The sequence below is a fragment of the Varroa destructor genome, unplaced genomic scaffold (genome assembly GCF_002443255.2).
Source record: "Varroa destructor unplaced genomic scaffold, Vdes_3.0 BEIS01000002.1, whole genome shotgun sequence".
Taxonomy (NCBI): Eukaryota; Metazoa; Arthropoda; class Arachnida; order Mesostigmata; family Varroidae; genus Varroa; species Varroa destructor.
The window spans coordinates 36,718,086-36,859,323 of record NW_019211455.1 but is presented as its reverse complement, the minus strand read 5'-3'; the positions used below and the strand labels follow the sequence as shown (position 1 = coordinate 36,859,323).

Below are 141,238 nucleotides of genomic sequence, written 5' to 3'. Positions count from 1 at the left end.
TGCAGACGCATAAAAATTATTTGCAGACAATTTACCTTCAAGGCGCTCTATTTTAAGTCGGAATAAAGGTATCTTAACTATATCAGTACATCTACTGCAACCAAACTCCAGTTTTCAAATGACGTTAACGCTGACTCGACGGAACATACTGCCCAAAGCATGTGACTTTAAAGCCATTTAGCTGCGGTCTATATGGGCTACTGTGTTTCGAGCATTTGTGAAACAAAATACCACTCGTATTAGTTTTACAAAGAAATTGAAGGAACCAAGTAGCCTCATAGCCCATAGTAACTGAGTGTGTGTGTGTATATATGTGTACATAGGTCAAGTTCAACTAAGGCTGAATCGTAACATGCCGTTTGACAATGCGTCACATTGTTTTTGAAAAACATTTTCACGACTTTATTGGCATAACGCATCGTTCGGATAAAACAACATCGTTGACATATGGACCACATTGCTTATAATAAGATCAGAATTCACCCTGAATAATTATTCGTAACAAAATCACCCATTCAGAAGTCGATTTCACATTGCACAACAAAACTGTGTGTGGTTCTATGATAGATGAATCCTAAAAAATTATCTGCCTAGCTTGGCAATAAATGATTATAAAACATTGGCTTCTCTAGCCATAATCACAGTCTTTCTTGAAGAAAAACGTTTGGTCTTCCGTTTTGTAGATTGACTGACTACTTTGCATGAAATCATTAGTGGCCCAAATAGCTGCATCTTTGGCCTATGTAACCTTACCTATTGGGTCAACATAGGCATAGATATCTTTTAATCAATTGATACTTTCTTGGAAATTAACGAATTATAATAAGGTTACTTCGGTCACCTTGTGGAAGAAGCACCCATACAGCCCCATCCTCCCCTATATATGCCAAGGAGTAATTGTTAGGGTTGAGAGTTGTGTAGTTTGCAAACGTGCTCGAAACGATCACTACGAAGATATTTTTCAGTACGACAATGAACTCACGCACACCTTCATTTATACAAAAACCAAACTCAGATGTTTAATATGCTTCAATACTTAACTTCATCTCGGAAGCTTTTTTCAGTTATTACTTCGATTTCAATACTCTATACAGCTCCTCTTTTTAGAAGTGATTTGAATATTCAACAAAGCAATACTTCAGTTGTCCTTATCTCATCCAAATTGTCAAAAATTAATGCTGCTTCTGTTTGCATCTGTAGCAGTTTCTAGTGCATACACTCATAAATCTCAATTGTATGTTCGTTAAAATAATGTCTGCATATCATTTCCTATAATAAATGTTTTCAGCCATACACTATTCAGTTTCTGCGTATATAACAAAATACGTTTTCACAAGTAAATTATCTTGGAAATTATATAAATTTATAGCGACGGATTTATTAAAGCAGGGCTCCGTACGGGCTCTGCAAAAGCTGTTATACGACCACAGAGGGTCATTTTAATGAACATTCGATTCGCAAAACCCTAATCCAAATCTATTTCACAGCCCTTATATAGGAAAATTCTAAATATCACGTATCCAGCCTTATAACTGCTTTTATAAGGGCGTCGTTTTATTATAGCTTCGAATTCACATCCCACTCACCGGAAACAATAATTATTATCTTAACACCATGACAAAGCTGAATATCTATTGACAAATGCACAAAAAATAATTTGGGTTTTGCTTCTCTCCCTTTACATTAATCATTGTCTTACATTATTACATACAAACTTTTTGACCCTCCGACTTGTATGGTCTGAAATTTATAACGTCGCTTACGATGATAACTAGATTATTACAGGACATTACTTTAAGAAGAGTGGTCAGCGATATGGAGATAACAGTCGCCGACTGACTTGTTGTTTAGATGTACATTATTCTCTACCTCTGGAAGAAGACTGACTACTGTCGTCTTGTTCCATCGGCTGTTGTTGCTCTCCCACTCGAGCCTCCTTTTCAGTCGCTACCTGTGAAGCGACATCTTCGGGAAACAGGATCTTCAGCACCGACAACGGAATGTGAGATCTGTGAAGAGCAGCACACTTTTAATTTTGACAATGAAAAGGAATGCTAATTTTTCACAAAGATATGCATTTTTAATCCATATCATGTTTATCTATGCCCATCTAATCTTCCTTACTACTGATAGATATATAGATTTTATTGCTATTTCGTAAAAAAGTTTTTGGTGATAATCGCTTATTTTTATTCATTTAGTTTGTTAATGCGTATCCCAATTCACCTATTGAAAAACAACATTCTCATACGAACCTCTTTCAGTCAAATAAAAACATGGTTGAGATGCACCACCAGGTATGGGGAAAAACACGAAAACATATTGGAATACAATGGTAGTAATAATAACAATATAAGCGTTAATGCAAAAAACACTGTTTCTGCACACACACATACAGAGATCACATTTTGCGTGCATACTCGGCGTTTGTCATGCCTCGTTGTCTGTTTTTCCATGAAACTTCGCAAAAATCAGTAAACTTGTATAGTTGTTTTTTAAAATGGAACATACCTCTGATGCTGTGTGAGTGACGTGACGTGTTGTATCAAGGGCTCCTTAAGAGATGGCGCCTCATTAAAAAGCTCCTGTAAAGGTTCGGCCGGAAGTTGAATGATAACGTGCAAGCTCTGTGGCTGAGCGCGTTCGCAGCATTTTATAAATCCTTCCCAAACCTTTTTCTGTTTCCACACCTGCTTACTTATAAGTCTTTGCAAGATGTTCATCACGAAGCCTAGCAGACGTGGATAAAGTGTCAATGATTGGATCACAGATCGCATAAGCAGTGTGGGTAAAGGGTTCTGCTCCATGAGCTGTTGTAGTACTAATGCCAGGACATCTTGTGTATAGACGCTTCGTTCAGCGAAGCACAGGGCCGTTGCCTTGATCACTGTCTTAACGTCGCATTTTGATGGTTCGATGTTGTGTAAAGCAACTAGCAGATCTGCTGGCGATATCGGGCCACCAGACTCACCACAACTAAGCAACCGATTGAATACCTCTTTAATGACGTTCGGGTTCAGTTTAATTAATTTTGGTAGTGCTGCTACCACTTCCTTATAAGTTAGACCTGTCAATACCGGTATAAGGAAACGTACATCACCCACTCGTTTATGGTATAAATCACGCACTCGGCGCACAAGCTCTGCTGATGGCGCATCTGAAATGTAGCAAACACAAAATATAGGGAACTATTATTGTTATATTCCTACACTGTTGTTTCAATTATTTAATGCGACGTATAAATATTAGATCCAGAACTATAACTATACGTCACTTACTTTGTTCAGTGAGAAGATGCAGGATTCGAGTGATCAACGTCTCAGCGTGCTTCGGGCAATTTTCAAGCAACAATAACAGTTCAGGGCTTTCCATGCCCATTCCTTTAACGGGTTGCTCAAGCGACCAAAGTATCGTTCTTTTTGTATCGGTCGGTGCTGCTACATAAACGTGCGCCAGATCGTGTATCAGTGCGTGATTAACCGGCAGCAGGGCCAGATAAAGTGTCATACACAATTTTACATCATCCTCTAACCAAACATTGTCACCCTCTTGTTGATTTGGGTAAAGGGTAGCTGGTGGCGATGGTTCTAGCAGTGCCCGGAGGTGCTGAAGAGCGTAATTCTCAACCGCTTCTTTCATCTCGGTTGATTTCTGCGCGAGAATTAAGCACTGTTTGACGGCCTGCTGTCGCACCTCCTCCATGTGGTTGGTTGTCAATTGCAGCAGCAGCTCAAGATAGTGTTTTTGGCGGATGGGTCTATATTCAATTAGAGAACGTAAAATGTGCAGTCCGTGGTTAACTGACACTTCATTTTGGCAGTATTGTTGCAAAATATCAATAGCGTTCTCTGTAACAACCGGAGCCTCCATGAATACCCTTTGAAAGATCACGTCTCGATCCCGTGTCTCTACCTTGATAAGTAGATCCATGAGGATATCATGAACGCACTGTGAGTAGTTTTTTAACGGTGGGTCTGAATTTGGGAGAGCAAGATCGGCCGTATATTCCTCGAAAAGCCACATCATGACAAGGTCCGAGTTCGCTCGAACATTCTTGCAAATGAATTCACGGATCAGCTCCGCTATATCGCCACGCTGCTGCGTAGCCACGCCAGCAATCGTCTTCAGCTGCGCTTTCGAGTGTTTTGTCAGTCCTATGCAGAAAATTACCAGTACGGAAAATATCGACAACAAATATCAATAGCAATAACAAGTCCATTGAAAATGACCAATCTGGTGTGAGCACGTTTAGGAAAGTTCTTCACAGAATTTGTGTATATTTATCGTAGCCGTATTCCAAACAACATCGCAATGGGCTGACTTTCTGAATTGATCACAATTTGTTCGAATCACAAAAAGGCTTGAGCTGATTTGTTTAGTTGTACGATGATCTGATTTATCTATTTATCTAATAGCAAGGGATACATATAAGTGCACGCTTCATTTCAATCTTTAACCAGGTCCCTTTTGTTGAGAGAAAACGTTACAAAAAAGAAACTGAATTTGAGATTATACACGTATATTGTATAATAAATCCTATAACGCAAGGACTCTTAACTCCTTATTTAAATCTTTAATAAAAGCCATAGACTAGAGGTTTTCTTTACCGAGAAAAGACGTACCAAGATAAACCAAAATTAAGATGACATACTTGCACCCTCTAATAGACCCCATAATGAAAACACTGTACGATACTGACCCGTCTTCAGGAGTCTACGTACTGTCGAAACCATAAAGCTTTCCAGTTCTTCCTTGTTCATTGGTCGAGTGACCTCTGCTAGATTTAGGTGAAGGGCTCGCATTTTAGGGATCTCGGCGCCTGAGGGCAGTAGCGGTGGCAAAGCTTCTTCTCGAACTTCCGGTTCTTTCGTTGTTTTTTTGGACCCAGGTATTTTAGTACCGCCAATTGTTTCGATCTGCATTGGCTCCGCAGAGTCCTATTAACAGAAGATGTAGAAAATTTGAGTCCAAAACCGCATTAACGGGAGGTCCCTTGACGGAATGATCAACTGAGGTCGAAGCCCATAGCATTTTTTAAAACATTCATCACATGTAATAGTGGGGTCATTGCAACATAAAAAGTACTATAAATTGTGTATATCTAATCGATAAAAGGATCATTTGCTGGAATACCTGGTTATCTTGCGGTTGACTCATCTCAATTTGAGCTTGACGCATCATCTCTTCAACGCCCTTTCCAAGATTTTGCTCCGTCATTTGGGACGCCATGAGACGAGCCAAATGAGAGATTTGTTGTTCGGTGCCCGCGGAACCGATCGGTGTGTAGGTCTCTTTAAAGGGAGCTGGCATTGCCTCTGGCAGGCGAAGCTAGAATACCAATATGGAATAAAGGTTACTACGTCATGTTTAAAAAGTATGACGATCAGGCCCGGAAAGTAAAGCAATCCTTTATGGTTCTTTTTTTTTTTTATTAATTTTGAAGCTCAGTCCTGTAGGTTTTTAGTTTAACTGGAGCATATGTTGTTGCACTGCAGGATTCGAACCTATTATCACCGCTTTTCAGCTAAGGACTCAGATGTACACGTCATGGCGACGATTTACAACGATCTATAAAAGTCACTAACCTTTAAGGTTACAGCCTTAAAGGGTATCAGTCTAGCTTCTTCTCGCGCAGTCAAATGATTATTATTATGCCATCGTTCTGACACGACGGTTTTGGTGACATGTATGCAAACAATAAGCTAATCTTTTGGTCTTTCAAATTATCTTATAAGAAAACTCTTAGCTGGACGAACAGTAAATAAGCGATTTCCAGGTAGATGCACAACTTAGATTTGTTATTTCTAAAGCTAATAATAAAATCATAATTTTTCTTTAACACTAATTCCTATAACTATATATATATATATAACAATAAAATTCCAAAAGTTAAGATTCTAAATTCAAACGTTATATAGAGCTGCAATCTCTATTAAACTGACATTTTCAAGAATTAACTTTACTTAAGCAATTGACCCCATGTTTAATTTAACACGCTAGCGCAACTGCGATATTTAGAAGAATGGACTCGGCAGTTAACCAAATGAATAAGTAAAGCATAATGAATATTCTTCACGTTACTCAATGGCATCGTAGCGTACCATGCTAACGAGAACAATATCTGTAACGTTCAGCGTCGTAAGACGCGGAGTAAGATCGGCTGCTGTTATATCAATAGCGCTCTGACTAGCGTCCTTGTCGGCTGCTCGATATGCAACGCCACGTGGTCCAGTATCTGCTTCACCGTCTTCATCATCATCGGCAATTCCGCCCACCGAAACAGGCATCATCCAGGGCATCTTAGGGGCAATCGGAGCCTCTGTAGGTATCGTTCGCTTTCTGGTTGATTCTGCAAAGATGAATATTCACAAAAACTTGCTTTGAAGGTAATTTTTCAGTTAAAACGCCTTGCTAATTATTTTCAGTTGTAGCTTCCTTGACCTATAATGCCCAGCTGCATTTTTTTTCGATAATAATTACTTTTGACTCACCCTGAATAAATTTCGATGGAAGTTGTTTGGCTAATTCATGAGGCGTAGCACCCAAGTCGGACAGAAGAGCAGTAAGCTGGGGTGCAAAATTCAAAGCCACTGGGTGCTTGCATAGTAAAAGTAACTGCAATTTGAGGTGTTTACGGACTGACGATACCTGTGACATCGATAACGTTGGCGGCAAATTGGCATGCAGCTTCTCCAAAGCGGCTATAACCCGAGGCATGAACTCCGCACTGTCAGAAGATAGAAAAAGATAATATAGCATACTCTTTAATTGAAACAAACTTGACACCACTTGCCGATAGCTTTCACATACTTTATGTCAATTCCAAAAACGTATCCGTGTCTTACGCAGTAAAAAATAAAAAGCGTACCTAGCTCATATATTGCTTTCCTTAAACATAAGCATATTCAGTTCTGACCTTGTGCTGGGTCCGAACTCATTTAACACTGTATAGTCAGTTTATATGAAAGTACAAAGAAAGTGGACTTGCTCACCGTGAAGTTGCCACGATGACTAAAGCCTGAGTACACGTCATGAGGTTTATTGATGATATATGCTTTGCACCATGGTACGCTACGAGGTTTTCGAGAGTTTTCTTAGCTTGTTGCTCAAGAGTAGTCAACTTAATAACTTGTGCCACGTGTATGGGAGCGTCATCTAAGGCCACATCATCGGCACGTTTCGGTGGTGAATGCACATCAGGAAATGTTTGGCATAAAACGACAGTTTCCATAAACTTGATCACCTGCGTTCGAACTCTGCAACCCGCCAATCACATATGAAAAAAAAAGAAGATATAGTTTTCTCTCTATCTGATTATTAATATAACTTCAAAATCCGCTAGTTAATTAATATCTTAATGCTCTAGAAGCGCCTTATTCATTCAGAACCAGCAGGGGCAAATACGCCTAATCTATAGCTACATAGAAATCGGGAAGATTCTAGTTGAGATCTTTTATCAAAAACATTGTTCGCTCTGTCGCACCGACCATTCTATTAATTTGTATTAGAAGAAAATAATAAGGAAATGGAGAATAAATACTCATACCCACACAGCTAAGATACGTGAAGCAAGAACGACGTATATCAAGTAACATTCCCTTAATAGAGCTTAAACTGAATATCTTTAGGAAAAGTATAGTAGATTCTACCCATCGTTGTAGCTGTCGAGCAATCCAGAAACTGTCTCCCGTATTTGTTGGAAATGATTCCACGTTCTTTTTTTAAGGTCGTCCATGCTCATGGTACTTTTGGATGCGCAAAGCCACCTAAAGAGTGAGAAGTAAATTTTAGCTTACTTTTAGTATTACGACTATTTTCTAAACTTTACTCATTTAAGGGATTCTCACAATTTCGTATCGGTGTCCTGAAAATCACGTTCTGCGGTTACCTATGTAGATGAAATAAATATATAAGCAGTAAAGGTCTCCCATTTCAATTTTCTTTTTGCTATCAGCAGGCATGCAATATAAAATCATTAATAAATATAAATAGGCATTAGAGAACGCTTACTTTAAACAAACTTTGTAGAGCTGTGTGGCAGCTTGTATCGTTCGCTTCTGAATATTTGGATTTTCTTCATTAAGCATCAGTTGAATATTAGCTACGACCCTAGGTAAAATAGCTGGATCGCGTTTGCATGACGCCTCCATAAACCCTACGAGAAATCTATCGAATCAATTGAAATTAATATTACGCTCCCATCAACAGTCGGATTATAGTCTTACAATCACTACATGTAACACATGCCTGGTGAAAGGCTAATAGTTATATTCACATTATATTATATATACATATATATATATATATCTATATATATATATATATTGTACTGTTTCCCGCTCTGGACTAAAGGAAATTAATAAACTTTACAGAAATAGGCTTTCTCAGCGATATCTCATCCGAACTCTTCTTTTACTAGCGGTTAGTTTAAAAAGCAACGAATTCTCTAGAAAACTTTCCTATCCATACTTTTTAACATCCACGCTTCGATCATTTTGAAAAGCAAGAATTTCATCTAGAAAGTTATCGAGTAAACCGGGATCTCTCTGAGTGATCAATTCCTGCACTGTACGTAGATTCTGAATTTTATGCTGTTCCTTCGCAGCTGTTGCAGCTTCGTTCAGCAAGGCGACCACCTATACGCATCGACGATAAGAAAGATTCATGTTAGATGATTGACTAATATTTTCTTAGTATATTAAAGTTCTAAGCTATTAAACTAAGTTCTAAGTTTGGCTTGAATTAACTATTATCGAACATCTGTGTAATCTAGAAATTTGTCAATTACCGTTAAGGCCCGTAAAGCATTGAAAAAGTCACTGTTATGTGCAGGTTCTTCGAAATAATCAAAGTTAATGCACATCCAGGTGATAAAGTTAGATTTGTAAGTCCATGTCTCTACATATTTCACACACAATACAATCTATGTAAAAAAACACATCTACGCCTGAGCTTTCACAATATGCAGAAATTATCATTTAACTTGACCCATGCACAATATGCAACGTTATTTTCAAAATGTTCTGCAATTAGGAACCTTTAATAACAGTTTCATACTGGTGACCTACTTCAAAAGGCATCCATGTCAGGAATTATTATGCTTAGTCCTACTCGCACTGCTGGGTAGGCATGAATAAACTATAACTGGCCCTAGGTGTTACATAGAATATTTTTTCATGAGGTTCTTTATCATTTTTGAGTTGAATAAAGCTGGACAAGAACAAGAGTTCTGTTTAACTTGTTTTAAAGGATTTTAATCGACGCTTTATTATTATTATCGGTGTTCTTAAAGAACGTCACCAGAAGTCTTGCCAAAAAGTTTCATATAGGCAGCCTATTCCAGGCAGGTGGTCGCAATGGTTAACTGATTAGGCAACATCGTTTATGCTTTTAGATACAGTTGGGCGTAAAATCATTGAGACGTGCTTAAAAAAATAACTCTTTATTCGCATATTATGTAAATATTACATGAGTACACTGAGTGATTAAGAGACAACCTAATAATGATCGAATCGTTTTTCACAAGTATCAAACGCACCCGCTGGCTGATATCCTCGGGTCCCGTATCACCCTCATCGGCAAAGAACTGTGCAGCTGTGGGCACCACTTTAGACATCCTGGCGACCTAGGTGTGTCACGCAAATGACCGCTCAATTAAACTCCTGACATCAGTCCTGGATTCAATAATCTAGACGCAAGAATTTCTTTTCTCAATCGAACACTTTCGAAACACTAGAAATGTGTCGATTAAGCCGGTGCGGTGTATACGATGTTCCAGTTATGACGAATGGATGTATGTTTATTTATTTAACTCACTGATGCAGGCGATGTATGCCAGCGGAGAGGGTTGCATACGCTCTACGAGCGCGATTCTTTTACAGCCACGTCATTTAACAGTCTACTTTGACATCAATACAGGTATATACTGCTCGAAAAGTTTCGAAGCGCAAAACATCTGGATTTTACTCATAACCTTTCAAAACGCCGTCGATAGGCGGTAGTGATGCTAAAATGGTCAAGTAAAACACATCAAACACTGAATGACGTGGACGATTTCGATAGTTGCCGCTATTAGCAAATTGCAGGAAAGAATTCATGCATACGAGTTATGAGAATTCTCGACCACGACAAAGACTTGATTAAAAAACTAGGTACAATTTTGAAAGATATATATATCACTTATTTGTTCCCTGTAGATTGGAGAAACCGATGAACACTGTCCTGAGCATTTCGATAATAATGTATATCTACGATGTATATTATAGCGCCTAATCTGAGCTAACCTAAGACTAAATCTGAGCAAAGCGTTCGTAGAATTCATAAAATTCAAAAGTCACTAAGGAAAATATATTAAGTTTGTACAAGCGTATCGTCTTTATCAATTGAGCATATTAAATGCGCTTAACAAGCCTACATAACTCCAGCCGTTTAGTGACAATATTGTATGTTGTAGGTTATGAGAATTCTCGACCACGACAAAGATTTGATTAAAAAACTGGATACAATTTTGAAAGACTTTAGCAGATATTATTGAGATCATTCCCTGAGCATAGTGAACGTCGAGACTAAAGAGAATGATAATAACAATGACTGTTCTATAATTTACGCGCTTTGATCTAGTGTATCCATGTGGTTCAAAAACCCAATTTGTCTAAAACCAGTTGTGATAAAGCTCCTTCTGCCCCAAAAATCGAGCATTGGAACGATGCAATTGATGCAAACCTTTGCACGTAGTAATACAGACTCACACAAACCAACAGACAACTCACAGAGACAGAAAACTGGTGAAAAATAGCAAAAGCTGCAGGCTATGTTTTTGTGTGCCACCCATTTAGCCCTGAACGCAATTATACGCAACAAGGACATTTTTTTACTCACAATATTTACTTATGAGTAAATAGTTTGAAGGATTTAGAATACAGGTTAACCTCGCAATTGCAAGGCTTTTTTAATCTATATACATATATATTCGAATAAATTTACTCATATAAGTTCCAAATTTCAATGCTTCATTATTCTTGGTGGCTCAAACACAATGTCTGCCACAAATCTGATATTATAATGGATCAGCTATACAACGCAGTAGAAATAACTTCCTTTCTTATAAATAGTGTTAGAATATCGGCATCGAGGAAACTGCAGTAACCTCTCTGTTTACTCTTAAAACTTCGGTAATATTGTCACCGTTCGTTTTGGCTTCCTTCGAATTTACCATAACTATTTGTTTGATTTTATTTGAATCAATCTCTGCAATAATTTTAGATGTTTTCTTAAAAAAACGAAAATACTTTATTTGATAGAAGAATGGGCCTGAAATTAAAAAGTTGTGAGCAAAAAATCAGCACATAGTTGCAAGTTCATCTGAACGAGCATTTTAAAGACTGCGGTATCACATTAGAATACTTCATTGCTTCTTCCCAGAAGGAAAAGGAACTGTGCTGAAAAAGTTGTTTAACCGATAATCTAGCGACCGTATCGAGCACATATATTATACCGTGAACTTTTAGTAAAGCAGGTTTAATTGATTCAAGCTAATGAGTTCCATTTCGTCTTGTAAACTCCCGGGCTACTCGGAAATCGTCTGCTATATCCGGGTTCAAAATGACCTGCATTTGCGCGACTCTCTCTCACTCTGAATGCAATGGCGCTGATTCGAGCTGACACGAGCTTTTGTTATTGATTCTTTAACTAACGCTGTATGACCGTCCCATTGATCTCATGTTGGGATAGCGCCGTCACAGTGTCCCAACTAAAGTTTTCCAGTTCGGGTTCTTTCATACCCAATCGAATAAAAAAACTGGAACGTCAAAGGTTTCGGAAAATTTAAACAGCCATCAACATTAGTGAAATCGTATCCATATTATTATACTACAAGTGTTTCTAATATAGCAGGCGTGTTTTTCATATTCCGTGTAAGGGTAAGTGTACTTGAGCATGTGTTTGGCTCTTAAAGTTTTTTTTATCCACTTGGGACTCTGGTTCTGAATATTTACTGGATGATCTATTGGTTGATCTGTAATCACAGTTGAATAAGTGAAGGCTCGGACAAAAAAAACTAGAGACAGTGACATCTCATCAACCAAGGATACAGAGAATAGTGAAACCAAAAGAAACAATAAGAGGCTGCATTTGGAAGCTTGGGTTGAGAAATTCATCATACCGATATATAATGATATAGAAATTTAAACAAAAAGATTAGTAGAGCGATGGTGGCGCTCGTGCGCTATACATTCCTCTTCCGCTCGTAACCGCTCCCTATCTGTTACTTGTCTTACTGTTCTAGTTTGTAATTGAAGAGTGGTACTGGTGGATTCCTTTTTAAAGGGAAAGACGTACGGTTGGAAACAAAAAAACATAAAAGGGCAAATTGAGCATACAAAGAGCGTGTGATAAGCGTACTATATTTCGGCGGGTAGTTGGCGATGGCAACAGAAGACGGCATCGCGGCGAGTTACATGCTTCGCGCCACCCTGGTGGGCCATTCACAGGATGTTCGTGTAGTGGCCACCTCCTGCTTTCCTGAAGGCGCGATCGTCAGTGGGTCGAGGGACCGCACAACACGGATCTGGACGCAGAGCGAGTACGTTTTCAATGGATGCTCTCAACTGCATCCTATGTATTTCTTTTTATATTTAGGAACTTTTTAACGTTTTCGCTAACGTAGCATTAGGTGACAGCTATTTCATTATATTCGAAAGTGACACTAATTATTGACACGGTATACGACAACTGAAAGACAATATGATCGTAGGACAAATTTTACTAGTAAATTTATTTTTGCATTTTGTAGAGTTCGTAAAAATGTCTTTGTGTTTTGAGGCTTCGAATCTCGATACAGGTTCATGTTCATTCTGTCTGTTTCTATTAGACGCTGGGGAGTCTAATCCGAGTTAGCAACCATCGTAGTCTTTTAATCACTAGAGAGCCCGCTGAGCGCAGCAGACGGTATTCATTAATGGCAACTGACAACTGTTGATTCACATCGAGGCAATTTCGGCTGTGAACTGAATGAACAAAACAACTGAAGTAGGCGAATCGCAGCTTTAAAGTAGCCGCTCTTGGTTTCACGTGTCAGTGATGACTACGCGGATTTCTAACTGTTTTTACCAGTTTTTTTTTGTAAAGGGAGATTGCGTTTAAGGGGTTTTAAGGTAAGTTTTTGTCATGCAGGGCGTACAAAAAGGATGGTAGTAGGTATTTAAGACTAGGGCTGTTATATTGGTTATGCCTACTTAGATAGCAATCCAAGCAACGTTTTTAATGCACTTTAGGCTGTTTCGGTAAACGCGTGGCTAGTTATTAAACAGAGAATACTTATTTCAAAGCAAATGAACAAAATTGGATGTTGTAGCCATTTAATGGTCCTTATTATTTAATGGTTGTTAGGTTCAATAAGCTTAGCATTCATCCTTGTCGATATTTTTCTTGCATTACCGAATTGTTTAACCAGTCCATTTCTCCGAGACAGATGTCTCGTTTGTTGAAGCAAGCATCGTCGCTGGGTATTAATACATAGAATTTAATATTGGTCCTTCGGAGGCGGTATAATGAAGTATCTTTTTTTTTGTAACCAGTAGGGGGATGGTAATTGTGTCTTGCAAATTATAGTATTCGTTAGCTGGTCCTACTCACAAATACCACTTCATTTCGAGTAAGTAATCACCAACTAAAAGCGAAGAAAAATATATTTATTTCAGTTACTTTTATGGAGGCTCTGAATAACATCAGACCAAGCTGAACCGTTGTAGTTTATATGAAGGAAAAGCGAAAAATCGACACTGAACAGTAATATCAAGGCGGGGCCTTATGGAAACCGGTTTTACTGTGGTTTTGTTAATTGTGTAAATTTTACATTAATAAACTAACAGATAATTCAAAGCGATTTAGGTAGTGAAATTACTAATTAATTTAATGAATTAAATAAATTAATAATAACATTAATTTGTATGTTTTTTAGTAACAAATTCATAATATATATTGTAAGTTAAAAATCAATATGGCCCTTCTATATAAGCTTTTACAATGACCTTACGACAGATTCTATCACTATAGGTCGATAGTACTATATGATATATAGCACTATACGATAGTACATATTTTACTTTAATCCTTATCTGACACGTTTGTTCTGGATACAGCGTCTCATGCAGCGATAGGTCAATATTTTTGTTTTCTCTATAATTATCTAGGGATCCTTCGTCGGTGTATTCGGAATCACAATGCCTTCAGGGCCCGACTGGCTTCGTCTCAGCAGTATGTTGTATGCCACCTTCAGATCAATTTCCACAAGGTCTCGTTTTCGTCGGATCGCATGACTGTAACATTTACTGCTTTAATCTTGACGGAAATGCACCGTTGCATAAACTGCTGGGCCACTCAGGTGCCGTATGCTCGTTAGCTACTGGTCAATTCGGCACTCTCGTATCTGGTAAGTAATCGCAAAGCGACGGTTTCTAGTGAATAAGCGATCACTAACAACAGGCAAATAATCAGATCCTGTGTCTGCAATTGCAGCATAGCAACAATACGCGTTATAGTACGCGTGCGCCATATGCTTTGGTTCCGGATTGAGGCGGTCGTAAATTGTTTCTTAAAGCTTATGTACCTGTGTCTTTTGTATCAATAGTACGATGGTAACTCCAATCGTTTGTATCTTAAAAGTCAATAATATTCGTTTATCCACCGGTTTCGCGCATTAGCTTCATTACTAATGAAGTATATCAGGTACCACATACCTCGTCAGGCATAAGTCTCTAAGCCATTGCAAAGTATTCATTTCGCATTTTGTCGAATTAGCAAAAGATATACAAATTATTGCAATAGAAATTCAATAGAACGTATGTGTTCTATACTATTCCTGTATTCTATTATACAATTTCTAAAGAATATTTGAATGGCTACAGCAGTCATTGTTGTAGCAGTTGAATTTTAGACATATCATACCGTTGTGCCATTATAACATAGCAGTATGGAAATTGAGAAAATGCAATAAAGTACCGCGGTTACAAATGTGTGAGATTGGTTAAATTCGCTGTTTATCGCAATTATTTGCATGTAAGCTGTGAAGGAACATTCTGAAACTTTCATGAGACTTTTCTCAAATTACATCACACCGTTTTATGTGATATATTGGTACAACTACGTTATAAATGATTACGTGCTTAAAGGCAGTGTTAGTAAAGATTTTATGCGTTATTATGCTGCATTATTTTGTGCAATTGTTTTTATAGGTTCCTGGGACAAAACGGCTAGGGTATGGTCGGGTCAGAAGTGCATGTTGACTTTAGAAGGTCATCAAGGAGCTGTGTGGGCTGTAGCACTCATGCCGCAACAGGGGCTAATTCTTACGGGTAAGGTTCTACATCTACCATGCGGTGTTTTTGGGCTTTTGAGCCTCTTAGGGCCAATTGCAGGGTTTATATGGAATTCTCTTTTGAAGAATGTGGCCTTTTTATTTATTGTCGATTTAGTCAACCAACATCCCTCCACCAGGTTGACCCTTTTAGGTTGACAAATTCGTGGTATAATATGTTTTTAAGTTGCCGGGTTTGCGTTTTCAGGTTCGGCAGATAGAGCGATTCGTCTGTGGAGGGCTGGTGCTTGCGAGAAAACATTTACAGGTCATGAAGATTGCGTTCGTGGATTGGCAGTTCTGTCCACCAAAGAATTTCTTTCATGTTCAAATGATGGAACTATTCGCCACTGGGAGACGGCGGGTGACTGTCTGCATGTCTACAAGGTTCGGTCGTATTCGTATTTTGTACCATAATAGCCTCGTGATATTTTGTTCGAGATTTACAGCACCCTTTATTAGTATATATAAACACTTGTTACATTCATATGTATTGCGTATTTCACCGCACAAACGTTGGGTGAACGATACTTGAATAGTTATAAATATTTGATCAATGTGGACAAATCTGTCAGATGGATCCAAAAAGTGCTTGTTATAGGTGCAAACAGGTGAATAAATCTCAAGAATATGAAGAAATGTAGATTCGAAAGTAGCAAAACGCGAAGTCGTATCAAACACGCTCCCTGTACAGTAATTTCAGCAGATGGTGTTTAACAAATTAACTAGCGAACCTACGATCGTCAAAAGTAATTACCGCGGAATGTTTCTTATATGGAAGATTGTTTTTTAATTGCTTGCAGGGCCACACAAGCTTTATTTACTCAATTGTTGCCCTAGAAGACAGTGACTTTTTCATATCATGTGGAGAAGATGGTACTGTTCGCGTATGGACTGTTCGGGGTGATTGTCAACAAACACTTCGCATGCCATGTCCAACCGTATGGAGCGTTACGCTTTTGCAAAATGGAGATATCGTTGCAGGATGTAGCGACAATGTGGCTAGAGTTTTCACAAGGTACCAACAATAGAACATCGAAAAGCAAGAGTTCTGTCTTGTGAGCAGTACTAAGCGTTATTGAAGCGTGAGAGAACTAAAACCATCTCAAAATTTCTAACAAATAACTTGAATTACTCACAAACGACCATTTTAAAATTAAAATTATGTATTCTTTTTTAATCCGATTCAACTTTACTGCGTTGAGACTTTCAAATATGGTATAATGCTCGTAAAATTTAAAACCAATATTACCATTAAGTTGAGCATCTGATTTAAGTTTAAACGGTCTTGGTGGCGCGTGCAAGCGTTACAACGTGAAATAGCCGCAACTATGTTCTTTTGTAGTTAATTCTTGATGCAAGACAAAAGTCTTAAAGCGTTATCATAAGTCTAAAAACAGGTTTTTGTAAACGGAAACTTACAGGTACGAGGCGCTTAAGGCTAGTCCATCAGAAATTCGTGCCTTTGAAGAAGAGGTTGCAAAGTGTACTCCAGCACCGCAACAGCTTGGAGACATTAAAACCGAGGACCTTCCTGGTACAGAAATGCTTAAGGAACGCGGCAAACGCGAGGGACAGACGATTCTTATTAGGGATGGTGCTCAGGTGTCTGCTTACATGTGGTCGATGGACCAGCAAAGCTGGAATAAAATAGGTAAGAAAGAAGTCAAGGTACAGATGCATTGAAGAGCAATAGCATAACATGAATACTTGTTACAACTTTGACAATAACAAATTGTATGAAAAAGGGAAGAGTCTAACGTAGAAAAATATTTTTTTAGACTCAGGGGAATATGCAATCATGCACTAACTCATACCGACCCATCGTTTCATCTAGAACTCGCGCAATAAACGCCATAGATAGAAATTATTCAGAATAATTTTTTAAACAGATGTTTTTGTGGATTTTTTTTTTTTTTAGGAACTTGGCAATTCTAAAAAAAGTTTGACGGTCTCCAACACAATTTTATGTACGATCTATTTTTTCTTTTTGCTTTGTGAGTATATACTTAGATTGCGACGTTTAGCTGAAAATCAAACCGGAAAACAATAAAAAAATGTATCTAAAAGGAGATAACACTTCAATTAAAATAGCATAATTGTATTAGCCAAGATTTGATTTTCATAAATATACTTTTTCCCTCCTTTTTTTTGTTTTAAAATAGAGGTTTTTATCTGAGTGTAGAGCAAGGAATTTACACAACTACTAATGATTATGTACAGTTAGAAATATCAGTATTTGGGTGAAATTCAACGCGAGTGTTTCCTTTGCGAATTTTTCCCTCCTTATGACATCAAAACATGCTTGCATGGCTTCGCTAAAGGCACACATCTTTTCATCTTGGTTCATTTTCGTAGGTGACGTCGTTGGAACTCCGGACGGCACTGGAAGTCCAGGCTCAGGAAGCAAAGTCATGTACGAAGGCAAAGAATATGATTTCGTCTTCAATGTTGACACCGACGACAACTCTAAGCCGATCAAATTGCCATATAATGTTAATGAGGATCCTTGGCATGTAGCACAAAGGTTTATTCACCAGCATCAGCTGCCGCAAGACTATTTAAGTAACGTCGCTAATTTTATCATCACTAACACCAAAGGTTCGTTGCTTACGCTATTTGAAAAAGCCATAAATGTACTAAAATGTGTACAAGCTAGGCTGTAATTGTGTATGTGTATAGTGTTACGTGATAAGTACCGTCGTTGCTCCCTAATTTCAGGTGTCACCCTTGGAGCAGAGGCGCCATCTCAAGATTTTTGCGATCCATTCACGGGAGGGAATCGTTATGTACCGGGTTCCAGTCGCGGTATTTCTATAGATGTCGCTCAAAATGGCAATACAAGTCCAGGAGAGGTGAGTGACCCATTTATACATATTTTATCTAAGCTCACTTAAGGCTGTATTCCAGCCTATATTAGGCTTTTTCTCTGATCCTAACCAAATAAAAACAAATATTTAGCGATTTCTTAGATCTGCTTAAAAGGTAATTTCCGAATGCTTATTCAATATAACCTCTTTACCTCGATTATTTTTTGTTTGCCTTCTTTCATTCGGGGCCTAAACTGTTTATACGTTCATTTCAAATGTTTCCTTTGAAGTTGTCTTGCTAGTATAAGTGAGCCACTCGACACTGTCATGCAAAAACTTGTTAGACACTTTCTTAATTACACCCTACATAATAATTTAACGTCTTCTTGTTGTATGACGGCCATATGTGCTAATTCCAAAACGTGTTTATATTTTCAAACACTAAGTCCTGCACTAACAGGAAAATCATCTCACTTGGAAATGCATGATTTTTCTTTATAACACGTAGATAAACTTTTTGTGAGGTGTTGTAATTTGTCGGAGAAGTACGGTGGCGTGACGTCTCATGCACTGGAAAACTCTCTTAGAATATAAACATTAGCCAGCAGGCAGTCTCTAAGTCACTCTAAGTCAACGATGGTGCTTAAAGTTGATTTTTGCAATGATGAGAAAAATATTCTTCCTCAAAGAACCGAGAACCGGCTGCTGTGTAACCCCTTAGAGAATCAAACAGCAAACGAAGCCGATCAAGTTTTTTTGCTGGACCCTTCGAAGAGCATCTGTCGGATTTTTAATGTGTAATGGTGGTCGTGCCCATTTAGAATTTCTTCGCTGCCGACGTGAAACTTATCGATCGTCTTAATTTTTGAACGACATTCACTAGCGCTTCGTTTTTTGTCCTTCGTACATTTTTCGAGCTTATGTTGGCTTGTTTTTCAGCCGAATTTGCATTTGGGAAATGATGCACTGTCGATTTAGGGTAATTGTAAAAGATTATAATCTCAATGAAGCTTTGCTATACGAGAAGAGGTCGAATAATAACTAAAATTTGCTGAAATTCTGATAACAACGCACTATTTTTCATCATTTGGGCAACCATGACGTTCGTATTGAGGCAAGTACGGAAAGGCTAATGATACGCACAAAATGCTATCACACAATAATGACTCGTTGTTTACAGGTGAAACACCTTCCCTACACCGGTAAATGGATCGCTTTCGACATCGCCAATACATCTGGCATGCTAAATAAATTGAAGGAATTTAACTTACAGGTTCCACCAGAAAATATTGTTCGTAATGATGGAGACTTAGATGCCCTCAAAGATTTGGTTGAATGCCGAGTGGATACTTTGGAGGAAAGTCACATCCGCACTCTTGAAACCCTTCTTCAATGGCCCAGTGGTCTGTAGTATTCATTTGTACAAAGATGCAACAATAGCAAAAATCACAAGCTACTTTTCAGCCTTATTCTAAAACTCTGATGAATAGCAGCCAGTTGTGTGCTAAATCGGTCTCTTAAGCAGCATCGGGTACTCCGAGAAGTCACATCCGATTAAGTAATGACTAGAAAGCTCTTCCAAACTTGGCTTTCAATCACGATCACCCACAAGTGGATTACATGCATATCATACTATTTTTCAATCCTATTGGGAGTAAATGAATAGAGAAGCTGTTTTTCTCTTACGCTTTAATACTGGTTAAATATATTTTAATGGAACATGTGTTGTCTTTGTTCAATATACAATTAAGGACATATTAATTACTAATAGTAACCCACTTGCTTGTCCTTGCTATGCAGTTATGCCTCGTGAATACCTGATGTCCTTGGCATAACAATAACGCGTTCTAGGTATTTGCAGGGTATTGAAGATTAAGCTGCTCAGTGAAGTAAATTTCGGAAATACGCTTATTTGTAGGTGTTTTTCTAAATTATCTAATTAGCGATTTTCGTCATTGATTTTTTATTACATCGTTACATTCTGCTTTGCTGTGCTAATCGTAGAGTTCATCTTTCCTGCTCTGGATGTGTTACGGTGTGCAATTCGTAGTGAAGCGGTTAATTCTTTGATGTGTGGTGGCGCGGGAAGTTCGCAACTGGTGGCTCGAATTGCATCCCTTATTGCTTCACCTGCTCCCGCAAATCGGATGCTTGCACTCAGGTAGGCTATTCCTGGAACGGTACTTTTTAACCCGAAGGACAAAGTGATACTTTGGTTTAATAGCCTGCATTATAGATCATCTATTGTTCGTAATGTCTTGTTAGGTTAAAAAAGTTTGATTGATTTCCTAGCATTCGCTGCCTTCAGTCAACTAAAATACAACGTAAGACTCTATGATTGTCTATTACTACTTTCGTGCATAAAATGTTTGATGTATATTTTAAAACTCGAATTGAATCGCTGATTTTGATGGTTCGCATCTGAAATTTCTTTCCATTAAGGTGGGATGTTTTCGGTATGAAGCTAAAACTATTATAATGTCTGTATTTTAGGTTCTTTGTCAACATGTTTCTTCGGGAAGCGGGTCAGCGATTAGCCAATCGCGAATGGGAAAAAATTTTAAAGGTATTCCTTTGTCTGCGATCCTTTAATTCCGGTTACTAGTTGATAAAATGCCTCCACTAATATACTTGAGTAGATTGAGTCATTCGAAGTTTGTTTTCAATAATTTACTATAATTTGTTTCCTCGTGTTCGATTTCACTGATTTCATGTTTTTCCATGCATATTGACCAATCGTAAATGTGCACTAATGCCACTACAATTGAAATATTTGATTGTCATCTATGTTAGGTTTCATCCGAGTTTGGGTTCAACGGAAACAAAAACACCCAAATTGCATTGGGCTCACTCTACCTTAACTTCGTCCTTCTCTGTAACAGCGAAGCTGAACAGTAGGTGTCTACCAATTTGCAACAGCGAAAATTAACTATCTAACTTATACTTACAAGGAACGTCTTACCAGATCGTCCTTCTATAAACATTCTTTTTTTTTTATAACTCGTTGCATAGATTTCGAAGCAACTGTTATACAACAAATTAGGAAGCGACTAAATTTTGTTTTTGAACGGAAAGATATAGGGGAAGTCATAGTAGCCGCACTGACTGTAAAAAGTAAAAAAATTCTAAATGAACGAAACACGTTGATTAACCTAATGGCATTGCAACCATACACAGGCTTGAATGTATACATATTAGTACTTGTGCTAAATTATACAAAAATAAAAAGGTGTTTCAGCTTATTCCAATGTTCGTTTGAATTGAGACACCACATGGGGTGAATTGAGACAGACTATTATCTAGTATATATTTCAATCACAAATCGCAGCCTAGAGAAACATCTGTCGCCACATTTTTCTTTAGCCATTGATTGATAGCATACGTTTATAGGTGAAATTTACGAAATATCACGAAAGCAATAGATTTTATCACCTCCCTACTGTATGTATTTACTGTCGCTGGTGATTATGGATGGTGATCAAAAAATTGTGCTAAATTAAATGCTTATTGAGCTCACTATTTAAACTACGCAATGTATCAATAAGAGAAATACTATAGTTCGTATAACGTACACGATAATCGTCCTATCGCCGAATGACTTCTCGTCCGTAGAGACGCAAAGCATAGACGGCGACGGAGGATTCATTCGGCCAGCCTCTCGCATTCTCTCTCTCTCTTCTCCTGCTCATCTAAGCATATCCTGCCAAGCCTGACGGGGTTAATTCTTAATCTATCTATCGAGTAACTACAGTCAAGACTACTAGAGTCAAGTCACAATGACATTCCAAATGCATAACTCATTAATGACTAAAATGTAAAACGTGCAGTTATCTCTATTTTTCAACAACTACTCTGCCATAATTTGGGCAGATTTGCAAATGTGTTGGGCTGTTGGTCCAAGCAAGCATGAGCTATAACTGAATCACATTCAGCATATCTTATCCCGTTCCTGTTGACGTTGATGCTCCTTGTGAACCTTCGTTGCTGCATATACCAGTATCCGCGCCGCCTCTGGCTGCAGAGCAGTAAGTGCACGCTGCAGCTTCTACAAAAAAAAAACTTCACTAAGTACGTTGGAGCGAGTGAATGTTACTTTCTGATGTAGGTTAGCAATACTGGTCGGTGCCGTATTGCATGCTCTTTTAAATTATGAAAAAACTGAGTTGTCTAACGGCATCGAATATTTCACGAAGTGCTGTAAAAATTACATGATTTCGGAGTCCCTGAAATCACTAAGATGGGTAGTACTATTTGATCCATTCGAGCAACAGAGCAAGGAGGCATTATTAATATAGGAGAAAACATGAGGAACGGTAGCATTGCATTTTGGCAACGGTGGAATTGCACTGTTGGTAGAAAACAACTTGAATACTTTTCGGCAGATATTGCTCGCCGCAATTAACAACAATCTTCTCTGGCCACGACTTTTAAGCAGGTTTGTACTGTCGCGCATTCAGACTCGTCACAGTTATAGATATTTGAAGCTCGAAAGTAAAATTCTTTCTTTGGATGCTCCTAAGTCCGATGCTCCAAAAAATTTGCCGGTACTCCTCTTAGTGAGGCCTCCAGCACATTAATGCTTAGTTCTGGGTTCCTTTTTAGGAACTATTTGTCTACACCGGAGTTGTTGCTTGTCCAATTTTCTGGTACTTTTTGGCTTACAGCGCAGATATACATGCATGCAAACTGAATTGCCGTCTTCCTCTTTAAGCCGTGATATAACTTACTACACATGATTACTTTACTAACAGTTTGTTTTTTGCTTGCAAGCAGACCACAGACCATTATCCTTACATAAGAAGTCTCGTATTGCTCCTGCTTTTTTGCTTTTCGTGGTGCTTAGTGTACATGTGTACATACCCTGGTTCACTCTCAAGTACAGTAATATAATATCGACCGTGGCTTCGTGCCACATGCTTGCTTGTTGCCTGGCATTTCGGCCTACAAAAAACATTACGGAAAGAAAGTCTATTAAACACAACTAAGACTTAATACCGTCGTCTACCGGACTTTACTATACCCGAGTCTAGAGCTTCGTCTTTGGGTATTTCATCTCCAGAAGCTACTCAACAAATACAAAGTACAAAGAGTGCTGACTACTTTAGGTTGTGGGTGCTGCAGTCGTTCGAGAAGCTTTTCACCGCTTTCAACGATGAGTAGAACCATAACGTTATTTTTTCATGTGTGCCGATTTTTTTATTTCCGGTACGAGCTAACTAAGTTAGAATATCGATTTACAGGTAAATACTGTAGGAAACAGCTCATTTGGTTTGATGTTAACTTTGTAGGTTTGTCGTTGCATAAAGAGATTAACACAAAGGAGTTAGAAAGAAAAAAAGTTAGATTGAGAAGGCTATGATCTGCTGGCAGAAAATCTTAGGTATCAGCTACGCACGTATAACGACGAAAATAAGGGGTTAAATCTACTCTGAGGAATGGATGGCTATGTTTTACATTTGCAAATGTTCGACTTGATTGGTGTAGACTATCACCTACGCTAATATGACTTGAGCACTACAAAACTTGCGCGGTTGCGCGAAAGCGATGATAGTAACGCATGGAAACATCACACTGGCTGGAGTGCGTAACCTAAATGCGTATCTCAAGGCAGCCTAAAGACATCTTTTGAACATACCTCAATTTTAAAAAACAGCTAAATTAATCAAAACGTGAATACCGCGGAATTAGAGGAATACGTGGTTCGGCTGACGTTAATTCTATGTACTAATCACGATATATTACTGGACGGTAGGTATATAACGTTACGAAAATGGTTTACGACTTATGCGGAAAACATATCTGTAGAAATAACGATTACCCAATGATTTCAACGTGATCTTACTTTAAGGTATTATTAGCTTCCTAGCAACCATGCTACAGCTAACCGGCCGCTTACTTAAGATTCAGTGTCGCAACTCGAATCTTATTTTGGTACCATTTCCATTTTATATATTTTATATATAATAGGCTGCCTATATATATAATAATAATAATATATATATATATAGGCAGAGAGAGAGAGAGTGAGGAATTGGTTCTGTCTGGATATGTCTTCTAACGGATTTTGACGTGCTATTGCCACTGATGCTGCCGCCAACATCACCATTTCCGCCTGTTTACCATTGACAACTTATGTTACCACAGCGCTGCCGTAGCATTAGGACTAATAGTGGAAAAACATTGGTTATAATTTATTTGTTATTACTGCTATATATTAGGTATCCATTAAGTCCAGATTAACCTCAGGACCACCTAGACGAAAAGGTAGAATGCGTATATCGTAATTACTAAGTCATGTCACTCAATATTATCATTCTAATTTTCGTTAGACCTATGACCTTGAAGTCTTTTCTGTTCTGTCTTCACAGAGAGACGAACACGTTCCGTTCGCAGTGGCTAGTTCGCAGTATGGCTGAAGTGATTTCCCGCCTTTCGGATCCAGAAGCCCAGTTCAGGTTGCTGCTGGCCCTAGGCACTCTACTCCACGGCAACCGCGACCTTTGTAGTCTCGCCTCCCGACTCAATTTGGCTGACACATTAAGTGATCTATGTACGCGCGGTCAGGAATCTGTCAAACTTGTACAATGCGCCCAACAATGCATTAATTACGTTTTCGATAACGCGACTCCATGAAGTTGAGGAACGATGGGTATATGCTACGGTGATTAATGATAGTACTTTCGCCAATTTGATTGATGCCTGTTGCAAAGCAATCCCTGGTCAGCCGGAATCAATGCGTAGAGCTAAATGGCTATATTGCTAAAGTTTTAGTTCTAACGACCGCTGTGGTCGTACTTCACCCCCCAGGTAGATACTCAACATGAAATCGAGGATCTAGGAAAATATCAGTTAGGCTCAGATTTGTTTCAGCCGAAATGCATAATTTAATGGTGATAGAGAAGCAAATTCGTTGGTTTTGAGGTAAAATAGAATGCAGCTTGAACTGAAAGAGAAGTGAGAAATGAACGAGAATATAAACCTATTAGTATACGAAGGAGGAGCTGAATACAACGGTAACAGTATAACTCCACCTAGTACAACCAATAGAAGTATTAATAATAATAATATCGATGATAATGATCATTCTTTTGGTGAGGTCACTATTTATGATCACGGTTGTTACTACTCTAATTGTGGGAACGGGAAAGACAGATGCCATTTAGTGACAACATTTAAATAAAGCAAGATATATATATCGTGGTTAGCTAGAAAATGAGCGATAACGGAATCACAAAGTCGGAAAATCGAGACAAGCTATTGCGAGATAATCTAAGGTCGTGTTGTATTTTTCGGACAGGAACCGAAGCTTTTTTAAGATAGGAACACGGCAGAGCTTGCAGTTTTTATAGCACGTGATGACAGAACTGCTACTAGAAATTGGATTAACCGAGAAAAAGAATGTTATTATTAGTCAGTTTCAATTAAACCGTGGCGTTTGTTTAGTCTTTCTGTACACCCGGTGCCGTTTAGCGTTTATAGAAAGGTTAGTTAGTTTTTGTAGATACAGACAGATATTACTCTATCAATCGTACATTTCTCGTTGATGCTGAATAACAAGACACAATTACTTATACTTATATAAGTAATATATACTTCTTGTGGCCTTTCCTTATGCACCACACGTCCTTTATCCTAAGCAGTGAGAACTTATAAGAAGAATATGTTGTAATCGATAATGCACAAGTCAAGTCATTAGCAGGACGAGTTGTCAAAAAACCTTAGTTCAAAGATAGCTACCTCGACCGTGTTATGTGGAGAAATTACGTCTTACGAAAACGATGAGCGTACTTCTACTACCGCTAACTTCTGCGAGTCACTCATTTTTGGATTGCAATGAGTGGGTGGATAGTGACAGATAATGCACGATAATTTTTGTACGTACGCTTTCAGCAATCGTTAAACTAAAGAAAAATTTGAGAGACGTGGCTGTAATGGTCACAGTATCTCTAAATGCAAGTATGTATTTTGATTCAATAGAACCCCCTGCCTCTTCACCAAATATCCGAGTGATCGTATACGCAGTTGCAAGCCGAAGATGATGAAGAAAAAATAAATTAACCGCAGATAATTCCATCGTCCATTTATTTTCGCTTCTAAGTCCCCTAAGCGTTTTATCAATCGGTCTATCTAGAGGATAGAACTCATATATAGCCATTGCGATGTGAATTCGTAGGACACGTGCAAGAAATTGCTAGCTTCGCTCCATGAAGTCAGATGTGCTTATATATGACGCAGCAAGCTTGAATACAAAGACTTTGTTCTTACACATAGCAAAGATAGCTTATTTAGGGTCACACTATACGAACTTTCACTATTTGAAGGAAAGCTACGTCGATCTTATAGTTCTCGCAGCATTTACCTATTAAACAACGGCAACGACATGCGAAAGAACAGTCGATCTTATAGTTCTCGCAGCATTTACCTATTAAACAATGGCAACAACATGCATGCTGCGGTTCTATATTTGAGAACCGACTGCTTTTTTAAAATGTTTTGAAATGGTAATCGTCTCTATTAATGACAAACTACGCATGTAGGTTAAATCCGATGTATCTGATAAAGCCAGCGTATAAAATTGAAGTTCGTCAGGTTTAATTAAATTTTAGAGTATTTATTTTAATTTTTTATTTTATTAGTAAATTTTTACTGGGATATTCTACGTCATAGAAGGCATTTCCTGTTAAAAAAAAATTAGCCTAACTGTCATCTACATAATTAAACAGAAAAACCACATTTGACGCAACGTTTTTTTTGTATATTAAATTTGAGCTATGTAAGAAACGTATTCACTGATATTGGCAAAATTGTGATTCGCTTTGTGACTATTCACTTAAATTTGTCTCTCGGTTACTGGCTCTAGGAAAGTCCAGGGATCGCTGGTTCGAGTCTCAACAGCGACAAATAGATACTGCACTATTTTTGTGAATTATACATTCACTTCATGGATATAGTAGGCCTACATGAATATTATATCTTGCTGCCTGATGTGAATTTCTCGAAACATTAATCATATATCGAGGTTGCTTAGAGGATACGCCTGCTGCAAAAATATTGACTACTTCAGCAATTATACAAAATAAGAGTTGATTTTTTATCCTTCCCTTTTCGGAGGATGCTCAACTTGTGTTTCTTTATTTACGGTATATACACTATTATTACATAATTATTACACGGAACAGTGCTTCCTAAAGTATAGCGTATTGTTCATAAAGAAGGTCGCGGATACGGAAGTAGTCTTCAGTTAGTGAACCTTTAACAATTAAACCCCGCTCGACAGTTACACTACGATTGTTACAGTAAAGTACACCTTCCGAGAATTCAGCTGAAATTCCGTTTTTCAGTAGTACCTGCCAAGACAAGAAAGTTTAGAATATGTAACATATCGAATATATTTATAAATAACAACAACAAATAAATGTTTCAACTGGAAATCGTTATATTACAGAAAGTTGCTCCAACGTTTCTCTCATCTCGATAAAAATCAAGCGAGTTTTACGGTAAAACAAGCCATTAAGTTAGCACGTACCTAAAGATAAAAGGTCTGTTTTTATTTGTTTTGTATTATGCGACTTGACCACTGCGAACGATATGCGCCTGTTTATTGTTTCGTTTTCCGAATCTTTAAGGCGCCACTGTCATTTATGCTCATTCAAACTTTTGGCCCGAAGCCGAACCGAAACTCGGCCATCCACATATTCGGAAATATCAACTTCATGGACGAGTATACTATATACAAATCGTCTCATCTTGCCGAGTTTTATCAGTTCGGTTAAAAAACGTTTAATTATATTAAACGTAAGCATTTAATTTTTTTAAAAAAGCTCGGAACTTTTTCATATTTCATAACGAAATATTTCCTGCTACCGAATAATTTTTAATAGCCACGCATAAGAAAATGCTATTAACATTATCCAATTCACCTACTAAGTACAGATCTTTTGAGTCGTAAGAATCGTAATAGGAAAGAGAAAATCAAACTGACTCCTTTTATGGTTTTCCCGTTAATAAAATGCTCGTATTCAATGAAGGCATACCTATTTTAACATATTTTTTAAGCTCACCTACGTAAGTGAACTCTGCTAGCTCCATCACCAAAATCCAACAAGACTTGGATTACTACACGTGCGTGATGTCGCAGCGTCCAGTCTTAAAAACATGCACGTATTATTATGATTACGGAAAAACTGAATACAAACCTGTCTGAAGTCTGATAGCTTGAAGTCGCTAATGAATAACGGATTGTGCCGTGGACGAAGCTTCTGGTCTTGAACAGGTTGCAACGCCAGTAGCTCTTCGGTGGCCTCATCGCCACGCCTCAAGTCCGAGTCTTCTTCAGGTTCGGCCACCTCGGCGTCTACCCAAGCCAGCTCATCATTTTTAACTTTACAGAACTTCAACATCGCTAGCAAGGACTCTTTTAGCTTAACCTGAATAAACATACGAGATCGTCCTAACATTAGTATGATTTGGCTATTAGAGCTTCGGTTATTCTACGATTTGTTGCTACACGTTTCTGGCTGTATAATGCAGAATGCTCTTAAGTAAAACTAACTGATATTATCACAATATATTACAACTGTATTGAGTTGTCATTGTAGCAATAGATTCGCACGTAAAAACATGCGACCAATCTAGAGTAGCGAATGATATATAATAGTCACGATATAAAAATCAAAAGAAACCTAGCAAACCTGATATATATGAGACTCAGTAGTGGCATCAACGACTTCGTGAGCCCTCGGAGCAAAAACCCCGTGACCCTGGACGCAGCCGGTTGACACACAATAATCGTAGAACGCTTTTGTATTGCTTTCGTCTCCTCCACGAACAATGACCAGTCGTTTGGGCTTCATCATTTGCACTAAGGATCGAATGGATTCGCCATCACTACGTCCCTCAAAGTCTATATACTGCACATTGCAACGAACCTGAATGACAATTTCTTTAGCAATACATTTGGTGGGAAGTTCTGATGGTTCAGGCGGCGGCTCTGATTTTACTTCTTCTTTTCCTACTGGAGGTTGGCCGTTACGCTGTTCATCTGGTATTGTCGGCTCTAAAATGTCACCGGGAGCATTCAAACCCATATTTGAGAACATCTCAGGATTAATAATCTCCCCGTATTCGTCCCATTTAAGTTTATCCTCACGGACGGGAAACATTAGGTGACCCTTCTTTGTTGGCTTCTGAAAGAATGACTGCTTTTCGGCAAAGCCACTTTCTGAGGTTAAGCGTGGCCGCTTTGAATCGGGCTCCATTTCTTCCACATCCTCGATTGCTCCATCGACGTCACTTTCGTCAGAAGAGTCTTCAGTTTTGAGCTCTTTCTCCTTTTTAACCCGCTCCACTCGAAGATGCTCTTCAAGCTCCTCTCCTTCCAGTGGAACTCTTTGCTTGAGCGTGAGATGCACAACTTTCGGTTTTTGATCTATAAGAGTGCGTGCTAATGTCCCTGGCGAGCTTCGCGATGTGAGAATAACAGAGTTCCTTTCACTACTTGCCCACAGCATAAAAAGGTCTCGGGCATACCCAGACTCCAAATCGGGCATGGAAGCGAGAACAACCTTTGGTTCGGGGACTGACTGGATTTGGCCGTGGCTGTAACATGGTATGAGGTACTTGAACTGAAAAGGATTGTTGCGTGCACTTTCGAAAGATCGCATCACTTTGTCACTCATCCATTCCACCTGTGATTTGGCAAAGTCTATAACGCTTTTCGCAACATTGCTTGCCATCACCAACGAATAGGCCATGAGTCCTGAATCTTGATTTCTCCATAACTGTTCAAGCATGTGTGCTAACTCTAAGACTCGACCCGCAGTATCAACACCTATGAGCACGTTTCCACCAGAACGGACGGTTGTCATGATTGTCGTCAGAAGCTGTTCATCCCGGGTTCGCCTACGAGGCTGATTATAGTTTGCATTGAAGGCATCTGTAATTAGGAGTGACGGCTTTTGAATCGTTTCTAGTGCGCAGCGATTAAGGTGACGTTCTCTTTTATGATTATAGTCGACGGCATACACGATGTTCTCTTCTCCATCCTTGGTGATTCGCCATACCGTTCCCCCGAGCATGTGGCCAGCAGGTAGTGGCGTAATGCTGATACCGTGACCTTTTCCCTGAAATTGTACACTTTGACTGTACTTTAGCTGCGTGATCATGTCAAATGCTTCGTCGACATCGTCAAGGGAAAACTGTTCAAAGTGTTCCATATTGTGGCGGGACTGATGCAGGTCATACATAAACAACTGGCCCATTTTATGAACTGGTACAGTAGCATAAATTGGACATTTTATTTCGTGGCGCAAGTGCGGCAACGCACCCAAATGCAGCGGGTCAGGATATGATAACAAAATCGCGTCCGCTTGACTAACCAATCGCCGCATATCCTTGATTGGTTTCGGATTAAAAAATTCGTCCCAACCAAGATCGAGAAGAATCTTGAATTCATCGATTTGTAAGAGGTAACAGTGTGGAGACTCATCGTACACGCCCGATATAGCGTGTATTTTCACAATTGAGTTCATCTTCGGCACCAGAAATTGACGTTGTCGCTGTTGTTGTTGAAACCTGGAGAAAGTAAGCAAAGTAGTAAAACTCTTATTCTTTCTTATGAATATAACGTTGTGCTCGACCCTTTGTTGCGAATTAGGAAAAAACTGTTGTATTAAAAATAACAAATTTGTAATGCTTATCAGGCTTTTTCGGCATGCCTTTTATATAAGCCTGCAATAAGTACACAACCATTTTGTCCCATTAAAGCGTCATGACAATCTTTTGCACTATCAAAAAGTCACCCGTGACACGCGTCATTAAAAATGAACATCATTTAACTAAATGCTGTGCGTTGTCAGAAATATTGAGCTACTATTTATCCATGCTTGCCCAAATTTTCCTTTTTCCATGGCAGTCAAAATACGACAAAGCTAATCAAACTAATCGTCATATCGGAACGTTTCTGCTCATTAAATATACTAAAAATCTAAATATTGACGTTTTCATAATTAGAACATGACAAAATTTAATACATAAATTTGAAGTATTGCTTCAGAATTGCGCAATAAATGTTTGTTGTAAATACTACCACAGTTTCACTCTTTCTTTAATAGAATTAGCCAAGTTAGTTAACCAGACTTGTTAAGCTAAAGCTACCGGCACAAGTTCGATTTTTCTATGTACTGCTTACCTGAGTCATCTATGAGTCTCTATTAGAAGTGATAGGGTATATTTTCTACTCTAGTTCCTCTTCAGGGAAATGTTTAAATTACTGACGCGTATCCTCGATCTGTACCGGTCGAATAATTTAGGAACTAAGATAAACCCGCGTGCATATTATGAACTTCACACCACACACAAAGCAATTACCACATCGTTCTAATACTGTTAAACGTCTTCGGAAGTGGAATGTTCCATCTGCCGCTACTGCAGCCCGAAACCTGATCCTTTCATTGCACTCCACCTACCTTTGTCCGGGATAAAATACCTACTATGCCAATTCGAATCTTGTTTTCTCAAAAATGATCATCCGAACAACCGTTGCAGAAATAACACTTCTTTTTTACATCGGCAACACAAATATCAACAAAACGCCTTCATCCAACATCTGCAATAAGATATAAAAAAAATGGCGCGCAAGTAGTGCCCAGCTCCCATCGAAAGTAACAGAAGAGCTGTGGGAAAGCAATGGTCGTAGTTCTTTTTTTACTCGGTGCGTATAATTCTCATTTTAGTTGCTTCCTGTTACTTGATGCATTGCAGGATTCCGTGGTTTATCAGACGTTTATATAAAAACGTTTTTTAATTTTCATGCAGTCCTTTGTTTTTGTTAGGTCGTAGTTGGACCCGCTTGAGAGAGGAGAAATTCATCTATCAGCAGCAGCAGTTGCAGAGCGCTACAGTGTAATCGGCGGTGAGCACCCTATGATCGCTAAACCGAACACCTAGTTTGTGACAGCGGGGAGATATTTGGTTTTTCACTTCTTTGTGACAAGGCGAATCTGTTTAACATCATTTTAAAAAGTACGAATGCGTGCCTGTTTGGAAGTGTGATGTAGCAATTTATTTGGACAATGTCGACGACCACATACATTGACATCCCATACAAACCGGGTCCTCCACCAACAGTGCATGCCTCCAGCTTTAATTATAAACCCCGTAGAAGTCTCTGGAGAGTACGTATTCTACTATTAAGCATATTACTCATCATTAGCGAGATCAGAACCATTAGCACACACGATGTATTCGATAAAATCCTACGTGCAACGAGCGCTGGACAGTGACCCCAAAAAGCATTCTATTGAAACATAAATGTAAATATACGTGACACAAAAGCCAAATATAATAATTGTAATATGGTTTAATGAAACTGCATTAGAACTGGATATTATGGATTTCACACGAGAGTGAGACCACAAAGTATGATGAAAATAAGCCTAGTAAATTGAGACTTATTAGTATATTAATTAGCCTGGTCTTAAGTGGGTCGACAAAAACAACGCAGTTTTGTAGTAGAACCACAGTTTAATAATCGTGCGTGAAATTTATCAATTTTTAACAATTGTGTGATACCGGATCTAGTAGTTAGTAGCTTTGCTAGTTCGGACATCTAGAAGTTTCTCATAGAAGAAGCCATCTCATATGTGTGCCCAAGATATGTAGGAATGGTCAAAATATCCGTTGAAGTTTTAGTTAAGGTAAAAATAACTTTTGTATTCAGTCGCTATGTCGGTCTTACGTTGTTTTGGTCTTCCGAATCAGATAAATGAATAAAACTAAGGTACACTTAATTTACTTAAATACTAGGTACGCATTATACGTTTAAAGTTATATTTGCATATGGTCGCCGATACAACGTAATGTCGGGTGACTACGCAGGAAGACTAATCGTAAAATATCCAACAAATTGCCTGGACTCATTCAGATTTGTTCCCTATAAGTTTCTGTTGAAAGTGCAGAAGTTGAAGAATTCGAAAAGCGCCTCCATAATAATGAACATCTAATTTTGTTGGCACTGCTTTAAGATATATTTTTTTCTTTCGATAAACTGTATGGGATTGCAACCCGATTGATTTACTTCGAGCAAACTAATCTGAAATGTTGATGATATCGAGATTTAAGATTAAAAATCGCGAAATACCGTTTTGTACTCATGTTGCCATACACTAAATCGTTGAGTATGAAACGTAACAAACATGAATCCTGTTTGAACACGACGCTATTATATAAGGGCCTAACCCTTCGTGGCTCATTTCTTGTTATATCCAATATGCATTTGTATTCTTTAAGATAATCGAGTCATGTTCCCTCGGATATCGACTCTCGAGTTCTTAACAGACAGGTTGTAGTGAGCCCTGGAAAACCGGAAACTTTGAGATGTTTACAAATATAACTTAGAACTATAACGGGGGAGGGGGGGGGTCGAAGTATAAACCCTATGTTCGCTGAAGATTTTATTACACCATAGAAACGGTTGGTTCGAAAAAAATTTTTGAACCCTAAAATTAGTTTCGTGGAAGACCCTTACAAAGGTGAATAACGAACGAATAATGTTGAAAGTTGTAGTAGAAAGCTATCCAAGGATTACTGTTGTTAGTGCTAAAAAGCGGCGCTTAAAGAATACCATACTTTTTCAGCTCGGTCCAATTTATAGGGTAAAACGGTTGACCAAATCAGTGCCCAGTGATTTGTGATTTGAAAAATCGTGACTCAATCGTGATCAAAATGAATTGTTTTTATAATAGCCAACGAAATAACTGTTATCTTTAATTAATTTTATTTTTAATGATTCTCTAGAGAAAGAAACTTTTTAGCAACTTGGTGGACAAGAACGAATGGCTGTTATATCCTACCTCTTATTAGATACATAGTTAAGTGTGTCCTTGATCTTATGAAGTTAGAGCCACTTGGCCTTTAGTGGCATGTTTTACCCCTTTTTTCTTATTTTACCTGGCCAAAGATTTTCATAGCTAATTCATATGACATGTTTTTCTTATAGAACTTTGTGATGCCTTACAGCATTCTCTATTTGAGATTGGTTCCTATAAATAAAAACAGGCCTTTTTAAAAAGACCTGTTTTTATTTTTCGCAATGGTTTTATTATCAAATGCGGAAGACCCTTTATACGAGTAATAGGTTTGTTATTACAGAGGGTATCAGTATCGGACTGCCTTTTAGCCATCGATCTCCGGGAGACTCGGCAAGTAGATGTCCAATTGCATACGCAAATTATTAGAAAATACGAGGAAGTTTTGCAAAACAAAATTAGAGCTGTTAAACAGTGGAAGCTTATTTAAAGTGAGCTGTAATTAGTGCTTAAAATAAAATTAGTTTTGTACCGTTGGGTTGCCGTTGGGCTGGGAATGAAACGTCTTCTCTTCTCTAATTTAAACTGTGGGTTACTAACTAATCATGTGGTAGGTGTATTGACAGTTGTTGTTGCCGTCACAATTACCTATGGGAATGACTGTGGGAATTACGACAAGAAACGGTTTAATCAATGCGTCTGTCTAGTTGAATGTATATACTTAGCATGCAATAGTTACATAGCTTAGCGTTGCTTACCTGTAGAAGTAAATGGATATAAGCTGAGTATTTAGGCTCACGATGTAATGAGAGCAGAGAAAATAGGCCCGTCGTGGTGAAGTACTGTTGCAGTAAAATATCAGCACGACGACAACATCGATAACAATCGAGTGATGAATTTGTTAATGACAGAATCTGCTTTCTAGGAAAATTATAACAAGTTGGAAAAGTAGGACTGGCACGGTTCCACAGACCGCCTGCACTAGCTAATACCAGTAGCTTTCTACGTGTATCCTTTTAAAGATTGTGCTCAAAGCGATTCCAATTTAATGCGTTTATTTAGTGCAATTTTGGATTACACTAAATAAACCTTTCTGTTGAATAAATCTAGGAGGCAGTGTAGCTCTGCTTGTAGTAGCGATAACGATATTGTACTTACCTAGAGGACTGAATCTTTCATGTAATAAGTAATATAGGAGCAATAAAGAACTAAGATAGATCTTCCATCCTGAAATCTATCTTGGTTGTGATGTGCCGTTACCATATGCCGTTCATCTAACCTCCGCAGTTAACAGCAGATCATCTAGGACATCTGTAAGTACAATAAACGTATCGTACCCTGATCGTTTAGAAAATATCGCCAGTGAAGTCAGGCTGTATGAATGTAATTATATTTTCTTCAACTTATTCGTTTGTCTCTTCAAGAATATAAAGGCTTGAGATAAACTTTGATGCAAACAAGATATCACATGTTAAACTCTATCGCAAAAAAATGCTGTCACGAGCACATTATTTGATATAATCCAAAACTTTATGTCCCGTTAGAGCTACCGTTCAGTTGCATGCTGATCAAGTAGTCGGCTTCTTCAATCCAAATGGGGACAAGAACAATTTAAGAGAGTAGCACAATGCACGTGACCTTTTAACTGAATAAGGAACCTTCTCACTAATTATCTGACGGTAAAGCTGCACCTATCTGACTATAAAACAGCTTCTTTCTGTTTAAATAAACGCACAGTAAGAGCCTAGCATATATTTTCCACTGTCAGAAGCTGGTGGTATATATATATATATCCTGTAGAAGTTATGGCGTCGACGAGACTTGAGGCAACGATTCGTGGTCACTGTCGTCGAAGTAGTAGCTGCTCAAACCACCGTATCCGCAATCTAGTACAATGGATTTAAAAACTTGATATATATATGAATTGGATGTTCGATTATAATTAGTATTATATCATCTCTTTAGTCACACAATAGGCGATGTGTAAAAATAACGGAATGGGCTGATGAATGTTTGGGACGTGCTAAACGTCACACGCGCCTGGCAACACTTCTTCATTATATATGCTTGTTATCGAGGTCTGCAATAATGCTGAGTAATTAGGTATTCGTTGAGGTTTTTAGTGTTGTATGATTGCGCTGAGATAGTCAGCGGATAGGGCGTAACACTCCCGTTCAATTAGCCGTCGGGCCTAATAGATGCACGTTCTCAATGGACATGTGTCCTGAGTCAAAAAGGTACTCGTAAAGAGTTCGGTGCATTTTTCTTTATCACACAAAAAACTCTTTAAAAATAAGCTAAAGACACGTTAGGATGATACTCGGACTTTGCTAGACCTTATTTGTTACAGCGGTATATCTATTTTGTTATTCTGCAGCACCTTTAAGCGATGCATGTACGTATATATCCCGCCATTGACAAATTAGTTGCTTCGATTAAGTAGGCATAGTGTTGATAAACGTATCATCATTGACTTTCATAATGATACGTCGTTCTGGTGATCGTCACTGTATAACGCACAATATGACAGCAATTGCTTTGATTATCAAATTTCTTCCTTGGGGGCGATCTTAACGACGTCGCCGTACAGTGTTGTCAGTTTGTGTCTAAAGCCTGGTTGGCTCAGTGTTTCTTGGTAGAAGACCCATAAAAGAGATAACCTTTTTAGTCGTTAATTGTGATAAATTGTGTGTCGTAATAAATTAAAACCGAAAAACCGTCTACTTTAAACTGGCTTGAGCGATAATCGTTATAAGAAAATTTCCTAAGTGGAATGCAAAAAAAATACCTTATTGGTCATACACGATGCACAGTTTTGTCACATTCACATCCCTATCAATCATGCTAGGCCTCGTATTATGCATGATAGTAGCAGTAGATGTTTCCTATACTTTTAGCTTAATGCAACGAGCTCGTGCCATTTGGTATCCATAGAGGGATATTTTTGATACCTGTTAATACTTATTACGGATACATATGAGAAACGTTGGGGTATTTGGAATAGGAATAGACATCAATTAATGAGGTCGAAAGACGTCATTAACTCTCCTAAGCTAATTTAGTTTTTTAATTTTCAAAATATAGTGAAGAAAAGCCTGACTCAAATATTAAAACGGTCTACAATTTAACTGTCGTAACGGTTTGACTATGGAACCACAGCAACAAAAATAGGATAAAACTTTAAGCTCTTGTTGGCAGCCTACATAAGGCGCTACGAGTACGCACTTTGTTTTGTAAAGTTAGGGCTTCTTGAACAAAAAATACCTTCAACGAATTCGATGAGTTGTTGCTAAACAATGTAACCCGATCATTTTTGTTACTACAATTGCAAAACTCGATTAAACGTGCAAAGCACGTATTTTATGGTTTACTACTAATTTATGACTATTATCATTTTCTTAATTTAGCAACAAACACTGTTCAAACTGCACCAAGCTTCGCGGACCGCCATAGACATTTATTTCCTAATCACTTTTAACCAGTAACGCTACATAACTGCAAGCGGGCGTTTGCGAACTCCGTTTATGTGCCAGCAACTCTTTTTTTTTTAATAAGAGCTCTTCTCTCTATTGAAAGCGCGATTCGATTGTGTAAAGCGGTACGCACCACACTCAGATGTGAACTCCCGCTTCCATCGCCAACTCGAAGTGTTTACGGGTCTTCTGCGCATCTCAATGATGCCTGCAAATGGTTTCTAGAGGTCTTCGCCAGTTTTATTTTCCAGATCGCTGCTATTAAACCAATCTTTTCTTTAAAAATCGAAGGATAAAATACAACAAGCTGCATTTTATTTATCGTTTGTACTTTACCTTATTTGTTGCCTCACATTTTACTAATATTCAACCTATTATTTCTTTAACGTTCAACTACCGTTAACTTGGCCTGTCAGATTTCTATTAAATTATTCAAGAATATTTTTTTAAGCAAAAGTATTTTTTTTTATAAAAGAATCAGCAACGATTTTTTTAATATTATTAGCTCTGACGTGATTCATTTTCTGTGATTACCCTTTAAGTTATGGATGCGAACTTCCCGTCTGCAGCGTTTACTGCTTGCCATTGTTGTTGTATTTGCCCTTGGAGTGCTGTACAACCTGACTTGGAAAACAACAGAAATTGTAAGACCTGAGTCTTTACAAATTATACCAGAAGTAGCTCCCGCCTTCTCCGACCGCAAGTACGTGCCAGTTCCGCCATCTCAACTAGATGATATGCGAGCAAATAACATCGACTTAGAATCTCATCAACCTTTACCTATTATATCCGACCAGTCAGACAGCGTCAAGCAAAGAAGGTAACTAATTAGATTATATAACTCATTTAGTTGCTTGTTTTTTAAACTATATTCTAATCTGAAAGTCATAATTTGTTGTCAATTCAATTATTACATAAATCTGAATCTTAGGTTATTGAAAGTTCTAGTGACCATCCATAGCAGTGATACGCATACGCTCTTAAGGGGAGATTTAATTTTATAAATATTTAAAAAACGGTTTGGCTGATTGTGTAAAATGCGCTCTAGTATTAGTCACTACATGGAGGCAGACAATCTGTTTCATTCATATGCTGTAAACTAAACAAGCAGAGAACGGCGTTCACTTAAAAGAGTGCAGTCAATAGCAATGTACTATTTACATATATTACAATAATTTACTATATATTTACTATTTACTATAATTTTTTTATTAATTAATTTACTATAATTTACTGTATGTTTACCATTTTACTATAAATAGTTGGCGTTTTTCACTTAACAAAAGGCGGAGCGCTTTACTCGAATTATTTTCTTTCTTTAATTAATTTATTATGTTTTTATCGTAAATGCCCGTAACCGTCTTTCATCTTTCTACCAATTTACTTGTTTATTTCGCTAGAATTTTTTAGGTCTAGTGTCGAAAAAACGATTGCTAATTTAACTTGCAATAAGATTGAAAAATGTGATAATCCGTTGGTGTGCAGCTTGGAGAGTATAGTGGGCTCCAAAGCATCTCCTACTTAGGCTCTGCCAAGTGCGACCCGATATTGTAGCACAGAGGGATGACATTGCCTGGTTAGTAAGATCTTTGTTGTTTTGATAGCCTCCTTGAATGGATGCAACCGTCTTGTTTTCCTTTAGGATTTCCTGATGTATAAGATTAATTTTGGTGTGTTTTTTGAAGCTATCGACTTCTTTCTGCTTTTTATCGACGTGAAGACACAACTTCACGTCACCGGTGACAATTCTATGTTGAAATTTGTCATGGTGGCTGCGTATTGGCTAAATCCGGGTGAGATGTCGAAAGGCCATAACTGTTTGCTACTTACTCAGTTCGTGGGACACCTAAGATTCTAATTTTCAAATAAATCGTATAGATTGAAGATATCTCTCTATGGCCATGTGACTTCATGTTGTTGCCCAAATTACAAGTTGTTTGTCAATTATTTACCTTCAAACGTACCTACCGACGGTTCTCAGTGGACCCAGAAAAGGCCGACTGGGGCGAGGAGCAACCTCTAATTCAAAACGCTATTATTGAATTTTACGAACTATTTTTGAGCAGTTCTCTGAAGCAATCGTATACAGTACAAATAATCGTTGCTGCTTCTATAGGATTTCGACTTCGAACAAAACGAAATAGAATAGGTGTTGGAAATGTATTTTTTCACCGGAAACAAATATCTTAGAGCTCTTTAGCTTGTGCACGATTCCATTTACTGCACAATAAAATTACAACAGGCCTATAGAGGTGTATATATATTAGGTCGTTCAATATGAAACGTAGCATATAGACTCTAACTTTTCGATTATTTTCACAGGCTCAGTTTTTCATTTTTATCGAAGTGCGCACCATTATTTTTTACCACCTTTTGCCATATGGATGGTGACTTATTTATTCGGCTGTTGCACAAGTCTGAAATACGAGACCCTACGACATCCAGAAAGGCGGTTTCGACATTGTTACGGTTTGAGTAGTTTCGCGCTATTAAGGCGATTAAAAAGAATAATTTCTAATAGAATGATAATGTCTGACGGGTATTGTGGATAATAGAGAATCTTCAACTATAACTCCTGTATTTGCTTTGATCCTCGCGGCGGTAGGTTAACGGTTGTTGTATATTAGAAGTGCTCTACCCTTGTTTACTAACCTTAGTTGCGGAGTTCTTCATGAAATCCTTTAATTCTTGACAATACATGTAATCAACGAACCAAGGCTTATAAAACTGTAGTAGATGACAAATACGTGTACTAGAACACTAAACAGATTCCATAGCTTTCAGAACTAGATATTATAAAGAACTGGATATATATAAAGTGGTATCCCGGCTATTGAACTCTATCTATTCACTGATGTGGCTACCTGCAATTATCATAGAGGCTATATTTCTCATCATCAATCACAAATAAGTGCAAGTATGCATAAGCTATAACGTACAAGCATCTTTACACCTCTGCTTCCGATTTTCTCTTCCAGGGCCCTTTTTCGGATCCAAAATTTCCTTCCCAAAATTTTCAGAGCCAACAGATGGTGGTGTTCGTAGTAGAATTTTTACTGCAAAGTTTATCCAGGGCGCTGTCTCCACCGCTATAATTGTGGATAGATTTCATGTCCGAAAACCACTCGAATTTTTTCACTTCATTTGACTCAACACAACTTGCCTGCCAAAAGCCCTAGTAATGATATTCAAGTGGTCGGTCTCATACTTTGAAGAGTTCAAGTGTATCTTGAACACAACAAAAGTAGTCATAGAACAGCGTGACCCCAAAATATGACATCAATGTTTGTCATGTGTTATAAATCACGATATAAAAGTAAACAAACAGTGGAAACGTGGAAGGGAACGGAAACATTAAAAAATATTCTAACTAGTCTTACAATCTATTTATTACTAGAAGCACCTATATGCTCTAAGTGTATTTTACTTTTATATACTGATTTAATATCACATACTATTTTATAATTTTAGGGAGGCGATTCGAGCAGCGTGCCGTCATGCGTGGCGAGGCTACAAACGATTTGCGTGGGGCCACGATCACCTATTACCCATTTCGAAGCGTTTCGAAGACTGGTTTGGACTAGGTTTAACAATTATCGATGCTTTGGATACGCTGTACATAATGGAACTACAGGATGAATTCCAGGAGGCCCGAAACTTCATCAAAGATGAACTGAATTTCAATAAGAATAAAGACGTCAACTTCTTTGAGGCATCAATTCGAGTTTTAGGCGGGCTTCTCGGTACCTATACTTTAACCAAAGATCAATTGTTCCTTGACAAAGCGGTAAGCTTAAATTTATAATTTAGTTACGACGTCTTAAACCGCGCAAAGCTGTAATTGAAGAAAGTGATTAGAAGAACCAGCATTTTATATGTTTGTTAAAAAAAATGTGTGTAGTTTTAATGCCAAACTAGTGAGATTGAGAACGTGTTATCTCTCCCTGCTGTTGCAAATTTCAATTTAAATAGAATGCAAGGTTAAAATAAGGGAGGCAGCTGATAATAATAGCCTATCGTCAGAGAGGTATGATCATTTTTAGGGCGCTTGGAGAAATACCTAGCTCTATTCTTGTGCCGAAGGATCGTAGCATAGATCGTAGCATGTTTTCTAATATTATAGTACGCGGTAACTTGGACGGCAAAGTCTGTTACGACTACTTCAAGCCCCGTTAACAACTCATAGTACACAATCTGTATGAGTGTTATTACTCCGAAAGGACCATTTGTAGCTTCTCTACGCACCGTACCATCGGCCATATTAGGACTTTGTGATATCTTGGACAAAATTGCCAATGGCCGTTTAGTCAGGACCTCTGGATTTACCTGACTAGGGTCTCGTAACTGCTTTTTATTAAAAGTTATTTTACCCCAGCAAGCAACACAATTGACTGACAAGAAACAGCTTAAAGAAAAATAGTCAGTGGAACCTGTCGTGGTATCAAATTTAGTATGTATTTCTTCTGTGGACAAGTTCAACATTTGTGTTGACTTCAAATGTCGGAAATCGCATCTGGATTGTTCAAGTTCTGATGTCAAGGTTAAGCCTACACACTTTTTCCAACAATAAATACAGGCACGGTATTTGAACTATATGAAAATTAATAAATTGAGCATTATTCTTGAACCAAAGGAGCAGCCCACCACCGTTTTTTTTTCAATGTCATCATCCGTGAAAACAATTACCTTTCTTTTTTGGCATTGAAAAAGAACCAGAACACTGCTCCTAACGCGATTTGATTTATTTGAAAGATAGATGCAATTCATTATGATAGAATTGTGTACGACAAAATATTGCAATGCTTCAAATCCAATCGCACCTCTTTATGTTTGGGTCGTGTATATTTGTCTATTTACAGAAGGACATCGGAGATCGTCTATTGCCAGCATTCAACTCACGCTCCCGAGTTCCGTTTAGTGATGTCAACATCGGTGCAGGCGTGGCTCACGGTCCCAACTGGGCGCAGGATTCTACTGTGTCCGAAGTGTCTAGTGTGCAGTTGGAGTTCCGTACACTTTCTCGTTACATTGGTCAGTCGAACCGCTTTACTTGATGATAAACTACTTCATTTTTCCTACACATTTTTTTCTCCTTTACGTTGATATGTCAATTTAATGTAGGCATCAAAATGAAAAATCCTAAAAAAACTGTTAGGTTTAGTTTTAAGGAGAAGTGATCTGTTAATTATCAAGATAATTATATAAATACACAATAAAAGAGGCTTTACTTCGTCAATGTTATATTATGTTACCTTATTATATATTTAATTTTTTTTTATTAAATAGAGCATGGACTTTGTTTCTTAGCCCTTTATGTATACAACATTTATATTTTCAACAAAATCTGGATAAATTTACTGTAGATCATTACGTAGAACTTAACTAAGATGGGCGAAACAAATAATTAAAAAACTTGCTTTTACTTCACTGATGACCTAAATAGAATTTTGCCGCGAAATGACTTCGGCAAGTATTCCGATCGTCTAAAATAAGTATAAACTTTCTCACAATCATGTTGTTGATAATTATTGATAGCATCACACTTTGACCATTCGTCAGACGATAGTTCTCGATTGTGATATAGAAGAAACATCATCGTCTATAATTCTGGCAGATATGATTCAAAAAACGCGTAGAAAAAAACTAAAAAAGAAAATACATTCATTCTTTTTGTATGGGAACGCCATTTTAAATCTTGGTCAGGACTTGCTCCACTGCTGGATAATAGTATATTACTAAGCAAGCTTAATGAAGGCGTCATTACTAGGATGTTTGGCAAAGCTATGCATTGGGCTTCAAGTGCTTGAATTATTAACCTATTTTGTCCATAAAGGCTCATGGGGTTCGATGCTTGGGAGACTACAAACTAATCTCAAGGCTGATACTATGATTATAGTAGTTTCCGTCATGCTGCGTGTATTTGCGTCATGGTGAGAGAAGTTTTCACTAAACTTTTTCGGCTAAGGCCTTCCCCGTGCCAGAGAAGGTTCACGTTTTCTTTATATAGTGTAACTGTACGCCTTTATATTGAATATAACATGACTCAAGTGGTTCTTCGAGCCCAGACTTATTTTTGATGTTCATATGGAGCAAGCGTTAAGAAATTTGGAGGCAGATGCCATGAATGTTAATCATACTTTCGTATTAAAATCAATGCGCAAAATCCAGTTTTTTTAAAAATGTATTTAAAACTGGCTTGTATGCAATACGTCAATAAATACAATTCCCTAGAAGACGCGGACTGCTTAAAGGAACTTCTCTTATAAAACTGAAATACAAAGTTACATTTATGGGTTTATAAAGCTCAACGAACGATGCATTTAATTTTATTATCTAGGGCTGAAACTTACGTCACTGCGAAATAACTAGAAGAAATATAACTTTAGCGCATTGAAAAACAACGAATTTTCATTTTTTTCATTTTGCAAATCAATGTGAAATAAACTCTACTAAAATTATAATTCTAATAATGTACAAATCTTTGATAATTCCAGACGATCCGAAATATGAACAAAAAGCATTCTTTGTTTCCGAGCACATTCATAGCCTTACGAAGCCACGCAATCTAGTGCCTATGTTCATCTCAACAGACACAGGCCGCTTTGGCTCAGACCAAACGATTACGTTGGGTGCTCGTGCCGACTCCTACTACGAATATCTTCTAAAGCAATGGATTCAGACTGGAATGAAAATTGACTTCCTACGTGATGATTATCTAGCAGCTATGGAGAGCGTGCGAGAGCATTTAGTTCGCCGAAGTGTCCCTAGCCAACTTCTATTTATTGGAGAACTTAAGGGCAAAAACTTCTCTCCAAAAATGGTCAGTATGCCTAATATATTCCACAATCTGTTCTGGCTCGCCCACAGTTTATTTTGAATATAGACATTGTTAATGAAAATAAATTTACCGTCGCGATGCAATTTATATTTTACTTTTCGCGGAAACATATCGTGACCAATGTGAGTCACATGGTTTTTGCATGATCTTGTTGCAGGATCACCTGGTTTGTTATTTACCAGGAACTCTCGCTATGGGCCATTTCATGGGAGGACTCCCTAAATGGCACTTAGAATTAGCGGAGAATCTTTTGCAGACGTGCGTGAAAATGTACACAACAACAGCGACCGGTCTCAGCCCTGAAATCGTGCACTTTAATCTTGCTAAAAATGGAGATCATGATATTATAATTAAGGTGGGTGACACCTACTACTTGGCTTAGCTTAGCGTTATAGCCCTTGTTTTTCCTTTATCCGTAAGCGAAAGAGAGAGACCCCCATGGAACAGAGGACAGAAAACAACTTTCTGTACTTGCAACTACTCAGCGGCTGACTGGTGCATTCATGTAGGACTCATTGGTCAAACTAGATGATTAACAGCTGAAATTTGTATATGTGCATTTTCCATAACCTCAAGAGCAACCAAATTTTTTGATGACGTCAAGGGAATAAAATGCCCATCTCAGGAGTAAGTAAAAATATAATTCGAATAATTAGTTACTTGACAAGGTAATAAAATCGTTATTGTACAGTAATAATAAAAATAATTCTGTTGTTCATATGTCATTTAGTCTAACGATGCCCATAACTTGCTTCGACCGGAAACTGTGGAGTCTTTATGGTATATGTGGTACTTTACGCGGAACGAAACGTACCGACGCTGGGCGTGGGACATTTTCAAGGCATTCGACGACTACACTAAGGTTGGAAAGCCTAAATAATTATTTTTAGTTCATTTTCATATATCGGCATACCGCAGTCCGTCGAGTCAAAGTCGAAATTCGTTTATTTACGTTATAATAATTTTTAGAGCGAAATTTTTTTTATTTATAGAATGTGTCTCAGAAGCCGTGTTTCCAGCTTCCAACCAGGACTTATAACTTGGCTTATTATTATTGTTATTATTAAGATTTACAACTTGATTGATCTTAATGAATGTAAAGAGGAGCTAATAGCTCGATATCTATCGCATTGAACTGCTTTCGTCGTTACTCACGCGTTGTAAATTTGCATTTCAGGTTACATCTGGAGGATACACATCGATCGGTAACGTCCAGAATAAAATGTACACTCGACCAAGAGACAAAATGGAGTCTTTTTTCCTTGGAGAGACATTAAAATATTTATATTTAATGTTTGCCTCCATAGAAGACTTGGAAAAATATTCGCCGAAGAAATTCGTGTATAATACTGAAGCACACCCGCTCCCAATATATGATCATCAGTTATAAAGACAACTACGCTACCAACGAAGCCTAAAATACTACGACTAGGTCAGAAAGTTGTGTGTGTATGTGCATGTACGAACGCGCCCGCGAGCGCCGGTGTAAGTTAGTTTTACATTAATTGATACAGCAGGATGCACACATCCACTGCTGCTTCGGATGTTGATGGTGATAATGTTAACGGGGAGGACGGAAATAATGATGAGGATTCATTGGTTGGAATTGTTACGTTCAACGTGACCAGAGGCTAGCAATAGCCTCGGTACTTCTGACTACACTTAAATAATCGATATGAGGTGCCAGCGGGGAGAGAGCAAATTACATGAGGCAGCGTGGAACTCTGTCTCATATAATTTGCTAACTTCTGAAAGATGGCTTCCATACCGATACCGTGATAAACGGTGCATATAATGCATTGAGTTGCAGTCAATTCAATGGAATGCCATTTACTTGCAGCTACCGAGGATAATGATGATGTCTAAATATTGCTATTGTTAACAGACTCAGGAAGTTTACAAAAAGACAAGTAAGTTATTTTTTTGTAATAAAATATTTTTGCGTTTGAGTTTTGAACATACCTCGTAACTAGCGCTAATTTGTAGCTAAAATGGGTACCTTCCTAGTGCGAAGCTCTCGCTTTGTACGGAACTGTTTGTCTGCAATCAAAGCAAGTTTACGATACATCTATAAAAGAGGTAATACAACAATGGGTTTATTGGCGATCTAATTAAGCGTATATGAACAGCCGTCTCTAGCAGTTGCTTCTATGGCAGAACTCGACTTTTCGAACTAGACCTAAAATTAAGCCCCTGGTTAAAATTTCTTTAGTGATGTCCTACTTGTCTTGATTGTGTAATTACATGTAATAAAATATAACAAATAAGATTATGCGTTCGCTCTCGAATTATAATCTAACTATTTTGGTAATGCAAATAACTTTTTAACGCTGAACTTTATCGGAACATGCTTGCTGATCGAACCATTTGCTCTAATATATGTAACGGAGCAATCTAATTACTAACATCGAAAGGTCGAGCACACTCAACGGATGCAAAGTAACAAATATTTATCATCGTACAACAAATGACAGGACTGTGCACTTGCGTGTGCATGGTGCCGATTTTCCTGCTGGTAATCTATTCGCCCGGAATGTAGTTTTCTGAGATGGTCGCTGTCCGATCGTGAGTGGCTACTCAGTTCATAAATCTTAGGGCGTACTTAGGCCGATTATAAGTACGGGTAGTAAGCGTAGTCAAAGTCTTATTTAATTGGCCGTTATTTAAGTGTATTTTTTCGTTCCACTGCGAGATGCTAAAAAAGAACATGACAGAACGAGTGATGACGCTTTGGTCAGAATTGACCCCTGAAATTTTCAAGCTGAAATGTTTGTTATTTAACGAATTTTCTTAAAACGTATTTTGTTAACAGATTCCTTCTATTACTATTGTCAAATATGCAGATGTATTTATAACAGCTTCTCTTATGGATTTTGCATGTAGTCGATATCTAGATAATCTTTGTGTCTTGCAAAGGTTTTGGGACGAGATTATGCACATCGATTCCGTCGATACTTCACGGACCTTGTGTGCACCACGAAAGATATTTATCGTTTACAGCCGGATTCTTAATAACGTGGAATCCTCCGTCGGAAATATGTATTGTACTAGTATGCTATCAAATATTTTTTAATATAAATTTTGTTAAATCTCCAAATATTTGAAATGACGATGCCAACTCGTTTTGACATGGATTCAATATTGTTGGGAAATCCAAATACAAGCCAGGTTGGTGCATTTCTGCCTACCACATTATTTTACCAGATTTTTTTATTTCCGGGTCAGCTTTTGACTATATCAGGTAACAAAACTCATAATAATTTCACAAAATATTCTTAGCATAAATCACTTGTTCTGAATCTTGTAATGACCCAGCAAGCCACAAAATATAGCCTTCGAAAAAACACAGGCTAATGTAAAGAAATAAACCAAATCCCGTACCCCCTACCTGCGTCAAGGCACATTACTGTGCAAAATAAATTCTGTTCTATCGATCGAGGAATTGCTATGGATCAAAGAAGACTGTTTCCTAGCGCCAACATGGCATGATAACGGAATAGCGTCACCTTGCAGCGATAATTTTTCCAAAAAATCTACAACTTGGATTTCTTAGCCTAAAAGTTTAGTTAGGCTGTACAACGAAAAAAATATTTGGTTGTAACGAAAAAAAAAAAAATGGTAGGCAAAACTTGAATCCAAATTTCCAAAGGCAACTAATAATTACTTGATAGTACTGCGTTAAGAAGATATGATGCAATCGCGATGTCTAGTCAATATGTTTGTAAAGTTGGGGCAGGTGTATTCGATACGAAAGATATGTATTGCTGTTTAGAATGATATATGACTATTACTAATATTATTTATTACGTCGCAAGTACTTATCTGTACTACGTACTTATGCTAAATAGAGAAAAGGCTTCAAGCCATTTTGTAGCAAAGAAAGTGCGCCAATGAAAATCCTTTATAAACTGTACAGTAGATTGTATATATCTATATATACATAAGTACTAAAACTACAATCTATATAGAAAAACATGCTAAGTGTGAGGTCAATTGTAAAGTACGGGAAACGAATAAATGTGAATTTCACCTTTACGTAGAAATATGTGGTTATTTTAGCTTAAAATCTCTGCGTATGCAAAGCATCGATCGACATTTGATTTGACCTTGGGCCTGACCTATAGTTTCAGTGTATACCTATTTGCGTTCATGATAGATTATTGAATCCGTTGTACACGTCAAATATCTTGTCAACGGTCCTTGCAGTTCGATGCACATATAGTTCCAGTGACGTTTAGAATTATAAAACAATATGGGATACATTCGCTGGTCCTCATTGTGCATTTCAAATGCCATTAGTATGCAGGTGCGAATCCCATAAAAACGCCTCGACGATCATTCGGCCGCCTTAAAGATTATGATTGATTCGCTATAGTTTTAATCACTTTTCTCAGGTACGACTCAACGGCCCGTAGGTATACATGAAACAACTGCAAGTACAGGATGTAAATGGTGCCAAATTGCACGGAGTTTGTAATACCGTGTTGAGAATTCTTTACCAACACTCTAACGACATGGAGTTGGTTTATGAGCGCAATAGATTTTCTAGAAACATCACATCTGGACCCTGTCAAGTGAATTTCCTTCTTTTATTGATAGATGGGATAATTTGGCGTTTCTTGAGTTGACTTTCGACCAGATAGCTACGCATCAGACCGTTTTATTATCAATTGGAAAGTTTTATAATTTCAATATTAGCCGTAGATAAGAAGCCACCAAATACTTTCGATTGGTTTATATCACCCAGCCTGTGTCATACCCATTGATTGCACTAAAACTGTTAGCTTTTAACAAAACCATTTCGTTCATCACCGAAAGTGGAAATGCACGCGATCTTCTCTGGTCTATAGCTATTAATGTCAAACTTACTTTTTGCATACAATCGCTTAAGGATAATATATATCGGCTGAGCTCTGTCAACATAAAATGCTGTCTGACACTTATGTAAAACCTAAAAAAAGCAGTATTCGTTACCGGGAACGTTAAAGAGTACACAACATGATGTAGTCATCATTTTACCAACGTGTACGATATTTATCGACTCAGCTTAAGGGTGTCCCCTATCGTTAAGCCGCCAGTCAGGCACAACATGATTAATACTTGTGTCAGCAAGCGGCATACAACAGTGGGAACAGAAAGCAAACAGGATAACTGCTGATCCTTTATATATGCTGACCCGATTATAACTTCTATTTGTTTAAGACCTCTTGAACTTCATTTAGATGCTTGCCAGCACATCGTGAACGAAATTGAAATCTCGCGGTCGGAGAGATGTGAGGCCAAAGGTTTGAGTAAAGTGCACACGAATCTATCCTGCAAATGTTTGAAGCTCTAGAGAGGGATAATCATGAGGTTCTGTGGTATTTTTTCAGAGCTGTCACCCTTCAATTATCATAACTACGATAAAATTAAGTGATCTCACATGGCCATACACGCTAAAGACTACGTGTATTACGTCGCCAAAATAAATGATAATGATTTTTCCTTCGTTAGATATTACTCATGGGCTGTTGAGCAGCGAATCTATTGTGGCCTGTAGACAAATTATCAGTCAGCTCACTAAATGAATGAATGTTTATTGTTTTCCTATAGGGTGAACTAAGACAACGTAGATTAAAATTTAGTATAATTGTGGCTGCATTGAACTCATACAGCGTTTAGCCTTTTTCTTTGAAGGTTTAGACTTCAAAAAGCTTTAGAGAAAAAAGCCCAAATGCATTATACTACACAATCTAGGCCGCCATTTCTGGTCACCCAAACGGGAGGAACACCAATAGCGAATGTCTCGCAAAATTATAGCAAGTAATGCGTGCCAAATAGAACCGTTGTTTTGAATCACATGTCCTCGAGGTTTCTACCATTTAGTTGAGCTATAAAAACTGGGTTATAATGTATGCCGTTCACCATCGACTATTTGTGCATTCACAGCGGTAACAGCATAAGAAATAGTCGAACGATTCCTTCAGTTAAAAATCCGGGCCCAATAGAGATACATTTGGAATACCTTTCCCCTTAGTGAAATATACGCGGGTTTTCGTCACTACGATGTGACAATTTTGCTCAGTTAGAAAGCCATCATCATGAAAATAGGTTTCACAACTGAAAATAATATTGTTGAAGAACTACCGCAACACAGCAGCAGAAAGGACGCCAAATTTAAATAATCGGCTCTTATATATATATATATATATATATATATATATATATATATATATATATATATATAAACCAATTTAGTTTTATCACCAAACCATAACTTGAAACGTAGGAGCTCTTATAGACCGATGTTTGGTTAATTATTTTCGGTCACCTCTACTTAACCTCTAGTAAATCTGTAACTTCACTCATATGATATATTGGAAGGTTTTTTTCATTAAATAAATTTCATATAGAGTGTAATAGATAACACTCTTGCAATCCAAAACTAAGGCAGTGCCTTGCGTAAAACAAAACGTTTTGGTCAAAATTCAGTGATTTTTCCCTGCGCTACACCACTGTATGCTAGTATACTACTGTATACTGTACAATATACTATTAGAATGAAAACAACTAGTTCTAGTTGCTTGGGGAGCGTTCTTTGCTTACGCTGTTCTAAAAAATCTATTCGTGCATTTTCGAAAACGGTCATACACAAAAAAGCCGATCTGTTTTTTTATAAGTTAACTATACGCCAATTCATGGTAATTCATGTGGCAATCATTAAGCTCTCTAGACATCATAACAGCAAACATTTCGACGTACACTTCCGTATGTAAATAAGTTTCGACGGCGTCAATTGACACCTTAAAAATGCTCTCGACCTTTTAAGCTGACACGGGTAGTTCCATTGACAAGCACCATTTACGCGGTTCTAACAAGTGATACAGGTTATCCGAGGCTGCAGCCTGAAGTTGCTTTGTGAAGCTCGACACACACGCTGTTTTTCATTTATGGCATCAATGCGCGTCGGCGTCGTCCTTTCCGTGAGATCATAATGAAGCCTTAAATCCTTGTTGTGACTCCACATTCTTATTTTAACGAATTTTGGAATGATTATAGCTTGGAATCTTACTCGCTCTACGATAATGGAAAGCTTTTAGGTGTGTGTAATTTTGCCATCTAAAGCTTACTATTTAGGGGCGGAGCCGGCTAAATACAGTTGTGAATCTATTTGAAGGAATGAACAAAACCGTTGTACTTTATTCTATGATAACATCTTCATATTTACGTAAAAACGTAACAAAACAACAATTTAATTCATATGCCGCATGGCGGCTCATGCTTGTACAGTAGAATACTAGAAATATTCTTTAGTGGGTTTTGTTCGCCATCTGTGATCGATAGCTCTGTGACTAGTAGTGCCTACGAAACGAAGAGAGTAACATTACTTCATTGGATCTACCGTCCCTGATTCGCCATGACGTTTTCTTTTGTGCTAAATATTTCAAAGCATCTGTAAAAGGACCTCAACTATGCTCGTTGGTATCTTTTCAAAATTGGACATATAACGTTTACAGTCTTGAAAATCGTAATACGCCTATGCATAGTCTGGAACTCTAAGGTCAATGAAAAGGTGTACATTATTAGTGGATAATTTCGATATCAATTTTTGCAGAAGTTGTAGCCTATTAAGGCATACAGAAATTTATGATTATTGTGAAACCATTCGACCGCCAAAACCATTCACCACTTCAGGTATGAACCTGTCTAATTGTCGCGGCGGAACCATGAAACGTAATTTTCGTCTATTTTTGTGTGCTACTTGACTCGATAGTGATAGAACTTATTTATTGACTGAAAACATCATCTATGTTATCATACTTTTATGACCTGCTCTCATTAAAGGCGATCGCACTATTGGTAGAAGAGTCTATAGGGTCAGTGGGAAGCAGTTGCATACTCTTACGCAAACCAATCGTCAATTAACAATTTCTTTGTCAGTAGTCAGCTTGCGCAAATCAACGTATCAGCCTATCTCGGCAACAGACAGAAGGAAATTTTTGCTTCATATGCCCCCGAAAATTCCGGTTCTTCGGGTAAACGGCCGCATCGCAAAACAACATATACTTGTGATTTTCAGTGGTTATGATAAACTCTTGTGAGCCATCGAGAGTCATAATCTACGCTGCAAAATATTTGCAGACGAGGTTATCTAAAGACTGCATGTTTTTAGTGTTTAGAATGTATGCTGTACTTTTCTCTCGCGTCTCACTTTAACATAAGGATGTCGTAAAAGATAACATCGATTCCTGTGAGCCTCGTGAGCCACAGGCAAACGCAGCTGATGAACTTCGTCACGAAATAATTACCGCTGAGCTTTTTAAGTTCGAGATCAAAGTGCAGTTTGTATGATGATGAGTTACTCGTTTTTGCAATGTATTAAATGTCAAGAAAAACACATAAACGAATGAGTTAGTCACGCAATTCGGAATAAAACACCGATGATGTGGTCTGCCAGCAGCTAACAGTGCAGATAGAGCGCGCTCGCTTTGTTTGTCAACATCGACCTAAAATGAAACGGTAAGAAATAAATTGTTTCTGACTCTATTTTGTAGCTTTTTACCTTCTTTTTCCGAAGGCGCTGCATCATTGATTGAAAGTGTTTTCCCATTGAGCCACCAGATAAATTCGTCAACCAGACTTTGGATCATTCCATCGCAGCTCGTTTGCGTAAGTATTAACTCCGGCGAGTTTTCGGGAGCGGTCGCGTAATACAGTAATATCGGGAAACAAGTCCACTGTCCACAAGAGAACTTTGAAAACTTGATGTGGGCATCAGCTTTTTTTTTTCGAAAAATCAATGATCAGTTGAAATCACTGGTTAGAATTTATGGTTATAGAATTAATTAACATTAAGGTGGCAAGATCTATTATAAAAGGGAACTCCCACTATTTAAAACACCTGCGAGCTTACCTGATCAACGAAAAAATGGGCTGTATCTTTCTAGTCGGTATGATACTTGTATACTGAGCTCTTCTTATGCCCCGGTTCAAATCCCTTGCAGTTTCTTTGAATGATAAAGCCCAGAATTATGTTATTAATTGAGTTCGAATATATTGCAGTAGTCAATTTTTTTTATGAATTACCAGATATCCGTTGCTAAGGCAAACAGATATTAGCTGCTCCTCAAGTTGAGCTTGTGGAACATTAGCGTATCAGTCATTGTGGATGCCCTGAAGTGGCACCATTTGAGATGGCTTCATGTACAGGATGCAACAAGGAATGCAAATCCCGTTTTATATAACCTATATCGGTCTAGCAGAAACGTTAGCACTAGGATTGAATGAAATGCAGACGGATTTGCCTGTGAATGCATAAATTGCATTTTACTGTATTGGCACATTCTCAGGGAGCTTTTTAGAAGCGTTCTGATTGTGAGCAGTTAAAAAGTAAGTAAAATAAAATAAGCTTGAGCAGTAACGTGTCTCGCAGAATACACCGATAACTTCTGACTAAACTAGAAATTGCTGAGAACTGGGGGTTGCCTGCCTTATTTTGATTTAGGTTACGCTTTCGTCTACACCGAAAGAAGCGTGTAATTAACTTGAATGTGAGCAGAATGGCACAAAACGTATTTCATTTTTCTATCGTGTGTCTTAGACGGGGAATGGGAAGAGTCTACTACAAGCTTATCATCATTTCCACCTTTTTGCAGCGAATTAAAGCCTGCGTCTTGAGTATTTTAGGAGTGCTTCTAAGTGCGTCGTTCCGTCGTCTGGCGGCTGCCGTCAAAAAATGCAATGCCTACAATTTATTTGCGAGAAATATAAATGCGTTAACCTGCGCACTGAGCCATTGCAACAACAGATCCTAGCTTTCGTCGGACCCAATGTACCTAATACGAAACCAAGTCAATTTAGAGGCTTACGAGGCCAATCAAAAAAAAAAAAACTAGTAGCAAATGCTGAAAGTTAAAATAGTTCGCGATTGAACAGGCAAATATTTTTCGTGCATAAAAATTAATTTAAGGCAATACGTCGTGGGTTTCTTAACATTGAATTAATTCAGTTCGTATTATGTAGCACCAGAAAGTAGCTTGCCTCAAACGTACTAGCCAGGTTGTCGCACAATGTTAGTTGCATGAATGTTAGTCAGATGGCTCGAAGGTTTGAACCAAAGAAGTCACCCTCTTCTAATAAAACTAGCAACATTTTCAACATTCAAGGTACGACAACAAGCTTAGCGAGCAGATAACAACAAAACCATGATACACGCTTACAGATATATACAAATATATATCTGTCGTAAATACGCAAGATTAGTATAGATAACAGTTCCAACGAACAGATCTCGCTGAAGCGGAGGCGCTTTACACGGAGCTCATTCACTGGAAAAGGAGGTCAGTTCAAATTGAATATAGCCGATTGCTTCTGCCAAGTCTTGAAGCAATACAGGGCCATTTTGAAGGAAATTTTCAGAGGAACAAGAGCAGCCTGTTAAATTTTAGTGAGTTCTGCGTACTGTGAACACAGCAAGTGAATTATTACAAAATAACAAAGATCCGCTCAATATAAAATGATAGTTTTATCTAGTTTTAAATTCTAGATTCAAATGATTTGGTAGTTTGAGTGCGGTACGAGTGAGATGCTTCTCAACTTGGTCATAACAAACGTTTTGGTTTCTCTGATTACATCTCTTATTTATGTATAACAGCAATCTCCGACCGCCTGTGCAGTGATCATTAAATCCGTAATCTGACAAAAACGCGTAATCGCTTAATTTACCCACATCGCTGTATGCGTCTTTAAATGCCCAAATAGATTTCGATCGTCCAAAGAAATTGATCTATCAGGCGGCTTTAGAGCAACTAATGCATCCACACTACATCGTCCAGATTCAAGCTTGAACTTATCAAGCTGTCCGCATGATATATTTTTAAATTTAGCCCATCGCATACGGCGAATTTAGGTATTAGCTGGTGAATATTATGGACAGTGGGTGCTTACAAACCCGGTGACTAAATTACTTTAATATAAAATCAGGTGATGGGATGTGTATACGTAAATTCACAAATATTAAAAGCATAATGGCTGTAGAGACCTGTTTCCCAACTCATCAACTTCATAGGGGTAGCTTACCAATACGGGGCTCGTTGTGAGCAAATTAACTAATATATTTCAACAGAGGGATCCTTTCGAATGAAATACTTGTACATAATAATAATAAGCCTATTCAGCTATATTATTTCAGGGTACACACATAAAATCTCTTAACATCTGGTTGTACTAAATTTGCCAGTCACACAGGAGTGTTGAACACGTTGCTCCTTTTTCTCGCGAATCGTAAATCTCTTCTCGCGTTTCGGCAGAATTACATGGGTGGTGTGATACGGAATGTAAATATTTATACTTCTATGAGTATATTTATGCTTACGGACTTTGAATTTTCCACTTTGAAAACTGCAAACTTTGAATTTGAACTGGAATGTTGGGGCCAATCGTACTCCTTTTAGAGATCATTTAATCTTATAAGCGCTGTAATAGCACTGCCTGAAAAAACAATATGCTGTTTTTGGATTTATCTGTGCTCCCACTGCTTACACGCACACATACACGTGTAACTGTTGGTCGTCATAAGCGCCAAAACTAAGCTTTTTTTTGACAGATTATGTATACATGGCTCTTACCTACCCGGTCACGTTATAATAATATGATAATCTCTACAACCCTTGCTATTACTATATTTATTAGGAGAGAAGATAATAAATTTATTAGTAAAGAGAACACATTTTACCAAATCGAGCTACTTTACTTAAAGACGTATACTTATTGTTGGCAACAACCAAATCTAGACAAACTTGAAGAGTATACCGAAACACGTAAGAACTTTCGCATTTCAATAAAATTCAGAGTGGAGCAGACCTTGGCGCTGCGAAAACATTTGTATTTTATTACAAAACTAATTTTTATTTACAGCATTATTCTTATAAACCGTACTAAGGCTTTTACCCATTTTGCTTTTTTGGTGAAAGATATTATGATATTTTGACCACTCTATGCGTTACTAACTTCAGGTATTTGCATAAAATATAAAAAGCGAAAGAAAAAACAGAGCATTGTGGAAGTTCTTTTAAAAAAGTTCTGTGGTACATTACCTTATCCTGTTAATGTTGGTTAAAAAGGTTCGTGGCATTGAACCGAACACTTTTTGTGTTCGAAAGTTTTGACGATGACTAAAATTCAGGAGTGCTGCTATAAATAGTTCTTGACGCGCATGCCCAGCATTATAGCAGTAATTGCAGTAAAGTTCCCAGAGCCAGAACTAAACGTCGGTAGAGTACTTATCATCAAATGATTTATCTTTTCTAACTTTATATTAGACATACACAGCTCATGTTGCAGCGTTGATAGGTTATTAGTTCGTATGTTGCACTCTCTAGTTTATAAGCCCTTTACGATTACTCGGTTTTTTAAATAAATTAACTATTAAGGATATGGTTAAATCTAAACAACAATTGAAATGATAATAACGAATGGACCTACAACAAAAAAAAAACTGTATTTGATTTGATTTGATTTTTATACTAATTTTGAGTTTTGATTTTTGAGTTAACTAGTTTCGAGTTATGAAAAACCTGAAAAATGAAATGAAAGTTGGAAGGTCTGGAGACCAGAAGTGGGGAAGTTGAACGGTGGTAAAACAAGCTTATCCTCAAAATGAACAATACAGAGTCAAGAAAAATTCAAGGAAACTGATTGACTAGAGTTACCTAGAGTACTAGGTTGGTAACCGTTACGATCGGTGAAAAAGCAATGTTCATATGTGAATTATTAAAAAATGGATCTCTTTTGAAGATTTTAGCGATCGACTGTGATCTGACTCCAAACGGTGGGAAAAAGAGTAATGGTATTTTCACGGGAGTTCCGGTGTGTAACGTTTCCTACATTTTTTTTAAATGAAACATTTCAAAAAACTTTTTTGAGCAAAAATCTACTCTTGTTCGACTCTTATATGTATTGAAGAAACAATAAAACAGTTTAGTCAGCGCACGTCAGGAAATTACATATGATTTCTTTATTTGTTTGATAGCTCTTTTTCTATTAACTGTCATGTTGTTGCTATATAAAAAAATATTAATTGGATATAACTTTGTCTGTATCATTTCTCTATTCAACCTATATTTTGAGCTATATGTATACTTAAATAACGTGGGGGTGAGATTAACGTGTATTGCTATTCTCATCGTATTTTCACTCTTCGACGTCTTTTGGGAGACTCGAAAGGAGGAAGATCTGATAGCGTTTCAACATCGCTACGGACTTTTACGTTCTGCAGTTGCATTGTTTATTTCATTCCGTTTACGATTTCAAACACTTCGGGATGGAAATAGATTGAAGAAAGAAATAGGTTCCGACCAGAAAAGCTAGTGTACAATAAAATCGATAGATTGCACAGCTATTGATTCGTGCAGCATAACATTTCTTTAACTGACACACCCCACACTATAGAGATACACACAAATACAATGCACACAACCAACGCACCTCAACTTCATAGAATTGTTTCGTCGAACAACGCTTAAATTCGTGCTATCCCGGTTATCTGGGTGCAATTCCCGTCGGCTGAGCTATTCTAATTGTCCCTCAGACGCCTCGACACCAACTACTGTTTGTTTTTTGTTGACTCCATTTATTATTACGTTAAATTATACCTGATTCACTCGATTGCAACAATACATGCGTAATATGCTAATTCACACCAACTTCTTCATACAATCCCCAAATGAGTGACAGCATTTTTTTTTTCATCTAGCATCCATATATACAAGCAAACTTAATAAAGATTGCAAGTTAAGGACCGGTTTGTTCTGTTTGTTAAGTTTAAATAAAAGACAGTAATTCTGTTGTCCACAAGAGAGAGCAGCAGAATAACAATACAAACAGTAGAGAACCACTATAGAAAAAGTAAGAGTTTTCCAGGAAAGTGTGCGATTTAGCCAGATTAGTATATTAGCTACACGAATGCGAATGTTCAAACATAACGAAATACTACACAAATCTAACATATGTATGCTATAGCAAGCTATATACATGAAAATAAAGATTACTTTGTAATGAGGTGTTTGAGGCTGCTAACAACAAAAGTGAGACCAAGCAATACGTCACAATGTGTTCTTGATTTTTTGTATCTCCCTGTATTTGCCATACTGATGCTTCTTTAACACAGCGTAAACTTCTATTAAGATGTATCGCATTATAAAGTATGGCTTTCAGCACCTGTTAAGGATCGTAAAGGTCATCACTTACAACTTACGTTTTAGCTTTTCTATAAATAGATCCACGATCCACTCGTTTCGTCTCCCATCCCCAATTTATTATCCTTTTCTGCTTTTCTATTTTCTTTGTTTTTCTCTCTGTTATCATCCTACCTCACGCACCTCTATTTGTCTTTAGAGAATGCCTCATCATACCGATTTTTTCCCTTCCACTCATATCATCACGTGAACACCCGCACGTACAGGTCAACCATCAGTCGACTACTATGGCAAAATACACATTCTATTATACAAGCAACAGCATCGCCATCACTTCGTTCATTCTTCGCATTGTCGCACTGTCAAATTGTAAATATAATTTAATTTCATTGTAATAATATAATTACAGTTGTGATACCATTATGACGGTTACACTCTTTTACAACACATTCAGCCACACACATCCGCGGCTTTTAGACTAGATTCTCTTTCCTATTCTCGTCAATAAATTTGTTCCTTTTACCTATAAACATATCTCAGTGCTCGCCTCGTCTTTTGTTTTGAATTGTATACAGAATATATATATATATATATATATCCACTAGATAAGTTACCGGTATCGTCACTTGCCATGGTCAATGTCAATGAAAGGCATACTTTCGACAAATATTCTTGTTCCTATGGATTAGTCGGCCGCATAGTTATTAACACAATGAATTCAACTCGACATATGAAACGCGACAACATACTCGTCTCCAGCATTTCTGTGTTTTGCTTTTTACCTTTTATGACGCCTTATTTTACGTGTGATATTGTTTATTGAACTATAGGATTATTTTAGCCACGAACCCGTGGATGATTGATTGTTTAATTGAGCAGCTTTATTTACACCGCTCCATTGCTGGTACACGCTGATTTGTTGAATTTTGCAGCTCGTGAATTTGAGGTCAGTTTGACGGTAGACAATGCCACGAGCTCACGGCAGCAGACAAGTCAGAGGTATAGTCACCAGGCCATCTTACTACTCCATCCACGTACGCTTCTATATCCATCACATGTTGCTAATACAGCATTGGTCAATCGATAGCCAACAATTTTTAGCCATCGCTTACTCGAACCCTCATCGAACGACTACAATGAATGTGCATAGCCCTTCTACGAGAAACTACATTTAACGCTATAAGGAAGGCGACGTTGAATTACTCGTAGGGGCTTAACTGTGAGGTACTTAGAATTCATGCATATAAGACGACTATCCTGGTAGCGTAGCATCTTGGGCATTATGGCATTTTCCTCAGCACCTGATTCCTTGGTTTCAGGCTCATTTTTTAAAATCTAAGTTTGGCGATTGGGTTTCATAGCGTTTGTACCTGCTTCATTAGTACCACGATTCCTCTGCTTGGTTGCTTCAGTAACTAAAGGAAATGCTCAAGTATCAACTATCAAGTCTTCTGCATAGGGCCTTCAATAGCAATACTTCTCTCGCTGTTATGTGGTGCTCTTGGCATGAGAATATAAAAAAACGTTATTTTAAGAGATTAGGGGTGGATCTCTCATCATTTTTAAATGAGTAGTAAGAAGAAATGTATATTTCATAAGGGAACGATTTAGAGGGAATTTGAATTGTCTAATGGATTTACGACTGATTCATCACTGAGCTAAGTGTAAAAGGAGATCGTTTTGGAATCTACTGCTTGGTGCCTTGTTACTAATTATTAAAAAAATAAAAAAATAAAAACTAAATTACGATACCAGAGTTCTCGTTATGAAGCTAGACTCCATCAGATTTTGATGTCATTAGCCGCGATCCGATCACATGTACCATTGAGACCCTGAGCATAGATCCTGAGTGCCCAATTTTCTATCGAACCTGCGAATTTATCGATCGGTTAGCTCAATCGGGCCCAGTTACAAGCTCGACCTCTTCACCGCCAGGCTCGTGACCGGTCGGAGGAGAATTATCATCAGTCGTAGCGCCACCTGTGGCTTGCATGACCTGCATACCACTATGATGGTACATTGACACCGGTATGGCCACCATACTGCCGACCGGGAACGAAGCTGACCCGTCCTCGCCCGTCAGAATGATCTGACCGCCCTGGCTAAGCGCGTTTTCCAGGGTGGCCACAGCGTCCGAGCCGGCCATCTCAACCGTTGTGGTAGTTCCGCCTACCGCTTCAACGGTAGCACCGCCTACCACTGTGCCTACAGTACCAGCCTCCTCAACTTGGAGAACTTGACCACCCTCGACCGCGACCGCACTCACACCTGCCGCAGTCTGCGGCAATGCTGACATCGTCCTCAGTTGTGCCTGTGTTCCATCTGCCAAAGTGACCACTGTTGTTGCAGGATCCACCTGAATTATGGATACACTGCCGTCAGGATTGTTGATTGCTTGCACCATTGTTGTGCCATAGATGCTGCCGTTACTCGAATAGATCGTCTGCGCCGCATTCGCTAGTGATTCTGCGCTTAACTGTATGAGGGTTTGTCCACCTTGGGTAGCTACAATCTGAGCTGTTGCCGCTCCAGGTGGGGGAGCACTTGTCTGATTTGCCTGCGCAACCACACATCCGGTCCTGTTAACTGCTGCCGTCGCGCCAGCGGCCGTCTGAATTGCTCGAATAACAGTTTCCTTATTGTCATCGTCGACTTCGGCCGCCGAGTGGACCACCGTAGGCTGCTGCGTGGGTGTTGCTTCGCCAAAAGCTGGCAAGAGATCTTCGCGCCCATGGTATCTGAAGGCAAAAACGAAACCGATTAAAAATCATTTGGTTAAAGTTATAGTTCATTAGAAGTTTCAGTATGTTCTGCAATGCATTCTAGACGAAAAATTTTAACTGAGCATATTATTGGTAAAAAAACAAACACAATGAATGGGCAAACTGATCAGAACGACTCATTTATATAGATATAAAATATAATCAAGTAGTCCCACCTACCGATAGCAATTAATGACAATTTGTCTAAGAGCGTGCGTCCAAGAAACGCGTTGTTTGTCTTCGTCAGATCGTACATCACTGCGGACATTTGCCCAAGGCAAGTCTTGGGGCCACCAGGGCGGCCGGGTACTTTCGCGACCCCAACCCGGTTTGCCACGCCCCGTTGAATATTTTAGCATCAAGGGAATAAAACATCGAAGCTGGGCCTGCGTCATCTTTTCGACCGGTGTCGGAATGCCTATCAGCAGCATGAAACATAGAAAACCAAGAGTGTGTAGAATGTATACATAATATAATAATAATAATAATATTATTATTATTATTATTATTAAAGTCTGTTAAATGTGCGCAGTTCTAAATTGTATTCACCTCCTGGATCCGAGTGAAGACAAAATTGCTAATGTTAAGCTTAGCCCAAAAGACTGACGGAGGCGTGTTTTGAAAGCCATTCCAAGTTGGCACTAATACAAGCTGATCTGAAAGCTTTATCCAGGGCTGTAGTAAGAGGAAGATGCGTCTAAATTGACGGAATAGGCATGTTTAAAAGACGATTGACATCGATTGTGAGGCGTCGGCACCCCAAAAGTCGTAGGGGAAGGAAATGTGCTTGGCACCTACTGTCTCTTATATATATATATATATATATATATATATATATATATATATATATATATATATATATATATATATATATGTCGAATAAGTGGCCTTAAATCTGCGCGTATCGCGAGCACACTAAACTATATATATATATATACAGATCTGAACCTTAGACTGACGGTATAATTCCTGACGAATTTACTAGCAACAAAGAGAATTTCGAATGCTGTCGCCGGATTGTCAGAGCGGCTGGTGACAGCGGTAAGCACGAGAGACATCTCCGACGGACTATTTCCTGATACATTAAAAGCAAACAGGGCGCGATACATGCTGTACATTTTTATCGATAGAAAGCAGTCTGTTCAAAATGAAGAGATGATCTTCAGCTAATCTGTGTATTCTACCAGGCATTACCCTCAGAGCATCACTACTAAAAAAATATGAGCTTGCGAAATACCCTTAAGCTACCTCCCTATACGGAAAGAACATATCACAACATTAGGCAGAAGCAACGCCTTTCTATTAGTAAGAAAAGAAAGGTCTCTACTGCCCAATAATAACACGGTGTTTAGATGCCTCATATATCATGTAAGCCTGCCATTTCACCGTTGCTTGAACATGTATCTTTGAGCTATTAATAGAAGATGAGAAAAACTAGCATTTTCAACATGTTTGTCAAATCTATTAACCACTAGCTTTTCAAAAATCCTGGATAAGTAGTCCTTTAGGGATACTAAGTTAGCAGCCCGGGTACGGGCTTTTTCTTTATTTTAATAGAGGGACAATTCTCGCGCCTTCACTCTTGTAGGAAAACATCCTGCGCCAATAAATGGTTCACTATACCTTCTAGAACGCGCATTCATCAATAGCTCATTCAGGACACTAACAGCTCTACATTTCCACCTAGCTTTCGTACTTTTTAGAGCCATCTGAACCCCAAGCGCACTGGTATAATTTAGCCTAAACGATGCTCCATTCGTCTGCTGAATCTATGTCATTTCTGCCCGAACGTCAGCATGTATGTCAAATACAGTAACAGTAGTCGGGTTGGAGCTTGCAAAGTGTCTGTTCAAGTCATTGACATTGGAATTGATATCCAAGGTCAAGATCCAACATAGATGGTAAATCCGTTGTGGATTTCTTTCTGCCACAGAATTCTGCAATAAATTTTCGTAGTGTGGAATAATTGGCTCTTAGCATCGTAAATCGGCCCTTGTGGAACGTGTCCTCGCAAACTGTAGAGCCGTTCTATATGTTCCAAAAGCATTGTATTAATATATCAGTTTTCACGCCATTTGTACAACTTACTGAAATTGTGCTTAGAACGTCATAGCCCTGGTGCGAATTCGAACTGGCGGGCGAATGCTCCCCAAACAATCTCTGTCTGTCTCTATCTATTATCTCTAATAGGTAGCTACTCACGGAAGTAAGCACAAGTCGTGCCCATAATTAACACCTCTTCATCGTGACATAAGCATGGGAAAAATGCTAATTAGAATAACTTGGCCAAAGACACGCTTCCAACTTGTTAGTTTTAGTTATCTGTACCAAATCAATAGAATCTTGTATTAACGTAATTAATAACCTTTTTAATAATACTCACTCTAAAATATGAGAGTAGGCCTATATGGTAGATTAAAAGATTCAGCTAGTACTTAAGTCACCCACCGTAAATTAGGTATTGGACAAACGGCTCATAATGCCTATTGTAAAAAAGACGTGTTCATTGTGTAATTATTTAGACGAGATGAAGTATAAGAAAATAAACAGAAGTTACCGTCAATGACGAGAGGTGGTAGGTCGTGCAAGCCTTCGGTATTCCCGTTGGCTGCAACTGTTCCGGTGCCCAGTTGTCCTGGTGTCCCATTAAGGCCCGTTACGGGTGGGGCATGAGCCGCTAGTGCATTCTCAAGCTCTGTGATGACAGCTGTCTTGAGTAAATCGCGCATTACATTTTCCAGGGGCTGAGCGCCAAAAACCTTGAAATTATCAGTCGGCTTACCGGGCGTAGCGATCATCACCACGGCTTGCTGGCCGATGCGTGTGGTGTATTCATCTATGGTAGCTTTCAGTTCTCGTAATAGCCGCGTCTGCTGTCTTCGCCGGATAGACGGATCCGTTTCGAATGAATGGGGACGTTTACGTTTTTTGCCTTAATGAATTAAATATGCTTATCCTTTGAATTAATTGTTTGGAGCTTTTCATCTTGAATATGGTTGTACCTACATTCGTTTAGCTGTGCTTTCATTTTCTTTGCTAGGATAAGTTCTAAATCTTCATATAATTCCCCAAATCAGATAAAGAGTGCGCTAGAGCAGGCTAAATATATTCGGGCTAAAATATTGTACTAAATGTTGCTACGAAGACTAAGAAGTCGCCTTAGAAAGCATCTAAACCAAAGAAAAGCGCAGAAAAAACAACGATTGTCTGTATCCCACATACCTGTTGCAATGGCGGCGGCTGCTGCAAGACCGACTGTACCGGCGGCCATGAGCCTTTGCGTGACTTCATCGTTGGCCACTGCAGCATTCGTGAGTAGATCGGAATCGTCGAACTGCTCACTTTCTGGAGTTGACGGTGGAGAGCGGATGACATCATCATGCAATCCGAGACTTGTCGTCGTAATAACCGTGGTTGGTCCTCCGGTAACGAGGCCTCCCCCGCCAGCCGGTGCTCCCACTGGGGTTCCGCTACCGCCAACAGTCTGAACGATTGTTGGAACGCCCGTGGGTACGACAACATGTTGTTGGGGTGTCTGCTGTTGTGGTACTAACGATGCGTTTACGACGGTGGACGCAAGCAAAGCCTGCGTGGGCGATGTAGACGACGATGCAGTCGAGACAACGGCATTCATTGTTGCCAGAGCCCGTTGGTATTTGTGGAACAGCCACGGAAACGGCCCCTTCCACTCCCGTGGAGTTGGCGGGCCGCTATCCGTGGCCTCTCCTGGTCACCCGTCAGTCAGCACAACCTCTGCACTTTTCTGGAGAAATCGTCGAACTCGCCCCTGCTGTCGTTCTTGAGGTGGTCCCTCATATAGAGAGTACTGGCGGGTTCACATCACCAACTTCAACGTTAACACACCCAGCCTACCTGGAAACAATAGGTAGCTTCAATAAATTCAATAGTAAATAAGTCGATGAAAAACGCTATTAGATACACGTTTTGCATGGAAATGGCACTCTTTAATTTGCTCATTTGTTACGTTCCACTAAAAAAACAACCGCTGTGATATAAAACGCGACCCTGCAAAGGTATACCGCACCAAATACTTATTTCATAACAACTGTGCATGAACTTAACCAAAACAAAAAAAAATTATTCGTGAACTTTAGTTGACTCAAAAGGCATGAAGAGGTTCACATGGCAACAATTTCCCTAGATGAGAAAAATAAAAATATGTTGAACTACAAGCATTTCCAATGCCTTCTATTTTAGCAACATTATTTCTATGTGCATATTTCTATAAAAGCCCCTGATAGTAGCGTCTTTCATCATGCAAAGCTTTCATCTTTAGAGAGTTTTCGTTGGATTAATTGTCAGTAGGCTAACGAAAATACGCCCATTTTGGGTAACTCAAGTAATAATAAGTAACTAACGATATATTCGATCATTGCAATTAAGCGTATATCTTAATTGCTGACTGAAAGGACATCGTTGCTAGGAACATTGTTGACTTGTTTGTCTCGCAGAGTTAACTAATCATGTGAATTCAACAAGAATCGTTTGCGTCTATGTTAGATGTCTGAGGTCAGCTGTTAAGCAGCATCCTGCCTTTCCGTACGTTACAAAAGATTTGGCATATATGTACATGAAGAGAATACAAGGAAAACTAATTAGTTGTTATGCTATGCAGTTCATATCTATGTTTGCCGTTTTATTTCCAGTATCGCCATTAGGCACTCCATCGGACGGGTGGCTCCCAGCATGAAACGAAGTCTGCCTATGCCCGGGTTCGAACCTAGACCACAACGTGTCTCTAAGATGCGCAGGCAAATATGTTAACCACTGGGCTATTACGGGGGTCTACTTAAATAACAAGATACAGTAGTCTTTAATTGATAAAAACACGAAAGCCACATTGGCCAAAGATGCGTGCATTCGCTACTGTTGAAAGAAAAATTATTAATACGACCATTGGGACGTTGAAGGGGAAATCAATATATGGAGACGAATAAAAAATAAACATACTTTGATTTAAATTGAGCATTTATTCGCGTCCGCTATGCGTGCCTGCTTAGCGTCCGCTTCACTTCCCATCCCATCCTTTTGTTCTGTACATTTTAATTGTGTAAGTTGTACGAAATTTTTTGAAGCTAACTACCTTCACTGAAAATGGACGGGTAGAGATTTGTCTCCGAAGTGCATGAAATAGTCAACAAAATACAGTCAAGATAGTCCCCCTTTCTAGGTAAATAATGTGCAAAGGCTGGATTTAGGGAGTCAATTGGCTACAATCGTTTCTTCCTCCATTTGGTTAGGTTATTGTCACTTATATATATGGGTCACGCTGCTGGGTTACGAAGTATTTATACTGTGTATAGAACAGTGTCAGCAAGGAGCCCTAATACTGTGCGCTTGCCCGAAATAGAAAGAAGCATGGCTGACGACTGGTCCCATGGAGCTCACATAGAGTGGCGCGGTGCGCTGTTTTAACCGTCGCCGCGCGTCTATTGCGGCGAGCATGAGCCACGGTATTCATTGGCTAGTACGGGCGTTTGGCCGCGCCTGTGCGATGTAAGCAAGCAATCACCCTCGGCCCGTTGGTCCTCTCTGCGCCGCCGGTAGCTTCTGCGATTGCGCTGCGCGTCAGGGACTGGTCTGCATGCGCCAAAAGGGGCCATAGGACAGGACAACAATCAAAACGCGCAGCTCGTATCGAGACAGCAAAGGGACTGTCAGTTAGAAACGACAGTCGTGCCAAACAAACACAGTTCGATCCTACAGCACCAGCATCACAAGGAAACATAAAAAAACTCGAGGCATTTTAAACACGTTGGATACACATTCTGCACATTATCATCGAGGTCACTTACCGTGAGCGTCGTATCGTGTCCGGTCCCAACGAGCACTATAGACACCCCGCTATCGTTGTCGCTGCGCTCTTCGTTAACTCCAACAGCCATACCTAAGCCTAACCGAACGGCGACTATCAGTAGTGCTCACTGAACCGATCTACACGCACAAAGATCACGCATCTAGTCACTCGCATCAGTGTAAGGCTGCTCATGCTCACCACGTAATGTTTTGTGTCGAGTGGATGTGCTTACGTGAAGTTATAGTTGCAAATCTCACGATAGAATGCTAATAATAAGCAAACAGATGTTTTGTTTCGAGCGGTAGTAGGGGATCTCTAGTGCGCAAGCGCAGACCGCTATAACGCTAGCCACATCTGGACGTTCGAACCGAACGGGGTATCGCTCGAATCGCTACGGGGTTTCCTCGCAAGTTCACCCACCTTGTTGACTCGTTGAAGTGATGCAAAGTGGACAATAAATATTTGATTTATCAAATTCTACTCGGCATGAGCATAAGAATGCAGCTGATGGGTGACGTCAACTATGAATGCAAGGATATGACACAAGATACGCACAAACACAGCTACACACCCATAGAGACACACATATGCTTATTCGAAACTTGGAAAACCTGTAATAAAATAGCTCAATTAATATGATATCATTCAAATCTCATTTGAATAAATGAATGACAAAATTCACAACTTTTTGTTTAAAAGTTACTATTCTATTTATTGAAAAATATAGAATTCGTGGAGCTATTCAAAAGTCTATAGTAATTTCGCGATTTGAAGAATCTTTTCGAAATTCTGCCACGTCTTCGCTTTGTGATATTTTGTCAATAAAACTAGCTGCAGAGTGCATTTGTTGCGCGACCCGTCGTATCTGTACAATAATAGTTTCAGTAAAGGGAACTCGAATATTTTGCAAATGTAAGTATCTGTGTCCATTTTGTCAACAACCTTCATTTAATAGCCGCTACCTATTGTGACGCTCAAGCTCCTGTTTTGATATGGCAGGTCAACTCGAATGGCGGTGAGTCATGCTGCGCGCAGGAATGGAATCTGATATGGATTATTAGAATAAATCAATCTTTCAGGCGGTACGGAGTTCATCCTGGTTTTTGTAACAGAGGTTATATTAGGCCACAATGAGATATCACAGTAAATCGAACTACCTCTCTCTTTTTTCTTTTCTTAATGTAGATTCTGTGTTCAATCTAGAATTTTTATATTTGTTGCCTTTTTCTTGTGCTAAGCTTATTTTCTACCCGTTGGTTACAAACGTGAAAAGCGCTATTCGATATAGCACATGCCTGTGCTAAACTCGGTATGACAGGCAGAGATACTAGATTTTTCTTGCACAAATCTTGTACAAATAAAAAAAAAAAAAAAAAAATATATATATATATAGTAATTATTAATCTTATTAAGTGTCGAGTCCAAGCGGCTCTTGCTAATTTTGCTGCAGCACTTCGCCTTTGCTGTTGGCAAGTGCAATGCGACATTTATTCCTGTTGTTGCTATTTACTGCAATTTTCTTGTGGCTTTTTTCCATGATTACTACTTCAATCAGCGAAATAGGCGGGTTGGGTTACTCCGTTGCTTTGCTACATCATTCTACTATCTTGTTTTATAAAGTTAATTAAATTGCCTCAGTGGTTCCATTAGCTTGCTTTGATTGCTCAGTTACCGTGACTTACATATTTCACAATCAGACTTAGACGAATTGCTTAACAGTCTAGTCTGCATACTGCGTTGGGCCTTCTTCTTGTGAAAAAAAAATCATTATTGTATTTTAATTGTCGTTTCGATTTAAAAGGAATATTTTATTCCTTGGACACAATTACAATCCTTTGCTCCAATTGGCTAGTAAATTAAGCTTTGTGCTACCGGATTTACTTTTTCTTACTGTAATTCTGCCATCTCAAAGTGACACATTATAGAGATTCCACTTTGTATTGAGAACTAGAATTATCACTTGAGAAGCAAGTCAAGAAAATAATGCTAATACACTCAGTTTTTAGAAATAATTAATCTTTATCAGGATCTAACCGCACAGAACATCATATTTGATTCCACGGCAAAAATTTAAGGTTATAGGTTTATCAGGAAATCTAATTACACTGACTATGTAAAACCCAGAAAACTAAACGACTTATTGATGCGGCAAAGTCTCAATACTTAAGCTATTCAACTAAGTAACCTTTCACTAACTAAGTAAGAGTTTACGAAGCAGTATTTAATTTTTTCAGCAAAAATGATTTTTTTATCCGTGTCTTCTCTATTATATATATACATATAAAAATTGTGCTGTTTGTGGCCAATATGCATTAATGAAAAAACGGCTTAAAGGCATTTCTGTTGTTTTCGTTCAGGAAATATGAAAGATTCTGCTTGTAATAGCTGATCAGTTACGAAGAAAGTTAATGAAATTATCGCAAATATCGCAAAAGGACATATCCATCTAGCATCACACAGATCTAAACTATTAGAAGAAAGCTAGCTACAAAAGGAAGCACGATGTTTGGGTGGTATATGAACTGATGCAAAAAAATTTGCTTGATAGTATATCCACTTGAGAGATTTTACAAAAACACAACGAAATAGAGCAATTTCTATACGATCACGATTTATAAAAACTGAATTATATAAGGCAACATAGTGCGAAAAAAATAATCCGTGGCAGTGCCTAGAGTAATGCTAAAAAAATGATATTGTGTTTTTGGTGGAATTGAACCGAAATTGTGCATCATGAGCTGCTGTCACCTGGCAAAACGACTAACATGGGCCTTTATTGTAAGCAACTAACAAGATTGCAATAAGCGATTGAAAAAAATCGACCGAAACTAGAAAATAGTGGATCGCATACATTTTAACTACCGATAAAAATGAGAAGATCAAAAATTTTCATGGAGGGGAATCCGCTGTGTAGCCCGAATCTTGCATCATTAGACAATCATTTGCTCTGTGGAGCTTTTTTAATGGTGTTAATTTAGTTTACGACCCTTTACAATTTTCGCTCAGAAGCCACAAAAGTTCTACCGTGATAGGATTATAGTGCTACCAGAAAATGACGAGAAGCCATCCGTACAAGTGGTGCATATTATACTTTAGTACTATTGTTTTAAAATCTAGAAAATGTTTGCTCCTCTTTGGTTTAAAACCCTTTCCGGCCATCTAATATATATCGCAATGATCTTTAATTGATCCCAAGCTTATCTGTTGTAAAGGCGATTCAAGTATAAAGAATTTTAGGCTTCATAAGCGTAAAAATTCAGTTGCACCACTTTCACGAATTTCCTGCATACAGCACTTGAAAATATATTAAAGAAAGTGAGTGCCAGATGCAATGGGGAGTGAAATGCTATTGTCAACTGCTTCGCTATATACGTATTGCCGTTCAAATTTCTGCTAAAACTAACTAATTTATATTAGTTTCTCAAGAAGTAAATACGATCTTAAGTTAGCCGAATAACATATTTGATGTACGTTTTGACTAACATAACTAATTCACCATGTATTTTATATGTCAAATTAGTGTCATCAAAAAAGAGAGCCATTTTCACTACGTGGTAGCGTAATGGGAAGCCTGGCTAAGGTGACCATGGCTGATTGATCCAGAGGCACCTGCCACCCTTTCTCATTAACTCATAATTCTATTTGACGAAAAACCCAGGTTGGTTCGAACTTCAAGTGTAAAAGAGAAATTGAAAGTTAGTATTGAGTGGTAGTTTCCGCAAAACTAAGCTAAGCCGTCGGGCCTGAGCTCCACATCGGCGGCCTTACTTTGCCTTTCTAGTGTCCGATGCTACGTAAAGGAAGTAACACTCAAACTCTTTTGAAGACTGTGTCGTAGTCGAACGTATTCATCTTCAGTTAAAATACATATCGTCAGTCATCTCGAAATTTGGGGCCTGGGAGAAGCAAAACAAAATTTTAAAAACGTCTTCGATAATCGCCTGTGATGTAAGGTATTCTCATACCTATTCCAAAGTGTCTTTAATAAATTACATTTAAGCAGAGGTAGCCCTTTAGTAAACGCCTAAGTTGGACAGTTACTTGTCATTTAGGTAAAACAAGCTTTATATTCTTTGATCAACTGCGATAATCAACAACTTAGGTGGAAGCCTCGAATTAACAACATCTTCGAAAAGCTAACAACGAAATAATGTCTCTTTAAGTATTAGTCAAATATATGAATGTTTGTTCTTTTTTTTGGAAGTGCTTGTTTGCAGTACTTTATGTAATGATGTTTATAAAATCACTGCAGTTCGTATAGTTAAGAACAAGCATAATGTTAATACATGATGGAAGATAATAATGTCACAATGCCTTTAGATAATGCGTTTAAGGGATCATAAATTTTGTATTTTACTTATGAGCTTTTTGGTATTCTGACCTTACCAACATTGTAATTACCAACATTTTCTCGAATCATAAATTGACCGAACGGATGTATCTGATGCCTAAGTTAATTCGAAAATATCTATTATGACTCAAAACTTAGACGCTGAAGCGTTCTTATAAAACTGACAATCCTAATCGTAAGCAGAAGGAAGTTATCGGGACTATTGCGACATCAAAATACCAACGAAGCCTGTCTTTAAGCGAGCACCAAGCGATGATCGATAGTGCAACGGAAATTGTTATCACTGTGTTTAATCATAATTTATGCCACCTTCCCAGCATTTTTAATAAAAACATTCGGTCTAACTCTTAGCAATATGTAAGATCTCATTTCGCAGTCAATTTACTATCATTTACTTTTTTGTTTAAGTATAGTAGACTAGATTCACTCTGATATATATATATATATATATATATATATATATATATATATATATATATATATATATATATATTTGTATCATTATTAAGCGAAATTTTTATTTACGACAGTAAAACATAGACCGTCCGGATTGACTTCTATATATAAAATTCTCACATTTTAATAAGAATGCGCTTAGTAGCAAGAAGAGGATATATTCTTCTGATATGGCGTCTGCGTTTTCTCTCCTAAACCCGTGTATGTGTTTCGTATCAGAACCATTCTGAGCTATGGTGGTGTTGTCGTTCACAGGAAGAACTACCGGACGAGCTTCCGCTGATCGATACTTCGAGTGTCTATCCGTCGACACATCGACCTATGGCGCTATCTCATCTCACGCAAACGCAAACGCAAACACCCTAGTTTATTCTAAATCATGTGGGCGGCTAAAAAATCTGTTCGGTTATTGCGTCATACAATGTACTTTACGAAGCCTTTTGATAGAGTCGCCATAACGGTGGCAGGTATGTCACCGCGGCGAAACTGTGTCTTTAACGTTAAACGTGCACGTTACAAGCCCGATGATCGACCTCTATATGAACAAGTCATTAGTGGATTCAAGTTATTTAGGGGTGAATGCGTCCGCTTCATTCAGGAATGGAAAGAGAGATTCACATATGATATGCCACAATGGTATCTAAACCAGATTGTGCCACAATATAGATTTAACAAAAAGCAAGATATAGATTTCTTTGAAGTAGTAACCGACAGTGATCATAATCTAGGCTTTTCTAAAGCCGAATTTACACCTACGCGAAATGGAACGGCGGTATTTAAAGGCGTACTAGATACGCGAGTACCAAAAGATGGTCGCACAAAATACGCTGGCATGGCGGCAATTATAACGTATCCTAAAACGAAAAGTTTTCAACGAGAAGTGTACTATGATTGGGGTCACTGGACACATCTTGTTATCCGTTGTCGCGGCGATGGCCGTTCTTACATGATTAACCTAACTGTCTTCGGGGATTTTGATGTTCACTGGTATGTGGTATATAGCTATCCGCTGTATACGCGAGGCGGTCCGTACTGGCAGCTCACGTACATACCCTTTTCAAAGTTCTATCTCGTAAACAAGGGCCGTATACAGGATAAGCAGAATCGAGTTCCCCTGACGCATGTCAGAAAAATTGGCGTCACTCTTGGAGACGGCAACGCTGGCCCGTTCGAGCTGGAGATAGATTTCATAGGTTGTACAATAGGCGAACTCACACCTGAGGAGTTTGCTTACGAAAAGTACGAAGCACCCAAAGACTATTCAGTTGGCTTCTAGTGTATACGTACAGCTGTTCTATCAGAAATAGTTTCCTTCAAAAAAACAAGTAGAATTCGCTTTCTAGGATAAGTTAGAAATTGAGAATTGTCTATCGCTCTTAGTGAATAAAGATGTATTGAAATATTTATTGTTGTAAATAAATATTCTTGGTGGTACTGATTTGCTAATGCTTGTATTTATTGATTTATTTGTATTGATTTTCGTATCCTCTGTTCTGCACAGCTATCAACAATAAATAAGATTTGTTTTTCTAGCATATATTTTCAGTAATTCTATTATTTACATAAATACGCTGGTTGCACCACTTTGCCTTATCTTTATTCATGTAGCATTTAACCGACTATACATACACTTCCGGTTTCCTTTTTCGTTTGTTATCTGAAATATACAACAAACGCTGCAATTATTTTCGGACAATTAATTACTCACAATATTTACATTCGTACTTACAACTCTTCTTGATCGTGTTTTATGGGTGTTACTGCTTTAGCTTTCAAGTGTGCGTACCACTTCCGATCTTAAGCCATTTTAGTATGTCTGTCGTATATTTGATTGTACTCTAATACTGATTTTGCGTGTAGCCTGCAAGTTGCCCTTGAAGTACTACCCGTAATATATACAGAAGTTTTCAATTTTAAATCATTTTGACTTATTAACATCAAGTTTACGGACGACTATAATGGGGTTGAATCAATTCGGGCCGTAATCTTTATGATAAGACTTTTATTTAGATATGATAAGACTTTATGATAAGAATTATTTAGGGGCTGTATCTGGACGTTCTCTTTCGTAAATATAATCAGCATTGTTTGAATAGAGTATGAGTAGAATATGTAGCTTCAAACGTCAATATTACAAACTCTTACCATATATTGTTGGAGAAGTAGTTTACATACTATTTCGACACACCAAATATAACCATGAGCAGATAGATTTTTTCGTGGATTTACTTATTTGTCGTTGTTTGTATTCCGTATAAATCTTACTATCGCGAATATTGGGGGATCGATATAATTACAACGTTCCCATTGATTTCTACGATATAGAAAATCCTTGCTTTGCGAGCTTAGACACGGTTTTCACTTAATCGACCCCAGAGCCAAAAGGGGTTGCGACCTTGAGTTTTGAAACCCTTATGACATTGCGATGAGAACCATGAGGCGTATCTCTCTAACATAATTGGCATAGTGATAATATTTTTCCTCCTGTAGAAGACTCTTTTCTTGTGCCCGTCAGAACTTTAATGCCCTAGTACTTCAAGTTATATCTGTTATTTTACGTGCACAAGTCCATATTATTTGTATCATCGTTTCACCTTTAATGGGCTTTAGGTTTCTATTTCATTTTCGTATCTTTTGACGTTGCGTTGGTAGTAGTTGAAGTAGTCAAATTTGTGGATAGCATTACAGGTAGTCGTAGATAACGTGCAACTCTGAGAGGAAAGTGAATTGGTTATAAAATGTAATATAATATAAACAATTATCGGAACAATAATATAATACGAGCGAAATACCAATCATTCCCATTTTATTCCCATTTATTAACGTGCAAAGTGAAAAGTCAACTTTAAATAATAAATAATTTTAATATACATCCTTGTTTAGTGATATCAATTAGAGTTTTAATTTGTAACAGTGATAACTTCTGCACTTCAACTAAGTTCTTTTTGTTGTGTCTTTGTTGTTTTTATTTACACTAACTTACTAAGGCATTATTCAATTGCTAAATTACCATAGTTATGATAATAATGATAAAAATCGCTCAAAACAAATCGATATATGAAACAGGCGTCATCTTAATGTTTAATGAATAACTACTATTATTTGGCTATGCGAATTTTCAAGGCGAGAGCGTTGAAAACAGTAAATCATTTCAATTATCGTCCTATCGAATCTTAGTAAAAAAAAAAGGTAAGCGTACAGCATTTGATCACTTACTCCGCTTCCGCAGTCCGGGGATTTCGATTTCGCACTGTTTACCTCGAAAGTGCTTCCTGCAAGTACAACTGTTCACTCCATCACAACGGCCGCCGTTAAGGCACGGAATCGAACATTTGCTGAACTGGCACCGCGGACCGTAATATCCCCGACCGCATTGACACACGTCCTTTTGTATACATTTACCGCCGTTGAGACAACGGTCCGCACAGATCCCTGACATATTGTTTAGATAAAATTCGATTTTTTGATTTAGTATTTTGTAATCCACACCAATTATGTTAATACATATGATTATCGCATTTGCTAAAGATGTTCTGTTGTGACTTCTTCTTCATGCTGGAATAGTCTTCTAATTAGATTCTGAGTGATCTATAGTGAGTCTAGGCGAGATATTGTAGCCTACAGCTCTGTAAGTACGCGCATCTAATATCATTTAAAAACAAATGGTGATTTCGCAGATACAAGTGTTCTTATGAACAGATAAGACATGTTTAAATGTTTATCACTGTTACAGAAGCAACGTAATGAAATCGTTGGTTCGACTCCGGCCTGCTGTTCTCAGTGTAAAATCTCTGTCAATAAATGCCCAAGGCTACGTGTCAACTTGGTCACGCCGACGCGGAATGTATGATCGTATTATTCGCGTCGACCACGCTGGAGAGTTCGGGGCGGATCGCATCTACGCGGGGCAGATGGCCGTACTTGGGAATACCGATGCAGGTCGAGTGGTGCGTGACATGTGGGAGCAGGAAAAAGAACATCTTCGTATGTTCAATGAGCTTGTTGAAAAGCATGGAGTACGCCGAACTGTCCTTATGCCGTTCTGGGACATTGCCGGTGTGTGCTAATAGCATGTCATTTATCGTCGACCTTTCCCGCTATCTATGTACGGCGTGAATCGTCAAAGATCTAAAAGTTTTGGACCGTCGAAATGTAACTAATTGAAGAGAAAACTCGTACACGCTATTTATTTTATTTTTGGCGTTGACTAGGATGTATAAGCACCTAGTTCTAAGAGACGGTCTTATGTGTCTGATGCAAATTAAGGAGACTTTTTGTGGCGATCACTGTTAATCTGTTAAGCATTTTTATCCTTTGATGGTTTGGCTTCAGGCTATGCTCTAGGTGCTGGATCTGCTTTGCTGGGTAAAGAAATGGCTATGACATGCACAATTGCTGTCGAGAGTGTCATTACTAAACATTACAATGATCAGATAAAAGAACTGACGGATGATGATCCCGTGCAAAACAAAGAACTACTTGACGTAAGTATTGCTTCGTCCACTTTACACTCTGGTTGGCAATGTTTAAAATTGGAATTATTTTCTGGGCAGTTGAGAACTTAGTTAATGGGTATACAGGATATCAATGAAACCCATTATTTCAGGTGTTGACTAAATGCAGAGACGATGAAGAACATCATCACGATTTGGGAATTTTACATCAGGGCATGGAGTCACCCTTTTACAATATTGCATCTTGCTTAATTAAAACGGGTTGTAGGATTGCCATAGCAATTGCAGAAAGAATATAGGTTGTAGAAATGCTATAAATAATACAAGAGAATTCGCTAGAAAAGAACAGCTGCTGGCTCTGTATTGTCTATGCTTATTAAAAAAACAACACAGTATTCGTTCGTTATGCCTATATTAGCGATCATATGAACGCTAATCCACATATATATAAATTTCATTAAAATACAAATTGGTGTTTTCTCCTCAACTGCTGACTACAGAGCAAAGTTCGTCCAAACCTTACAACAAGAAAAAAATTTGTTTTGTACAATGGATTTCCGACAGGAATCTAAAGCAATATTAGTAGTTCAATCAACCGTGAATCGTTGGAATAAAGCTGATACAAGCTCAGATAGTATACTCACCTCCTTCGCATTGTGGACCCTGGTAACCGATAGGGCAGTCGCATTCACCGGGCGCGACACAAGTTCCACCGTGTTGGCAGGGTGGATGACAAAAGGGTATTTCACAAAATCGACCCATATAGTCCACTGGACAGTGACACACTTGCCGTGAATCACATCGTCCATTTTTGCACTTTTCTTCACACTCAGGTTCCGGAACTGAAATTTATATTTAGCATCAGCTCGCTTCGTAGACAAACAGACATCGAGCTAGTGAACGACAGTGCTACAGTCTGTTTCGGAAGTACAAATGCTGATAAGTTGCAACTTTAATAAAAAAGTAAACTGAACATTTTGACTCTACAAAGAAGTGTCCTTTTTTCATCTCTGGAGCGTCTTTCATTTCTTTGTTAGTCAGAGTATGCACACATTTAGTTATTAGCGTCAAAGCCCACGTAATAACTGTATAGGGCTTAGCATGGTTGTTTGTGTCTTTTTTCTTTTGAAAATGGAACATGTTGTACAAAGAGAAACAGTACGTGTGTTTTGGTTCGTAGTTACCGAATTTATTCACCTGTTCCAATAAGCGCAGAACACAAAAAGGACAGAGTGTGAATTGCAGAATATTACTCGAGTGCAGTGTATAATAGTTGGGGCCGATCAATTCAGCCAATACTGTAGCTTAAACGGGATCGCAATACTAATTCCCTTTATTGCATTACCGATAATGTCAAGCAGCGGTGTAACTCTAAACAACGCAAACAAATACTCGTGGCACACCGATGATATCCTCGACATTTTTTGTGTGTTTAGGATCCAACCTGTAACATTTACTTTAGCTGCAAGTGTTGTCATTATTTACAATTTTGGGGAAATCGTATGCTGTCTTTGCGAATTTAGGGACAAAAAGTACAAAGAGATGTAAGACAATTTCTCGATTTACCGTTGCTGACGCATTGCTTTCGCAAACGGAACCTGATAGGCATTCCCTGAATCGGGCCGTTTCCCTCTGGACTGAGCGAGAAGGCGACATTTAGGACTGCCGTTCCCGATATATTTGCTACACATTCAAGCGAGATCTGAAACACTGAACAAATTCAAGTCACAGATCGAATTGCCGTCTAGAGATTTCATGTATCTATTTGATGGCATATATTACGTAAAGGATACGTTCATAATGCTATACACTAAAAAAGTTAATGCGTCACAACGCGAGGTTCGATTTTCTCCTTACGACGAGTATAATGTATGATCCACTCACTAAGTGGATCGCATAGTGTACTCGATAACGTCGTAAATTATATCTGTGCGTTAAAAAGGTTTTCACATTATAAAAAACGTTATCTGTTTAGCGGTTAGCGGTTTCAGATGATATTATCGAAATAGTACAATACGGATGTTGTAGAGAGGTAAGGAAAATAAATTTTCATGTAAAACTCAGAAGAAACTTCAGCCTTAAATTAAACTTGGTCTCTATTGATTTTTGGTAATTCGCGCACCTTTGGTTTTTTTGGGCACTCGTCCCCTGGGCGGAATCGAAAGCTTTGGTGTTTTGAGGACACCGCTATTTGTCGATTCCAGCTTGAGAAACTCGTACGTGTATGACTTTTTGTCACCGGCACGCCACGACAGGTTTACTGTGTTTACGTGATCCGGTATCGCTGGCAGATAGCGCTCGAAGGTCGGTTCCTGGATCAACGCTTCGACCTGTCCGTCGCTTATCACAAAGATATCCATCTGTAATGGGCCTTAACAGATCCACAGCAATGTTTACGGTGAATAGCACAAGGTACTGCTCGCTCAAAAAAGCTCCGGCTCCAGCAAGTAGATAGATATCACGCGTATAAACAACTCTGTTGTTGACTATTTCATTCTAATAACTGAGTTAAATTATTAAAACCAATATACATTATTCTGCTTGTATATTAGTATCAATTATGTAAACTTGTACATAAATTATTACAATGTAATTTTTTGTAGAGTTGAGTTGGGCTTCGCTTCAGCGCCCCCCTTAGCGCAGGCTCATTACAATAATTGATGATGATAATATAATTTTAAATATTGATTCCGTCACAGTGAGTTAATTGATTCTCCTTTCTCGTTCACCGACACTTTTAATTCAATGGAAAAATAGCTGTCACTATGAGGATCACTTGGGCATACTCTAAATAGTTCAGTTGAACGATAATAGCCTCGCATATTTTACCAAATAAGCACATAAACGTTTATGGCTAGCGTTTATGAATACGCCTGTTCGATGCCATGATTAAACTCTAGCTTTTCTCCGACAGCTCCGAAACTTCCCAGTGCTAAAGTTCCTTTCAAGGACTGAACTGGTCCGTAGAGAATATGTATTCGTCTAATCTGAAGTGTTCGTCTTCACTGATGTGAATAGTAAAGAAAATTGCTTTTAGAGTAATCTCTTCTACTTTGACATCAACGTAACAGATGATTAGTTTTTAGTTGACGATATCATTTTCTACCCGGCTTTCAATAGGGATGTCGGCCTGACATTTGTGGCTACTAAATTTCCCTCCAATTTGCCTTAAATTCGCCGGTCGGCCCTTAGTCAGCCTATAGTTTGGACAATTTTAAAATAGAAATAACTTTTCGTAGTTACTCCTCTTATTTTGTTCTTTATGGTAAGGCTTTCAAATCTGGATCGCTTTTTTGCTGAGCCTAACAAGTGAGTGAATGTACTAGGTCACATGAGCGTCATGCTCGAAACGGTTAAGGACATTCTCCGTACTACACATGGCTACATTTCGATACTCATAAACGTTGGTAGTGTAGTAGTTTTCATCTGCTGCAATATTGCTACGTAGTTTTTATTTTTAACCGAGTTTGGTTGTTTCGTGATTTTTCCTACACAAAGGCGATTACCGCGCTTCACCGTCTTCTATTTAAACGATAATGCGTTTGACGCCCGGTAATATTGTTGCTCCGATGAGACTAAATTGTCTTTGCCTTGAAGTCACAGAGAGCTCAAAGATAGTTGGTGACCCTGGCTTTTGCTAGCAAGGTAAGCTTTAGGCCATTGACTACGAGTTTCCTTATTATCGCGCTAATATGTGCTTCTGTTTGAAAATCAAATTAAGTCACACTGAGTAAAATTTGCGGCAGTAATATAGATTGGTACTCACTATGAAATTCGCGCAGCTGACGTTTATCGATCCATAAAGCCAAATCGTCGCCGAAAGCCCTTCTAGCTAGGACATCACTGGCCATAAACGTTGCGTTAACCATTAACAGAATGAGAAACTTATGTAGAAGAAATCGCCTGACCAAAGTAAGGACTAACCAGCCGCACATCGTTTTCGGGCGCAGCCTTCGCAGGGCATCACAACAGTCTGCGTTGGCCAGTTTTCAACCTATCCTTCTCCACCAGAGCTCAAACCGAGATGGCTCAGCTACGGACGATTGCGTCTTTTTGTGGTCACTCTTTATCATTTTACTATAGCTCGTATACTATTTGTTACTGATCCCAAAAGTACGGTAATTGTGTCCAGCCATATGGATATGATTTTTAGATCGGATCCTTGTACTAAACCGTGTTACTGGAGTTCACAGTATTGTAGACATTGGTGGATAGTAGGGCTCAAAGTTTCTAATTATACAGCATACACAGACGTTTGTTGCCATCAACTGATTAGCACGCTACGGACCTTGATGACGCAATGTGCATAATCCTGTCCTGCGCTTTATGCGTACTGCCGAAGAATGGGCGGCATTTCAGAACGCTGCCCTCAAGCCGGCCGCTTCCAAGGACTGGAAGATGAAAGGGTTATTGTCTCCTTCTTTCAAATGCTAGATACATTTTCTGCTTTAGTTACGCAGAAACGCACCACTTAGACGCATACGGGCCGCCACTAATAAACGTTTCAAGACAGAGAGCGAGTACTTGGGGTCTCCCCTTTCACTCGAACTAAGAAAACGGCCATACTAGGACAGTGGATTCGGGATGGCATTGCTTACGGTGCTTGAATTCCTGTTACTAACTGCTAACACTCGACAACCGAGCGATAGTCAAGGACACAACCACTGTCGAGTTCACACGCAGTTGTCACTCGAATCTGACAAAAGTACGATCGTGTTGAACGATACGTACTGCATAAAGAGTTTTGCGTTCCTATTTTGCTCCGAACCAGTATCCAATGCATCCGCTCGCAATAGCCTAATCAACGGTAGGGCAGAAGGCACAGAATTCATAGAGTAAGTGACAACAAAAGTAGGCATCATTGGAAGCAGGGTGAAGCTTTATCACACTGAACTGGAACATGCCGCTCACGGTGTTGCTGTTACATACGCACACCTTATCATATTGGTAGACGGAGACAGCCTATGTTAAAGAGTCTGTTAGATATCAACAAACACGCACGTATACACCTTATTTAGGCGTACGTAATCACAGTGATCCAGTGGTAATTGGGTTGCATTACAAAGGGCAACCTTTGTCAACCTGGCCGCTGCCGTCGACAGTTTGACAGCAGTCAGTCCTGAGCTGAAAGCGCAGGGGAGTGTTTATTGCCCATTAGTCCATTTTAGTCCTTTATCTAGCACGAATAGTGATGTTGGCATCAGCTATGGTGGTGAGAGCATCAGCTAGGTGTCGTCACCGCTGCTTCTCGACCTGGCGACAGGCTCTTTTCGTCTGATTCAGAAAAGGTGCTTCTCGCTCAGAAGCAGCATCAACATCAGCAGCAGAACTGAGCAAGAGATGCGAGCGTAGATGGGGAAGAGAGAAACAAAATAGAAGCTCCTGCTAAGATCGACATCACCAGTGATATTGCTACTGGCTGAGAAAAAAGAGCAGGATTGCCGACCACATCCATCCATCGAGCAGGCGAATGAACTGACGGACAAACGAAGAACCCAAAACGCTCGGAATGATAGGAGTTGCAGCAGCAGCAGCACCACCCATACGAGCAGCTTGAGCAACGCAGAAAGCGTACCTCTCGTAACAGGCCAGATCTTCCGTTTCGTGCTAGCGGCTACAGGCAGGCTCCCTGCAGGAACGGACCGTACACGGACCGGGCAACAGGTGACCAGTGAGCGAAACCTGGCTTACGCCAACTCTGAAGTTCAATGAAACCGGGCGGCTGTCAGCTACAGTATCATGCGAAACTGCTTCAACACTAGTTAGTTATTTAGTGGGACTTGTACAATGGATACTTAAATGCATAGGATTCTACAAGCAAATGTTTGCTTTTCGTCACTTTACACTCTGAACGCTAGCGATAAACGTATTACACAATTTTGCCAGTAAAACAGATATAAGGAACCTCATTGCGGGCCAAAAGAAAACCATCAACGGAGCCATCGTTGTTATGGTTCGTAATGTGACATTATATTTGAGCGCTGAGCATATTAGTATGAAATGACTGTGAACGACAGCGTCAGTTATTCATTTGGTGGTGTATTCGACGCCCTGCTTAATGCGCGCACACAGTTCCTATAGGCCTCTCTTAGTAACTCCACATGCGTAACGTAAGAAGGAACGGCGCGGTCTGGGTGGTTAACGTCCGTTTCCTTAAATACTTTGCCATGGTAGCCATAAACATGCGGCTCTAGCTGGTTCCAGCTTTACCGTTGACAACTGCTTACCATGGCATTCTGTTACCATGCCGTTTCACAGATCTGTCAGAAAATACCCAGACAAGCCCAGCAACACTTACAGACCGAATAGTTAAAAGTCAATGAAAAGAAACACAGCATACTGGCCACTATATCAGGGCTGACACTTCAATGTAAGCCTGCCCTTCGCGGGTCTTGCCGGGGAACCGAAATAGAACCAGTAGTAGCATTTTATGGTTCAGATTCGAGCTGATTTAATATACAGAAAGCAGAGAGGCTAGGCGTCGGCCGCAGGTTTAAAAGCCTTAATTCACATTATGTGGAGTTATCGTACATCATGGAATTTTGTCACGAGCACGCTGCTGTGCAGAACAGCTGAACTAGACATCACATCCCCCCGTGTCCAAGCACGTTCGGATGTTATTAGAATCATATATATACGAATCCGTTTGAAAAAAGCACAGGCAATAAGATCTGATTTCGCTTGCAGGTTATGTGCTGGCAAGCGCTTAAACCTTCCATTCGATATGCTGACGATTCAAGAGGTGAATGGATTGGACGAGCGCGTCGTGCATTGTACGTCATACCTTTGTTGGTTCACAAAGCGGTGCTTCTAGGGCGTTTCCACGTGCTTTTTATGCTGGGATCAGCTCAACTAACTCAGTCTGAAATTAGGGAGTTAGTTGAGTTCGTTCAGGTGTCCGCTAGCAGAAGATCGTCTTGATGCACCTTACAATTCTTGTATTACGAACGTTCTTGCTGGTGTTGTTCGACCTGCCGATCTCGATATCGATCGTAAACTAGTACTAACGATCTAGCACCGCTACAACAATCTACTTTCTTGGAACAGAAATCTTCATCGGCTGATATAAGCCGCAAAGAGCGAACGCCTAGAGCCCGTGCACACATTGTTAAAAGAAGGTTACTCAAAGAGGTTGCTTGCTTGCTCGCCGCTAGAATCTTATCGGTTTGAATCGATTATTTATGTCGTTGGCTATCAGACGGAATAATTATGTGTGTCTCTGGAACGAAACATCGGTGGGTTATAGGTCCGTGCTAAATTATATGAATGAGAAAACCCGTAAGTTTAGGCATGTATAATTATTTGAGTTGGCTACATTTTAACCTCATGTATACCAATGGTCTCACCGGACTTATCATGTGGGCTGCTTGCAGATGACGATAGATAATGATCAGATATTTCTCTAGACTATAAAGCTTTTCTTGGAGATTATCAGGCGTCATGTCGTCTAACAAGACACTATTTTCTGTTTCAGTATTAGCTATGAGTAAGTCTTTCGCAAAGATGTCTTTGGACCGGGATTTTCGGATAACTTTACGACGTCCGTGCGGTAGTTAAGATTCGTTTTTATAACCAATGCTTTTGAGCACTACTTGATAAAAATTACAATCATAAATATACGCAGTAAACATTTGTTTAGAAATATAAGCACGTTGCTTCAAGACCTCTTACCAGTTACTACTTCTCATGCTATGCTTATTTTTAGACAGATCCTGTCCTTAAACTTAAAATTGAGTTTTGTCTATTCGTCTAAGTTTTCAACTTGTAATTAACCGCGAGTCGTCTGGCAATTGTTTGTTCTTTCCCAATCGATCGAGAATTTCTTCCTCGTTTGAAAACATAAAGTTTTCATTATCATCGTACTGCTGATCGGAATAGGTCTTATTTTGAAAGCCATTTTTCCTTTTTAGGTTGAAACGGACCCTGCCAGTTTAACGGTCGTGTAAAGGCTTTGCGTTTTTAAATTGTCCATACGTATTAGTAATAGCTTGGAATTACTCCACCCTTTAGCACATTTGTTTCATAGTAATGTTCAGTATTGTGTCGGGCAGAGAAGTTTCAACTACGCTCGTTGTCACATTTTTTCTGACACAATTGAAGCTGCTTTAAAATAAAAAATTCGTTTCAGGCTACACCTATCTGTATCTGTTAGAGTTTTTGGAAGTATCATCATAGTTCCGGCCTCAGATTGAAACGAGCGAACAAAGTATTGATGGTGAGCGTATCATGAGCATAACATGTATGTGCTCTCGAAAGTGGAGCCTTAAATGAGCAACATAATAGACAATGTTTGATTCAGCCTGTCTGAGCTCGATCCGAATTCTCTCATCGATCGCAAGCGATTTAGACCATAGGTAATCTACCTAGCCATCAGCACCGCCGGACTGTCTAGTGAGCAGCTTACGAAATTTTGCGACGCTTCACGGAACGTTGAATGGTTTTGACTCAAGTCAGCCAGGCATATTTAACAAGACCATGAATACGGTGATACGGAAAGTCAACTGGAATAGATAAAAACATTTGTAGCAGCTCGAATTTACGTTGTATGTTTTTTGTACGTGTATACCAAGTGTCGATACTATTCCGCGTGTCATGACAACAGTGTCTACCCAAACAACGCGACGTCTTTATGTTTGAACAATGGATGAATCGGCCTCTTGCTCGGCAATAAAATACGCTTCCATACATCTCTACGCATTTGATAATTTCTGCGTCGTTCTGAAACAACATGTTGATATCTGTATTCCTATCTGTGTACGAGCAAAAGCCATGCAGTGATAGTCAATAAAATGCTTCGTCGTTAACGTCGATAGGCGTCCACAAAGTCATCATAAAACAAGTCGCCAGCGGTACACTTCACTCTAGCCTTGATTTCATGATGCAAAAAGCTCAGTCGCCGAAGCGCTGTGAAGAATATGACAGTAATTTCACACCTTGTTATAACTAAAGAAAATCAGGCCGACATCAGGCCTGTGTGCCGTCAGTTCGGCGTATCATTAGGTCATTCATGTAGCTGGGCGGCTCAATAGGGTTTTGTGACGAATCAGCAAGGTGTATCAAAGATTTTGGCTAGTTGACTATAGGTAGTGACCTAAGTTTCATGAAGAAGAATCAACTTTGTTCCCAAGATACTGACCGCAACTTCATAATTTTCTTCTTGTCCCTTTTCTGTGTGGTGCTTCTGCAATATTGTGGAGTCTATCTTCGACTATACGTGGTTCTGTGCTGCTAATGCAATAAATTTAGGTCAAACACACGTTCTTTTTTTGTGTTCATGTATGCCGTGGTCAGCGAACCATTGGCTTCTCCGCTTGTCCGATAGAATCCATAATAAAAGTAAGCAAAGCCACAACACAGAAATCGAATGAGGCGTATATATCTCTTTTCCTGTGGCATCTGTTATCATTTGTCCATATCATTTATTACAGCTGCGATGTATGGAAATGTTCACAAAGATGACCCTACAAAAACACGATATCCTAGAGTTTAGTAACACGTGGAACGCGCTTAAGTACATTAACACTTGTTTATTGGTAAAAAAAAGAACGTACCCCATGATAGCTTCACTGCACCGATTAATTATAGCTGTTTAAAAATTAGTTTACAAGCAATGCAGATTGTGTTTCGTTAAATACAGCTTATGTTTTTATATGTTATGAATAATGGAGAAAAGGGTAGAGAAAAAGCTTAACTTTCGTAATTTTAGTTGAACTTTAGAAGTTATGATTATGTAATTTTAGTGAAAAAAATAATAATGTACGATACTAGACGATTCGCTGGATGAAGTTATTTTATATGTAAACAACGAGCTTGATTAAAATCATTGGCTAACGTTTATAATCTCTTGCAAACGGCATTTTTGATGGCGTACGCCACCGCGAATAACGTCACAGCACTGCTGTAGAATGAGGAACAAATTTCATGGGGTTCTATCTGGATACGTTGCATGTGAAGATCTATTCAGTTTTAACTGTAAGATGTCTGCTCACCTCTTCTTTATCTGTCGGCCTCGCTGTTTCTGTATCATTCCTGCCATGTAATTTACCTGGGTTCTCGAGATGTAATCGTGGGCATGTATCAACTGCTTTTGGCGTTGCTTTGAACCTTCATTCATTCTCAAATGAACTGCTCAATATTATTAAGTAAATGTCAAATTGATCTTTCTGTCCCTGTATTTTGTATTCCTGTTTTTTGTTCAAAGCATGATGACATATAGTGTAACGCTATATCGAAAGAGAGTATATGAAGGACGGGGATTAGTGTAAAGTGGTTTACTTTCACTTTAACCCCCCTATTCAATAATCGATTCGGCTTCATAATTACATCTCCGAAATTTTCGTAATCCTGCTTGCACCTCTGTTGACAAATGCACTCAAAATCATTGATAACACGGCATTCAGGAATGAAGCGCGTTTTACACGACTGCTAAGACAAGAACCTTCTTTCCAGATGAGTGTGACCCATAGAAAAGGCACAACTTGAAAATGGCTTATCAAAAAACTGCACCGGTGACATTTTTCTTGTCAATGTTACTCCTGTAGTGAAGGATTTAAAACTACTGTCAAATGAAGAACTTTAAATGGGAGTTCTTCTAAGACATCACCAGTAATCGACGACGTAGAAAAGCTTAAATAAATAAAGAAGAGGCAGTGCGCTAAAAGCGTTCGAGTCGAACGAATATCTTTAATAAAAAAGAGTATGTAGATGAAAAAACCTGAAGTTTCTTGAATCAAACCATGGGCATCAATCAATCGACCTAAGTCAGCTTATTGTTAAGACAATCAATGCTTTATAAACCTATGGAATGTTTTAACGACTGCATCATGTAATGTTATAATTATTGATTATTTGTCTTCTTCTCTCTCTCTAGCACGTCCCGAGTCATTATTAAATTAATTATGGATTTCCGGCACGATAAATGAACAAACCAACGTCTTATTGTACGAGCTATAGTTTCGGGCGAAAATAGGCCATACATATTTGCCGCCATGTTTAACGGCGGATGGTCAGTCGATGAGTAGTCACGTGGCTACGATGCTAAGTTACCACTCATCACGACAAAGTTAATGTTCTGGATCTTCAATCTTCTAAGGTATGGCTTGGCTTCCGACCTTGTTTTGGGGCTGGAAAGGCCAAGGTTTAAAATTGTCGACATAGTACTGTACATCTATGATACATATTTGGACAGCTGATGTACGGCAAGGAAAACTTATTTTTGCCTCTGCACAATCCATTGACGATCTCGCTATGCAACTAAATAGAGTTATCGCGTGCGTAATGCAATGATCATCGTAACGATTCGAGTCTTTAGACTTCCTTAAATCGTTGACTTCTTTAAATCGTTGAGTTTCCCACGTGAGATATGAGGAATAGACTGACCTCAAATCAGCTACGTCTAGCATATTTCATTATACGATCGAGACCGTTATAGAATGATCAATAGTTTCGATGATGGAATATGAGCCAAATTCATCAAAAAACGAAGTGCATTTAAATAATAGATTATAATTCTTGGCCTCTTTTGGCGTAAATCTTCGCTCATCAAAATTACTAGTTCCGCATGAGTCACTTAGAAGTGTAAAAATTAACCAGAGGATTCGGTAAGTGACCCCGATGATGGATAAAACGTGAACTGCACGATAGATCATGTATATTCACTAAAACCATTCCTGAGGTTCACGTTTGTTACGGCGCGGATACGTGTGTGCGCACTTTTATTCTAATCACAGTCTATCGGCACGAGAATGATGAATTTTCTTTGTCGGTCCGGTTAATCAATGTGACTTTTTGGAAAAGGCTCCGCTGGTCCTTTGTGTATTCCACTCCGCCAGGACATAGCTTCTCGCAGCTAGAAATAGCAATATTAAACAAATTTCGTTAGTGAATACATGGAGTTGGTCGCCGTAATCAAGGCCGAACCTGGCTTCGATTGAATAGGGATAAGATTACGGAAACACTGATCATGCAGTAACGAAAGCTACCCGCCTCTGCTGTATTTCCACTCCGAGTTCGTTATATTTTTGTTTTGACAATGGCACCACTTTATGTAAACCATTTTAGCTTAATTTGTTAGCCAGGTTAGGGTCTTGACAAATAACCGAGCAGTGGTATGTGATATATTAAACTAGGTTTCTGCATAGTTGTACTGATTTTTTAGATTTATTCAAGATATGCCCGCCCGACAGCACTAATCTGAGTAGCCTATTATTATGCTAAATTTATGGGTCCTAGGATTTAGTAATGAAATTATGCCTGCACTATAATATGAAACTTCAACTATTTATGCTGATCGATTTCATACGAAGAATCCAAACTGTTCGCCAAAAGCAGGTACGTGAGGCACAGAAGGAATGGTAAAGCTGTGGAACCCTGTCGAAGAAAACGTACGACGACGTCTGTTTGACGTAATCATTGGAAAAACTGGGAACTTCTCGCGTATATGGCTACTGCAGGTAGGTAGCTTTGTTTAATAAGTACGAATTTGTGGTGAGGAATTATACTGCGAGCAGCACGGAAGACCTAGCCTGGCTTTGACACATAGTAAACCTTTGAACTCGAGTAAATCTGTGTCTTGCCATCAACTTGTCAATTATTCGTTTGCGTATTCGATAGGGTTACACTCAACAAAAATTATCAATGTAAAATTTTGCACGTTTATAGTCCAATAAGCTCAATTAAGACTTTTAAAGCCGATCCACTTTCTACAGGAATTCACTCGATAAACGGTTTCTATACTAAATACGGTGGTACGTATTTCCTGGAAGTAGGGTTTTTGGTTTCATCAAAGGTAAACACAAACATTCCATAAAGCGTTACGTGGTTTTACTAGTTTAGTTGTGCCACCTTACTTAAAAATACCACGCATAATGCACTTAATTTTCCCTCATTTGATGAAGCTAGAAGTGCTGGTGAATACGTAAAGATCGGAAGCTTATCTGAGCACCTTTTCACCCAAAGGGAATGTATCTCCTGAGCCAAATAAGACAAACAGCGAACTTCGGGTGAGAAAAATTTAGTGGATCCCACAAAATTCTGTAACTTGGCTAAGCTTTCTTCTGGTGGAGCTTAATGATAGAAAATCTCCGCACTTACATAACACGAATTGCTCAGCGCACACAGATTAAAACATTTGAAGCTTTAGACAAAGTAGTTGCAAAGAACTTTGTATGCTGGAACTATTTGCTAGCGCTTATAAATCTCGTAACGTTTCACTAATTTATCGACTAGTTTGGGTTATAAAATCCCGTTGAACACACCGTTATATATTGATGCGTTCCTGCTTCGTTGTAAGTGAAGGATGATTTTGAAATCCCGTTAATATGAAGAGAGAGGCGTGACGTATGTTCTTTGTTCCAGCATATTGATTTTCCGTCGGTGTTAAATGAGTGTCGTCTGCAGATTAAACAGTATTTTAATGGGCCTTGTGGAGCTGTCGCTGCTATTCAGGTAATTGTTGCGTTCTGTCGGTACAGGGGGTACGACGGGACAAAAATACAGCTGGATAACACAAATGTTTATAATTTGGAGAAAGTCCCATTTTTCGCTTGCCATGGTCCTGAGATCCTAACAAATACGGATCATGGTGTTAGGCTACAAGCGCGAATCTAACTGCTAATGGCATTGTTAGACAATCTTGTAACTATATTCACTAATTATAAACATTTTCTTAAACATTTAATAAACTCATTCTTTTATTCTTTATAATGTTTTTTTCTTGATTATATTTAAAATTTCCTTATCAATGCTTAATATATTAGGTGTAACTTCTGAATGTGAGCATGAAGGCAACTAGCATTTTAATTTGTAATTCGAGGGGACCGAGTATGCACCTTGTCTCTGCGGCAGTCGCGGACGTTATGGAAGAAAAATTGTCGGACAGCACAACCGAATCTTCTAACTTCTTTTAACCTGAGAACCGCATGAACATATCTATGCGCTAAATTACATTTACCATTTTGCGACTACTACTGATGAAGCTGACTATTTGCAAGCATTACAGGCATGGCTTGTGAAGAATCTGTTGTTTGAAAAAATTCGTTTACGGCCGACTTCAAATCAAATCGAGCGATTAGCTGAGCTACGGAAACAGGCACTCATTAGAGCACTCACTGACATCTTGTGGAGGGTATGTAATTTCCCATATATGGGGCCCGTTTGACACATGACATTTAAAGGATGAAATCTGTACCTTTTCTAAAAAGTCGTGCTTATTTGCATGATGGTTTAGATAGAAGTCCAGTATTGTCCTTTAATTATGGATATATCACTGCGTGATACTAATAAGAAGGCAGTCAAAAGACTGCCTTCTTAAAAGAAGCTTTTTATTTATTTAGTTTTTTTTCGCTGGTTTCATGTCAGTGATTGCTATTATGATAATGTATTCAGTTACATCATGTTGACCGTTAAAAAAGTGTTTTATTGCTGCAATATACATGGATGCAATTGCTATTTTTATCCAGGTAACTCCAGGACAGAAAGGCCCGGTTCGTCTTATAGTACCATTTCCTCCCGAAGGCGACGTAGAAGAAAATCAGTTTTATGCTTCCTGGATGTTTGCTCAATTTGAATCTCCACTTGAGTTGAGAGCCGCTATCGAGAAGCACTTCGATCGAGTCTGCCGATACGGAATGGTCCCGTTTCTATCCTCGGTAAAATTGTGTACAATTTTATATGTTAATTTCGAGTAAAGATTGAAATCCTAACAAGGAAGATTTTTGTGGGAAGCACCTCTTCTACCCGTCCGCAAAAAGTACAATTGTGAAGTTCTAATAGGAAAACCAAAGCTTCACAACATGAAGAAGTTTAAAAATAAATCGATATCCGCTATATTGTGGCTTCTTTAGCAAGATCGCTTCAAAGTCGCTGTCTAGGGCACAGCAGTTTGTCTGGGACAAGGGATCAAATCAACAGTTTTCCTACCAGGGGTGAGCCATCCATTTCGGCTAGTTTTCGTTTCATTGAAACCGGTAACGGTAGAATACACCAAAATAAAGCCGCATACATGAAGCAGGAATCAGCTTGCTAGGTTGCAACTGACCATCACGCTGATAATGCCTTCTGTCTGTTTAACATTTACGTCCGACATACTGTTGATACGATAGCGTACTGTAATTGCGTCCATTGTTCTTTGAAATATATGAGATGCGATTTCAATAACTGAGGGAAGTAAAAACGATGTAGTTATGAAGGAAGAGATTAGCGTATCGAGAAGATATAATTGATTCAGTTTTCTTCAGGGGGCGCTCTCAGATTTAAGGTAGCCTTGGTCCAGCAGAGAATAAGCAAGCTAATGCTTTATAAGAATAAGGAAAGAACCTGCCGAGATCAGGGAAAAGCCACTTGGCTTAGCGGCGGACTCCATAGCAGCTCTTTACGCGATTGCCGTTTAGGCAAAACCTGAAGCACAACGAATGCTCGATATTTGGAAAAGTAAAGCATTTCGAACTATTTCGACCTTTGCCATTATGGTCCTAAGTAGGATAGGAGCATAGGACATCATGACAGAGAAATGGAAAAGGTATATGCGGATCAGACGCTCACTTGGATAAAGGACTGGGGTAAATACTCTCGAGAAGCTGTAACAGGGTCAGCACAAAAAAATCGATCTGCTCTACAAAGTTAATATTGGAGACCAAACAGTAATACCGGACAAACTTCGGATCGACTCAAGTACCCAATATTTACAAATGTTCCTAAATGTATCTTCAACGTTCTTTCGACTTCATGAAAAGGAAGTATACATAGGAGCAGAGAAATACCAAATTATGTTAAGCAACAGATGGCCATTCGACAATAAGAAAGGGAGCTGTTGACACAAGTACCCTATAATACGCGTGAAGCCCAGCAGCGTGACGTGTTAGAGTACGTGATTGGAGGAAGCAATTTTTTCTGTTAATATGCGTTCAAGCCTCTAAGGTACATTGTAGATGATATCACAAAAGCGATTAGAAATATTTTGTAGAAACGGTAGGAGATATTCTCAGATCAACTGGGTTTGTCGGGAACTAGTCGCGAAATTGCAACTGATAATTCCAATAATGTGCCTAACACTCACGTCCTGCAGATCGATGAAACCTTATTGCTGTGAGTTCGCGCATTCGTTTTTGTAGCAATGGTGGGTTTCCATCTTTCGAAACAGATCAATCCACAGTAATTTTTTAGATGGTGTCGTCGTTTAATGGTAGAAGGCTCCGAACATTTGTTTTACGAGTACCTGTTCGACGTTTCACTGCTCCGTAGCACCTGAGTGCCTGTTTCTTCTTTCAGGCATTGAAACTTAATCAATTATTGCCAATTAGACACTAACACATTCCTCACAGATGTTAAAAAGAGACAATGATACAGATCGACAAGCTTGCGTCGTACTAAATTTAACGCAGCAAAAAACCATTCGGGAGCTCCCGGCCACTCCGTGGCAAAGGACAACAGATAACAAACAAAGAAGTAAACATAACTACCTGTTTACGTGCTCTGTTGATAACAGGATTATAATGTATTAGAGCAAAACGAGTGGGAACACATTGTATGTATACAATTCGAGTGTTAGTTGAAAACTATTGTGTAAGAACCAGTGAGTGCATATAAAATTTAATTAATTAAATCAGAAGTCAATTAATTATATTATCAATTAATCATTTGGTTTCGTGATTATTAAATCAAAGAATTTTGATGAATAATCAGTACTTACGAAAAGTTTTTTTCCCGATTTCGTTTATGCATCCTGTACATGGTTAAAACTTGAAGGCAGGAAGTTTCTTACACGTGTTTGCAGCGTATTGAACAGGGGTAACTAACAAGGACTGATGTGAGTTGGTTTTACTTTCTTCCCAATTTTCTAATCAGAAACAAATTGCGATTGACTGCTTCTTTAATTTCTGAAAAAAAAGAGTAAGTGTAATGCCAATTACGCAAATCACTGAAAATGATACACGTACCTTCTATGCGTTCTAACTTGACTCGTCCGCGTTTTCAGATGGTCTTTAGCCGTGGGCCGGACCGTGTGCATTTGGAAGCTGCAAAAGATCTCTTGGTTGATCCTACAGATGAAGATTGCTTTCAGCCACTAGTTAATCTCATCGTTACAGGCATGATCTTACAAACTACCAAACTCGATAACGTTTTCTCATTAAACTCAGCTCAGATGATCAACAAATAAGGGGTTTAAGAGGATTTTTCACCTTTGCCATATCCATTATTTAACAGGTCGAGCCGTGTCGAATGTTTTCGATTCGCCGAGGCCGTGCACAGAAGATGACCATCCCAAACGAGGACGATATGGTAATGCTGCTGCCGTATTCCATACGTTGTTCCATTTTAGTAAAAGTTCTTGAGCGAGTATAATCTGTATAATTAACGGAAGGCTTTGCCAAGTGGATCGTTTGACAGGTTAATAGTATATGCAATTCAGGTAGTGAGTAACAACTTGCTGAATTAGAGATGTCTTACCGTTGTCTTCTCTAACTAACGATCACATTATGTATACAACAAAGTAAAAAATTACATATCATTTAGTAATATATTAGTATCGAAAAGGTATAAATATAATGTACATGTTCTAGGTATCATTAAACGGTCACCATTGGGTTTCATGACCAGCGTGGAACTCACGAACAATTTTTTCGCTGTTGGTCGGAATCTCAAGTTTCCCAAATACCCTATTTGGGTCATTCATGGAGATTTCCATTACTCCGTCCTTTTCTGCGACGAACCAAGGGTAAGTCTATATACTGACAGCAATCTAGGAAAATTGCCTCTGCACAGTGTTTCGGACCCTAACTTACTGAAATACATCTCATAACTTCTATGAGATGTATTTCAGTAAGTATAATTTGCAGTTACCTCCCTATCATTCTTACCATCTTTTTTTTTCATCATTTGGCTTGTGGGTTACTAGAAACTGGTTGCTTCTCTATTTCGAAGGAGTTTCTAGTTACTACTACGGGTCACGGGTTTCGATGTTCTGCATCATTTCAGTGTTCTGTCTTTGTGTTAATAGTTACACTAGCTGTAGGTTATAAAAGACATTACAGGAGATTCATCGACTCAACGACACAAAGCGGCGCCCAAATTTCCTATAGAAAGGTTATAATGATTATTCAGGTGAGGGGCTTAACCTTGATCAGAGCTGCTGAAGGCCAAAGCTTTAACTGCTTCGATATAACCTGCCGAGAATGGTTCGACCGCTGTTATATGTTATTCCAACAACTGCCAATCATTATGATTTTGCATGTTTGCACGGTTACATCAGAGCAAAGGTTCATCTTGAAATTTCAAGAGACTCTTCAGAATAACAAACGAAGCAGATCTTTTTCAGGCACAATCGATACCAGCTTGCTTCCCTACAATGTCGCCCCGTTTAAGTAAACAAAAGTGTAACGTTTGCAATGGGAACTTTTCGGACCATGTTGTATGGCTCCTCTAAACTCTTGAGGGCAATTACTATGCGGAAATTCCATTTCTACGACTTTGAGAGCTTCGATGTATTTTTTGTATGCCCCTTTATAGCAGCGACAGTCGCTCTGCAAGTACACGCGTATCCAAGCGGCCATTAGCCCACTGATCGAGTGTTTCCTGTGTCCGAATGACTATAAATAAGCCATCTTTACTTTTATCATAGCTTTTTTGCTAACAACAAAGATTGTTTACCCCAATATAGAGACTTCCCACTTAAAGATTACTGCAAATTTTGAATAGAGTGCATCACTAGTTTGGTATTCATCATCTTCAGGTCTGCTAAACAATTACGACACTTTAAAGAAAAATTTTAAAAAATTATTTTTTTTCTAATCAATAAATATAGATTAGAAAAAAATAATTTTTTCGTACTTAATTCCAATACAAGGAAATATCATGGGAAAGTCACGAGGAATCTTTGTTTGAAGCGACCACTCCCTCGAGTGGTAGATTGACCAAATCAGACTAAGCAGACCTAAGTATATCCGGCCGCCCACTGTGAGAGCTAAGCAACTGGGAACAGTTTGGCATAAACTGGTAGCTTTGTTGACACGAACGAACACAGTAAATAAAAGGGTCTTTTCCAGTGAAAAGTGTTTGCTAGAAAAATGAGCAAATATACAAGAGTATGAACGAAACAAATATTGCATCGATCATTATGCAAATAAAAAAAAAGTTTGGAAAACCTTGAAGAAACATTGTGCTGACCATACCATTTCTGGATTTCACCAACGACACAAGGACAAGGATGTGGCATACCACACAGCATACGTACGTGTATATAAATTGATGACAACCAGATTAGCGGCGAGTTTGTTAGTACGTATCTTCGTATGAGACTTGTAAGTACAACAGTATTCTTCTTACCTTTAACAGGTCATCAAGGAAGATCCGAAAGGTGATACGTTTTACTGGTACACAGTTACCGCTCATAGAGGAGTTCTGCTTAATAGGCAATATACTGTTAAGGTGAGACTAAGTGCGAAAATAAACTTCATTCATATTTGACTAGCTAGAAGCGGGGGACTAATTTTATGATTTTAAAGAGTTGGTATGACATCACAGTATCTTAGCAGCGGATTTGTTTTAGTGAGACTTGGTTTATTATTTATTGTCAACAGTGTGGCTTAAGCAGCCAAGCCTTTGGTTCAAGGAAACCATGGGTTGTTGCCTCACCGACAAGGCTGAATAACACAATCCGTCTGAATGAAGTTGTATTGTACAAATATAAAATGGAGACCCCGACTATCAAGAAGCTTTTACGCTATTCTATATATATATATATATATATATATATAATGATACCGCTAAGTAATATGTGCAAAAGGTAAGGAAAAAAATTGTACAGAGGGGTGAAACGCACGTTGGGACTCAGTCTACTTAAAGAACTGGTTCCTACTTCAGCGTAGCAAAAGATGGAAAGCATTACCATTAAAGAACAAAGAACCAACTTTAGAAAAACTATTGAAAACTTACGCAAGTGATCAAAGCAAATAACAAGCAACAGCAAGAAAAACTAGTAAGTTTTTCTAGGCTGTTTGATTTACTATTTTTAAATATTAAACTATGGTACTGGTTTGTATCACATTGTGAGTTGTCTCTCGCTAACAAAGCTATGAGAAGATCGTTCCTCGTACAACGATTTCGCTGTGCTCAAAGAAACGTGATTATTGAACACGTTTCCTGGAAGCTGTGTCATAAACAACCATAAAAGTATGACTATGCCGAAAATATGACCCTACATCAAAGAAAGGTAAAGGATTACCTATACCATGTAATGAGGTTCTCAGCTTTATTATTAGTCTTAGCACCGACATCTATAGACACAAGTGCTTGAGATGCGGATTATAGGTACATGCCATTTACGTGGTCGGTAATGGTATAATAAAGACGAAATGTGACTGCTGACGCTCATTGTGCATCGCGGCGTTATCATGACAATATCAGCCGTGGTCTTCATTCGGAATCTGCAGAGAGATGTAACATTTTCAAGGTTCCCAGATTGTCTCAAGTCAATCAATTAGTAAACTGATTAAATTATTGTAACTTTCTCCTATTTTCAGTAGTCGAAGTACTAGAAACGAGTAAAATCACAGCCTCAACAGATTACGATTTTTCGAACTACTGCTTGGTACTTTAACTAACTGAGTACTATTTCGAATTACATTGTTGTATCGGTCACATGCAAAAAAAAAAAAGAATTCACGCGAAAACATTTTCCGACACTAATTTCTCTATAGAAGGTGCGCAAGTGTTTCAATTTTATGTACGAGTTAGTTGTATTTTTAGCGGGACATTTATCAGCAAAAGATCCGGCTTAAAAATGATGGCGTATATTGGAAACTAAGCTTTTTTCTCTGGTAGATTTCGATTTATGAAATATAGGGCATTGCTACTTCTACTTCTAATAGGAGTAGCCTGCGTTTAACAGATCTGTCGTAGATGTTGTTACACTGGTAATATTGTACTAAAGTTTGTATTCAGATATGTTCGCTGTAAAAGATCATTGATATTTAATAATTCGATTATCTTGAATAAAAGAATCTAAGATCAAGAAGCTCAAACATTTCGAGTGAAACCAGGTGTTTTCATTCACTTCGCCACTGATGAGCTCGATATTCGAGACAGTACGCTGCCGATGAAACAGGGAAATTTTATACTCCGCAATATTAACAACTGTGAAAGGCCTTTTTTTTTTTTCACTTCTTAGTGCTGTTGTGTCTATCGGATTTACCATTTGAATTTACAGCTGGACATTAAACAGAGTCTAAGTAAACGTTCTACAAAGCTCGATCGAAACGTTACCGTTCTTCGCGACTGTATGCAGATAAGATGGCCGAAAGCAAAGGTAAATTTCTTTTTTTATTCAGGCTGCATAAGAGTTGCTCGACAGCTGTTTAGTCACGCTTTACAGAGCGCCGGTTCTTTGGCTTTATATAGGTGTTTATACTTTATGCTTTATATAGCTGCTAATACAACGTTGAATTCTATAGCGAAAACAAGTGCCATATTTTTAAGGTACAGGAAGTTGGGGCTAGCTCTAATATATCGTTATCTTGAAATATATCAATGTTATCAAAATAATAATTTTCCACATGTCCTTTTTTATTTAGATGAACGTCGAAGCCATGGCAACGGAACGCAAGATTCGCCGTCGTGACGATTTCTCAGAAAACACGACGTCATCTTCGAGTTCATTTTTGTTTTAAATGCAACAAAGTTTGCTCCCGCTACCTCTGCTACGGCCAGTACAACCACAACTGGCAAACACAGCCATTTGCCGTTGTCAGAGTGTGTTTTAAGGGCAGCTAAAGGAAACCTTCTGGTAGATGTGGACTCCTCTGGCGCCACACCTTCGTAGTCCGAGTCCGGGGATCAGATAATGTCCGGAACTGCTTTCGCTTGCCCTCAACTTGGGTGCTAGACAAAATACCTTGTGCTAATGGTTGTTACCGTCAAGCACGTGCCATGTCCTTCCATCAACTGGCGAATATTTTCATCCGATAAGGCAGTTGAAAATCGAATATGGCTACCTTTTCGCACAAATTGAGGTTACGTTCAAAATAAAACGGGCGATTATCTTTAAATTGGCCTACGTTTACGGCTACATAAATGCAAATTCTCCTTGTGAAGCGGTTGTCGGACTCTCGTTTACTAAACTAAAATTATAAAGTGGAGAAAATAATAGATCAACAAGATATATATATATATATATATATGGCATATATATATATATATATATATGCCATATATATATATATATGGCATATATATATATATATGGCATATATATATATATATATAGCATATATATGCTGAATCGCAAGGTCGTTTTAACTAATATATTAAAATCAACTACATTAAATTCAACTTTCTTAGTGGCTATCAATGTATCGAAACATTTCACTGGACTATTACGGCCGTAATTACAGAAGCTTGACGTGGTCTCGCATTGTTAGGAAGTAATCTCACCGATGCCTATCGCCATGTTATATCTAAATCTCTTCAGAAAACATTAATATAAAAAAAAATCCGTAATTTCACTATTAATGAATTCATATTATTTACCACAACTCTAGTGGTTATATTCGACTCTGGCAGTAGCATTGAACTGGAAATGTGAACTTTTAGAGGTCTCAATTGGCTGAAAGCTTTGCGTGAGGTCCTGCATACGAAACAGGGCGCTATAAATTAGGAACAGAACGAAATTATAGTATTGCTCGGTGCATACAGTTAATCGTAATCACCCCGATCTTACAACCAATAGCATTGGCGCAATTTAATTCGAATTTCTTCTGATGCTGTAAATCTTCATTCCACTTAAAGGCTTCTTCACACTCCTGAAGTTTATTAGTTACAGAACCTGATATGGGGTTCCCTTCCGAATGTTTTTGACATCAGTATTTGCCTAGAAAGCTTGACTTTCGAGTCATAATGTGCGTTCACTTAAACAGATTTACTGAAAAGTTCTACCAAATGGATTCCAGCAACCCATAGGCCCTACCACAACAAAACGAAAAAAACAACATGTAGAAAGCTAGAAGACAAAAAGTGATTCATTGATTCTCTTGCTGCAAAGACAATGTTACTGATTCGAAGCTTAGCCAAGGCGTAAACCAGCCTCTCGAGCTTGTCGTGCTGGCTCAATACGTTCTAAGAGATACAGAGGTTACAAGTCGTGGAATCTTAAATAATAGAACAGCCTAACATGTGTTTATATATAAGGTTTTATCAATGTATAACCGTTGAGGCCTGTACACTCACATGTTCAGTCGTCTGCTCTAGGTGCGCGTACATTAATACATGCTATTAAGCAGTACTTTCTGCGCAGCACATGTAGTCCCTATTTTCCGGATTACCGGATCGGAAAATAAAATTTTCCAATAATCATGTGACCTTCGAGCACACACCTTATACATCTGCGTATGTTTTAGTTTGAAACGTGGTCCCTGATATGATGACTTTAAAGTTCACGCCAGTTAACAGCTATGCATTGCTTATATAAGTTCTATTTATTTCTCACATTTTACATTTTACACACAAACTTCGAATTCAAAAAATACAGCTTAATCGTTTGCCTGCTTGGTCCCATTTTCTTTGCACAGTTTGTAGCGGATCGATGTAAATGTTGTGCAGCTAGTTCTTTAATTCTTCCCTTCTTTTCTGCAAGGTCCAAAGCGTGTCGTGGCCTATTGTATTAGCTGCCGTCACCTTGTAGTTATAGCGAACTAGGAGATCTAGCACTTCAGTGGGAGACTTGCGAATGTCAACCAATGAGAAGGAATCCCTGTTATTAATCTCCGGGAATACCTGTAAGGAATAAATTTCACTTAAGTACGTAAGTGTCGTTTGCTTCACTTGTGCGTAACGGCTGCATAATTCAAGGTTTTCTTGCAAGCGTATTTTTGTATTAATAAAAAACATATATATATATATATATATATATATATATATATATATATTATGCAAACACTTTTAACCGGCCAAAATATTCTTGAACTAATGATGTTACACTTGAAGGATCATGGCTTTGGGCAGCTATCGTATAGGCTCTCCCAAAACACCCTGTAACGAATTAGACGTATTGACAATCGTGCTCATTGGCCAAAGTTGGTTATTGCGCCTGTAGATTACCGTATACGCTAGATCTACATGTACTTTGTACTAATATGTCTTATGAATAACTTCAGTACGTATTTCTGTGAATTCGCGATTGCAGTTTGGTATAGCTATTCGAGCACGTACCTCGCCAATGGATTCATCAATTTGCTTGATGTACCTCCAGTCACCGCGAATAGTGCACGTATTGTCCGTGTGTTTACCAAACACCAACATAGTGGCTGATACCTGCGGGGCAAACAGGGTGATTCCCATAAGGAGACACAGTTTTGTAAGGTTCCTCATGCTATTCACTAGCAACTGCTGCCACTGTACCCCTTAACAACTTGCATGTGCGCAGCGAAAAGCCAAGCATGGTCTTTTTATAGCGAACACGGGAAACGCTTGATTGGATGACCCACATCGTTCTGTGAGACATCCCGTAAGGGTATCGCCGGTGACAATAGTTTTACGAAGAAATCTATTGTGGGATATCTCATATTTATTATGAAATATCTATGGAAGTTTTCCATAAACAATTCTTTTTTGCCTAATTTTTCACGTATAAGGAAAATTCACTCATTACTGTGAACCTGCGACAGGCCGTCACAGAGCAATCGTCATCACTCTGTCGTTACTGGCTCTGCAGAGAAGCTGTGTTATAGCTGCAGTGACATGAAGTGCCCGCTGGCGACGCCAGCGGGTAAAACGATCGGAGCCAGTGGTCATTAACAAGGGGCACCGTGAGAAGTCCCTACACTGTTGATTTCATTTTTCGATGAGATTTATAATCGCCAATAGCCACACGATTGCGTGGCATCGCTGCACTAAATTTGTTATAGAACAACGGCTACAACCGGCGTTGTCAAGATGCTTCTAGCCGCAAGTGGCCGTAGTCCGTATCGGATGCGTGTCATGGAGATGAGTAACGCGGCTTCTATGATCACAGCACATGTTCGATAAAACTAGTCGATACTTGTGCACGCAGGCGCGCTCATCCAGACGCTAAGTAAATCACGGGGGCGTACGGCTGGCTCGTAGCCACGACTATGTGCGTGTATAACTCAAAAAGTCAATTTCATCATTATTGATGGTGGAGTACATTCCTAATTTAACGTATTTATAACGTATTTTAAGCGTTTCTGAATATATAGATTCTTAACACTGAATTTATGTTTACCTATGTTGCAAACAAGATTTGTTTAACTTTGCTCCTATGGGAATGGCAATAAAGTGTGCCGTTTTGCGGTCTATCTCCTTGCGATTAACCGTAACGGGAAAATACTGTTGCTTCTTACTAGCCGAGTGTTTTGAGAGCCATTTATGAATTTTATATCGAACGTGGTAGGAGTAGTGGAGTATAATGTATTCGCGGTTAGAGATTAAATAATCGATAGAAATGAAATATCTGCATGTTTTTGTATATATAATAGTGTTCTTTCTTAAAGGATTTCTATAGACCAAGTCAGAGAATATTTAAAAATGGGCAGAGATATTGATTCGTATGAAAAAGAGTGGGGTTCTCCTAACCTACCACCGCTCAAATAAACAGGCTTTGTTTACTTTGACAACAGTTCAGTTATGTCTTGGAAGTTATCAAGTAGCTCGATTGTGTCATTTGTTAGAATTAGACTAGAGGCTCTGAGACATCAGCTTTACGAGTTCGTGTGGATGACAAAGAAACATGCCTGAGTGTTTTAGTTGTGTTCTAATGTGAAGCCCGTTTCTCTTAATAAAGTTGTAAAAATGTTCTGTAGTCCTATTATGATAACATTATTTGAAAAAAAGGGAAGAGGATTTTGACGGACATGCACGCTTACCACATGGTATGACGGCACTACGTCAACACGAGCAGAGCACCTATAGCCCGTAACCTATAAGTTGCGTGCATGACCATTGTCTAATTGCCGCTATGGCTGTGCACACATTTGTAAAGAGTACCGGCTGGGTACTCCTTGCAGGAGGCTGGAACGCCTCGCTACATACAGCCAAACAAGTTAGAAAATACTCTGGGCATTTCGTGAAACTACATAATTTATTATCTAAGTATCTCTCAAACTCAATAGGAGCAGTTATATATATATATATATATATATATATATATATATATATATATAGAGAGAGAGAGAGAGAGAGAGAGAGAGAGAGAGAGAGGGGAGCCGTATAGGCGTCAAAAACTCTTTTCTATAACGTGCAGTATACTTAATGCGATTGATTTCATGTACAAATCCCAACTAACTGATAGTTCACGCTTCTCTCGACTAGAAAAAGTTAGTAACAGCTATGGGTGACTGGGAACTAGCACTTTGGAATAACTTCGGAACTGAGAATCTATTTTATGTAGTTAGTTAGGCTTGAATACTACTTATGTAATAATTTCTATAACCACTATAACGTTACTAGTCAATACTTTGATAATCGTCTTTTAACCTGCATATTAAACAGCGCACTAACTAAAGAGCAGCAGTCTAGGCTTCTTTCTTCTGAATGGTGAAGATCGTAAGAGAAATCCAACGAGATGGAAGATCATTACTGGTATGATGTTTTTATTATTAGTTCTGTTTGTATTATCGTTAAACGGTCCACATATTGTAGATTAATAGTCAGCTGCGTTCACGAATATATTGCGTTTATTATTGTAGAAGGTACGCATGTAGGTAGTTCATGCTTCAGGCCCTAGCTGGAACTTCATTTTGGATGCGTGTAGAGTGGTAGCTCGAAGAATCTCCAACAGCTTAAAAAATCTAAGCATAGAAAGTTGTTTATTTACTTAGATTCTGTTTCATAAAACATTGTTGAAATAGAGAACTATTAAGCGGGTCTTGCAGTTGGATCCCTATGGTCTAATTGTAGAACATCTCCATCTATGAAACGCAGAACTAGATAGATGCTAGATATCCGCAGCCGCATTTCCTCTATGCACTAAACAGACGCTACAAGTTCTAGATATTGTCTAAAAATGACGGCTGAAAGGTTTACAACTGGTTACGCATTTGATAGAAATACATCCGTTGTACTGAACCTCATTTGCTCGCAAAGTGTAAGGTCTACATTATAGAAGATCATAGGTTGGATGAAGTAACTTTGCTCATGTAATCAATACAGCTTTTATTTGCTTAACTGTGGCGAAGTAACGTTCTTTATCCTGATTAAACTTGTTCAGAAGTCTGTTCAGCCGTGATCGTTAGGCCTGGCTAATGAAACTAGACTCTTCGGTCTTTAGTACCATCTCAGCCACTATCACGCCTCCGAATAAGCCCTGATGATTAGAAAAAGCGATGAAAACCTACTTACCCCAAAAGGGCACCCTAAAAAAACGTACCATTTCTTTGCAACATAGTCATTAATTATAATTCTTTTGAAAATGCTGAAAAGTACGCTGTCATATTGTACCACTCTACATAGGTTTTGACGCCTTTCATGAAACCGAAATGCGTATTTTTCCCACAATTCTGATCGATTACGCCCGGGCACGTCAGACTGTTCGCAACACCCACCAATTCGAAAAGCCGGCGCTCTTTGTTGGCTACGAAAGAGTGCTGTACTTAGGTAACAAGCTCAACATAGCTTGCTGAAATAATTCAATATACTTTCAAAATAGAGATCTTCAAGCGGCTATATTAACCAAAATAGGATCCTTGTAAAAACTGTTTGATTTCCTATGCACTTACCTCAGTTGTCCAGCACTGCAATGAATGGAAGTGAGTCTCTTCCAGGTTCATTCGGTCAGTAATTTTTTATAATCTTCTTTCTATGATTTCATGTAATCGGGATGGCTGAAACAGATTACGCTTTCTTCTCATTCTTAATATCTTCACATCAAAGTACAAAAGCTGTATTCTTTGAACGTTTGTAAACTGGCATGGCTGCACAGGCAGGAACTGCGTACCTTTATCTGTAGTAAAAAAATTCATTGATACGCTAAGTGTCGTAGTTAGTTTGATGTCGGAATACTGCATTATCAGCCGGTTCGTATTACGTACGTTTCATTGCCATAGGCAACAACGTATATAAACATAGAGTATGAAGCGACGCTTTACTTCGATAATGAGATGCATCAATTGAATGTAAAATAATATAGTTAATTGAGAAGATTTCTAAAGGAATAGGCCAGGGTCTGCCAACGACACATACATGAGATTTTTTTTATGAAGAATTAAATTGCGTTGGGCGACTTCGTGTACCACATTGTGGGGTAGATCAGCCTTGGTGTCAGCACAATTTTTCGATGACTCAAGCTGAAGTCGAAGGGTATGACTCTTTTACTGATGCCGCTGTTGTGGTAACTGTATTAACTGTTAATGGCTAAATGGTGTTTATGAGGATCGGGTGGATACAAAATGGCTGGATTCAAGAGGCCTGCCGGTTGCGTTACGTGTTAGAGGACCCGCTTTAGTCTCTAAGGCTTTGTTGACGGTATTGAGCAATGTAAATGATGGCCACTAAAAGATCACTTACGGGATCGTGCTAGAGAGCACGCTCTCCATATTTAGGCTGGCTTTCTTTATGAAATTGGTCAGAGAGGCCATGGAGGTATTATTTATCACGGGTTGTACGTGTTGTTATGGCGAGCGGATACAGCGACGCAGTGCCTTACTTCGCCCAAACGATACTTCGAAGAGGATACTGCGGATCTTAGATACTTAGGTATTCCTCTTAAGCGATTAGTTTTGTCTGTCATGCTTTTTTCTTTCTTTCATTTGATGCTAGATATCTTAGTGTAAAGACACGAGCTCACCTCGAAATCCATCGAATAGCCCACAGCAGATTACTCATTTTCTTCTCAGCATTTTCAAGCGCGTTTGCTGCACTCTTTCCTCCGCTCTGTCCGCTCTGTCTGTCTGGTGGTGTCGTTGTGTCGCCGCTGCGATTGCTGATGATTTTGTGACGCGGGCAAACGGAGAAGAAAGGAGGCCCGACGGAGCGCGCGAATAAAACACGCTTCACAGTCAGTGAATGACCAGATATTGTCTTCAAGACTTCCACTTGAGACTGACCGAATTCAGGCAGGAACTTTCGAAACAAACTTAAGGTAAGCAATTTAAATAGCAGATACAAAGAAATGACAATGAAACACGCGTGTGAACCTTTTCATGTAGCCCTTATCACCTGCATGCAATAATAGCTACATTACCAAGCTACCAATATGATCCACTAGAGAATGATTATTTGAAAAAAATAACGGCTCTATACGACGTTGAATTGTTCTATCATTTTTTAAAAACAAACAACTGAAATAACAGTACGTCGAAATAGAGAAGCAGATCTAAACGTAATACTAATAGTGAATGTTCAAAATGGCATCTATACCAACAATAACACATTAGTTTCAAAATAATATGTAACATTGACAGTTCTTGAGATAATTGTTTTCCATCCATTTATAGAGCTGGACGAAAGCATTTATTTATATCGAATAAAGTGAACCCTAAGGAGGGCATACGCTCGAATACGTAGCGTCTAAATACTTCTCAAGGAAGCAAAGAAAATACCAGAAGACGAACGATTTTCCCTACCAATGCTGCTATAAATAGGGCAGGGATGATCAAATTAATATTCTATTAGTGTATATCTGGATCTACATATCATTCTTAACCTGAACGCATCGTGCACATTCTAGATGACATTGTTGAAGATAGGCTACCAGTTGCTGCGGTCGGCTGTCCGAAAACAGAGAATTTCGCCGTTCCGGAACGTTGTTGCCACTCAGATGTCGCCAGACGACGCTGTCAGTACGAGCGCTGAAGTCGACGAGGAACTCGTGCCGGCGCCACAGATTTCGCGTGTTGACCGCATTAACGATACAACCATTTGCGTCAGCTTCTCCGATGATACCCACTGTAACTTCAGCACTGTCTGGGTACGCTGTTTGATTTCTGATAGAGATTTTTTTATGAAATTCAAAGTATAAATCTTCTATTCAAGTGTCTAGTCACATGTACGATAATTTCGTCTGGAAGAGTTCGGTTGCAATTCATACAAGTATGTTAGATAATATTATGTCATAATCAGTCGTGTAACGTAAGCGGAAGATAGGGCTAAACGTCATGGAGCAGTATTTTATTGTAGCCTAGTGCGAAATATTTAAAAGAGCCCTTAAATGGATACTCCGATAAAATTTTGTCTAAGCATCGATATCTAACATTGAAATGTTACGGTTATGTCAGAGATCAGTCTTGTTTCAGTTAGCTGTGTGCTTCATAGCTTACGATTGATTATCGCCAGTACGCATGCGCCGTTTACAGCGCCTTCTGTCATGTTTTTCTAAATTTTTTAATAGGCAATTGTGACTATTACGCCGAAAGATTAGCGCTGTTATATCAGTTGTTCGTGCATAAGCATATAATTTTGGCGGGAAAAAACTAAAGGGATAACTCTCCCGCCACGGGCTAACTGCTTTCTACCGGTTGCTGGAGATATCTTCTTGCAGTCGAGTCACTTTCATGTCATGAACAAAGCATCACAAATAACATACGCTTTCGAACACCAATGGGCCCGATTGGATTGAAAGCCGGTCGAATTCGACTACAGCATCTTTACATCTATGATTCAACCCAGCTGGGCTTCTGTGGCGTACAAGCTGACGTCGCCGATAAACAAAGGCTATTGCCGTCTGTTTGCCTTACTGTCTATCGCTTAACTGCGTAGTTTCACCCGAAACGGTGTCAAAAGTAGAGTGCGTTCCCCTATGATTCTTCTGAGATCGAGAACAGTGGTTACTCGGATGTATTTTTGGACTTTGGCTAAAGTAGTATCACTATTGCAAAATTCAGCTAAAGTCACGAACAAGCTTTCCTGAAAGATCAGTCTCTTATGTTAGAAACATTTATTTTTCCTTTAGCTCTTAACAACTCCGTGTTGCTATATCGGCCTGTCACTTCTTTTAGATAGTTTCTGTTCATGAAAATGGACATTAGTAGTTTAAGGGGACATCACTAATTTTTCAACGCATGTATTTCAATTCAAGCGACATTGTACTAACCCGAAGCCGTTTGCACGCTCGGCCTTTTTCTATTACTGTAAAACCTAAAGCAAGTCCTATGTTGAAATGCACCAACTCTCGCCAGTACATCGAGAAGCTCTAAATTATATTTCTATCTTTAATATAACGTTGGTACGTAAACGTAAACGTAGTTGGTAACGTCGTTACATAAAATTGACGCGTTCATACGTGCTGTGTAAAAGTTGCGGTAATAGCTTCTACATAACAAATATAGCTCATTTGTTCTTTCTCAGAGTCGAAACATTGCATATTAATATTAATTTAGGGCACGAACGAACATAATCAAAAATCGAAACTCCTTATTTTGTAGCCTTCTATCCCTATTCCAGTATGATGGGTTCCAGCTATCTCCCTAGCTGATCTAGTCTAGATCTGCCCCCTTCCTATTACCCAACAGCGTGTGATTGCCGTAGAAGTCGCTCGAAAAGGTTGTCCATTATCTCGATAGCAAGGTATGATACATCTGATACTTGAGGAACTGTTTGCAATTGGAGAAGCCATTACATAGCACGGCGGCAGAACACAAGCCACGGACAGGCTTGCGATGCACGACATATTACTGTGGCGTACTGAAGTCCCTTGTAATAGTTTTCTCTATACGGCATATACACTCTCGATATACGATAACCGTATACAGGCCTAGAGGCGAACGGTTTGCTATAAGCCTGCAACTATAGAGCAGCTAGCCTTCTAGCAACGTTTCGTGATAGTTCCCTTGGCAATTAGGTAAATGGTTAAGCCAGCGATTGTTTACTACCACCACCACCACCACTTCCTATTGTCTTTGAGGCTTAATCAATCAGTAAACACTTTGGAAGGTGTCGGAATAATATGGAGCTCTGAGCTCAAATAAATACGAGCGGTTGAGGACCATCCAGCCTTAAAGTATAACGTAGGTCACCTGGCTATAGATCGGTTAAATATTTATAATTCAGTGCGTGAACAGGTCCACACGAAAACGATGGCTGTTAGTGCGAAAAGTGTAACGCTCAAATGTAAGCGCATGAATAGATCTCGGCGGCTGTTCGAGCAGCAAAGAGGCCTTACCTATACACTAAGCAACCCAATGAAAACATGCAATTCTATATACAGACATTTTCACATATTTTGTATACCCTTTGAGGTTAGGGGCATGTGGTGGGTTGCCACGCGCGCTATCTTATTCTACATAGAGATGCCCTGTCATCTGAACTGGTGGAGCTGTCTTCAGTGTGCGCAACGAATAGTCAAGGCGGAGAAGATTATAGCAAAGAACTAGCTTACGAACGGAAATTTTACTAATACCCAGAGTAACCACTGATTTGGTATGTCAGCACTGTATTTGTTGGTGAAATATGCTTGCATTAAAAAAGGGAAATTAGAGTCATACTGACGGAAGTGTGAATGAACCGCTGTTGTACTCGATTCTTTCCAGTTACGCGACTCGTGTCGCTGCCCTGTATGCGTTCACCCGCTTACACAGGGCCGCAAGATAGACTGCACCCATTTTAGTCCGAAAATTCGTCCCTTATCATGGGCTTTGCGGGATTCTGGAGTTTTAGAAATCAGCTGGCCACAAGATGAGACTGGAAAACACACGGGCATGCTAAAAGGTGCTTCTATTAAGGAACGACAAAAACCACACGTGTCGGTTTTTTCTTCAGAATGGTAGGTGATTTTTTAATCAATTTATTCAGATTTGCTCGTGAACGCTAAGCGTAATTCTTATTCATAGTCAAATATGCGCAGAATCCATTTGTGCGCAGTTATTAATCTGCTACTGCTGCAGTTCTATTCAAATAAGCAATATATTATAGCTTTCTAAGCGATTGGGCGTCTTTGATTACCATGGTTCTTTTTTACGTTTCCTACGGAGCGATATTTCTGGCTGCCATTTATCCAGTAATTTAGTCTGCTATAATCTGAATGACTTTATAGCTCCTATATTACTATTTGATTATTTTGACTTTAGCGCACATCGGCTAAATGCGTCAGTAGCGCCACTTCTTCCGCCAGGGATACCCTAATGACTCCACAATTTCCTCGATTATAGCTTTATCGCTTGCGACAAATGCGTGTTTACGTTCCGGCTAGCGCCGATAGAGGCGCCACCCTCACTGGACAAGCACCAGTAGTGGTGGAACGTGTTGCGTAGAGTCCATAAGGGTTGTAAACGAGATTGTTTGCAAAAGCACCGCATCCACGTTGTAATGAAGAATGGATAATGGAGCCTTTCCACAAGTCTAATTATTGGCTCCGCGCTTTTCTAATGGGACAAATAATATCACGTTGACATGGCTCTAGCGGACAGAGTTCTAGAAACGTCTATCAAAGCAATGGTAAGCGAAGTTAGGCGTGGCACGAATTTCAGCTCCTCTTTAATGCTACCTCTACATCGGTCCAGTGAGAATCTTTAGCATGGGTGGTGGATTATGGATGCTGTTTCTGATTGATAACACAAATATTTATGATGATTAGTGATGGAGATGTTCTGTGCGTAATCATTTCTCTTTCTGTATGGTGAGACCCACTCCGAGATTAAATGGGTTTTAACTAGATGCTAAAAAAATCCTCTCTTTATGGCTTACCACCAGAGGAAACTATCCAATTCACAAGTATTATCTCAATTAGAAAGTATGTGCAGACATCGATTGTACGCGATCACTTGTAAAGTCTTGGAATTAGTTAGCCTTTCATCAGCTTAACTATTATTAAATTACAAATGGCTTTCAACGTTAGCTTTCAAGTGTCACATCCTTTCCGGCAGCTGAGGCCACTCAAGTTATCGAGTAAAGGGTATTATAGTTAGTTTCCGGCTGCGCCGTTTTCGCACACCCCTTCTCGGCTGCGATCCTTTTGGCACACGCAGAGACCTGCTCTTCCACTCTGCCTGTTTTTCCCCTTCTCGTTTTTGTATTTCACGCGCACATGTACGTGCGCAAAAGGCGTGCCACGAGTGCACGCAAAAATCGATTCGAAGTCACCCACTGTTAGCAGCACAGCTCGGTCGCTTCGTTTGAAAAAGAGGGTCGCCGTTTATCTTTCAAAATTTTCTATATGGCATAAGCATATCGTACGGTTATATGCAATATATAAGCGACACTTGACGCGGTATAGATTAACGAATTTATGCGATACTTGAGCATTGTTGGGCGTTCATAAAAACAAAGAGAAACGACGGAGGCAGTACCAAGTCGCGGATGTTCAACACCGTTGGACAGGGGCAAAGCTAAGACTGTTGTGTGGACTCCATGAAGTAATACTCGAAGATCAAGTTGTGTCTCCGCTCATTATTATTTCACCGTGGCCCTTACGATAACGGTTGATATGCACCTCTATGACGTAAATTTACCCGGAGCTATCCAAGAAAAGACAACTGGAAAAGCTGACCAGATGGCTATTCTCGCCCTACAACCTATTACATATTTCCACCGTTGCCTAACATGTTCACTGTTTATTAGTAATTTATTTCGTTCAATCCCGGATTGATGTGTTTAAACAGTTCAAGAATATTTCGTTCCATCACACATTTGTGTATTACTATTATATACTACAATATAGTTCAGGATAATCGGTAATAAATTGTATTAGCTAAGGTGGATAAAGCTGACAATTTGGTCTGCTTCTGAGACCACTGGGTTGCGGGTTAATTAATACTTTGAAATGACCATTTCGATACTTCGCAGGTTGTACCAATTTCGGCCTCTGTTCGAACGCTCAACGTCGGCAATTTCAGATGCCGTGCAAATTGAGGATGAAACATACTCTCCGCGCACCTCGGTCATCTTGTGGAACGCCGACGAGTTTGAAGAGGATCCACCTGAAGTGCCATACCGTGATTTCCTGTCCGAGAGGTCAGCTCTCAAGCAGGTCTTAAAAAATGTCGCTAAATTCGGACTTTGCGTCATCAAAGGTAAGCACTATGCGGCGTAAGCTTGACAATATTTTTGCAATTTACTTCTCTTGCTTTTATTTATTGTTTTCGTAAGTCATATTTACAAATCGAGAATGGACCGGAATGTTTCTATAAGCGTTTAAATGTCTCAAGAAAACAACTCGCTGATAGTTGACTTCAAACTGAAACGGCAATCAAAAGAACTTTGTTTGTTAAACGTAACTGAAAAGTGGCTGATATCAGTAATTTCGACAGTTTGAAAAGAATCATTTCGGTATTAAAATTCGAAGTGTTTCCACCATGTAGCATGCCTTTCAGAAGCTTTGGGCATCTTAAAATATATTGAAACACTTAAAATTCTGTAGATGGCCAGCTCTATAATTTACCGCTTTCACCTAATTAGGGTCTACCGTGTGTATTTATTTATAGGTGTGCCAGCAGAGGAAAATGAAATTGCTCGGGTGGCTAGACGCATGGGTTTTATCCGTGAGATCGGCTGCGGACAAACGTTCCATATAGGGCGGCCCTCGGAGCGTCATTCGGGTAACATGGAAACAACTAACAATCTTAATAGTAAGGCCTACCGCGAATGGTCGCCTGGGATTCAGTTGCTACACTGCATTCGTAATGATCGGCCTACACTATCCAGTGATCTTGACTGTATGGCAAAACACGAGTTCATTGACGGCTTCGCCGCTGCCCAGTGGTTAAGATATCAAGAGCCGAACGCGTTTACCGTCCTCACTCGCACTCCTGTGACGTTCAGTTTTCTCGATGTTGAACGTGACGTAAGTAGCAACTCCACCGCACTCTTTCATTTTCTTATCGCTATAAAGAACGTTGTTCAAACAGCTCTATTACGCTTAACGCCAACATATTCGCCTGATAGGAGCGTATATTGAATTAAAGATTTTACATATGTTTGTCCATGTTATTGCTTCGCCTAAATCAGTCCCTTTATCACTTTCAGTCGGTGAGAGAAATCGCATATAAAAAAAGTGCAACCTTTCATTTGTCAGAATCGTATAGCCGTTTTGACGTACACACGTTAAGACTATCGCCGACTTCGTGGTCGGTTCGCATGTTGTTTGTACGCTGTTCAAGTGAGCGATATATTCGTCATAGATGATAGGCCTGTGTCAAATGTTTGTCCACAATAGCCCATTAGATAGAATGGCAACAAATGCTCTTGTAGCGCCTGCTGCAGGTTCACTGACCCTGTATCAACGTGACACGAGCAGCACGAGTGCCCTGCTCTGCTTTACCGGATCAGCAGCGACTCGTAAACAATTTCTATATCTGTGACGGTGCAACTGTCCTCCTCGCAGTCATACAGCATCTTGCCTTAACTGATTCGAAACGTCATGCAATCTTGTGCTGTGGCTGGCCTTTTCTATTAGCCTTCTTTATTACCATAAGCCTACCGAAGACGCCATTGGTTTATTAAGCAGACATCGAAGCGTGCGTCACGAAAGGTGTCTTATGCGCAACTTTACAGAGATCCACGCACGCACATAAATGTAATCTTGTGAAAATGATAGATAGAGAGTGGGCGACGCTGTGCTGAAATCTTACTGGAACGTGAGTTTTGCTATTTTTCAGAGGTGGCACCGTGAGACAAATCCGATCATTACTTTAGATTCACGTGGTCATATCAGAGAAGTGCATTATAGCACTCTGTCGATGAGACCGCCGCTGCTGCCGACTACACAGATGCACGACTTCTACAACGCGTTTCGTCTGTTCTCCAAACGTTTGCAAGACCAGAAGCTGGTTTTCGACCTGCAAATGCAGCCTGGGGATCTCGTGATTTTTAACAACAGACGGGTTATCGAGCGAGGCACCAACGAGATGGATACATCGAGCAACGTCTTTTTTAAGGGATGCTACATGGATGTTGGCGAGGTTTTAGCTCTCTATGAAAAAATCAAAAAGGATGACGCTATTGATGAAAAATAGACCGTAGAACTTGCCGAAAATTTATGACTGGACGTTTAAAGTGACATATTTGCATCAAAAATGCTGCTAATCAGTCCCAGATGAACCTCATTCCTTCGGCGGCTACCTATGCCGCGAGTACTTTCTTGCAACTATTTGCTACAAATTTAGAACATGGTTTTATAGAAAGGAATGCATAGTTTATCCTCCTGGCATCAACGATCCTTGTGGCACTACATATTATGATATCCATGATGTCATGCCATGTAAATATGTAAATATATTCTAAGACAATGCTGTGACGTATTGGGTGGTATGCGTCCATTTACTACGTATACGATTTGTGCCCGAGGTGAGTTAGAGTTCTATCGCTAACGGGAAAATAAAACATACACGCTTTGTACTCTACCTAGTGAAGAGGTTCTCCGTGTTCTGACCTGTCTTCTTTCTAACTAAATTGGGTTTATGGTAACTTGCTATTATTACTTACTATGCTTTTACAGGTACTCTTCAAAGTAATCTTTTGTACCTGTTTTATATAATGATGAACTCACGATGTTAGCGTGCTGTATAAAGAAAACAGTTGAGGAGTCTAAACAAAGGTGACGAAAGATGGCATTGCGGTTGCCTACTAAGTACAAGTCATTCATTTTATATTATGCTGCTTATGCACCTTTCGGTCAGAAACGTCCAGAACTGTCTTTTTTGTTTGTTTGCACTTAACAGTAGTAGGTATGCATCCTATGCGAACAAATCCTCGGAATCACCTATTTTTAGGTGCAGCACTAAGAACTTGGCCCCATTAGGAATAAAACCAATGTTCTACTATACATAGCAACCATAAAATCAGCTCTTAGCTTATCCAATAACAATCCCTTATCTTTCTTAACTTCCTATCTGTATTTTATTTCCTATCTGTATTTATTTTCCTGATCATTAATATCTGGTAATAATTTGTTCCAACTTTGACATTTGAATCACCGTGGCAGCATGCTTGTTAATTATAGTTTCCGTAGCTGCGCATTTAAAAAGGTGCGCATTAGCTACTCAGATGACGCCGCTTCCCCGGAATTATCATTAGAGATTACGTCAAGCGTCTGCCGTCCCGTCATTAAGTAGTATGCTTCTAATATATAACAGCTGTTGGTGTCCATAGACAGATACTTCGTTGTATCCTCACAGGTTTGATTCTATGGATTACCTAACTGTCTCAAATCTCAGGGCAACTCCACCATTTTTCCCGCGATCTATTGCACTGATTAAGTAGTATTATGCGGAGACGGTTGTCGAGATTGCTGAATACACGTCTAGCTCAAATATATTAACATCGGTTTAGAGCTTGATAAAGTGACGTCTGAACTAAAAGAGTGATATGTCATAGTTTTTAGCGTCGATGGAACTGATGTGCTCCTCATTTGAGATAGTCAAATACATGGTATCGCAAATAGAATGTGAAGCTAAGACTCTCTGAATGAATATTGGGTTCGGGTCTTTGAAAGTACTCATTTTAAGCTTCATATCTACAACCTACTTTGTATGATTTGATACAGATTTAGAAACCTTAGCAAGATCCTAGGTTTATTGATTTGCACGAAGATGTTCCAAGTTTTCCCCTTACCATCCAACTTATGCGGATAAAGTACCTAGAGTTTGTCATTGGATGTACGGAATGAATAGGAAGAAAGGAAGATGCATAACGTCAGCTAGACGCGCTGAGAGAACATTAGCCCCGAACCTGGGTAGGTCACATAAAAATATTTTAATCATTTTCATTCATATTTGTCATTAACTGGATAATAAAATCTGAATTAGAACCATCTAACAGTGGCATAGTGAATTTCACTAAACAAACCCTTGAGCTAAGCTTAGAACATCTTGCAGATCTACTACATCTTGCAGACCTACTATTGTTGTGCTTCTAGATCAGGTATAATATAATGATACAATGGTTTTGACGGTACATATCAATATATTTGTATAAAGATACAAAAAGGATCCACAGCAACGACAATATATATGCATTTGTATTACAAGATATGATCAGTCATTTTTGTACCCCTTAAGTTGTAATATTTATAGGCTTAGAGAAAGTTCAAAAGGATTAAAAATTCGCGATATAGTAACGCATTCTTCGGTAGCCTCAATAAGCCAGGCTCCCGAGGGGGCACCACGAGGCAGCAGCCTGCAAAGTACATATCACAGTTCTTTCCACATTTACTACAGATACGTTCCTCGCTAGGTTTATGGAAGCGCCCGTCCGTATATAATTTTCAGTGGAGTCCGTGAATCCCGAAACGAGTGACTACATGTAGTATGTCTGCTCCGTTTTTGTCTAGTTATTATCCCTAATCGCGCCCGTTCTGAAAAATTCACCGTCTGTTTCGGCGAACATCTGCTCCCACTTGCTGAGACACACGAAGGTTCCAGAATACAGAATGCGATATCCTAGAAAAGTGACAGGGTGCTAATTAGAGGTAATCCAGTCGGTTTCTTACCGTACGATGAAGACCCAAAGGATGATCCAAAAAGAAAGCTTTCGCTCAGTTAAGTAGTTCGACATTTCCTATTGTAAGGTCCTCCCAAATTAGATTTACTTTACGAAGTGCTGTTATGAGGAAAAGGCAACTGGGTACCTTGATCTCACACCATGCAGTCAGCGTTTTTCCGTAATGTGCGAGGTAAAGCTGTGACAATCAAAAAAGATGCGCAGCCCAAGATACAGAAACCTGTTAACGTATCGAAGGAGGGATCCAGCAAAAGAGTGTTTTGTCAGCGTCGTGGCCCTTCCCCTTTTTGATCTTTACAGACTTTGTCTTACATTGGTCCATTTCAGTCTTTTTACTGCCATCTGAAACTCAGTCAGCGACTGCTGCACTTGAAATCTATTAAGTTTGTAAATTGCCAGATTATTCGCGCGAAGGGTAACTTCAACCAGATTCTTTCTATTTTGTCAAGAAGACGTTCAAGTAAGACCGAGAACACAGAGAGCCTCAGACTATGACCTAGGGCCAGGGCACTCCTTTGGAACGGAAAAGGGGCGTAGTTCCAGCATTCCGTCATCAATACTCACATTGTTTTCTAGTAAGATTGCAGCCAGCAGAGCTAGCGCATTTTATGGTGCGACCAGGTTCGTCAAGGTACGCAGGACCGATTTCCTATACATGTATGAAATGCTCGACATATTGTTGAGTGCTTTTTTGATGTCGATCATGAAGACGCCGCATGCTGTCTCCGTTAAGCGCTATTCCCTTTTTCCTTTGTTGATATAGGTTTCCTATTCTCTAAAAAGGCGAGCAGTCTCTTGATCATCAGACCGGCAAGAAGTCTATAGCATATGGTCTTCTTAGCGTCTTTGCACCACGTCGATGGCATAGCAGAATATCTCTCCATAAAGCCGGCAAAATGCGAGCACGTAATTAGCCCTTAAGGGAAGCAGTCCAGCGAAACTAGAGCGAGAGCACTCAGAGCCTCCTGCCTCGTTCCTCTGCAGATTTTCCAGGGCTTGCAAAACGTTTAGCATGGTAAAAATTTGCTCGAGCAGACTGTGCTCTGTCGTGAATTTCTCATTACCGCTCGCAGAGAACAATGAGCCCATTTAAGATTTATCACTCGTCGAAAACACACTAGCAGAGTGATTCATTAGTGCAATTGAGCTTATTGGACATGTGGTCGATCCACGGTGTGTTAGCAGTTCGTATGGCTGCCGCTATGCTTTTGCTATTTGTCGACTTTTCGATATCTTTATCGTATGACGTGTATTATTTGGCAGATACTTGGCGCCTCTTCCATAGGATGAACTGCAGCCTCTATATTTTGAGCTTTATTTCCGGCATCGCCTTAAGGTACTCCATCAGACGGCTGGTTCCCAACACGAAACGATGTCTGTCTATGTCAGGTTCGACCCTAGACCACAACGTGTCCTTAAGATTAGCAGGCAAATACGTTACCCATTAAGCTCTAACGAAAACGGTTATGGCGTGCATATTTGGTAGCAGTCTGTGTTCGTGGCTCATCAATTAACGCGACGAAGATCATCGAACCAGGGTTTGTTTTTTAGACGGATGACAGGATGATTTCGATGAGGTGTTGCACATAGCTCTTCATGGTGATGACACAGGGTATTGGGATGACTACGTGTGCTCGGTCTGAAAATTCCCAACATCCAGACAACTTGGCGGGGGAAAGTCTTTGGAGGTCCAAGATGTTCCCACCGACATCTTGGAGCGATCGGAATGAGTATTTGTATACACATCCGCCCTCATTCGGCGAGCCATTTCTTCTAGTGAAGCGAATTTTTTCTCAGGTAATCTTCGTTGTAAACACATCAATAAGCAATCCTTCGGCGTGTTCCTCAAATGGGCATGGAACTTGCGTTAATTATTCAGCGACTATAGCCTATAAGCTTGTCTCTGAGCGCTGATATGCCATTTGAGACAGTCCGGCTTAAACGAGCTTTAAAGCTAGCTATGATAAAGAAGAAGATAGAGGGTAGCGATAGAGCTTCAGGGCGTAAAAACAGAAGAGACTAAATGGGCACGTTGCCCAGGCTTCCGTCAGCAGGAGGATATCGATATCTGATAAGCTGTCAGCTTAAGAAGCGCTAACGTTGTAGCATTCTTGCAGTTTTATCAAATAATTCTTAGTGTCTTGTGGAAGACGCGCCCCGTCAACTACTCTGGGATCAACTTCTGGCTGGACGTGAGCCGCCGCATTTGAGGCCACCGCTGGTAAGACTTAATTCACAAAATTCCCGCTAGTTGGCGGTAGTGGTAAAAGAAGATACCTGTTCCAACCCGTTGATGTAACGGTGGGTACTTTATGTTGGCGATCCGTTCGATCGCCTCACTATCGGTGGCTGCTTGTACTGCTGGAAGTTTTGTCTCCGTATTTCCGTAAGCCACCAGTGATTCTGATATGCTGCTGTTCTTCTGAGTAATTATTTGCTTTACCTCTTTTCTGTAAAATACAACCCGAGATTACTTAAGAACGGACCTTTATTTATTACATACGCCAACAAAATTCTGAAGTGTGTACAAATTAATGTCTTTCAACCGCGAGAGGATTGAGTGCTTCTTGAGCAAATTTCGAAGGCTAGAAAATCATATGAAAAAAAAATACTGATAACAGTTGGTCTTGATTATTCGAAATTACTAGAGTTGATAGTTCTACGTATTAACACTCTTCTGATACGTTTGTATAAGTAGTTTGGAGGTGTAATAATTTATTAAATAAGCCTATTTTTTTATCTAAAAAATTGCTTTTAGGCTACAGAGTCTTTCTGTTAACTATACGAAGGCCTATTACAATCTGTGGTGTACAAAAACAAACGCTGTATCCACTGTGAGTCGTATATCATTTTAGTTTTAAAATGTTTTAGAATTTTTGTATTGACATAAATCCATTTGCGTGCATTGGTTCTTTTTTTGAAAACGAAGCTACAGCACTTCCCAGTCAATTAGAAATGCAATTTTTCCATGGAGCTGATCCATCGTTGAAAGCTAAAAACCAGATCCTTAGACATTTTATTTTCACGAATGCTTAAACCTAGTATTTATGATTGTGTTAGTATGAATTAAGGTATTACGCGGGCTCTGAAGTCACACTCAGTAACCGCAGCACTTTTCCTGTAATGTCGATAGAGAATGTATAATTTTTTTTTGATTTTAAGTCGCCATTGATTACCTTTAATTAACTATTCTCGACAGAGTTTGATGCATTACACATTGCTTGGCAGGCTCCCTTCTGCAACGCCTAGGAGGCTGAATAGTAGGTCAGCCAATTGCACCTAAACAAACCAGCCTATTGCAGATCCGCAATAGAGCGAGAGAGACCAGAACTGTCTCAATAAAATCAATAGATACCAGATAGGTCTATTATTGATACTCAAATTTATTGACACTTTACGACGTCAAATGTACATGATTCATGTGTTGAAGATAGCAAAGAGCCCAATAATCTATTATGATTAATTTTTAGAAATACTTTTTATAAACAAAGATATGTAGGAACTCGACTTTAAAGGCGATTGAACATTAGGGCTGTTTCGACCGACTAACGATTAGATTGAAACTATTAACGTAAGTGAAAAGCAAAGCCGCATCAATCCTCGTTAAATGAAAAAGCTCTACTGCGCTCTTTACATACGCGGAGCAAAATACTAGTTCCCTCTTGCAGCTCTAGTAGAGGTTTTTCCACATGCAGGAACGAAACATAACGGCAATGTCGCTGCAATACTGACTATCTGCTGTCGCACAAGTACGAAATTTCTCGCTATCTGTTATTGATCAGCTGGTTCATACACTTTCTTATCGTTCAACGTAGTCTACGTTTGGGTGCAGCAATGGTTGAAACTATAAAAAAACACCTCAACTGTGACATGACATAATCGATAATAAATTGGCGAAATAAATCAACAGTACAATGACAGAAGCTTCTACTTCATTTATAACCATTTACATGACTACGATTAATTTAACGTCGTCATTGTCAATTGTACAATTCTGCAGACAAATAACTCTTAACCTACGTTTGTTTTTGCTTGTTTGTTTTTAGATCTTCTTTCGGCGATTGCTGCATCTCATCAGTCAACCATATTGTTAAACCAACATCGATATCGGTCGAAATAGATAAATACATCTGTTAATCCTTTGGTGAAGTGCGTTGAAACGTTCACTGAAGCCAATAGGATCCTGCTTGTATTTCATAGTTCATGATTGGCAGCTAATCTTCGGAAAACTGTTCAGTATTAATAGTGGCACTGTCTAAAAATGCAAACATATGGGCATACTTTGACGAGTCTGTGCCTATTGGCACTTCGTGATCTTTGTCATATACCTGAAAATGACCTTCCAGAGATTGTGCTGGACACACTGTCATCTTTTGCCCTTGTGCTGGCTTTGAAGGGTTTTCAAGCATTCCCGGAGGATAAAAAGCCGTGCGGAACAACGTATAATTGTATTGTCCCTCCCTCTCATAGAGCTTTTCTGGGCCATGAAGAGCGTACGTCTGCAATGGAAGCAGTCAAAGTAACAACCTTTTACATTAATTAAAGATTAACGTGGGGGTGCTTTCGGCTGACACATAACTTTCTTTTTACAATTTTAGCGTTCTTTCGCGTTTCACTTTGAAGTCATCTATTTGCTAGGACATGAAAGCTGGCTCCCACTAGAAGGTTTAGCGGGAGTGAGCCCTGCTGAACTTATCAGAAATAGCCTCAAAAACCTATTGAAGATTACGCCGCCATAATAACACTAAAATTTAATTCCATTACAACGCCCTCAGGGTTAATTAAGTGCACTAATGCAATTAAGACAGTATTTAAGTAAATGATGGCAAGGAGAACAGATGAATAATATATGATCACTGCTAAATAAACTCCTGGATATAAATTCATTAATTAACAAGTTCCTATTTACACAATATTCAGCTTATACGTCTGAGTTTTTCCAAAGTGGGGTGCATGCGATTCCAATGTAGTTTTAGAAACGATTAAGAAATACATAGCTGTACCTTGATAAATTCTATAACTTCGGTGTCATTAACGCTGTTCATTTGAAGACGACATCCCCAAGCGGCTAAGGCGATAGGCTGCAATAGCAATACAAATTACCGTTCGTCGGGACGACTCTTTATGATTTTGCCTTTTTCCTATTATTACAAAGTTTAAAGTTGGCGATACTGAGCCGTTACATAGAAATAATGCGCTTTTCCAGTCATTTTCAAACTACTAACTGCGAACGATTTACCTATTTTAGACCGGCAAACAGTTACAACAGATCCAGTAAATGCTGAGATCACAGGTTTTCGCACGTCCTTTCCTATAATAAACTGCCTCATTTGCCAAATGCATAAAGTATTTCTGCATGCAAACTTACGTAATTGGGATCGAGAAGTGGCTCGCGAGAAATGACGTATTTTCTGACGCATCGGGTAACCAGTGATCGCAGCCGCGCTACAAGGTGCTCAGCCGTACATGGGTGATACAGCATTACCACGCTACCATGCTAAAGAAACAACGATATAAGTGAAACACACTAAATGTCCGCAACGACAGATGTTTTTATGTCTTTTTATGGTTGTATATTTCAAAGAAGAAATAGATCTTCGACTAGAAACTTAATCGGAGGTAATAACGTTTTATGTTATATTACTGGCGTCCAACCACGGTTTGGACAACTTGTTTTACGCATGCGGTAGAACTTGCAGTGCAGTGAACCAACCTCGATAGAGTGAAGGTACCGCTGGCGAGGTACGTGATAGTATTCACCAAATATTGGCCACACGGGTCGATGCCCCTCTCTGGAAGGCGGCAACACGACAATAAAATTAACCAATAATAATGTAATATGCCAGTCATTATGCCCTACTACAATTAAACATCGACGTAGAGCTTTCCATCCAGATTGGGGGCAATTTACTTGCAATAAACCTTTACTATACTTTCGAAATATACCGATTTACTATACTTCAGTTTTGTGATTCGAAGCATGGACACAAGCTTTCAAATAGAAATTATCTAACGATGCCTATGTTAGGGTCGATCAATTGTGCCGATTTTAAAATTATAACGCAATTTTATCGGTCAATAACTTCTATATATTGCTAATGTACAGAGATCTTAAGGGCTTTCTTTTCCGTGATGATAAAGAGGCCTCATCAACATAAATGCTTTGTTGGAACGTTGACATCTGAAGTGGACGAAACGCGTACAATTGTTACGTTGTCGACGCTGAAAATGGCGGATTGCGACTTGGCTATGAAAGCTTGAGGGCTATCTATTAAAACTGATATAGTAAATCAATATAAATATCATTATAGAAGAAGAATTTAGGGTAGTGGAGTTTCCTTGTTAGTGTTATTTCAATCTTCTAGACTAAATATACGTCATATATTTCTATGAACCTACAGTGACCATACTACTTTACATGTTTTTGCTAATTCTAGAATTTCTCGTTAACCCTGCACGACTAATCCATTAATAGAGGTTTCCAATACCTAGATTAAGTGGTAAATGTTATATCATTCCGCCTGTTCCAAGACTTACATTACAGGGATCACGTGGTCGTACGTCACCTCCGTATACATACAGTAATGGTCGGGCTGTAATTTACGTGGGATTGAACAAATTTATAATTAATTGTCAGTTGCATAATGAGTGTGCTGATTAAGATTAGGTGAAGCTTATCGCGAAAAATACGCTACAAGAGTACGTTTCTATAACCGATACATTCGTACAGTCGTTGCCTTGTCACATTCAAAAAAAAGCTCAACTTCTCCAGTCGCATAATAGGCGCCTCTTCTAGTTGCAGTGCAACTATTCCTAAACTTATTGTATGCAAACTGGTATTCAAGTTAACCCCTGCATATAGTTAACAAAAAGATATTTCAACGACGCAGACTCAGCGTGGCGCTTACGAATTGCTTCAGATTTAGCTCATACCTTCCGCAGAAGCAGAGAAACCGATACCAAAAGGCCGTTACTTAATTATCGACCCGATCAAGCGTTGACGCGCTGTAATGAACGCCTGAAATTATCTAGTTAAGCCCGCATACAAGCTCTCGGATATAATATAGTTACCTATCGAGATTTTTTTCAACCTTCCAAGAAGGAAGCGAGTTGACCATTGACATAAATCGTTTGATAATTGTGTTGAACAATCGCGATCCTATCGGTGGCACCGAATTAACAGCAGGAAATCCGGCATCCGAGGAGGTTGGCTCATTCTTTCACTTGTAGGTAGCGGACACAGTAATGACGTCTTGTCTTTTGTCAAAAAACTAAGGAGTCAATGAGGCCGATAAATCGGTGACTCTGTCCCGACTGTTGTCGGGTCCGCTTAAGAAATTGTCCTGCTTTCTCCTGAGATGCCTAAACACCACTTAGTTAGCTGCAATGTAACACTCAAACTGTTGGATTTCAATTAAACACAGCTGAATGTTGAAAGTTTAGCTATCTTCGTTACGTACGTCCAGCTGTCATCACTGTCTATGAAAAGCTCTACCCTGTTGTTTAGAAACGCGACTCGTACTGCTTTGTTAACAAGCTCTGTAACTATGCCGATCAAGCAGACGACTAACTATTTATCTTGCCATCGTCGGCTGTTAACACGTTCAGCTGATGAGCTGGACCGGACTAGTACGACTATTACGATGGGCGAAGAGAAGGCTGCTCTTCTCTTCGAAGAGAAGGATCTCAGCGGCCCTAATGAGTTTTTGCCAAGTAACACTTTTTGTCACGCCTAAAGCCAGCTACTGTAGCAGTGGCATATACAATAATGACTTATCACATTTTATTGATCAAACCAAATAAATGGTTTTTCTGACAGGCGATTGCTGTCTCTGTCGCTATGTAGATAAGAAAAAAGCTCTACTTTTTGACGGATTTGCGCAACGGATTTGAGTAAAGAACACAGTATGTCTTTCTCTATGATAATAAAATGCAGCGCCGTACTGACACGTTACGAGTGCAGTGATGTGAGATTATTCACAATCGTGGTTGCTGCCCAACGTTCTTCCGTCAATCGCGTCCAAAGGGCATCTAGCGCTTCCGGCCAATACTACCAGTATCAACAAGCAATCATCAACAGCTACAGTTATTCCCTTGCTCACCAAATTAGGCTACGTGCCCTCCCATATGGCAGAGCTATTCTTCTAGTTCGGTTTTTTACTGATGTTGAAGATGTGGCCGCGTTCCTCAGACCAAATATGCTTGAGAACTTTCCTGGCCTTCATTTGGTGGGTGAAGCTGAAACAAATGTGCAAACCTTTGACGACTCTCATATCTGCTATTCGACGTGACAATGCACCCGTCCCTCCCGTAAGCATGAATCAGTGCTGTCATGCAGAAAAGATCGCGCTCCAGAACGCTTTGGAACTTCGCGACGGTAAATTAAGCACGGTCGATTATCGGTGGCCTTTTCAGAAACGGATTATACTACCTAACCGTCAAGCACGGTTGTACAGTGTCTCCTATCCATGAAGGCTATCGGTACCATGAAGTCAACCTCTTCGGTCCGACAACTGATTTGCGAACGTAACCACTAAAAGGTCAGCGACTCCCTTCACAATAGAAAATCCGATTAGGCCGTCAGCCCGATCGTCTGCGAAGCTGCCTTTTCACTAGTCGTAAGTGCTGATTACCAAAGTATAATGAAAGGCAATCTCGCACATCGGTTGACGTTCAGCCCGCGGTACGATCTACTATTGACACAGGCGGATCCTTCTGCCAAAATGCTACGGCGGCGTTCAGCTTGACGCCAACGACTCCGGAGATGCGTCCAAATCAGCGCATAAAACCGCATGGTGTCTTAATGTATGTGACTGTCATAATATATATATGACTGTGAAACAATTGCGCCTATTTCGAGCTGACTATGAAATATTTGTCTATATATTTGTACGTTTTAAACATCTAGTTTTGAGCTTAAAGATATATTCATTTCGATACGGAAATATTTACTTGTGTACAGGATATATGTATAATCAAATAGCACGAAAAAATTGTGCAGAATAAATTGTATATAACCATGAACAGCTTACACTATAATGGTCGTGGTAGTTAGCAGGAAGATTTATACATTCTTTCTTGTTTTGCAGTTTCCCGTACAGCGGATATTTTGAGTTTCGAGAGGAACATAACAGCGTTCCAGGATCCGGCCAATCCAACGTAAGATTTGTCTGCAATTGGCATCGTCAAAGTTACAACATAAATAAACATAGAATACTTTTTACTGTTGTGGGATGTGTTAGTGAATTTGATATATTTTTCTAGGATGCGCTTTAGACAAGATCGCCTTTTTAGATACATAATAGATAGATTATTAGTAAGTTGGTGATGATTCTCAACAGTGGTCATTGCTGGTCCATGAAAAAGGTTGCCCTGACGTTGTTTTATCGGTGATCTTCAACCAAGCCTTCGATGCCTCACAATAGCATCTATGCGGCAGCAAGTATCTAAAACAGCCTTTCTGTTTATGACATATCACGCATATGCAACCTGGGAGAACTTCAGTTCTACTAACGTTCATAAATTCAATAAACAAAAGCAGTGATTAAATGTTATGGAGTACTAATAAGTTTTTTTTTTTTTTTACTAAATATGGTATACTTAATAATAAGTATACCATAGTAATAACTGTGAATGAAATTACATGCAGCACATATATTTGATACACTCACCTTACCGTCATCGCAATTAGAGTCGATTCCCATTTTTATGGGTTCAGGGCTGAAAAAATGTCTGTATGTTAACGCTCATCTGATAAGGTAAAAGTGGTACAGCCTCTCGTTGTTTGTTATTCCTTGCCACTTCTGCGATTTGGTAGCGACAATGACTAAGAGACATCACAGATAGTTGACGATTTTCGGTGACGCTAAGAGCTAACCGTATTTTTTACGCAGTACTGTATATTTTAAATATTGGCGCTAATTTTGAATGGCTCCCGTTTGGTAGGTCACAGAAGCCGTACTAGCTCTTCTGAAATCGTGACGCGAAACAGGAGGTGGGACATACAAAAAACATCTCTGTCATGCATACAGATGCCAATGCATTGTCGCATGACGATGATGAGTTGCAGCCGAGTTACACAAAAGTCTATGATATTCTATTCAACGGGCACTTGTTTAATTTAACTCGGTTACAAACACGAATACCAATATTCAAGGCCTGATCGCTTACATAGAACGAACTAATAATATGTGTGCCCGTGCGTAAAACTGTAATATAATTAGTAATCGGTTTAGTTTGACTTCAAATTATGTTAATCGTAAAGAAAATGACTAAACCGGGAACCTCTATTATAAATAATTCATTAATTTTTCATTGAAATTCTACCTGTCAACACTACAGCAGAACAATGACCTACCTGACAAAGAAACGCCCGCTTTCATAACTCTTCTTATGTTTATAGTTTCAATTTTATGGGCCAATTGTCGCGTGAAAAACGACCTTCGGATCGTAACGAAATATAATTAGATCAGGTTTTATGCTATTCGGTGGTAGAGTGTCGTCATTTGTGAGTATTTTGTTGCCGCCGAGTAACATGTAACGGTGTGCTGTTTGAGGGTACAAATAAATTCTATCGCCAAAAGTAACGAGTTAGATACATGAGTGTTTCCAGCCATTGTGCATAACATCAGGTAGCATTTGATTGTATGCTAACATAATATATCTGTGCGATGTAACCGATGATGATTTTTTTTATATTGCAATAATCGCTGCGCTTCGTGATGCTTCGTCATGTCTTGCCGCCTCGTCACACTAGATTAAAAATAGACATATATGATGACAATTCAAATATGTGATTCCCTAACAATTACTCACCTATTTATCCTAGAATTCCAAATAGAAACTGATTCAGCTAAATTGACGATTTAGGAGCAGACGATTTAGGAATAACAACATCGAGGCACTCGTTAATTAAAAATGATCTACAACGTTAGTTGCGCTACCGGACAAGCAACAGTACGTATCGTTCCACTACAAGACCTTATTTTCCACAGCTTATGTAATATTATTACACCTGTTTAATAATGTTAGTTTCATGTATAAGAAAAAAAAAGGAAAAATACTATAAAAGGTACTTCTCTCTTTTTTTTCTGTTTCTCCCAAAATATAAATGTCTTATCATGGGATTCTAATCGGGGGCCTATGTATTTTTCTAGCCAAATGCTTTACCGAACTAGCCACGCTCAAGTGGCCTGACGTACATACACATAAAAATTGTCGACATATATTGAATGAAATGCATGCAGCTTTCAGTTTATAAACAACACGCGTCATAGGTACGCATCAGGTAAGTAAAAAAGCAGGCGAGGCCATAATCACGTTTTTACCAAAATCCTAAACGAAATGAGCGTTTTTTAAGTGGATTTCCAATGGGCAATAATTTTAAACCCGAGACACATTTGTTAGTCCCGAGAATCGAATCGGCGAGACAAACAATACAGGAATACATTTTATGGAAGAAACTGCCTGGGGGGCGGGAAGGTTTATACTGCATTCCAAGGGATTTAGATAATTGATAATCGTCTGGATTTTAGAACGCAATCTTCACAGAAACTTTTCGTTGGCCTGAATCATGGCAAATTCCAAGTAATCTGGTATCTCTGTTTATGTCACGTTCGACATTCCCAAAAAAACTCAACTACAGCAAATAATTTAGAGGCACGTAAGACTAGACCGAAGAATTCGAAATAACTTAACTTATTCATTGTAATAAAAAAAAAAAGGTAGGGATTGTCTGGACATGTCCCGATGTACTAACTAGTAGATTATTTTGCAAAGATCGTTTTGGGCAAAGGTTTTCATAGCCATCAATAACATGTTATTCACGCCAATCAAGACTGGTTGAAACGACATGACGTGGTCCCATCAAGGCCACAGAGCTTATACACAGGTCTGGCAGTAACCAACACTGTTACTGCTATATCCGCAAGACTCTCCGGTGAGGGCATTTGAGGAGTAATACAGAAATTTACCTTTTCTCCCTCTCGCGAACGAGTTACGAGAACCCAAACTTCACAATGATACATACGTTCAGTTATCGTGAAGTGCAGTTTGGGATATGAAAAAAGAGAAGAAACGTGCACTAGAAGAAGTGAGCGTACGATTGGCGAAGCTCGAACTACATTTACAGGTATAATTTGATCTACTGAGCACTATTAGCAAAATACTCTAGTTCCAGTTGCCCTGAGCCGTATCGTATCATATTTAGGTTCAATATGAACATAAGACAAATAACTTATTCATAATTATGGCTCGCAATGTGACAAATCACCTTGTGTAATAACGTTTCAGTGTCGTATTCGTAATGCTTTCGAGCATCATCAGAGAGGATTATATTTATTATATACGCTGCCAAATTATCCAATTTAACTCCAAGCTTCCTATGTTAGATTAAATGAAAAGTGATTATAATAAGGGCGCACGATATTGCAATACATTTATACATGATATTAGATGTAGACGGTAGTCATTTGCATTGATTGGTCAGATTTACTGTACACAAAGCAGACGTAGTGTAGTTTTGAAAAAAAAATTATGAGAACACTTTATTGAACCACTCAGTATGGCCCATCTGTGAAATCTGCCTTAAAGTTATAGTTAATAATGAGTCTAATGTCTTATGAAGCCCACACATCAGAACAGCTCCATAAGTGCACATTCTCAACTGCGCTCACACGCCTCCTAGGATAAAAGTGGAATAATTTAGAAATATAGAGACCATAAACAATAAATGTAATCTAGTATCGAAAATTAAACGAAATACACAAAGGTCTGAGGGTATAAGATGTTACTTTTATCATCGATAGCCCAACTGTCTGATCCATGTAGAGTTCGAAACCTACATTTAGAATATTCGTACTCTAAAATGAATTCCGGAACCGAGTACAGCAGTGGTAACAATTATGTTGAATATTTCTTATGAGTCCCAGATTTGCACTGACCAGTATCTAGTATTTCGTAAGAACAGATATAAACATGCTTGATTTGTTAGACATTGATGGTCGATAAATATATAGAAGTAACACACTGGAGCCAAAAATCGATAAGATACATTTGAAATAATATTGACAACACAAAAACCGCCGGCTATCCAAGTAAAAGAATCTCTTTACATTTTCCCTTGATTTTGCGCTGTATTGGGACGAAGGAGGGTGATCCGCGTAGACGTACAGGGGTTCGCTCGCTTTGTGTTCTATCTTATTTTTGAGAAATTCATTCGTGCGGAGTATGCGACATTGAATTTTACTATGAGCCGCCATACAAAAAAGCCGTACAGTTTGTATACGTTTTGGCTACTAATCTTAAACTAGTTCAAACATACATTCGCTTCGATTCTCTAATACAACCTCCGCTCTGACATACCGATTTTGCTGGTAATGGACTATATCTCATAGATACTTCGCTTACTAATATATGAAAAAGTTACTTGTTCAAGCCACATTATGTTAACTGCAAAACACAGTATAATTCAGCGTCACAAAGTTGCACCATGACGAGTAATCATTTACGAACGTTTTAATGCGTTTGGACACATTCTCATGTTTGAATGAAGTGATTTCCATGCTTCTCTATTTGCTTTATGCATTTTGCAAGTACGTACACGTGTTAGGTATTTGACGCAACTGACGTATTTGAAGTCAAAGCCGAGTGTGCGTTTCCGCTTAATCGGGAAAAAATAACTGGCATTGTTATCACTTACTGATTATCCCCATAGCGTTCCAGATGCAAGGTAATCTCTCCCAGCCGTACAACTCTTTGTCGCAGTTTTCCGTCAGCAGTATGTGACAATCCCCACATGACCACGATCGCAAAAAAAACACTAAACACACGAGGCACAGTCGTGCGTTTCATTGTAGCGTGCTCAATTCCAATGCTGGTAATACTGTTTAGATTATGCCCAGGTAGAAAACGATCATAAGGATCAAATGACGAGACAATCGCCGATTAGCTCTGATGACTAAACTCCGCTAAGAGATATGATCTGCTTCAACGTCCGGCCTGCACCTGGGTTTTTGGCCTTCTGTTCGATTGGCCTCTATAGGAGTCCGAGAGCTGGAGAGAAGGACGCGTATTCAATGTCGAAAGCCAGATATTATTACTCTCTCCTTGGAAGCAGCCAGGAACCCTAAATATAGAATTCGAAACGCTTATCGTCCTTATGAAACGTGTGAATACAAAATGTCGCTAGAACTGTGGCTGGTGCCTGTTCACTTGAGCAGGGGAAGGGGGAATATACGAGTCTGTCAGGCGTCTGGTGCTGCATCTACTGTACCGCAAAAGATATTGTTGCCGGGTGAGGGCGATGCAAACGAAGTGAGGAAATGGCTGCCGTACGAGTGAGTGAAACGTACACACACACACACACACACACACAGACACGTGCAATTATATATAAGTGCACGGAGAAGTATCGCGGTAAACAGAGCAAGCAACGGAGAGGCGAAAATAACCCGTTGCTACCATTGCGCGCCAATCAAACGAGGAAGCGCTTCAACATACAGTAATACTATTTCCTCTGATGCTCTTTACGAAGGCGTGATATTAGTTGATGCCTAGCTACTAGAATGGCTTGCCTCAGTGATACCGCTAGAGCTTGATATTCGCAAAGCTCTAATTGTCAGGTGCGAATAAAGCGTACACCCAAAGCAAAATTTCTTACTGCTACTAATTTTCTAAAAGCACTCGGTTTATGCAAGACCAAACTGCCTCCAGCAGTAATTATTTTCAAGAGAACATTTGATACCTCAAATATCTTATCGTCAAATCGTAGATATTTTGCCCTGTTTGCCTGTCGCATCTTTACCTCATAACTCCAACCGGCTGTTAATAATATGCTGTGAGACGTGTAGCCATACTTTTTTCCGTAGCAAGTTTGACGCTGTTTATGCCCTTATTCATTGTTCTCTATCCGTAAGTTGCTCGAACGTACGTACAACGTACATCTTATTTGCTTAGAAATAGCTCGCTGGAGGGAACTTTGGGGTCGGTTTTGTTGTCGTGTACCTGCTCGTACTTGGACTGAAGTTGATATTGTGCCACGTGAAGAAACTTGTTTTTGCATGCCGTTACGTTGACAGGTTTGAATTTAAAGGATTAGAACAGATTTCAGCTTATCATTAGGCGTAGATTTCTGTAGATCTATTACATCTGGGACCTTGTTTTTTTCTGTTTCATCAGCTAACAGTAACGTTGTTGAGAACATTGCCCGCAAAGATTAAAATTGTCCCAAAATCGCCGCAATTTCAGCAAAATTATTATCGCTCAATATTCTTAAAAGTTAAACAAGTCTTATTTTTAAATGTTGTGTTTTGCCAGACCCTGCTGCCAAGTATACCGATAGGATAAGCTGTCAATTTCAGGATCACTTTTATTGAAAAAAATCTCTCGGAAAAGTCATAAGTGGTTGTTCACTCTGAATGTTTCCGCGTCGATTACGTACGCTCACGTGCGATACGTGAAATTTTTGGCTTTACTGTACTCCTTAGAGTTGCCGTAACAGATGCTGCTTGACGTAGGATGAGTCTGTCTCGATTTGGACAACAATGGCGTTTCGCAACCATCAAGAATATGATGTATATCGCAAGGCATTTTTAATTGTACGCAAACATAACTATGTAATGATGTAGTAGAATAATGACGCGGAAGCTTTTTATTAGTGGTAGCTTGTTCGCTATATTCGTAGGTACCCTATATGAAAAAAATAATCGTCGATAGGCTCGGGTTCCAGAACCATGGCCATCCTACACAATCAAATGATCGAGTTGCAGTAATGAAGTGAACATTGTACCGATTGGCAGCTGCTGACATGAGAAAGCCTGTTCTTTAATTATTTTAAAGCAGCGAAAACCTTTATTTCGCAACAAATATGGCTAAATATTTCGAAAACGGCCTAATTGAAGCAAGTGCTTAGAGATTAAGCAGCTTTTTGAAAATCATCTACAGGTGCCAAGTAACTGCTCATCCTGTTCAGAACAGCTTTAGCCAGGATTTTATATTGGTAGTGTCAACAGAAGGTGATACCAACAGCAATTTGCCTTCTTTGTCACACCCACAGGTAAAACCCTAGCTGAAGGTGCCTTCGCAGTACTTATACCACGAGTTCACTGTAAAATACCTGCACGAACTGTATCGTTATATGGCATTGGCGGCACTGCAATAAAATCCCGACAAAGCGTGTAACTTTTGAGTCTAACGGACCACTTTGAAAACTAAATTCATTTTTGAGCTTGTTTAACATTTCAGTTAAGGCCCAAGCATATTCACCATAGTACTATATCCGGAATGTCAGCCACTTATGAGTAGACTTTTTATGAAGGTCGTCGCAAACACGTCTGTGTCAACTTACTGCGAATTTCTTTCAAAAAAGTATACTATTCAAATGAGTACCAAGAATTTCGAGCCATAACAACCGCATATGTTTCAATTACCTAAATCCAAATTTTACCCCTGTCGACAGGAATGTTACCCCGCATAGCTCTTTTTATCCGAACAGTTTCCAATTCAGTTGCGCAAGTAAATCTAGCTCTGGTCTCATTCTTTCTTCGGTTTCTTAATTGTATTGAAGCTTTTAGTTTTTTTTTTAGGTGTGTCTTAAAAACAGGAGAATCTCATTGGGGATTAGCCCTGCCGAATACCAGGACTGGCACATCAAGTTTTTTGCTTGAAAAACGCGACGTTATAACGTGGAGGTTATTACTGGTTCCCTCAGAGTTCTGGCCTATATTGGTATGTAACTTTAAGCAATCTTTTTAACATCGAAATAGTAGAATTTATTTTAGTGGTGAAAATATGCATACTTCTATGATAACCGAAAACGGGCTAAGACTTGTACACTACAGCTTTATTTAGCCTGAGTTGATTTTTTCAAACTTTGCTTAATTTTGTTCCGGGGGCTCCGCTTTTGTTTCCACATCACACCCGTAAAGGCAAGTTTTGCGACCTGTAATGACACGATGAGGTAAATTCGACTTCGTCGATGATCTGTTCGTGTTAAGCTCCGCGCTCGTTGGTTCAACGCTCTCGTCCGTCGTAAGAACATCGTTAATACTAAAAAAAAGACATAGTTATGTTTAACAGACAAAACTTGCTTCAGGACACCTAATTTCGGAGTTCTTACGAAACACGAAGCACGTTAAATTGCTTTCAATTTAGTCCGCGTATAGCAAACAGGCAGATGAATCTGACGCACTGAGCTCAATCACAGGTCAACTCGTTCGGTCAAAAACGTCAATCAAAGCTGGATCTTTTATCGCAACGTTTTTGACCGATCGAGTTGATTTCAATGAAATGCTGCAATTGGCGATGGTTCAGACACTACATTTGCCACCATTGGGGACTGAACTCCATATTAAATTTTTTTAGACCTTCAGAGCAGCGCATAAAGAGAAGCATGCGCGCCTTCGATTTTATCGTTGCACCTACTTATCAGAAAATAATTGATCTAAGACAGGATAGAAGTTTTTTTCTTCTCTTCGAGACGTAAAACCAATTAACTGTTCTTACATTTTTACTTCAGTTTTTTAAAGCTACCCTTCAGGTTTTTCACGGTTCATTTAAACCAGTATTTTTCGCAATAACAGACATTCATTCTAGCTTTAATCTAAAGTTTAGTTGTTAAAATCTAGTTTTTTTTTTACATACGTCAGTATTTAAGTACTAAAATGTACAAAATATGTAATGGTCGACAGGTCACCTCAGTTTTTTAATTTATTGGGCTAACAGTAGTTAATATAAACAGAAATGAAATTCAATTTGAAAAAAAGAGCATTTTTTCTGAAAAGTTAAGCATCCAAAAGATTTTCCTCTTGAGAGCGAAGTTTTTTCCCTAAAGAACCGACTACGCCACTGACAGCCTATAGGAATTCGACGCCAAACCCATGTGTTTGTTTCACTATGCAGCGATAAATTAAGATGCAGTGGGATGTATAATGGGTCGGTCAAAAAACATCCGAGGTAGACCATCGTTTTAGAGGGCACTCTGGGTCAAGAAAATGGAATTAAAGAAACCGTGCTCGTCATTAATTATTTTACCTCGAGCGTTTTGACGGTCACTGAAGTGTTCCCTAGAAGTTTCAAATTTTTGAGTCTGGTCCGCACTTGCTTCCATTCTTATTGCCCCTTTCTAGACTTGACTTCTTGTTAAAAATTAGCTTAATTCTGATAGAGACGATCAATCCACTGGAAAAGTTAAAGTTAGATGGGATTTGGTGTGGAACCTGAGCAACGAGTGTAACATATATTTTTGCGCTACGAGATAACAGATATCTATAGAATTTTGCTTTCTTATTTTTCAAGATATTCATTTCAGCAAAGTTACCTTTATTATGCTAACTGATGTGGAATCAATGGCCAATGACTAAAAGCTAACAAATTCAGCTGAAAGTACTGTCTACCCTTTTCCTAGAAACAAGCTGGCGTTGAGTTCCAATTTTTTGTATAGTAAATCTGGCACTGTTTCGCCACTGATTTCATAAGCGGACATTATATATATAAACTTAAGACGCCAGGAGAAGTTCTCCTCGAAGTCTGCAATGCCTGATATAAGCCACTTTGGTCACTACCTGTCATCATGCTTCAGTCTTCCTTGATTATCAACTTCAGACGACCAAAACCTGTCGCTTGTAGGCTACGACAAATGTGCATCTTCTTTGCGTGATTCTATTGATCTAGCAGATGATTATTAGGTTTCACAAGGCACAGGTTCCACAACAGAATAAGCTGAAAAGGGAATATATTGAAAAAAGCAGTTGTTTTGCGTCGGAATTCCCGATTTTTCTCAAGTGAGTTGGTACGGGTATAGCTAATTTATTCATTCATTTGGCCAGTAAACGTAAGAAAAAGGTGATGTTATGATTCGACTCGTGACTGCTTATATAGACTGTTCATCTAGTCTATATTCATAAAGGAATTGTCGTTTATGCTGATATCACGATCGTATTTTGAATAGTTACCCTGTCACGCATTCATAACTTGCGAAGTTAAGTACTGGGACCATATTCATACGGTCCGAAAGTGTGCTTCCAAATCGATGCACATATGGCAACATACGTTTCATAAGTCTGTCCAGCAGATTTATATGTAAGTGAAAGAGGACAATGTTTGGGGCCGTGTGAATGGTTCGCGTTCGCTAAACAGTAAGCGATACGGTACGCCTCTTCGGAAAAGTGAAGTTAATTGCCGGACCACCTGAGAGTTTCGCCAACAGCATACAGCTAGGCCCATCCCTATTCGAATAAACAAAAAAAAAAAAAAAAAAAAACATTTGCACTAACCCGAAATATAAGTAATTAGCAAATGTTGACTCTTAATTATTTGTACAATCTACGTTAACTAGCTTTTTTTTTTCGTTTTTTTATTCTTAGCACAACACGAAATTGATCTCTGCAAGAATCTATAGTATAATTTCTTCGTAGAGGTCCATTCATGAGTGCCCGCATGTTTCAAGACGACAAAACGAGTGATACGAAAACGAAAAATACGACATCGAAATAGAAAATTATAAAAATTCGAAAGAGAAATCATTAAGCGAACGACTTAATGGCATGGCGCCTAATAAGTAAATAAGCAACTTTAGAAGAATGTTTTAACCACACAGACCTTTATCTTTGGTGCCACGCAATCTTTTATTTTTTCGAGCATGCTTAAGAAGCTTGATAGCGATCTCATCATTTTCGGCTACAAGCTCACGAACCAATGATGCTTCTTCGCAGAAGCCAACGAGGCGCTCGACAAGGCAGTGGCCTACGACGGTAGCGCCACGTAGCGCTAGAAATGTATCCATATTCCTTGCTAAATACTGTAGCAGCACAGATCGTTGAAGACCTAGAGCGGCAAAATCCCACTCTGTCCAATTTTGCAGATATTTCGGTTTATATAGCGAAATACGCACGCCCTAGGTGTAGACCAAACAAAATGATGAGCAAAGACGTTGTGGATAAGCTCTAAATTTCAATGTTTCATGTGTAATGCCGAAAATAGAAAGGACAAATGTGTGGCGTATCGAAACCAGGTAAATAAACGGGTGTAACAAACTGCGAATCCAAAGCTATTTTCAATCAAACTTAGACGAGAAAGGAGATTTGGGACGAAACTACCCGGTAAGTATTACAACTCAATTCACACAATTCATGGATTTTGGCTACGGCCTGCCCATGTGCCTTGATTCTTATTTTTATCTTTTCTGAGGTCTATCCGGCGATTGCGTGCATTTTTTAAAATGAGCCTTCTTTGAAGTTTTCTCTTGCCATACATATTAGTTATGAATATGCTGTAGGGGATTGTTTGAAGGGTATTTTGGTGGGTTTTTATGTTATGCCAAACGGTATCTTATGTAGCGGGTCGTTCTTGGTACCGAACAGGAGCTCAAGATGAGCTAAATCGAAATGTTATAGATGTTTATATACGTGAATGCCAAATGAATAAAGCTTAACATGGTGTTCTAGGTAGCAGTGACTTTTCTTTGTATAGATATCAGCGACGAATTGAATAAAAGAGGAGAAACATATGTTTTGGGCGAAAATACATTGTACCATCTCAAACGTCCCCTTTGTTATGGGAAGAAAGCGCGTTGCAAGCTACTTTTAAATCTTTTTTTCGAACGAATTTTTTCAATATGTCAATTGCAAAATTTTGGCAGCTGATTTTAGTGCTCTAAAACCTTTCCCTTCAACATATGGAAAAAAAAATGCAAATGTTTTGAGTACATCTTCGAGAAAATTTCTGAGCTAATGTATTAACTGAAAGGTTATAGCGGCTGATATGGCAAATATTTTTGTTAAAGAATTACTTTCTATTATTTTTATTATTAATTATATCTGAGAGATTAGAAGAGGAAATATGAGAATACCATTTTGTTAATATTGCATTTTGTTTATAGATTTTTTTGCACCAATGGATAGGTTACGATGAAACCGAGTAAAATGTAAAAACCGAGTAAAAATATATATTCCTACAGCAAAAATGGGTCTGATGAGCAAACGATCTTGAGTAGACTATGATGTCTATTCTGCCTATATGGCAATGTGACGAAAATTTGTGTAGAGCTGCTCCTAAAAAAAAAGAAGTATTAATAATAGTCAATTACTAAAAAGTCAAGCCGAATAGGTTTCGCGCTTCTACCTTGAAAATTCCAAAAATGTATTTTTATGTAAGATATTAGTTTCTTACCGCCAATCAAAAGTTCTTGAAAAGCTAATTTGAATCGTAATACTATATAATAATTTATAATAATATAATGTAATATAATAAATAAGTGACATAACTAATGTAGCACACGAAAAACAACAATTAAATATTTTTATATTTACAGTGCATTATTACACATTAGTACAGATATTACAGTGCAAGAAAACATTTGGTACATTATGTAAATGTACAATATATACAATGTACAATATATAGACAATTGATTGAAATTAAATCATTCAATTTACACATATTTTAATCAATACCCAATTTTAATCAATATCCAATAGTTTTTTTGAAAAAAACTATTAGATACTGATTAACATGGCGGCTTCAGTTGTTTTTTGATAATATAAGTGTTTATAATATAACAACTTTTATCGTAAAAACCAATATTTCAAACTATTATTACTGCATATACTTTAATACTGAACGTATGTCGAATACACGGATTATATAACTGTTCAATTGATGTCTTAAAAAGTCATCGACGTCTATTGCTATTTTATACACTATACATACATATAGGTCTAGTATTGACTGGCATAACGTGGTCAACCTTTTTGTCGCGATTCTACAAGACGAAATAACGACGACGACGAAACGGCTGACTTCCTTGCCCCCTTGTCATTAACATAGACAACTGACCTGGTTCAGTGGTAATATCTAATCCCACTATTGTTTCCTATTTCACTGAAAAGCCGCCCTGATCAAGTAACAAGTCCAAGGAAATTAATCGAAGTCATTTTGTATGTGGACGAGTTCAAGACATTCAAGTCAAATAGATTCCAAGTGCAGCAAGCTTCAGCCTATTTTACGCGGCGCTCACAGATTTAATATTGACCGTAAACCTGACCAAGATGGAAGCGATGAAATTCAGAAAGGAAAGTAGGACGATGGCCTTTGATACTTTGTACATCGCGAGATCGCCTCTTGTTTATGTCAGCAGGTTTCCGCACTTAGGAAGTCTTCTCCGCGAAAGGCAGAGGTTTCACTGCGTACGTCACCAAAACATACAGGAAAGCAATGTTATTCGCATGAGGCTCAAAGTTGTCTCCTTGTTTATCCTTTGCAATTATTCTTAGCTATATACGCGTCATTTGGAAAGATCTTACAGTGAAGAACCTCGAAATAATTAGATCGCATGAAGGCCTTTTTGCTTAGTGGAATATTCAGACTATACATAGTAACGCGAAATCACCTCGCCGCCTCCTAGCAGAATTCGTCACTGCTGTTTGAAAACCTACGTCGACGCTTTGAGCTCTTAGCAACAGAGGCCACCTAAAAGCATGCAACCTTGGGTTTTGGAGGCGAAAACTCGCGGAGGCCGATAGAAATCTTTGCGCTCTGGATCTGACGAGGAACAACGAATAGAACGAGACAAATTAGCTACGAAGACATGTCGTCACTCTCTTTGCCGTGCATGGTTTCCATCATAATCTCTATTGAAAACAGGGTTTTTACTGTCCTGAAGGTCCACATAGGCGCTCCAGAAGTGCGGGGAGAGAGAGAGAGAGAGCGGAGAGAAGGGTAGGTACCGTGCCCTCGTCGATGTCTTTTTTAGTTAATCAAACAAATAGTTAACGGCAACTATTGTTTTTTCCTTTTCATCACTCAGAAAAGGATGCCGCAACATTATTTAGAATTCACATGCAGGAATGATGATGCTCATCTATAAAAAAATTAGCTATGCACCTCTTGGTGGGATGCGCTGCAATACAGTAGGCGCTAATAACATATTAGCCACCTCCGGCTAACAGATAAACGTTGACCTATATATAATGTTGACCTATATATATGGCTCAAAAGCGACCACTTTTTGCTCGGCCAATTCCTGACTGAAAGAACCTGTTGGGAGGTCCACTTAGTGTCGACGCGCGTCACAGACAATCAGCGGGACACGAATTAGCGAAACTGATAATGGGCGGCAACTCGTAACACTGGGCAGGTCATCCTTCCATCAAGGGGCGTACCTTTCCGAGACAACGTGACATATCAAGAAAAATTCAAGGAGAGGAGACTGACACGGCACGCATTGAAGACGATATTCCCAATGTGATCGAAAAAACTTTCCCCTTACAATTCAAATTATCTCAAAAATTACAGTCATTATCGACACTGACAAGGCCAAATATTAAACTTGTGTCACACCGTCGTCTTTCATCCTTAACAACACAATCCCAGCAGCAAAACTGCAACGTTCTTTTTTAAGATAATTTGTTCAAAAATCATGTGTGCACAATTAAAATTTTATATGTTTAAAGAAATATTTTCTACAATATTGTTTTTTCTTTTTCTGTACATATATATATATATATATATATATATATATATATATATATATATATAAAAGCGAGTATCTAAACAAAAAGAAAAATAATAATGAATGATGAATCATTCATATTATTTAACTCTCGTTACACCTTTCTTTTCTATTATAGACCTGGCAAATATTACATACCCACGCACTCTGACGAGTACGTTTCGAAACAAAGAAAATAATTGCCTCCCCAATACCAACACCCAACCCGTATTATTTTTCATCATGGAATTGCTTTAGGCAGCTGAAAGCCATTTGCCGACATCTTCAATACGGCTACATCGGCTACTAAATAAATAAAGGACAAGCTTTACGGAATTTCTTCCTCATTCAATCATATATTACAAAGTTTACGTCCGAGCATAACAACGGAATAAAAATCAATAGTGAACGGAAATAGTCGACCCATATGTATTTGATGTTGAACCACAAGCATTTGCCGGCTGTTGTGAAGCAGCCATTACACTGGCCCTTGTGCTTCATGTTCCCAATAATCACTACGGAGATATATACGTAAATAAGAATTAGTACGGCTGAATAGAAAACACTAATATACACCCTTCACACGTATGTGCCAAATACGTTAAAACGTCAGATGACAATGACTTTTTTTTAAATTCGATTTCCGTATTGTTTGCCCAATGTTTGATTAGAAGAAGTATACCAAAGGTATGATGAGTTAACACTGAAGGTCCTATCGAAATTCAGAAATGCGGCTTACGACTAGTGTATATGCAGATGTTCCTAAGTGAAACCGGCAACGTCCACGCCATCAAAGATACTGACCGCATGATACCGGGTGAGATCCCAAATCCCAGCGGAGATCTGAATCTCAGCATAACAGTTATCAATAGGATGATTCATCCTTGTATAGCTGAATGATGCGGTCGAAGCGATGGTCCATGTGAACGAAGTTTCTCAGAGCATTCTATGGGACCTCAAAACTTACAAACATTGGCTGTCCGCTACTAGTACCACTAATAGTTGTAACTAGAAAGGACGTCGAGCTGCAACTGGTCTATATATAGTCCACCAACAAACACAATTCTGACACTGCACTGCCTGTATATGCACTTACGTTATAAGTGGAAATTCGTACAGCTACAACGGCAGCCAAATAAATTTGCAAATATCTTTCTATTCAAGAGTTCAGATTAGGCGATTCTAAAGATCCGATAAAGGCATGATACTGATCCTACTAAAAATCATTTTAAAAATTGTAATTTGGATTACGATAACATCAGCAACTTCGTGATGGTACTCTGGTTTTGGAAATGTTAATATCTGGACAATGGGTCGAGCATTTGGGTCGACGTTTAAAGTTGTACAGTTCTCAGTACGAAGAAGAGATTAGGAAGAAGAGACCCGTCATATTGACTATTTGGTTAAAACTGCTACATAGACGTTCTGCAATATTATTGATGAAATAAGAATGGACTATGGACACACAACAATTTAAGCTCACCCTCGGAGATGTGTTCCGTTTACCCTTCGATTGAGTCGTAACGCTATTACCTTTGCCCACAATTGCTGCACGTTTGTGGATTACGATCAACGATTGATCGAATGAACGTCGTGTGAACAACGAGGTAAGCAGTAATTTGATAAATGGCTCACGAAAACCGTAGTTTATTTGCCTCGATCATTACAAACTCAGATGATCTTGCACTGGCGCAGTAATTATAGGACATGTTCGACGCGAGATTTTTCTTCGTCACGATAGCGTGTGCCCTGCGCGTCAAATGGGCCTACATCACATTTTTACCTACCACACATGTTTATTTACCTCATTTCCAACAAATAGGGCTAATACCCAGCGCCTAACTGGCACCCAACGGTTTAGCAATGCTCACTTTGCCAAACAGGCAAAAGCTGAACGACAAACAAAGTGCAATTTTAAGATAGATCATAAGAGGTATTCGAGCAAACGAAGGACGCTTCTTTTTCATTAATGGAACAGGTAAAACGTATTTATATGGAAAAATCAAAGCATGAACGTCGTTCTTCTGTGGTTACCACCTACACAGGTGTTGCTGTTCAGTTACATCGTACAATTAATTTAGCATTCG

At 38.9% G+C, this 141,238-nt stretch overlaps 14 protein-coding genes and 2 long non-coding RNA genes across 48 annotated transcripts in view; 8 read left to right on the top strand and 8 right to left on the bottom strand.

Annotated features, from left to right (window-relative positions):
• Positions 1-375: 375 nt before the first annotated feature.
• Positions 376-9,791, bottom strand: Sym (symplekin scaffold protein). Its single transcript, XM_022791005.2, has 12 exons — positions 9,539-9,791; positions 8,470-8,636; positions 8,011-8,166; positions 7,650-7,766; positions 6,993-7,256; positions 6,492-6,727; positions 6,102-6,349; positions 5,134-5,328; positions 4,700-4,937; positions 3,279-4,154; positions 2,512-3,157; positions 376-2,009 (listed from the first exon to the last, which is right to left on the bottom strand). Exons 1-12 carry the CDS (start codon positions 9,614-9,616, stop codon positions 1,859-1,861), a joined length of 3,372 nt encoding a protein of 1,123 aa, XP_022646740.1. The 5' UTR covers positions 9,617-9,791; the 3' UTR covers positions 376-1,858.
• A 1,833-nt stretch (positions 9,792-11,624) lies between these two features.
• On the top strand, positions 11,625-26,230 carry Plap (phospholipase A2 activator protein). Of its 8 annotated transcripts, none has more exons than XM_086979025.1 (14): positions 11,625-11,918; positions 12,284-12,580; positions 14,190-14,428; positions 15,231-15,350; positions 15,540-15,739; positions 16,156-16,370; positions 16,777-17,006; positions 17,711-17,953; positions 18,074-18,207; positions 19,436-19,565; positions 20,167-20,323; positions 20,656-20,728; positions 20,956-21,056; positions 24,531-26,230. In XM_086979025.1, the coding sequence occupies exons 2-14, from the start codon at positions 12,423-12,425 to the stop codon at positions 24,793-24,795; spliced, it is 2,265 nt and encodes a 754-aa protein (XP_086835151.1). In that variant the 5' UTR covers positions 11,625-11,918; positions 12,284-12,422; the 3' UTR covers positions 24,796-26,230. The 8 variants fall into 8 exon arrangements, with proteins under 8 accessions (XP_086835151.1, XP_086835153.1, XP_086835150.1 ...); XM_086979027.1 differs by lacking the exon at positions 19,436-19,565 and adding an exon at positions 19,343-19,364; XM_086979024.1 differs by having other exon boundaries at positions 11,626-11,918; positions 12,417-12,580; positions 19,343-19,565.
• A 999-nt stretch (positions 26,231-27,229) lies between these two features.
• Cpsf100 (cleavage and polyadenylation specificity factor subunit 2) lies at positions 27,230-31,781 on the bottom strand. Of its 3 annotated transcripts, none has more exons than XM_022795122.2 (4): positions 31,653-31,781; positions 28,854-30,735; positions 28,359-28,589; positions 27,230-27,509 (listed from the first exon to the last, which is right to left on the bottom strand). In XM_022795122.2, exons 2-4 carry the CDS (start codon positions 30,690-30,692, stop codon positions 27,348-27,350), a joined length of 2,232 nt encoding a protein of 743 aa, XP_022650857.1. In that variant the 5' UTR covers positions 30,693-30,735; positions 31,653-31,781; the 3' UTR covers positions 27,230-27,347. The 3 variants fall into 3 exon arrangements, with proteins under 3 accessions (XP_022650857.1, XP_022650856.1, XP_022650855.1); XM_022795121.2 differs by having other exon boundaries at positions 31,629-31,774; XM_022795120.2 differs by having other exon boundaries at positions 31,352-31,741.
• A 258-nt stretch (positions 31,782-32,039) lies between these two features.
• Positions 32,040-48,314, top strand: alpha-Man-Ib (alpha-Mannosidase class I b). Of its 5 annotated transcripts, none has more exons than XM_022795123.2 (8): positions 32,041-32,336; positions 37,984-38,261; positions 40,913-41,228; positions 42,301-42,472; positions 43,936-44,261; positions 44,437-44,634; positions 45,010-45,141; positions 45,457-48,314. In XM_022795123.2, exons 1-8 carry the CDS (start codon positions 32,235-32,237, stop codon positions 45,667-45,669), a joined length of 1,737 nt encoding a protein of 578 aa, XP_022650858.1. In that variant the 5' UTR covers positions 32,041-32,234; the 3' UTR covers positions 45,670-48,314. The 5 variants fall into 5 exon arrangements, with proteins under 5 accessions (XP_022650862.1, XP_022650858.1, XP_022650860.1 ...); XM_022795125.2 differs by having other exon boundaries at positions 32,043-32,184; XM_022795126.2 differs by lacking the exon at positions 32,041-32,336 and adding an exon at positions 32,456-32,474.
• A 4,201-nt stretch (positions 48,315-52,515) lies between these two features.
• On the top strand, positions 52,516-77,287 carry Coq7 (ubiquinone biosynthesis protein COQ7, mitochondrial). 5 transcript variants are annotated; one of them, XM_086981020.1, is made up of 4 exons: positions 52,516-52,778; positions 75,574-75,896; positions 76,173-76,324; positions 76,447-77,287. In XM_086981020.1, exons 1-4 carry the CDS (start codon positions 52,771-52,773, stop codon positions 76,591-76,593), a joined length of 630 nt encoding a protein of 209 aa, XP_086837146.1. In that variant the 5' UTR covers positions 52,516-52,770; the 3' UTR covers positions 76,594-77,287. The 5 variants fall into 5 exon arrangements, with proteins under 5 accessions (XP_086837146.1, XP_086837147.1, XP_086837145.1 ...); XM_086981021.1 differs by lacking the exon at positions 52,516-52,778 and adding an exon at positions 67,814-67,945; XM_086981019.1 differs by lacking the exon at positions 52,516-52,778 and adding an exon at positions 67,924-68,048.
• LOC147757749 (uncharacterized) lies at positions 52,794-66,191 on the top strand. 3 transcript variants are annotated; one of them, XR_015321862.1, is made up of 2 exons: positions 52,794-52,928; positions 65,883-66,191. XR_015321862.1 is itself a non-coding variant. In XM_086981022.1 (2 exons), the coding sequence occupies exons 1-2, from the start codon at positions 64,825-64,827 to the stop codon at positions 65,924-65,926; spliced, it is 321 nt and encodes a 106-aa protein (XP_086837148.1). In that variant the 3' UTR covers positions 65,927-66,191. The 3 variants fall into 3 exon arrangements, 1 of the variants encoding a protein (XP_086837148.1); XR_015321861.1 differs by lacking the exon at positions 52,794-52,928 and adding an exon at positions 54,440-54,598; XM_086981022.1 differs by lacking the exon at positions 52,794-52,928 and adding an exon at positions 64,825-65,101.
• On the bottom strand, positions 57,251-64,849 carry LOC111243967 (nuclear respiratory factor 1-like). The gene is made up of 4 exons (XM_022790436.2): positions 64,438-64,849; positions 63,773-64,147; positions 61,396-61,633; positions 57,251-61,191 (listed from the first exon to the last, which is right to left on the bottom strand). The coding sequence occupies exons 1-4, from the start codon at positions 64,847-64,849 to the stop codon at positions 60,348-60,350; spliced, it is 1,869 nt and encodes a 622-aa protein (XP_022646171.1). The 3' UTR covers positions 57,251-60,347.
• On the top strand, positions 67,817-73,286 carry CIA30 (complex I intermediate-associated protein 30). Its single transcript, XM_022790439.2, has 2 exons — positions 67,817-67,945; positions 72,096-73,286. Exon 2 carries the CDS (start codon positions 72,220-72,222, stop codon positions 73,114-73,116), a length of 897 nt encoding a protein of 298 aa, XP_022646174.1. The 5' UTR covers positions 67,817-67,945; positions 72,096-72,219; the 3' UTR covers positions 73,117-73,286.
• shf (WNT inhibitory factor 1) lies at positions 73,273-83,097 on the bottom strand. 7 transcript variants are annotated; one of them, XR_015321860.1, is made up of 7 exons: positions 80,061-81,735; positions 78,417-78,665; positions 77,861-78,004; positions 76,939-77,136; positions 75,057-75,272; positions 74,435-74,551; positions 73,273-73,497 (listed from the first exon to the last, which is right to left on the bottom strand). XR_015321860.1 is itself a non-coding variant. In XM_086981013.1 (7 exons), the coding sequence occupies exons 2-7, from the start codon at positions 80,227-80,229 to the stop codon at positions 73,460-73,462; spliced, it is 1,014 nt and encodes a 337-aa protein (XP_086837139.1). In that variant the 5' UTR covers positions 80,230-80,685; positions 82,635-82,652; the 3' UTR covers positions 73,273-73,459. The 7 variants fall into 7 exon arrangements, 6 of the variants coding, with proteins under 6 accessions (XP_086837139.1, XP_086837143.1, XP_022646173.1 ...); XM_086981013.1 differs by lacking the exon at positions 74,435-74,551 and adding an exon at positions 82,635-82,652 and having other exon boundaries at positions 80,061-80,685; XM_086981017.1 differs by lacking the exons at positions 74,435-74,551; positions 80,061-81,735 and adding an exon at positions 83,079-83,097.
• LOC147757748 (uncharacterized) lies at positions 82,777-87,007 on the top strand. The gene is made up of 3 exons (XR_015321864.1): positions 82,777-83,529; positions 83,769-83,843; positions 86,744-87,007. It is a non-coding gene; the product is annotated as an uncharacterized LOC147757748 (long non-coding RNA).
• On the bottom strand, positions 86,950-89,642 carry LOC147757747 (uncharacterized). The gene is made up of 2 exons (XR_015321863.1): positions 89,387-89,642; positions 86,950-88,142 (listed from the first exon to the last, which is right to left on the bottom strand). It is a non-coding gene; the product is annotated as an uncharacterized LOC147757747 (long non-coding RNA).
• LOC111245484 (putative ubiquitin carboxyl-terminal hydrolase MINDY-4) lies at positions 87,753-99,587 on the top strand. Of its 7 annotated transcripts, none has more exons than XM_022793898.2 (11): positions 87,753-87,894; positions 88,622-88,746; positions 89,651-89,740; positions 90,294-90,419; positions 90,754-90,942; positions 93,267-93,378; positions 93,497-93,571; positions 93,853-94,007; positions 95,624-95,716; positions 97,497-97,595; positions 97,861-99,587. In XM_022793898.2, exons 2-11 carry the CDS (start codon positions 88,645-88,647, stop codon positions 97,954-97,956), a joined length of 1,137 nt encoding a protein of 378 aa, XP_022649633.1. In that variant the 5' UTR covers positions 87,753-87,894; positions 88,622-88,644; the 3' UTR covers positions 97,957-99,587. The 7 variants fall into 7 exon arrangements, with proteins under 7 accessions (XP_022649633.1, XP_086837138.1, XP_022649632.1 ...); XM_022793897.2 differs by having other exon boundaries at positions 87,757-87,894; positions 88,625-88,746; XM_022793896.2 differs by having other exon boundaries at positions 87,757-87,894; positions 88,600-88,746.
• Positions 99,588-99,726: 139 nt separating this feature from the next.
• Positions 99,727-101,150, bottom strand: LOC111244395 (uncharacterized). Its single transcript, XM_022791453.2, has 2 exons — positions 100,493-101,150; positions 99,727-100,057 (listed from the first exon to the last, which is right to left on the bottom strand). The coding sequence occupies exons 1-2, from the start codon at positions 100,649-100,651 to the stop codon at positions 99,884-99,886; spliced, it is 333 nt and encodes a 110-aa protein (XP_022647188.1). The 5' UTR covers positions 100,652-101,150; the 3' UTR covers positions 99,727-99,883.
• Positions 101,151-105,218: 4,068 nt separating this feature from the next.
• Positions 105,219-113,577, top strand: LOC111245933 (uncharacterized). The gene is made up of 6 exons (XM_022794950.2): positions 105,219-105,377; positions 105,966-106,205; positions 108,763-108,995; positions 111,014-111,240; positions 111,652-112,010; positions 112,825-113,577. The coding sequence occupies exons 2-6, from the start codon at positions 105,966-105,968 to the stop codon at positions 113,179-113,181; spliced, it is 1,416 nt and encodes a 471-aa protein (XP_022650685.1). The 5' UTR covers positions 105,219-105,377; the 3' UTR covers positions 113,182-113,577.
• Positions 113,578-119,025: 5,448 nt separating this feature from the next.
• LOC111245934 (uncharacterized) lies at positions 119,026-129,908 on the bottom strand. Of its 2 annotated transcripts, none has more exons than XM_022794951.2 (8): positions 129,366-129,908; positions 125,338-125,386; positions 124,699-124,836; positions 122,204-122,259; positions 121,380-121,458; positions 121,035-121,163; positions 120,670-120,747; positions 119,026-120,165 (listed from the first exon to the last, which is right to left on the bottom strand). In XM_022794951.2, exons 1-8 carry the CDS (start codon positions 129,515-129,517, stop codon positions 119,881-119,883), a joined length of 966 nt encoding a protein of 321 aa, XP_022650686.1. In that variant the 5' UTR covers positions 129,518-129,908; the 3' UTR covers positions 119,026-119,880. The 2 variants fall into 2 exon arrangements, with proteins under 2 accessions (XP_022650686.1, XP_086837144.1); XM_086981018.1 differs by lacking the exon at positions 129,366-129,908 and adding an exon at positions 129,029-129,178.
• A 4,500-nt stretch (positions 129,909-134,408) lies between these two features.
• Positions 134,409-141,238, bottom strand: part of LOC111245932 (uncharacterized) — a 34,344-nt gene continuing 27,514 nt past the window's right edge. The window contains exons 11-12 of the mRNA XM_022794946.2: positions 135,263-135,557; positions 134,409-134,889 (exon numbers count right to left, since the gene is read on the bottom strand). Of these exons, the coding sequence (XP_022650681.2) occupies positions 134,738-134,889; positions 135,263-135,557 (447 nt within the window). The 3' untranslated portion in view covers positions 134,409-134,737. The remainder of the gene's footprint in view (positions 134,890-135,262; positions 135,558-141,238) is intronic.

Coding starts and splice junctions, on each gene's coding strand:
- Sym (XM_022791005.2), bottom strand. CDS start 9,616: ATGTCTAAAGTGGTGCCCACAGCTGCACAGTTCTTTGCCGATGAGGGT. Junction 8,637..9,538: donor CCGAGGATATCAGCCAGCGG/GTGCGTTTGATA, acceptor CGATGCGTATAG/GTGGTCGCCTTGCTGAACGA. Junction 7,767..8,010: donor CTCTACAAAGTTTGTTTAAA/GTAAGCGTTCTC, acceptor CTCACTCTTTAG/GTGGCTTTGCGCATCCAAAA.
- Plap (XM_086979024.1), top strand. CDS start 12,423: ATGGCAACAGAAGACGGCATCGCGGCGAGTTACATGCTTCGCGCCACC. Junction 15,740..16,155: donor ACTGTCTGCATGTCTACAAG/GTTCGGTCGTAT, acceptor AATTGCTTGCAG/GGCCACACAAGCTTTATTTA. Junction 18,208..19,342: donor GCAATACAAGTCCAGGAGAG/GTGAGTGACCCA, acceptor CGTTGTTTACAG/GTGAAACACCTTCCCTACAC.
- Cpsf100 (XM_022795122.2), bottom strand. CDS start 30,692: ATGAACTCAATTGTGAAAATACACGCTATATCGGGCGTGTACGATGAG. Junction 28,590..28,853: donor CTGAGTCTCATATATATCAG/GTTTGCTAGGTT, acceptor ATGTTTATTCAG/GTTAAGCTAAAAGAGTCCTT. Junction 27,510..28,358: donor AGCTATCAGACTTCAGACAG/GTTTGTATTCAG, acceptor TTGTCTTGGCAG/GTACTACTGAAAAACGGAAT.
- alpha-Man-Ib (XM_022795123.2), top strand. CDS start 32,235: ATGTCGACGACCACATACATTGACATCCCATACAAACCGGGTCCTCCA. Junction 32,337..37,983: donor CCCGTAGAAGTCTCTGGAGA/GTACGTATTCTA, acceptor TTACCCTTTAAG/TTATGGATGCGAACTTCCCG. Junction 44,262..44,436: donor AAAACTTCTCTCCAAAAATG/GTCAGTATGCCT, acceptor ATCTTGTTGCAG/GATCACCTGGTTTGTTATTT.
- LOC147757749 (XM_086981022.1), top strand. CDS start 64,825: ATGCAGTCGAGACAACGGCATTCATTGTTGCCAGAGCCCGTTGGTATT. Junction 65,102..65,882: donor AGCCTACCTGGAAACAATAG/GTAGCTTCAATA, acceptor TTTTATTTCCAG/TATCGCCATTAGGCACTCCA.
- LOC111243967 (XM_022790436.2), bottom strand. CDS start 64,849: ATGAATGCCGTTGTCTCGACTGCATCGTCGTCTACATCGCCCACGCAG. Junction 64,148..64,437: donor AGCCGCCGCCATTGCAACAG/GTATGTGGGATA, acceptor TAATTCATTAAG/GCAAAAAACGTAAACGTCCC. Junction 61,192..61,395: donor ATTGTCATTAATTGCTATCG/GTAGGTGGGACT, acceptor TTTTGCCTTCAG/ATACCATGGGCGCGAAGATC.
- Coq7 (XM_086981019.1), top strand. CDS start 68,026: ATGGCAGGTCAACTCGAATGGCG. Junction 68,049..75,573: donor GCAGGTCAACTCGAATGGCG/GTGAGTCATGCT, acceptor TCACTGTTACAG/AAGCAACGTAATGAAATCGT. Junction 75,897..76,172: donor GCCGTTCTGGGACATTGCCG/GTGTGTGCTAAT, acceptor GTTTGGCTTCAG/GCTATGCTCTAGGTGCTGGA.
- CIA30 (XM_022790439.2), top strand. CDS start 72,220: ATGTGGGCGGCTAAAAAATCTGTTCGGTTATTGCGTCATACAATGTAC.
- shf (XM_086981013.1), bottom strand. CDS start 80,229: ATGTGCGGCTGGTTAGTCCTTACTTTGGTCAGGCGATTTCTTCTACAT. Junction 78,666..80,060: donor TCAGCTGCGCGAATTTCATA/GTGAGTACCAAT, acceptor GGATCTGTTAAG/GCCCATTACAGATGGATATC. Junction 78,005..78,416: donor AGTGCCCAAAAAAACCAAAG/GTGCGCGAATTA, acceptor GAATTTGTTCAG/TGTTTCAGATCTCGCTTGAA.
- LOC111245484 (XM_022793898.2), top strand. CDS start 88,645: ATGGTAAAGCTGTGGAACCCTGTCGAAGAAAACGTACGACGACGTCTG. Junction 93,379..93,496: donor AGTTAATCTCATCGTTACAG/GCATGATCTTAC, acceptor ATTATTTAACAG/GTCGAGCCGTGTCGAATGTT. Junction 95,717..97,496: donor ATAGGCAATATACTGTTAAG/GTGAGACTAAGT, acceptor TTGAATTTACAG/CTGGACATTAAACAGAGTCT.
- LOC111244395 (XM_022791453.2), bottom strand. CDS start 100,651: ATGAGGAACCTTACAAAACTGTGTCTCCTTATGGGAATCACCCTGTTT. Junction 100,058..100,492: donor TTGATGAATCCATTGGCGAG/GTACGTGCTCGA, acceptor TATTCCTTACAG/GTATTCCCGGAGATTAATAA.
- LOC111245933 (XM_022794950.2), top strand. CDS start 105,966: ATGACATTGTTGAAGATAGGCTACCAGTTGCTGCGGTCGGCTGTCCGA. Junction 108,996..111,013: donor TCGGTTTTTTCTTCAGAATG/GTAGGTGATTTT, acceptor GATACTTCGCAG/GTTGTACCAATTTCGGCCTC. Junction 111,241..111,651: donor CGGACTTTGCGTCATCAAAG/GTAAGCACTATG, acceptor ATTTATTTATAG/GTGTGCCAGCAGAGGAAAAT.
- LOC111245934 (XM_022794951.2), bottom strand. CDS start 129,517: ATGAAACGCACGACTGTGCCTCGTGTGTTTAGTGTTTTTTTTGCGATC. Junction 125,387..129,365: donor GAACGCTATGGGGATAATCA/GTAAGTGATAAC, acceptor ACATTTTTTCAG/CCCTGAACCCATAAAAATGG. Junction 122,260..124,698: donor ACTACCACGACCATTATAGT/GTAAGCTGTTCA, acceptor CGTAAATTACAG/CCCGACCATTACTGTATGTA.